Genomic DNA, 124,019 nt, shown 5'->3' with positions numbered 1-124,019 from the left:
TATCCTTATTTCTACCAACCTGGGCGTTAAAATCTCCTAGTATAAACATCATATATATACCTGGGACCCTGTCTATTTGCTCTTGTAACTGTAAGTAAAATTCATCTGAGTTACTAGTATCTCCATCAGTCGGTTCTACAGGGGCATATACTACTATAACTGATACCCTGAACTTTTAGTCATAAAATGAACAATTAGTATTCTATTATTAATACCTTCCCAGCCCAAACAAGACTTAGAAGCTTCCTTATTCATCATGAGCCCTACTCCCTGTTTATGTTTTCCATACTTCCTACCTGAGTAAACATATTCTATATCACCTAATTTCATGCTTCCTACCCCTGGGATATGAGTTTCTGAAACTCCTAATAAATCCAGTTCGAATCGTCTGAATTCGTCAGTGAAAATGTCGATACGATAGTCATTTTTTAATGTCGTAACATTCCAAGTTCCAATTTTCATGTTCTTTAAATCATTGAAATTATTTTCGCGTCAGGAAAAGCAATGATCCCGGATACCAGTGCAGGACGAGGATCATATATCTACTCAAGGCTACACCGAAGTGCTTAAGCCGGCTTAGAACCGGACAGCAAGAAGTCCCTGGGACCTCCATGAATGGAGGCGTTGTGCAATACTGGGCCCATCTTGGTCACAACATGTTTTTCAGCACTTGGCGATACTCTTTTATCAAAAAGAGTTGAAATCCTGCACAGAAAATCTAAGCCTACTACCTCCGACGCATTATATATTCATGCCTACAAATATTATGCTACTAAGGGGAGGCAACCCGTAATAGATAAATTAGCTAGGAAGAGGTTTTTCAGCCCAAAGACGCCCCTCAAAACATACCAATCCCAGAAGAATTGTCCATTAGTCAGAAACCCGTGCGAATGCTGTGTCGTTTACTAGGCTATAATTTCCTCGAGAGGTGCCACTCCTCAAGTGGGAATACAGTTGACCGCAAGATCCCCAGTCTTGCAGGTACCCTGAAAAGGTCGATTTCGGGAAAGATTAACACTATGCTGTAAGGTGATTTTTATAGAAAATGTTTTTTTAGAAGGATTCTCTTCTGGTTGTGGATACTAAATACATAAAAAGCATTGGTTAGCTTGTAATGTCAAATGGGGCATGTCATGTTTTTGAAAATTTTTCACTGTCTAAGAAAGCTCTTAAGGAAATGAGCCCATCTTTCAGCGCAATGAGTTTGAGGGCGAGGGCTAAAGAACCAACTTTTATAAAAACTCGAATACTAGCTCTAAAAATACCACAAATGCAAAGTTCCTTCTTAGTAAGCTCGACACACCCGCTATAGCTTCCTCTAGTTTCTTAAGGAAAGTTATCTTTTCATTAAATGAGTAAAATAATAAGAATCGCCATGTACATTACATAAAAGTTATTTCAAAATTCTCCCGTAAAATTTTTCGCATCCGAAAACCTTCCCGTTCTTTTAAGCTTTAGGTCAGATTTGTCACACGAAAGTACCTTTTTATTTGGCTTATTAAAAAGATTTCTTATTATGATCTAATCTTAATCAAATAAATTTAGTGGACCAAATAATAAACTGCTATCTTGTGAAAAAACTAATTTAAAAATAATTAAATATAATTCTTTTTAAATATAATTTAAAAAGAAGAAAATATAATTTAAATTTATACCCTGTTGGAGAGAAAGATTTCAATACGAAAATTAAAAAAGTTCTTCTAAAAGAGTACATGACGATCTTCTTCAGTAGTACCAATTCAATGGGACGGAGGAGGTGCATGCGTAGCTGTTTTGGTCCCATGGCGGCTTGGTGCTGCAGTGATTTGCGTTAGTAGTAGTAGTACCAATTCATAAAATATAGGTGTGAGAAATATAATTTATTTTTAAAATATAGGGTGCAATTTTTGTGTCCTTTCGTTTTTTTCTATAAAAATGCTAAATATAATTATCATAAAAATAACTTTTTGGAAAACTAAGGGGAACAATTAACTTCTCCCAGGCCTGGATTGAATAGGGGTGGGGCTGGATTGGACTTTTTTTGGTGGGGCCCTTTTTATACTTTAAATATTTAAATAGAATATACCTGCATAGTAGTTCACGCACGAAGTGCAAAATCAAATTTAGACTATCCAGACTAAATTTGACATGAACTCTTCGGGTATCAGTTTTCTATATTATAAAGTATACATTAAATAATAATAAACACATTAATAAACCTCATCCATCAATGCAAACTTAAAATAAATACATTTTCAATTATTTGATTAATTCATAATTTATCCCTTATCTTAAAAAATTGCTTTAAATGTAAAATCGTTCTTCTGTCACTTTGATGATAATGCGGGACCCTTTCAAGAGCGGGGCCCGATTCGGCCCAATCGCCGTTCATCCAACCCTGCCTCCCCCTTCAATTGACGCTTCTGATCCTTGTAATGTGTGATTCGTCAGATGTAAATAAATTTTTTGCCAGTTTAAAATTAATAGATGGCAATATGGTATTAATTAGTTGTTCATGTTGAGAGCCGTGGCAACTTCTTTCCAATGGTGAAGATCTTCAAAAAAATTTGAATCCGCCACCTACGGTGCTTCTGGCTAGCTTATGAACAGGAAAGAGTACTGTATCATCAAATCATCAACAAGTGTCTTAAATTGTTTTGGCTAAACATTTGAATTTTAATAGGAATTTATTGGGGAGTAATTAACTTTTTGATTGGTGAGTTTCTAGTTGTCATTTCAAATGGATTTGATATATGCTAATATATGCTATTTATAGACTTGTATTTTTTTTCTCTGATTTGCATTGTAGGCTAGGCCCAGTTATTAGTGTATGGTCTCTTATTTTCGTGAACTAGCGTATAGACTACCTAATTTCTAATTTAGGCTATTATTGCCTACTAATTCAAGCCTAATCTTAATACAGCTTAGGGCCTTAGGCCTAGGCTATGACCTCACTTATGGTGTGATTAGGATAGCATAGCCAGGACTAAATTTGTTCAATTTTGAAAAAGAATGTCACAAAGCCAAGAAGGTCTGATTGCAGTAAAGTTCTACCAAATCATATTATTGAGTTAAAAATAAAGTGAATATACCATTCAATGCCTTTTTTATGCTGATTACAAATATAATAATCATTTCTATTGGAAATGAATTTCAGCCCCCCCCCTATATATACCTAACCTAACCCGGACTTGGCATATAGAGGGGGGGGGGGGCTGAAATTCATTTCCAATATAAATGATTAGCCTAGGCCTATATTTGTAATCAGTATAAAAAAAGGCATCAAATGGTGTATTCACTTTTGTCCTAACTCAAAAGGCCTAATATGATTTGGTAGAACTTTACCCTGATTGCTCTAGCCTAGGCTGAGTATATCCTGTTGTCTGGATAGGCATAGGCCTAGGTTCCATGGACAAATTTGATTTTATTAGAATACACCAAAACTAGGTTGTTGAACCATAAGCCTAGCTTAGGCTTGTAGCCTAGGCTCTTATTCCAATTAAGCTTTCAGGAATTCATCTCTTGAGTAAACAGTGGTTTTCCAGACACAATTTGTTGTAAAGTTTTATTTAGAGAGGTTTTTTATTATGTAAGAAAATAGCCTCAGCCCTAGTCTAGTAGGGCAATTAAATGGTAAAATTCCACTTTAGCTACTTTTGACTATCATGGAAAGAGGTTAAGCAGCGTTTGCAAGTATGTCTAGCTAGAATCCCATGTCTAGACATGTGTGTAGCCAGAATCCGATGTTTAGGCAACAACCATTCACATGTAAAATTTGGTGCTTAGCTAAAACTACAAATTTAGTTTCAAATTGTCATTTCTAGCCAATCAACAGAGCTTATGCAGGCAAAACTTTCAAATATTATAATCCCTATTTTTACTGTCACAAGCTAATGGATGAGATAAGCAAAACAATTGCCTTAGTGTGCTTCATTATTATGCCTGTTGTTGCATATTTGCCTAAAATGATAAAAACAATTAATGAGAAAACAAAAAATAAATTTCAGTTTACAAATGTAAACAAAAATGATGAAAATAGTGGATCTTGACACATTCTGATTGGCTGTAATCAAAAATCCTAGACATTGAGTTCTAGAGGCTAGAACTCAATGTCTAGCCAAGTGCCTTGCCAAGTGTCTAGCTAAGCACCAAATTTTACTTGTGAATGGTCATTGCCTAGACATTGGATTCTGGCTAGACATGTGTCTAGATATGGCATTCTAGCTAGACATGCTTGTGAACGCCACTTAAGGTTAGGAAAATGAAACTTTCAGGGATGGGTCTACATGCTAAAGCATGTCCTGGGAAGGCATTTTGAAGTAGCCTACCTACCTCCACTCCTTCTCTCTCTAGAGGGTCCTGACCTTGATGACCTTCAAAAATTGGTGTGTTATTAAAGTGAAACCTTGCAAAATAGATCTTCTGCTTAAATGAAGCAAAACAAAATTGTTTTCAGCTTCAAAAATTTGCTGAATCCCAATTTATAAGGTTTTAAAGATATGCAAATATATTTCCTAAATTTAATAAAAACATTGATATGGTTTAAAATTTTACTCAAATAATAGGAAATACATTTTCAGAACTTCCAGGCTAAAACAAATAAAAAAAACAATGAAAAAAAAATGATGTCAACAATGAATCAGGATAGATTAATTAGTTTAGCAATTATGTTGATTGAAAGTGAAGATGTTCAGAAATTGAATTTTCCTAACTAAACTGGAAATTAACTGTTTAATTTCCATGTGAAGACACAAGGAAATTAAAGACTTCAAGAAGAATTTACAAAATAAAAACTTAGAATATGTGGAATTTTGTATTAATATTTGGTGATGTAAATTTGAAAAGGCATTTTCAGCAGTTTCATAATATCTAGAGGACAAAAACATAATTAATATATGCTCAAAATGAGGACAAAAAAGATTCAAAGGGGACAAAAATGTATGCTCAAAATGAAAAAACTGGACCATCAAATGAGATAAGATCAAGAGAATAACCTGAGATATGCAAATGCACAGGTGAAGATAAACAAACTAGACCATCAAACATGACAAGACCAATCAAAGCAGCTAAAGCAAAGGGCATTGAAAAAAGGTCTGAAGCAATTATAAACAAAAAAGAAGAACAAATAAATATGTAGTTAGATTACTTGCAAAAACTGCAATTAAACCAATCAAAGAAGAAATATGTGGTTTGAAGATAGGTGGCAGGAAGAATTACAACAGCTGAAAAACTAAAGTGAAAAAAAAAAAAAATTGCAGTTACAAGACACGCAAACAATATCAGTACAAATGAAGAACAAAAACATATATTGTTAGAAGATACAACAACAAGAACAAAGGAATATGCATTTAGAAGATAAGTGGCAGTGAGAATTACAAGCAACAGCTGGAACCAGAGCCTGTCAAAATAAAAATGAAGAACAAAGAATTGTAGGGTTAGCAGAAATGCAAAAGTGACAGTGAAGAACAAAGAATTGTGCTGTTAGAAGACAAGCAATAGTGAGAATCAGAACAAGTCAAAAATGAAAGTGAAGAAGAAGGAAATATTATGTTAAAAGAACAGAGCCACTGTAATCTTCAATGCTGACAAACTGTGGTAGAAATTCCAGTAAAAACCTACAAAGACACTGTCAACTGTGCAAGTGTTAATTACAAGTCATTAGGACATTTCAACATTGTATGATATGTTGCTGCCTGCTTGGTCAAATTCTATTGCCACCTCCACAATTTCCAAATAAATTGGTTTGGCCTTTAATAGGACATCATTTGCTCTCTAAAGAGTTCCACAAACAAACACAGAACTTGAACTTGTGTTTTGGTATAGCTTCATTTAATGTAAGCAATGATCAGTGGTTGTAATGTTTTCAGCTTCAAAGTAGCTGGACAAGTTTATCACAAAATCAATTTAGCAGCACATCCGCCACAGACCCATGAATGTGATTTTGAACCTCATTTGTATTACCAAATGAACTTGTAGACTCTGATAAAGTTGTTAAAGAACACCTTGCACATTTTTTAAATTAAGGGATCTTATATAACCAAATGGATCTCTTGGAAGAAATATTGCAAGACCCAAACAACTATGCTAAAGGTTACATGAAAATATAAGAAGTGGAGGAGGATTTAAATCAACCTGTTCCTTTGCTGGGGACAACAGGCTTGGATAGAAGACAAGTGACAGTGATAGTCAAAATATATAAAAACTGCCACATATCTGTTGGTCTAATATATAAGGGATCAAATCATATCACTTTTGTTGTTCTTATAGTTTAGAAAAATTATCTTGGGTCCAGATAGCCATCATTAGTTAGCCAGATAGTTATTTATGAATTATAATCATATGTTACCAGTTTTTAGTGGTGACAGATAGGTGTTTCAAAACAAACATCTACTTTGGCCACTTAAATATTAGATGGTAATTTTAGGCTATATAGTAGTGGATTTTATGTCCCAGTCTGAATTAAACACTACTATAACAACAATACTTCAGTATGTTCAGAAATTTACTATGTAAAATATCCAGTATTACCTTAGTTTTGCTCCAGAGTGCAAATTAAGGTATTAGATTTTTGGAGTGGTTTCTTGATTACCTATGTCCCATACCCCTTCCAAAACATGGATACAATCATAGGCTAAGTACAAAATTTCACTACTTATGTTGATTTGTTTCTCATGAACAGTTGGTTCATATTACCAGTTTAAATATAAAAAAAATCAGGGAACTTTTGTATGTAGCCTTGGACTGCATTCAGGCATTGGGGAGGGGAGGGGGTGACTGGGGTGCAGTTGAACTGGAAGCAGCTCTGGAAATCCAATAAGTAAAATTTCCTGAATGTAATGAAGTAAGAATTTGTTATTGTAATGTTTAGTTCAGAATAAGACATAAACTCCACGGCTACCTTAGGCTGTTTCTATAAAATTTTCAGTGCATGTACCTTTCAATAGTATATTTGTCTTGAAATTTTGTAGACTACAATTTCAACTATCTGAGTTTAAAGTAAAAATAATGTTCATTAGAAGCTGGTAACTGGTGTAACTCAGTAGCTCAAACGTTAACTTTATGATATTGAAGACAATTTGTCCAAAAAGCAATTGTTTTGCTCCTAAAAATTTGGACGAAGTTGCATTTTATCTGCTTTCTATGTAGGTAAACAATTCTAAATGCTGCTTACAGTAATACTCTTCTCTCTGGTTTTTGCCTGTTCTCATCTGTGACTATTGCTTGTAATTTGTGCTTTGTTTTGGCTGTGCCTTACAGTAAACATTTTATTGCAGGCTCTTTGGTCAAATGAATAAGTTTTACCCAAAGGTGCATTTTTTGTACAGGCCAATGAGCCTTTGAGGGATTAATAACATGTAATATTGTATGTGTATTTAATGAAGAATAAAACTTATCTTATCTTACAGCCCATAAAGTAAAATTTAAAAAAAAGCAAAAATATTTGAAAAGGAAGATGTAGTAAATTCACCACTTTAATCTTATCAATTAATTCTAATTGCTGCTTATAATATTGCTCTCTCTTTACTTTTCCTCTCTCCCTTGCTTGCTTGTTCTTGCATATGACTATTGCTTGCAATCTTGCCTGTTATGCTTTGCTCATGCCTTACACTTGACATTTTGTTGCAGGTACTCAGGTCAAGTGAATGAGATATACTTATATCTGCTTTCTTTACATGGTGTCAGAAGTAGGATCAAGATCCTTTTCTGAGGGTATGCTCAACTACCACAAGCACTATTGATAATTATAAAAGACTTGTTCTCTGGAATTGGTAACATTCTAAGCTTATGAAAAATATTTTAAAGATGAATTGATGCCTCAGAAGAACTCCCTTTGCTACATGGACAAATTAAGGGACGAGCAAATTCTAAGGTCATATTAGAGAGAAAAAAGTTTTTTTTTTCAATTGGTCCTCAGCAAATGCATTAGGAGACCTCATTGACCTTTACCAAAATTTGGTGATGATACTTCTGAAAATAATCAGATTGCCCATTTTGGAAGGAAGGCCTAACTGCCAAGCATCAACTCTGACCTACTAGAGTTTTCTAGACAAATTTTCTGTACATGGCAACATTACATTTAAAAGCCATTTAAAAGCAATTTTCTGTGCATGTGATCATACCAGCAACTTCAAGAACAAACGGTAGCTCAACTTCACTTGGTCTATTTAGATGCTGGAAAAACAAAGGAAAGGGCACATACTATTGTATTCTGGCCAGGAATCAGCAGAGATATCAGCAAGTTAGTCAATAACTGCAAAACTTGTCCTAAAAATGCCTACAAATCAGGAAGAGCCACCCTTAGCATTAACATTTTATGCCTACTAGTTTAGTTTCTGATCTGTTTGAATCCTAGTATACTCATACCCTAGTTATTTTCAACTACTATACAGGCTTCTTTAAGGTAAAGAACTTGATTCCTAGTGATAACCAAGCTGAAGGCAGCTAATAGTAGATATGGTATTGCCAAACAGCTAATGACTGATAATGCCTATAATTTTGGTCCCATGATTTCGAGAGCTTTGCGAGCACTGGGGAACCCTACACATCATCTCTGAACCATATTATCCAAAATCAAATTCATGTGTAGCAAACTGTTCAAACGCAGGTCCGGATTTAAAGCTTAAGCGTTTTTAAACCCGAGCGTTTTTGCTGCTCCTTTTTTGCGAGATTTTCGTTTTTTTTTCTGAAAATTCAAGGATAATGGAAGCAATGAACAGAACGCAATTGATGAGCCAAAAATAATGAAAGAGAGAAGCGATATTGAACTCTAAGCTGCCATTCTTGGGAGACATCTGACATTTTATAAGTGGCCACGGAATTCATTTGTTGTTTTAAGATCACTTTTCTATGATTAGGCAGCACAACAGTGGAGTGCACCTGGCATTTCGACGATAAATCACATCAGTCCAGTTTTTCTACACAGTTGGGCTCAGAAAATGGACCAGTCTATATATATAGTAGAATTCACCTCTCAAGTAGAGGATCTCACAATGCCCAAAATCCTGGTCAACTTCTCAGTGGGAGACAAGCTAGGAATGTGTTTAGACCTGTGAATTAAGCAGATATCAGAATTATAGTCATAGCAGTGAATAGAAATGATAGAAGAGCAATTAATAAAGTGAACGTTTGTTTTGTATACCCATCATAAGTGATATTGTTTTTGTTGTTGTCTCAGAGTATGGGTATTTCATATCTGAAAGGGGAAGGATGTACTGCTTATAATAATACTCTCTTTCCCAAACTCCATCTTTCTCTTGCTTGTTATCATTTATAACTATTGCTTGTAATCTTGGCTGTTTTGCTTTGCTCGCTTATGCCTTATACTAGAAAATTTGTTGCAAGTGCTTGAACCAAATATATGATATTTACCATGTCTGCCTTCTTTGTAACTCTTTTTTTGATATTTTAAAGGAAGTAGTAGACCCAGGGGAATGAAATATTCAGGTATCAGTTCAAATCAACTTCCCTTTTTTGTCAGGTTTGCACCCATTTTAAATACTATTAATATGTGAGATATAACATTTTTGTATTTCTGTTATTGTAAATATTTATTGTATCTTGATAGTATAAAAACTATAAAATTGTTTACAAGTTTGGTGTAATAGGCATGTTGACTTAGTACGAAAAATTGATGTTCAAAGTTGAAGGAGGAAGCTTAGGGTGGGAGGCAGAATGCGCGGAGGTGGGAGTTTGAAAACACGTTTGCAGTTTTCCCCTTGCTGAACAACTTCCCAAGTTGGCAAAAGGCCAAAGATGTAAATTGCTCACTATTTTTTTTCAGGGTTGCGGAGTCAGTTGTATAACCAACTTCAACTCTGACTCCAGACATTTTCAATATAAAGACACCAATTCAGCCAAAATTTACTAAAACTCCGACTCCCCAGCCCTGCTTTCCTTACTATTGTAGCTAACTCATATAACAAGCCATAGAAAAGGACTTGAGTAGTAGAGCCTCTAAGTGTTCATTAAAATAGAATAATTGTCAGCTCCAACGGTTCCCAACTGCTTGATTTGATAATACCTGACAAACAATATATTCACTTAGGCTGCAATGCCATTAATTGTATTCTACTATTATCTAGAATGAGGTCATTTATTTTTGCCAGTAAAGTAACACTACTTTTAGCTGCAGGCCAAAGTAGCAGCTTGCCTTGAACTGCAATAGTACCCAAATCTAGATCTAGCTTCAAGCTGCCACCTCCTTCTCTTTTCTACTTACAAGTAATGAAACAATCTCTTGATCTATTATGAAACTTTATTATCTAGCTTAGGGTTTTATTTTCATCTGAGTTGAACTAATAAAGGGTATTTCAACAGTAAGGCTACTACCTTAACTTGGGTGCAGTTTTCACTGACAGTTGTGTGAATCTATTGACTGCTAAAGGTATAACTCCTTGCTCTTTTACACTATCCCTATAAAGTAGGTTTTAAGCTTTTCTCAACTAATAATTTTTATACAGGGTTTGTTTTTGTTCCAACCTCGGATTAGCTATAAAGAAAAGACAGGTGAACATACAAAAATGATTTTTTTTACCAAAAGTTATTTTGCTTTGACAGTTGATTTCTTTTTTATGTCTGTGAACATGCTTTATAATACTCTCTTTATGAAGTCTCACTGACAATAACTTGAAGTGAGATGTGGTAGTTTTTTTTAGCTTCTTGTCAGTTTGAAAGTGATGTCACCTCCCATATGCCACTTTTTCAACCCAGGGAATTTGTTGAAATAATTCCTCATTTGATCCATAAGCGAAACAAGGAAATTTCCCGGGAGGGGGCAAGTGCTGCCGGAATATGTATTTTTTCTTTAATAAGGTTTGAATGGGGATATCTTTCGTTTTCTGATTTTTATAAACTTTGCGTCGTCATCTTGTTTCCCAAGGAGACCATTCCCCTCACCCCCCTGGTGGTGTCCCTGATTTGGTAGAAAGGGATTCTGATTGTGCTAAGTAGCCCATGACCCTCTTGTCATCAATCTCCCTGCGAACTTTTTAGCAGAAAGGTTGGTATGTTGCACCTTAATTAATTTGGAATCACACATGGATTTTTAATTTGTATTATTAGAAAACCAAAGTAGTTCAGAAGCAAATCCTTCAAGGCTTAAAATTCGCAATTTTTCTTGTCTTTAATTTTGGATTTTACAGGCATATATATTTTAGGCCTATAACCCTTAAGCTAAACACAAATAGGGCACCCTTAAGAACATCTCACATAGGGGATAAGAAGTAGAACCTCCCCTCGTAAGCTAAGTAAAATTTGAAAGTGTGATTGTTGCTTACTATGCTGAACAAGCATGGTAAGCTGTGGTTAAAGAATGCTTTTTTTCTTGGAGGGTTAGTATCATACCGGAAAAAAACTATAAGACTGAATCTCTGTGTAATCACAGACTACACATCCAAAACGGCTGTGACCAGTCTTTTGATAATACGGTAGTGTGCAAAATATGAGGGACTAATACATAATCGTGTATTGGGTTAGGATAAACCATCTAATATTTTATGAGCCATACTATTCCCGCCATGGCCTATTAAGCTATTAATTAAAAAACCTTTTCCCACAAAATAAGTTTTTCAAAGAAAAGTAAAGAACTCCATTAAACCAAAAATGAGCAAAAACAAAATCAAATAATCTACCAAGCGTAAAACTACCACAAATCAGCATTGATAAATAAATGAAACCCAAAACGAACAGAAATTACAATAAACAACCGAGTCAAACTCAAAACGAGCAGAAATTAACATGAGTAGAGTTCAAAACCCCTATGCCTTCCCAAGGCCAGAACACAATTTGCACTTTACTGAAAAAAAATACAAAAGAATGTGCATTGTCAGTTTAATTTAATTATGCTGATATTTATTCCTTAAAATGTTAATAATATTTCATTTATTAAAGTTATAAAAGTGAAAAAATTAATTTTTTAAGAATATACGACCACCCTTTCTATAAGAACCTTATATGTCCCAAGGGCATAACTTACAACCCTTGCCATGGGAGCTGTAGGGGGGGGGGAGGATCTTCCTCACAGACATAATTTCCGACACCTTCAACTACGATGAACAAAATTGGTATCTCCAAATTTTGATTGGAGGTTTTAAGAGAAATGATGAGCACGGAGGGGTAGGGGCAGGGCTGGTTGCTCTCAAATCACCTTGACTCTTAAAAAGGGCACTATAACTTCCTATTTCAAATCAAGTGAGCCCCATCTGAAGTTTATATGACCGCCCGTTCCATAAAAACCATATTTGCCCTCATGGCATAACTTACAACCCTATCCCCAGGGCGCTGGGTGGTTGTGTCAATTCTAGAGACATATATATTCTTTATATGTTCTTTGGACTATTTTGAACAAAACTGGTATCTCATAATTCCAATCAGATGCGTTTGGTGAAAAGAGGGGTTGTCGGGAAGGCGGGGTTAAATGCCCTCCATCAATTTTGACGCTTAAAAAGGAACTAGAACTTCCAATTTTCAATAAAATGACCCTCTTCTAAGGTTAAACAAGCACTCCTTCCATAAAAACCTTAAATTCTCCGCGGCATAACTTACAACCCTCGCCTCCAGGCTCTGGTAATTTGTATCAACCCCTAAAGCCATGTTTTATGATCTTTTGACTATTTTGAATAAAATGACTGTCTCAATATTTTTTATTCGATGTTCGGGAAAACACAACGTGTTGGGGTAGGGGGGGGGTAGCTGTCCTTTGATCACTTTGATTCTTAAAAGGGCACTAGAAATTCAGATTAACAATCCAATGAGTCCCCTCCAAAGTATATACGACCACCCTTTCTATAAATAACCTTATATGCTTCTGGGGCATAAATTACAACCATTGCCCTGAGAGATGTGGGGGCGGGGGCTCCTTCCTCAAAGATATAATTTCCGGACCCTTCAACTACAATGAACAAAATTGCTATCTCCAAATTCTGATTGTATGTCTTTGGGGAAATAATGAGCGTGGGGGGGGGGTGCTGGTTTGTCTCAAACTGCTTTTGACTCTTAAAAAGGGGATTAAAACTCCCGATTTCAAATCGAATGAGCCGCATCTGAAATTTATACAACCACCCATTCCATAAAACTTTATATGCCCCTAGGGTATGACTTACAACTTTATCCCCCGGGCACGGGGGGGGGGGGGTTGTCAGCCCTAGAGGCGTTGTTATATGTTGTTTGGACTATTTTCAGCAAAATCGTTATCTCACAAATTTGATCAGATTTGTTTGGTGAAGAGGGGTAGTCGGGGGGGGGGGCTCGCTGGACTCCATCACTTTTAAATCTTAAAAGGGAGCTAGAACTTCCAATTTTCAATCAAATGACCCTCCTTTGAAGTTTATGCAACCACCCCTTCCATAACAACCTTAAATCCCTCCCGGGGCATAACCTACAACCCTTGCCCCCAGGCTCTGGGGCTTGTTTCAACCCCAAAAGCCTAGTTAAATCATATTTAAACTAATTTGAGTAAAATGACTATCTCAAAATTTCTATTAGATGCATTTGGGGACAATGCGACAAGTTTGTTTGTAAGGGGAGGGGGTAGCTGCCCTCCAATCACTTTGACTCTTAAAAAGGGCACTATAGCTTCGGATTACCATTCCAAAGAGTCCCCTCCGAATTTTATATGACCACACTAAAAAAAACCTTATATGCCCCCAAGGCATAACTTACAATCCTTGCCCCGAGGGGTGCGGGAGGGGGATTGGTCATCCTCAAAGACATAATTTCCTAACCTTTCAACTACATTGAACAAAATGGCTGTCAAAATTTTGATTGGAAGTATTTATGGAAATGATGGGCGGGGGGGGGGGCCTTTGCCCTCCGACCACTTTCGACTAATAAAAAGGGCACTAGTCCTCTCAATTTCTAATCGAATGAGCCCTTTCCAAGTTTATGCGACAACTCGTCCTATAAAAACTGTTATATACCCCAAGGACGTAACTTACAAGCCTTGTCCTGAGGGCCGTGTGGGGGGGGGGGGGGTGTCATCTTTAAAGACATAATTTCCGGACCTTTCAACTACGCTGAACAAAATAGCTATTCCAAAATTTTGATTGGATGTGTTTGGAGAAACGGTGGGTTTGTGAGGGGGGTTAGTTGCCCTCCAATCACTTTCGACTATTAAAAAGGGTACTAGCGCTTTCAATTTCCGATCTAATGAGCCCTTTTCGAAGTTTCTGGGACAGCTCCTTCGGTGCGAAGTGCCTTGGTCTAAGACAAACAAACTAAATAAAAATAAAGTAATAATATATTGTTCCAACACCGTTCTTTACTTAGACGTTCTTTACTAATTTTATAAACTTAAAATTTGCTATAACCGGTTGTTCTTTAGACATGACTTTAACTTCCGTGAGCGAAGAACTACGTAAGGTTTATGCTCCCTATGCAACTATGGCCCTGAAACATGGTGCTTCGAATGACAGAAGACAACTTGCTGGATATTTTCCAGAGGAATTGTCTTCGGGTTCTTTCGGGTACCCGTTCGACTGACCGTATTTCAAACACTAGGCTGTACGAAGTGTGATTCTATCCTGCTTTCTAGGGCTATAATGAGAAAAAGGTTGAGATGGCTAGGAGATGTTTTGCAGATGACGGATGGGACATTGGCAAAGATGGTCTTTTTCGGCCAACCATCTAGATCAAAACGCAAAGGGGGTTGTCCCCAATTACGAGTGCAAGAGGTCGTAAACGAGGATTTAAAGGACTTCCCGGGAGGGTGTCAAGAGGGTAGCTTGGAATCGATTGTGATGGGGAAAGAGCGTGCGCATCTGTGTTAGCCTCAGGCGGTTTGGTGCTGCAGTGAGTTGTTAGCAATATTTGTAGTAGTATTGAAAGATAACAGTTTTGCTACAATTTGACAACTGAGATTCCACTTAATCCATCTGCAGGATTAAGTTTTTGAAATTTGCTTTGCATTTTTTGCGATTGCAAAATATTTCGAAAATTTGTCAAAATTCGTTGGAAAAAGGGAAATTCCTAAATAAGTTTAGATCATTCTCTAGGAAAGATTGTATGCGATAGCATAGTTCTGGCTTGGTCAATGGATAGATCTGAAACTTATGAAACTTACTATTGAGCCGAGTCACTCCTTACTTACTGTTCGTTACCACGAACTGTTCGATGAATTCCTCAAAGTACTGATTTCCGATCGTTTGCAAAATTCAATATATTGTCTGTCGAGTATCAAAAGGTCGTATTTTCATAATTGTAAATTTTCAAAAGAGCAAATAAAAAACCTCACCTCTTTTTTATTTCCCCTCTGATAACCATAAAACAAAAACGGATTGATGTGTAAAATCAATGCATATCAATCAGTTTTGATTTACAGTTATCAGAGGGGAAATTAAAAATTTGTGTGGTATTTTGTTTACTCTTCTGAAAATTTACAATTATGGAGAAACGACCTTTTGATACTGGACTGACGATATGTGTGGAGGTATTTCAGCAGTTGCTGAAGGGTTTTGGAACCATCTGGTCTTTCATAGCAGCTATGAACCAAATCAATCCGTCTAGTACGAGGTGTTAGAGGGTTTGCCCCCTCCTTCCCCCCGAAATGTTTTGTCAGACTCGTGAAAACGTAAGAAAAATAAATGTAAACAAATTTTTGATGCGTTTCTAAGGTTTTTATCCTCCCCCCTCCCAGCACCCTTGAAAAAATCCTGCATACGGCCCTGCAATCCACACTGTTTTCAAATAGTTGCTTTAAATATTGTACAGTAGTTGCTGAACTATTGGACTCCAACCCATTAGAGCATTCCATAAGTTGCTTCAAAAGTGATATAAAAAAAGTTTCCAGAATGAAACATTTACTATAGTTAATTCAGTATATAATACACTCTTACTATGGAACAGTTAAATTCGGACAATGAACTTTCCGATACTGATCTAAATGTATAAATCTTACAAAACTGCAGTATATAATTTATTTAAATTCAAATGCTGAAATTTAAATCTAAGCCGTGAAAACTACTTTTGAAAGCCAATTTAGAAAGCTAATGTCTAAGGCCATATCCAGGGAGTTTGCCGCCCCCCCCCCCGCCAAAATTTTTGTCTGGCTAGTAAAAACGTAACAAAAATCCATATAAACAAATTTCTGATGCGTTTCAAAGTTTTCTTGCACCCCCCCCCCCAATAGAAATCTTGGATATAACCTTGCTAATGGCATTATTCTCCCCTTTTACAGTTTGAAATCAATTTTATTTTTTGGAAGTGGAAGCCAATTCAAGCCAATGTTGCGGAGAGGAAGTGATCCAGTCAGACATCCCCCATAATGTCTGAGGTTTTAGCCCCAAAAAGGCAGAGTGTTGAACGTTTAAAAAAACGAGTTGAAGGATACCGAAAACATAGCAAAAGCAGACTTCATAAGTATGGAAGTACGCTTCATGGACTTTATGAGAGGGAAATGCAGGAAACCCTCCTACTTAAACAGCGATTTTTGGATACAAAAGCGAAAAAGTCGACTAAAAAAAACGCAGAGAAAAAGAATAGTGAAGGACAGTCATCGACGAACGGGATGCCAACTGTAAGTATATCTATTTCCTTACTACCGTTTAAGCCTTTCAGGAGTCAATCTGACCTAGTCCACCTTTGTACATTTTTGAAGTTTTAGCGTTAGAGCACTTGAGTTACTCTTTAACTTTTTTTTCTGAGTGATATCCCGTAAATGAGAATTAGTGCTTGAATTACAAAAAAAAATATTTCTGGTCGAATACCAAATAATTTTTAAGAAGCCATTCGGGCTAAGGCCATTTTAAAATTTGCTTCAGACAAAAAAAAATATGACCCAAGGAAAATGAAGGGATTCCCTGTGACGAGGGGCGCTCTCTCTAAAAAATCATGTACACCAGTTGGTTCATGCCAAGCATGGCACAACTGGCCCAAGCATGGTGGAACTGTGCGGCACACGTGGTGTTCCGATGTTCTCCAGGTGGCGGGAAGTCACCCCCTCGCCCTGTGACTGGTCCAAAGGACACCTTCAGAAAATTGAGAAGTAGTGGCCCAAAATCAGTGGCATAATTTCGTCAAAACCCTGGGGGGGGCAAGTTAGAGCAAATTTTCCCAAATCAAGTGAAAAAAAAAACAGTAAAAAAAATCATACTAAAAAAACTGACCTGTTTTTCCGGATAATTGAATTATGCAGGCTTGTCTTAATTTTGACAAGATTTTTTTTGCACAAAGTAAATTTCAGCTGAGGGGAAAACTGAGGTATGGGTGGCAAACTCGGGTCTGGAGGGGGCATTTTCCCCCTGCCTATGGCAAATTACGCCCTTGACCAAAATGTAATTTTCTCTATTTTTAACCCCCTCTCCCACAAAAATACTATGACCTACCCTCCACTTACCCTAAGGGATGCACCTGTGTACACCTATGCATAAGAACCTGACCAGAGCCAAGATAGAAACATACTTTTTTATTTTAATCTGAATAAGAAATATTCCCAAGTAAAAAAAAAAATTAAGATTTCTGTGGGTCCAGGTCCCGAGGCCACACGCTGAGGCCGTCTATGATCTGACCCATCAAAGGGGTTGAGGTATATTGTCACAATAGTGACGATTATATTTACAAAGTGTTGACTAGGGAGTCGGACGATATTACTATTTTGTTCATATAGAGTTTCCTTTAGAAGAGCCCATAGACGACAATTTACAGTGTTTTTTTTTTAATGCTTTGGCAAATTTTTCAGAATTTTTAAATTACTTTTTTCATTGGTTATGTAATGAATATTTTGTTTGACTTTCCACCGTTGCTTATAGACTTGGTTAAATTGGCCTATGAAAAATATCTTTTTAGACGCTATATGCTTGTGGCACCACCCTTTCTGTGGGTATGCCGGAAATTTAGAAATAATGGGCTGCTTAATGAGGCGCTGACGTGCTAAACAAAACAAATCATTTATTCCTTACAGCAAAATGTTCAAACTGACTTAGGGTTTGTTTTAAAGCAGTATGAACCACAAGTTGATGATGTTGATGATGTTTTTTTTTTGTATACCAACTAGGACTGTGTAGTCTAAGGGGAGACAAAAGGAAATTTCGTTTAATTAAATACCTAGCCCTATTACTTTCTTTAATACACCAGCACAAATTTTTCACAATGGCTTCGATTTGGGGGGAGAAGGTATTTCCCTCTATATTATTTTCGGAGTTATTTTAGGAATTTTCGTAGAAAAATGTCTTTGTTATTATTATTGATTTTTTTTCAGAAAAACTGCAAATTTTTTCCTACATTTTTAAAAATATATTCCCCCCCCCTCCTAAATTTTTGCGAATTGACACTACTATTTTTTCCCAGAAATTAATTGTTCCGCCCAAATGTGACTGTTTCTATTTTTGCCTTGGAGAATCGAAGATATATATTTTTTAGTTCTACAGATTTACAGCTTTTTTGCGTTATCATCCCAATTGTGTAATTGGATGTAGCAGAACTGTTTACTAAATCTTCATCTGCGTCGTTTCTAATGCTAATTTATCAAATGTTCTAATATTTTAATTTCACAAGATGTTACTTTTTTGCGTTGTTATTCTAATTGCGCAATTTAACAGCAGGACTGTGTGCTGAATCTCATTTACACCGTTTCTGATGTTATACTATCAATCCTGTCGAAAGGGGAACTTCCAGACTATACTACCGTATTACTGTAGATATACAGCAACCATGCAATATTTACTCTGAAACGAATCGAACTATATTTAGTGCAGATAGCCCTCATCAAAAATCGGGGAAACAGAAGGGGTTATATTTCAGGAAAGAGGTTAAAACTCGGCCAAAAAAGCGTTGTTGATGTAGATTTGAGTGGTGTCATTACTTTTTTGGTCTGGTGTCATAGTCATCGAGTGGATTTAATCCTCTATCGACGATGCCAGCAACGCCATGGCGCGCAAACGCGATCTGTCTGTAGTTATGAAAATAAAACAATACTAGTTCAAGTGGCAACATTTAATGGCTTATTATTACTGCTTTTTGAACGTTGTACCTGTCAGCCATTCTATTACAACTAAATTCCAACCTGGCACAATTTGAAGAACATTTATGTTTTTTTCTTACAATTTGAAGTTGTATCTGCAAAATGACACATTGAAGAATCTAATATCCAGCTAATCGATACGAATGAACGAAATAAAGATAGAACATTAAAGGGGAACTCAATTCAACATGCAACAACGGGTTGGGAAAGCTTTTCTACACCTAAAGTAAAAAGAGCTTAATTCTAATATTTGTGGAAATCTTACAAATACTTGTATACTGACATACGACTATATACACTGGCATGTGGAACGGTAGATAGATACTTTCCTAGTTGTATTTATTGAAAACTCCCCTTTGGCACTATTATAAGTGCCATATCTCGGCTAGATCTCCTGATCTCCGTCTTCTGTGCAAAATATCAAGGACATATGTTAATAGAGACCTCTAAGTGGAAAATTAAAAACAGAAGCCTAAAATTGGTATTTATGAGCCCCTATTCGCCTGATGCCTTCTACGAAGACTCGGAGCATTTGTACTGTTTAGAATATAGTGTATATGGTTCAATAGAAATACGGTGAATGACTATAGTCTTGGAGAGCAGGAATTTTCGTCATGTAAGAAAAAGGTAAGGATTGCAGCAGTTCTTTACAGTCCCTACCGGCAGTGCTGATCTCCGTTTCATGGCCCTTAAGCCAGGAAATGCAATAGGGGGCTGGAGGCCAGCCCTCTTGTGCTTTCCCAAACCCTCCCTGTTTACCTTCCTCAGATTTCTCCAGGTACCCATTTAGAGCTGGGTCAACTCTGGCTGAGCTTATAGAGTCACGCCACTGACCCCTTCCAAACAAAATAACCAGCAACACCAGGACATGAACTAAGGTCAATGCTAAAATAAGGTCAACTAAGGTCAATGCTAAAATAAGGTCAACTAAGGTCAATGCTAAAATAAGGTCAACTAAGGTCAATGCTAAAATAACTATGGAAGTGACCGAAGTAAAAGAAGTAAAGTAGACGGAACTGTCAGGGTGTCAAAGTTCTGCAAATGTCGAAATTAAAGATTGAAAGACCATGCCTAAGAGTATGGTCCGGCCATACTGACGGGCCTGAATAGGTGGAGCAACTTCAGTTCCCATGATTAATGAATTCTTATTGTCAAGAGGTTTTAGGTAAGAAACTAATAGTTGAAATTTACTCTTAAATGTTTTTGTGGAATGAAGTACATTTTCTTAGTTTATTTTAGCTATTGACTTGTTGAAATTTGGGCTTACCTCCTGGTTTCAAACATTTCTGGGTAACGAACCGTAATTAAGGAGCAACTCAATAGTAACCGAAACTCTAAAAAATTGGAATTTTGATATCAATAGCTATATCAAAAGAGTTGGCCTATTATGATGATTGCAAATATATAAGACTCGTTAAGCTTAGTGTTACCCATCAAAACCTACGGGCCTGAGAAAATTTGCCTGATTTTCGAAAAAAGCAGGAAAACCCCTAAAAGTCAAGGAATCTTAATGAAAATGTCTCGTCTTACTTTCTTTTTGCCGACTGAATTTTATAAGTTGGAATTGTCTAAAGTATCTTTCCGTGGGGGGGGGTTTCCTCGGGAGAAATTCTCCAGAGGGAATTTTCTGCGGAAGCAATTTTCTACTGTGGGGGGGGGGGGCATTTGCAGGAAAATTTTTCCACGGAAGAGGGGATTTCTGGCATGATTTTAAAATAATCAGAAATTTAAAAGTCTTTTTTAAATGAAATTGTGCTAAAAAAAAATTTCACCCGGAAATTTTCCGGGGTATTTTCAGCTAGAGTGGAATTGTCTGGGGGGAATTTCCCTGGTGGTGGGTATTTCACTCGGAAAGAACTTTCCGCGGGGAAGGAATTTTCTATGGAGGGGGAGCCGGATTTCCTGGTATTATTTAAAAACAGTAAGAAATTAAATACAAAAAAAGTTTTCAACTGAAAGTAAGGAGCAAAATCAAAACTTAAAACGAACAGAAATTATTACGTATATTGCGGGAATTGTCCCCTCATCAAGACCTCTTTCTTTACTCTAAAGTTTGACTTTTTGTCCTAATTCTTTAAGAACGACTCCTGAAACACAATGGTCGTTTAGTTAAAATAATAAGCTTTTATAAAAGTTCTAAAAACACTTTAGCGTAAAGATCGAGGTATTGAGGAGGGGTCAATCCTCCTTATATACGTAATAATTTCTGTTCGTTTTGATTCTTGATCCTGCTACTTACTTTCAGTTGAGAAAAACTTGTTTTTTATATTTAATTTCAGACAGAGATGGCCCACTGCACTATAATTTTGACTTTTCCAGAATTGGCAATAAAAATAATTAAATAATGTTTGTTCAGTGTTTCTCTAATATCTGCTAATGCTGACCTCTACACAAAGGGGGAGAGATTCATTCTAAGATTGATCGCGCAATTTACCATATAGGCTAGAAAGCGCACCTTTAATGGTTTCAGACCTATCCCCATAAAGATCCCTTGATTCCACTTCTTAAATTTTGCTCGTAATTTCCTATTTATGCCTTCACGGGCCCTCTTTCCGGTTACCATTCCTGAATCAGCCAAAAATGGCGGCTTTTTTTCACTTGCCAATTTTTTTAATGTGTTTTTTAATTTTTGGCTACTATGGGCTGAGTTTACTATTTTTTACTATGGGTTCGTCCCTAAGGGTACAATAGTTTCCGAACTCGTATTATTGGGTGAGACAAACATACATGATATCCTATCAGGGGACGGAGAAGATGATGTTTACTGATGAAAGAAGAAGAAGAAGACATGTGTTTCTGCAAACTTCCACGGAGAGAAAACGACACGTCAAGCCTATTGAAATCAGGATATTTGCACAGATAAACTGCGAATAATAAGCAATATTGTTTTCCAGTGTGACTCAAATAATAAAGTTAAGAACAGTCTAAAAATTAGCACGAATCTTGACACAATTTATAGATTTAAAGCTTGCGTGGGACACGCCCAAAAGAGAGCACTGAAAAAGGGCAAGTTATTTCGTTTCAATCATTAATTGTATTATTTGGCTACTGTATATGCAAATCGTGCGAACACGCAGATATCTTCTTTCGGGACATTCGACCCCCCCAGTGTTAACATGGTGATGATTTCTTCTAGGATTCCACAATTTCTATATATTTTGCACAGTCCACTTGTTTCCTCTGTTCTATAAAGTGTTATTTATTCTTGAAATGAAGTTGACCGCTGCATTACAATGATATTAAGAGATGGTACAATTTGAACTGATATTGATTGTGCATGAGGGAGGGGGGAATGTGCTTTATGTATGTATATGTACATCAGATAGGCAGATACTCGTTGAACAAATTTGCAGTACTCAGAAAAGTAACTAAGGCATGGACAGGGCCATATCCAGGATTTTTTCCGGGGGGGGGGAGGAGCTTTGTTTATATGCATTTTTGTTACGTCTTTACTAATTGGATAAACATTTCGGGGGTGTGGGTTCAAATCCCTAACCCCGTGGATATGGCATTGGGAGGCAAAATATGTAAAAATATGCAAAAGGAAAAGTATGGAAACCAAGACTTTAGCCAACTGCAAATATGAAATAAGCTCTTCTTTTGACCAAAAGTTGCTTACCATTGTGGTTCAATGCCAGGGATATTTCAACCCATGCATTTTCTTTCAGAAGCACATCTTTGTAGCACTTCTCTCTTATGTTGTATATACAAGGGTAAGTAGAAATCATATTAATAAGTTTTTCAATATCCATGTTTGTTTACTTCTGGAGCGAATGACGATAGCGGTGCGAATTTTTTCAACTTGAACTTGAAGCGAAGATTTCGATGAACGAAGTGTATTTTTTCTGCGGGGCGACGCGAAATTCGCTAGGCGATACAAAATTCGCGCTCTGTCGGAACTAAGCTTTACTCACCTATTCAATCACCAACCACAAAACAGTATAATCATATAAGCAACCAAAAAGACCACTAGATATATACCCACTGTCAAGTGTTTCAATGCCAATAGTCAAGGCTGAATCCGGAGGGGGGGGGGGCGACCGGTTTTGAAACCCCCGTGAATTTTATTTCCAACTCCTAAAAAAGTAAAAAAATGTATGTAAACAAATTTTGAAGTGTTTTGTAAAGTTTTTGTTCCCCCCCCCCCCTAAAAAATCCTGGATATGGCCTTGCTAATAATGGTTCGTTTTATTAGGAAGTATTGCATATCTGCAGACAGGGGGGTCAGTGGTGTCAAGATAAAGAAAGAGCTTGGGATCTGTTTCGGGAGGAACTTCAAACTTCTAGAATAAAAGCAAAATACACCGATTATATGGGAAATGTAATTCACCTGGGACTGTTTCAAAATTTTTGATGGGATTGTTAATACTTCTACCCCGTTTGTATACGGGCCTCCTTGAGAACCAAGCTATCAAGGCTTCAAAATATGGAATAAAAAACAAGTTTTAGTCAAACTAGTGATGAAAAACAAGTTGAAATAAAATATAGTTCAGATATGACTTGGTAAAATGTAGGCGATGAATAGTTTCAAACATGGAAATATAATGTAAAAAAGTGTTAATCAAGTTAAATAAATTGTCTCAAGTGAGCATATATAGATTGAAATAGTGACAAGAGAACGTTAATTAACTATAATATAATTTGTAGGTAGTTCAAATTGGAATTAATAGTTGGATAGGGTTGTTAAAACTCCCTCCCCGTTTGTATACGGGCTTGCTTGAGATTCAATCTATCAAGGCTCTCATATGGAATAAGAAACAAGGTTTATTCAAATTAGTGAAGACGAAAACAAGTTGAAATAAAATCTAGTTCGGATCTGACCTAGCTCGGAGTTCGGTAAAATGGAAGTGATGAGTAGTTTCAAACATGGAAATATAATGTAAAAAAAAGTGTTAATCAAGTTAAATCCTCGGCCGAAAGTATAATGCGTGGTTGGGGCAATTTAGATAAAAAATGAAATTTAGAGGAAAAATGCCTTTCTATGGTATTATTATTTAATGCAGCGACAAATTGTCCCCCTAGATATCGAAAAATAAATATTGTACCCTCTTATTTTTCGTGAATTGACACCACACTGACGGAGTTGGAGGGAACTTTCCTTTAGATTTCAGAAAAAAGAATATTCCGCCAATAAAAAAAATGAAATGAAATGACTAACGAAAAACTAAATTAAGAAAATATTAGGAAAAGCATATCAAAATTACGATTTACATTCCGTCCGTCAATTTGGGTTTATAAATCTGCCATTATTGGTTATTCACTGCTTCAAGGCCGCATCCTGGGGGGGGGAGTGTATGTGGTTAGACCCCTCTCCCCGCCCAATTTTTTATAGCTCTTAAAACATAACAAAATGCATATAAACACATTTCTGATGATTTTTTTTTAGCTTTGTTTAGCCCTCCCCCCCCCCCCCAACAAACCTCCTGGTTGCGCCCTTGTACGGCTTAGAAGGATTTGACAATTTTTTTGTTATAGAATCTCATCATAATGGAAATTTGTCTGCCAGGTATCTTTCTTGGATTTATTCCTGCATCGAAGAAAGGAATAAAACTTGGCCTTGTTTAATCTGTTTCGATCTTTTGTCAATCTTGTGATTTACTCTAAATAGTTTATTTCGTGATTTTTTTTTGCAATTGCGTCAACATTGACAGGAAACAAATAACGGGTTTGGTTTTGAAAATATGATTGAAGGCCAAGCTCTGTATTTCCTTTCTATACAGAGATACCATCTCTTTGAGTTTCTAGGTATATACATTTATACCCGCTATCGAGTGTTTTATGCCTAGTAATGATTCTTTTTGGCGATATTTGTTGCATTTGTGAAGATGAGAAGAGTGGAGGGAATTTTCCATGAGATATATTCAACTTTTAATCTTTTTCTGGGCTATTTCTTATATCAGAACCATGCTTGTGCATACCCATCCCCAATTTGGGATTAATACACCAATGGCTTATTGGGTTACCACAGATTAGAAGGTTGTATACATGCACGTTCGCATATGTTTATTTGGGTGGGGGTGGTGCGATCACAAAAATAGGTTAATCGGCATTATATAAGAAACATCCTAAAAATCTTCATATTCTGGGTGTCTCACAACACCCCCTACCCCTTTTGCATTTGATTACACTTTTAGCACATGAGCGTTGTTAGACTTTTTATGAACGTTTTGTTTTGCTAACATGCGTTAATCTTTTAATTGATATTAGTAAAATTTTCTGGTTCAACTCATTTCACTATTTAAACGCGTGCTTATCAATATAATGTCATCGCAAAAATTGTAAAAAGGGCTTATTTTAAGCGTGGTTGTTGAAAACTCTATTTTGCAACATTATCACTTCATTTTTTAAAATGTACATATGTGTCTATAGAATCGACGCCATCTCTCACGACCTAGCAAAATCATAAACTTGGTCATACAAACCTAAATAAAAATATTATTTGTGTTTATTTGTTAGCTATTTTTTTTTACTTTCACATTTCCTAGAAAGGTATAATGGTGTAGCCTATGTATTTTAGATATGATCATGCTCTGCATATTAACCGAAACCAATTGATTTTTAATCATTAAGAATTAATTTTTTAATTAAAATAACATTCCTGAGAATTGCAGGTTGGATCTAAATAAAATTGTACTCTCATTTGAGCCACAAATATTAAGATTATTTTGACTGTTTCTAGCTCCTCAGGGTAAGATTGCACCGTCATAAGGGTCATTGTCATGTTCAGGGGGACTACCCAGTTTGACCCTCCCCACTCCCGAAATTTATGCCATGGTTCACTCAGATAAATTTAATGAACCTTTTTAAATCACCAAACCTTCTCTTTTTTTGAAAATTTCTCAAGCCAATCAACTCCTTCAAAATGCGTTGAAAACACCCTCCTCCTATATATGCTTAAGATTTGCTAGCTTTGACTCTGGAGGCTTGTTTGTAAACTGAAATTGATAAAACGTTTAGATGTTAGATTTTAAGTGCTTCATGACAATAATCATATTTGTTTTACGTTGGAGCCCCTATTTTATTTTTATCATAAAAATGTTAACATTTCGAGAATAAATTTTGGCTTATTCCTTTAATAGTCTAGTATTTATGTGTTCTCTAACATAAGCTTTACTGCTTGAAATGTTCCGTAAAATATGCCTTATATTTGTATTTACCTCCCTCCCCCCTGCCCATATCATTTTGACAGGTTGGTATGGACTATAAAGTCCAATGTCGTATTATTCACCTTTATTTACCATATTATTTAACCACAATCGAAATTAAAAATTCATTTGACTCATTACCTGAAACTACACTTGAAACGATAAGAACAAATCCTATGGACACGAAATGACTGCTGGCGTGGGGATGAACCCAAAAATCCCCAGTGGCTCAGCGGTGCTTGTGGCCCTGGACCAGCAGACATTCAGAGTTAGTGCTGGTCGTTCAAGTTTAATCTGCTGTATGTTAAAGCACAGCCTCTTTCTAATTTAAGCTACGTCACATCAAGTCCAGTACAAAAATGCGTGTAAGTCAGGCTGGCTAAATTCATGGATGTTCAAAAGTTAAAATTTTTGGGAGTCACATGGTTCTGATTTTTCTTCTAAGATTGTTATTGTGAGATCCGATTTTTGATTTAATGCATGAATAAGTTCAACTAAAATAATGGTAGAGGGGGATCTAAAGCCCACTAGCTTATGCAGGGGTGGATCCAGGATTTTTTTTAGGGAGGGGGGGGGGGGCAAAATAGGTTGATCCGATAAACTTGCGTTAGGAGCAGGTTTAATTAACGCAAACTTGCGTTAATTAAGTAAATTACACTACTTTAGACTACGTTAGGGGCGGTGCGCGCCCCTAGCCCCCCTCTGGATCCGCCACTGAGCTTATGGGTGACTTTGACGCAGTATTATATTTGCTTAAACAACAAAGATTTACATTAAAAAGCAAATATTTCAGAAATATTCCAGCTTGTTTGGAAAATAGCCCGGGCACAGGTTTATTCCCTTGGAGTGGAGACGATAGAATCGTATTATATTTTGGAGGGGTTCCGACTAAAAAAGTGCTCGGTACTTACGTATTATCCAGAATACACGCGAGAAGTGAAGTTAGGTTAATCATAATGAAATAAACCAAAATATGATAAAAATATAATGCTTTAGAAGCAAATTTATGGGAATTATCCTACAACAAAGAATTATGTAGAGCAGGTCGCCCAGAACGCATTATATTAAACAACTAACCTAACCACTATATATTAAATTTTTTAATTAAAATATACTTGCATCGTAGTTTATTTCACGAAACAATAAACTAATTATAACCGAATGCGAGAGAAACCCCGGTTTACTCAGATAAAACAAAGCAAACTTCTTGAGTGTGTTCTGGATAATACGTAAGTACCGAATGTTTTTTGTTTCTTAGCTTTTTAATTCCAAGGGTGGGCTCTTTCAGGCCAATCTGAGTAAAGTCCTTTCTGTCCTCTATGAATATATACACCTACGTTCCTTCTCCCCCATTCCCTGTGTGTAGGCGTAAGCCCAAGTATTCAAATTCTCTCTTTATTTTGTATGACGTCTTGTTTGCACAGTTGATTTTGTTCATAGACCTAAAAAATGTTGCGGAAAAAAGGTTATAGGAAAAACGAACAATATTTGAATCACAAGCGATTTATTTAGGCTAAACGGATCACACCTAGACACCTATCATTCGTAGAGTACCTGTTACCTCTGTGTTGCTACGAAACTTTATTCTTTTATTTGACCGTTAAAGACGAGCTTTCATCACTGCATTTCTTTCGAGAGGGGCTGAAACCTCCAATCGTCTGATAGATCTTTACCATATTCAAAACCTGCTTTTGCCACCCCTCCGTGTCACCCATATGGCCCAGGTGTCTTCCTTGTTCTATCCAATTGACGTAATGCTTCCTATTGATTTCGGTCAATATTGGCATTTTTTGTTCTTGTTGTCTTGACTCCATGCGTAGCTACGCTGTGTCACGGAGACACTAGTCAAGAAGCGGAATCTGTATAGTTTTTCAAATTGTTTCAGCCTGAAACTGATAAATGCGGGTTTTTAGGGGATAAATTAAGTCGTTACGAATAGGGTGGGATTTGAGTGTCCAGTTTCTTGGATGGGCTTTTAACTTTTTAGTCTAGCTGAAGTGGTCTGGATGGACTAGAAAGGAATAGATTGAGACGCTGTTTTAGGGCTGGGTGTTAAAGATATGCGGGTTGTAGATGATGTGTCAGAGAGAGGTAGGATTAATGCTTATATTTAACTCTGCTTTTGACTAAATCGTAGCCATGCTGAAAATAATCCAGATTTACCCATATATATGTTGGTATCTATCTGTTAGCCAGTACACACTCGAGAATTTGGATCTACAGGTACGGGGTTGAAAAAAACTGAGACACTTCAGAGATAGATATGGGTAAATTTTTACCAAATCATATTATTGACTTACGAATAAAGTGAATATACCACTCGATGCCTTTCTTTATGCTCTTTCCAAATATAATAATCATTTTTGTCGGAAATGAATTTTACCCCCACCCCTAAATACTAATTCAGGGTATATGTTTGCACATTAGGGGAGTGGGGGGGGGTAAAGTTTAAATTTACCTCCCATTTACACCAGAAATAAAATTTGCCCCATCCCCTCTAATGCGCAAATATACACCCTGAATTGGTATATACAGGAGCGGGGGTAAAATTCATTTCCGACAAAAATGATTATTATTGCATTTGTAAAGAGCATAAAAAAAGGCATCGAGTGGTATATTCACTTTATTCGTAAGTCAATAATATGATTTGGTAAAATGTTTACCAAATCATATTATTGACTTACGAATAAAGTGAATATAGCCTACCAATCGATGCCTTTTTCTCCGTTTACAAACAAGAATAAACCGGACATTGTCCGATTTTATACATCAAAATTCTCGAGTGTGTACTGGCTAACAGATAAGTACTATATTTTAGTTCCAAAGCCGTAATTTACTCAAATGGGTAAATTTCTAGGTGGCACTATAATTTAGCTAGGATGAAAGTGAAAACATCATTTGATACCTCTTTTTATGCTCTTTCATTATTCAATAATAGCTTCTGTCGCAAATTGTATCCTGAGCCCTTAAAGGGGCCCCAAAGGTAGTTCATTTTTGTAACCACACAAAGAAGTTATCAACAGTAGTTAAGTTACTGAAAAGTGGTTAAAAATATATCACTAGTTTATAAACTAATCACTAGTTTATAAATAGGTTGTTCAAGAGTAATATATTCCAAAAATACTTATGTATAGCAATTTAAACCTCATTTATTAGGCAACTCAAATTTAAACCGTTTTCCTACCGTTTAAAGTTTTTCGAATGCCGTCGATAAAAAGTAGCGCTGAATTTTGTGATTTGAAACTTTACCATCGACAATTCAGAGTATATTCCAATTTAGAATATATATTTGCACATTAGGGGGGGGGGGAGGTTGTAAAGTTCATGATAAATTTCCAGTGGGCCACATAATTTAGCTAGGATGAAAGTGAAAACATCATTTTATGTATTTTTATGATCTTTTATAATTCATATAAATTACCTTCTGGGCCCCTTTAAGGGCTCAAGCTGCAATTTTCGACAGAAGCGATTATTGAATTATGAAAGAGCATAAAAAAGGCATCAAATGATGTTTTCACTTTCATCCTAGCTAAATTATAGTGCCACCTAGAATTTTACCCTGAAATGGGCTCAGGTTTGAACTCTAACCCTCCCCCCCCGTAAAAAATGCAAAAATAGCTACTGTAACAGTCGTGTCCGATTTATCTTCTGAACTAAGCAACATAATAAAAAATTGTAAAGCACAATTTGACTCTCCATTCATCAGTTTTCAAACATAATGGTTGCCACCTTGGCAATTGCGTCTCAGGTGCCCCCCCCCCCCCCAATTAATATTAGGTTCCATACAAAACCTTGTTGGTTTCAAAAAACCTGTTGGTTGCGCAAAATGCAATGTAGTCCCAATTTGAAAAAAAAGAAGTAACAAATATTACAGTCTTGTAATTAGCCTAAGGCTAGACTGAGACGCAATTGTTACAGTAACAATCACTATATTTGGAAATACAGTGTTACTACTCTTTTGCTGATAATGCCATGTACAATCTTCTCACCAAAATCATTCAAAATATTCGTGATTTTTGCAATTTTTCTCTCAATCTTCTCTCTGTGATTTTTTAATTTGTCATTTGAACGAAATTTTGAGTGTTGTATCTAAACACCCCGATAGGGCCTTAGGAAGATATTTTCAAGCTCACTTCACCTCCCCTACTCAAACGCAAGGCCGTATCCAGTTTCTTTGTTCGGTCGGGGGGGGGGATACAAAAACTTTAAAAATCGCATCACCAATTTCGTTAAATGTTTCGATAGAATCTTTGAAATCTTAAAGGCAGAGAAGGAGTGGTGGAATGAGGTCTAAAACACTTTCCGACCCAAATATGAACTGGAAACCCATTTCTCGAGGTTTTGTTTAGTTTTACCGAACATGAACTTTTTTTAAGTTCCTAAAAAATTAGAGTCATTGGGTAGGGATGGGGAATTGGAACATTAAATATGTCTTTAAAATGTGATTATTTCTTCCAGTTTTAGCTTATATAAAGTCCTAAACAGTGGCGGACCCAGGGGGGCGAGGGGGACACGTGCCCCCTAACATAGTCTAAAGTAGTGTAATTTACTTCATTAATGCAATTCTGCGTTAATTAAACTTACTCCTAACGCAAGTCTATCGGATCAACCTATTTTGCCCCCTCCCCTGAAAAAATCCTGGATCCGCCCCTGGTCCTAAACGAACCTAGCTTATATTAATTACTAAATATAGCAATCTGGGTTCAGTGTGAAACCGTCGCTTGAACTGGGGATAACGAGGGCCCTTTCCCGCATATGCCCTAACTAGGATTATTGGTATCACATCAAAACTGCTAGTTTTTAGAGCAATTTCAGTCTAGACTGCTGTTTTGACAAATTTACTTCCTTTCCCCAAAAGGAATTCCTACCCACATGCCTGCATATGGGAGCTGTGGAGTTATTTTTCCATAAAAGTAGGCGTTAAGTTGTGATGAATGCTTAAATACAGAATTTTTATTTGGTGTTTTTTTTGTACTTATGTATTATGTGAGAAACACTCGAGAAGTCAAGTTTGGTTGATGCTAATGAAATAAAACAAAATATGACGAAAATATAATACTTTATTAGCAAAATTGTGAAAACTAAAACTTAGAATTATGTACCCAGAACGCAGAAATATCCTTAAGAATCGCGTTGAAAGAAGTTGTGCCAAATTTCAAACATGGCCTAGTTTTACACTTGCAAAGATGTTGCTTCTCATAAGAGTACAAAATCATGGCGTGTCCATTGACGCACTCTTTTCTTTTGGGCAACAACCCCTTTATCCTGGAAAAATATAATTGCCAGAGTTTCATTGTAGCCCTGGGCTACAATGAAGAGACCCTAAAGTAAAGCAGCCATAAAGTAAAATGCACCCTTTTCTGGTGAGAAGGTTCGGTGCAAAATAAGCTTTATTCATATCTGAAAGGGCTTAGAAAACCCTAAATAAAATAAAAGCATTATATCTAATGAGTTAGACTGAATAGCTTGTCAGTAATCTGCATTTCCTGCTTTATCCTACCGTACTCGATATACAAGAAAGTCTAGTATTGGTTTAAGAAAAAGTGGTGGAACTACTACCGAAGTAGTTATTAGTCAAAATGAACTTCTTAATATGTACAAAAGTACACCGGGACAGAAAGGGGAGCATGACGCTCAATCTGATTGTCTTTGAATCCAATGAAAATGCCTGCAACATTTTTATTTCCGATGTTCGCGTTTAATTTGGCTGTTTATATTTACATTGCCCATATTTCCTTTATGTATTGAATCTTGTTTTCATCATGTTTCAGTCTTGTTTTCATTTGGCAGTTTATGGACAGAGTGGAAATCAAATCAAACTACGAAATAGTTTTTGAAGATCTATCTCTTTCACCTTCATCGGTTGATTTGTTTTCCTCTCAGTTCATAAACACCACATAACAACGAAGGTTTACACATTTATTTAGAATCGTTTTTGCTATAGTTCAATACGTGCCCCTTTTTGTTTGAGTGGCCCCTATTTTTTTTATGACCCAACTACTAGATACAGGTAGGATATGGGGATTGTATCTACTCAACTAACTGTTCAGGGATCTAGATGAACAATTGACAAAAAAAAAAAAAAACAAGGGCCAGAAGGCTAACGAGGGTTGTTGGCTAGCAGTTGTAGTATGTATCACATGAGATAACCTTGGATTTTGGCTCCGTGGAAGGGGGCTCAGGAAAGTTATCTTTTGCCATTGCATAGCCAATGAGGGTGTGTTTTATTTTATTTTATGGGGTTATCAGTTTGTTTTGCTTGTGCTTTTTTTTTTGACGGGATTACAAATCGTCCAGCCTTTCCCTGAACCTGTTCTTGATGCCAACTGAAATTGCAGTTTGGAGCAGAGTGGCCAGATGGGGCTCATTTGCGCACTTCTGTGCTTTTTTGAGGCAGTTGTGCATTGAATTTTTCAAATCAGTGCATTTTTGAGGGGGGGATCGTTTATTCGGCGTATAGAGAAATAGAGTTTTGGCCCATTTTCACTTTCAGGTGGCGCAATGTTAGACCAAGTAACTGGCAACACGGGTTTGGAGCAGTTTTAAAATATGCCGTCGATCAGGAATTGCCCAATAAGTTGCTTGTTCCAAATTTGATGCAAAATTTCCAAGATTATCAAAGCCTGTGCCTAGGAGAGGGAGGGGAATTAGACCCACTCTTACCGAAACCTTGATATTTTGACTATTTTTCTGATATTTTATACGTTTCCACTATTTACCCCCATCCCCTCTAGATTTACGTGCCTATCCTGGGATTACTACCGTTAATAGCTCTCTTTTTACATTGTTTTATAGTCGACATACGGTTACGGACGTAGTCCCAGGGACGTACACAAGGGAGGCCTTGAGGCCTAAGCCTTCGAAATCAGGGGCGTAATTTGCTATGGGACAGGGAGGTAACTGCCCCTCCCAGAACTCATTTTGCCCCTAGACCTTATTTTGCCCCCCCCCCAAGCTGAAATTTAGTTTCTTCCAAAATCTTGTCAAAACTAAGATAAACGTACGTAATTTAAGCATCAACAGAAACAGATCAGTTTTTTTGTACATATTTACCTTCATAGTACTATAAAGTACCTTTATAGTACTAAAAAGTACCTTTATGGTACCAAATATCTTTTTTTAAGTTTTTACTGTCATTTTCACATTATTTTGGGAAATTGGTTTCAACTTTGCCTCCCCCCCCCAAGGATTTTGACAAAATTACGCCACTGTTTGAAATTCTATTTCTTATCAATTTTCTAGTATTGTTAATAAAAATCGTGGGTGCAGTGAAGATATAAAACGTAGAATAGCCGAAAAAAAAGACAAAAAAAACTATCAGACAACTTTATATGCCAATGTTTGGTATGTTGGTCGAAAGTGATTGGAGACTAACCAGCTACGATAGGGTATTTTTCGAGAGTTATTTTCCGTGGGGGTAAGCGCCAGCTCCCAAAAAAAAACAAAGTTGGTTCGTTGGCTTCAAATAAATAACAAAAATGCTTACAAGTAAACAATCTTAAATGATTATTTTAAAAAGTTAAACAAGAACCATTCATTTTCTCCTTTAAAAGGCAGCTATTCCAAAATAACGATGCTCCCTGTGTTTTTACACTTTAGATAAAAGCTTCATTCAATTCGAGTATATTAAAAGATTGTTCGGCCTACATAGAACAACTTGCCAGTTTTGACATGGTGATCTAGGTATATGGCCGCTACAAAAATACTGACTAGTTTCAACAGGACCATAACCAGGATTTTTTTTTGCGGGGGGGGGGGGGGGTGATTAAAAGTTTATAAAAATGTGTATTTGCATTTTTGAGTCGGACAAAATTGTGTGTGTGTTGGGGGGGAGGGTTCTAACGCTCCTCTTTAGGCTCCCCCGAGTTTCAATAATTAAATGTTGGCTGATATTGGTTCAGTTGTCGTGTGATAGCTTAAGGCAGCTTATGAGGAATTATTTTCGCAGGAAAAGAAAGATCATAGCCATTTAAAATTAAAGACATTTGATATAATTTTTTGCTTTTGTTGTTGTAGTGAAGGTGGAGGACGAATGGGTGTTGATGCAAATTTGGGAAATGAGATTAATAATGCGCTATAAAATCAAATGATCCAGAAATGGAGTAAGGAGGTAAAGAATTTGGAAACATTAAAACTCCACAAGGGTCTTGGGGTAGTGAAGGAGTTCTATCTTAAGCTAAATTTATTAGTTAGGCATCTCACTCATTGGATGCAGCTCAAGGCTAAATGTCTTCAAATTAGGACAAATTGGAATAATTCTTGACCCCGTTTACCCCTGCTTCCTTATTTCACGCCGTGAAATGAGGAACAGGATTTTACAATATCAAGAAATCTCGGTCAGGCAATCGAGATTATATGAACTGTAATTCGACGATCAGAATTAAACATATTCATTATGCATGCACAGTATATGAACATATGATCACAAACCAATATAGATCACAATATACTATGCGAATAAATGACCGCAATATTGAAATAAAAACGATTCTAGGTTCAAGAGCCCCGGTCAAATGTTTAAAATTCCCCGCCAACCAAGGCCGTACACAGGATTTTTTTGGAGGGGGTTTTACTCAGATTTTTTTTTTGGGGGGGGGGGTTACTCAAAAAAAGAATACAAAATTTGTTTATATGCATTTTTGTTACGTTTTTACGAGTCAGAGGAACATGTCGGGGGGGGGGGGAGGTCTAAACCCCTAACCACCATCCCCCTGGGTACGGCCTTGCCGCCAACAGAAAAATATACACAATCCTGTAATTCTTTGCTACTATAATAAAGAACATTGAAGATGGTGTGTGATAGGAATTGTTTCACAATTGTTTCGTCTGAGACCGTCTGTCAATCCTTACCAATGTAAGATATTCGGTATTTGCGTATAATCCAGAACACACTCGAGAAGTTTGCTGAACGTAACATCAAAGGAAACCGGTTTCATAGCTACAAGACAAGTGACGCATCCCAGAATGCTTTGGATTTGTATAATTTGGGCTATATATTTTCACATTAGGAAGAGGAGATTGGGGCATGTTAGCTTATTATGCCACCACCACCCCTAATGTTCAAATATATAACCCAAATTATATTAATATATAAACTTAAGTATTTCATTTTTTTTAACCCAACTTCACTTCTCGAATGTGTTCTGGAATGTATGGAAGTACCAGATATTCATCCTTGGAAGCATAAAGGAAAACTTTACATTCCCAAGAAGTTAAAACTAAATTAAATATTGTCATTGATCGCTGTGTATTAAAACATTTTTTTTGGGAGGGGGCATCTCATCCTGTGTTTACCCAGGGTATGAGCTTATTTGCTAATAGGGTGAGTTGCTTGCTACAAAAAAGTTAATAGAGGTGGTTGCTGGACGAATCTATAGGAGGGAGGGTGAATTCAATCTAGCTACCCTTTTCGTAGATGAGATTGATGGATGTACAAGTGACTCGATGGCTATACAATATAGTCCCACTTTCACAAGAGAAGCCTGGTATTGGATTGCCTTAGAAGCAGGTATGGAAAAAGTTCCAAAGCTGCCAGTAACAAAATTCAGGAGTAGTGGAATCACTGGTATTTTCAGACAAAATCTGTCAATAAATTTTTAGTAGGCCATGAAACATGCCAAGTAGCATTGCTACTATACCACCGACTTTTCCACGGTGGCGTAGAAGATTGGTAACAGAAAATGTCAGTGTTAAAATGCGTAAAAATCTAGATAAATGGGGACAGAAACGAATTTTCTAAAAGGGCATCAGATCAAGTTTAGATCTTCCTCAGAATTGTTACCGGTAAAAGATTTTACCAGGCTAGCAAAATTCTACAAGTGTCGCAGTGCAAGTTTTACAATTTTAAATACGCACATAAAAACCGTCAAAGTTTTACAATTTTAAATACGCACATAAAAACCGTCCTGGGTAAACCGTCATACACCCAGGACCGTACTCAGAGAGGAAGTACCCAATTTGACCCCATCCCCCTGAAAAAGATTTGTAAAAAATTAACGGCAAAACGTGCAAACAAATTACATTAATTTTTCATTGAAAGAAGAATAAAGCATTCTTGGAAGGGGATATATTGCTTCTTTGGGAGAAAAAAGTGCCAACAGGGTGAAACTAAGCCGTCCCCCGTTTCTGCTAACGATTATTACACCCCTCCCCAAGAAACAATATTGGAAATTATTTCATATGCGCCCTAAGGCATATGCGGGAAAGGGCCCACGGTGTCCCCAGTTCCAGTGAAAGGAAAATTTCACTGCAAATATGCTTCGTGAGCAAGTTTTGTTACAATTTAAAATAAACCAAAGCACTCATAGCTTCTATCTAGGTTGGCTACTTTAAAATATAACTCTAAGACTCTCTTTCCACTAATTTATGTAATTTCTTCTAAAATATACTTTTAAAATATATTCTAAACTTGATACAATAATGTCCTGGATGACAAGCTTTTTTGAAGGAAGGGGGGGGGGACTTCTAGTCCTTGTATTGACTCCTTTCCTGTTGAAGTCTCGGCACCTGACTATTTTGTCTATTATTTTCTAAACTGTTCGGCTATTCCGGAGTTATTTAGAACTCGTACTCCTCTTCCCCTAGACCGGCTATTCTGGTCTTATTTAAATTTTATATTTCAGTGTGTAATTGAAATACAAGCTACATAAAAATTTGTATCTCTATTTTTTCCCAGTTTTAGGTTCACATAGGCTGGGTGCTTCCTGATTGTTCTACATGTAGGTTTAATTATCGTCTTCAATTAAATGAAACGACTTCCTCAAAATTAACATGACCCTTAAAATTGCATAAATTCTGTTGTAAAGATAGTTTGGTAGTTATCATTTATTCATAAAGTATTCATAAGAGTATTAGCATTTTTACGAGTCAATCCAGTTTAAAGCTATTTTTAATATGCTAAACAAATCAGTTCTCAATAGAAGAGTGAAAGGTTAGGATGTGTTATACCTGTTGGTTCTTCTGGGCAATTCTGGAATAGTGCAAAATGGCTCCATCATTAAATACGGTACTTAGGTTAGGCTATTTTAGCTTACGCGCTCTGGGCGGCTCCCCTTCCATAACTCTTTGTGGTAGTTCTCATAATTTTGTTACTAAAGCATTGAGAAGGGGGGGGATAAGTTATAGTGGAGCTGTAGTTAAAGTGTCATAGCTATAATCATTCTTCATCAGGGGGGTGGGGGGTTAACTTTCCCCGTAATGTTTGCCCAAGTCGTAAAAACGTAAAAAAATGAATATAAACCAATTTCTGACGCGTTTTCTAAGTGTTTTGTACCCCCCCCCCCCCACCGAAAAAATCATGGATACATCCTTGTTCTGCATTTTATTAAATAAGAATTGTTATCTTGACTAGTTTCCTTCTGACAAATTCTGGATTTTTTACTATTGCCTCCCTCCCCAGCAAAACTTTAATAATGTCTTTTCCCTCGAAAAATAATCCCGAGTACGTGCCTGATTTTTGTACTATTACTTTACTTAACGGTGACTAAAAAAAATGTGGTCAAGGATATAAATTATTATGCATTATATATCTGATTGTTTGCTGGTATAACCAGGGCCATTCAAGGGACGAGGCCATCAGGGCGGTTGCCCTGGGTGAAGTAGCTGATGGGGTTGCCATGGTTGGGGGTTGCCCTCTTGATCAAATAGTTCGCTTTGATTTGTTTGTTGGTTATATTTGAGTCGGGAGGGGCGCTTTAATTAATTTTGCCCCGGACACAACCAACCCTAGGAACGGCTCTGGGTATAGCAGTTAATTTCTCAGCATAGGAGTGTATTTTGGGGTTAGAACAGTTGAATCGATTGAAATGGTTGTCATGCATTCTATGAAGCAAATTCAGGTTTTTGCCTTTTTAGTTGATATCTCAACCTTTCCGAAGGAAGAATTCCTCGTATTTTGCCCCCTCTTCCTTTTTTGCAGAAACTACCACGCACAGCAATTTTTTCAAGGGGGGGGGGTGAACACAACAATGGATGAATCTCATGAAAAATATATGATACCATGTAATTTTTTGTAAAAATATTGAAGTTTGGTGGGCTTTTGTAATTGTTATGCCCTTCACCTGGGCACGGACCTGTCTTGGGATCCCTGTAGCCTAAGTAGTTTCCTGACTGATAGTTTTGGTGCAAGGGCGTAGTAGTTATTTGCAAGTCGTATGTAAATTTACTGATGATAGTTCCCCATACTCGGAGGATTATGCAGTGTTAGCACTAAAGAATGAAATTGCAATCGTTAAATACTAACGACAAAAAAAAACTAAGACAATTCCATCCAGGGGTGAATCTACCACCAACTATCTGCACCCCACCAGTGCAGAATTTTTTATTGATCAGGGTGAAGGAATGACTTCAAGCACAATAAAGCTTTATTTTAAAAATGGGGAGGGGGAACTTTGTGGCAAAATCTTCTTCGAGTAAAAAGGAACATAGACGTTTTTCGTTTTCTTTCCAGCTATAGTGGCAAGTCCGTTCAGGTGCATATGTAGGAGTCTTCGTTTTTGTGTTCTCCCGAAATATCAAGATTTATTGTCAAACATAAGTTGATTTTTTCGAACCCCTCCCCAACCCCTCCGTGTATCGCGTAATGGCGTAATAAGTATATGCTATTTTGACGGTATGGCGAAATTTCTTTCACAACTTAAAAGGATTTTAGATGTGCATTTAACATTCCATTTTTCCTGTCCAAATATGATGACATTTCCGTTCTAGCGCATGTTCAGTGGGAGAGGGGCTTCTTGTCCGTGTCCTCCCAAAATTTTGGTTAAGCATTTGACCCCCCCCCCATACACTGCAGTTACAATCCACTATCCGGAATTAATCTCTTTGCACCTCCCATTCCCATCTCATACACTGTTGTTTGCATATGAGAATTGCTAAGAAAAATGTTTTGTATCTGCGTCTGAATTATTCAGAGCAGGAGCTCTGAGTTTTTGTCCACCCATCGCACCCACTAATCAAGAGAGATGCTAAACTGGTTCCAATATATCTCGACTAACGGCCTGTAAGGCAGTTTAACACATTGTTGCCCACTTACATTCTATTCTATTACAACAACCAATTGGTGGCTTGGTGAAATGTGAACGGCTCTGACATGAGTGTAATTCACTTTCAATTAGATATTTCGTCATTGTTTATTATTATTTCTAAGTTTCTTGTATGTTCTTTATGGAGTAAATGGCATATGGGGTAATATTAACGTAGTAAATATGTGACGTCCTTTACTAGGTTGCAAGCAGCTACCGCTGTAACCATAAAAAGCAAGTGTATGTCTGTATTTTTTGTTTTGAAACGTGCAAATTTATGCAAGATAATTGGGAACATCACGAGAATGAATGTATGCTATGAAAATTCCAAAAATTTAATTTGAAATGCTCAAAACAGAAAATATAACGTCGTAATGATAAGTGTTTGTTGGCCAAAGATACGAACCAGCCGGTTGTAGCGAGCTGATTGTGGCAAGGCTATATTTGCGAGGCCTAAGGTAGGCAAGTACGAAGGGGGGGGGGCTAAGATGTGTAATTTCGTCAAAATCCTGGAGGAAGGCAAAGTAGGAGCTGATTTTCCTAGTCAAGTTAAAACGACCAAGGGAAAAATCAAAGTATAATCATCTACTGAACAAGCACAGTCAAAACTCTCCAAAAGTGACCCCGCGTACCTCAGCGCCTCTAGAGGGTAAATGTTATACTACTTAATCACTCCGAGCCAATACATTAAATTTAATACAGCTTTTACGGAACAAGTATAATCACCAGAGTTTATATAATTATCCAGTAAGCTTATCGCAGATCATTTCTGGTCTTCGTTCTCGGTGCGAACAAAAAGATCCTCCCACTTCTTCGTGCAGTTATGGATCAGTGTGTTTGCGTCAATCAATGAGAAATGGTTAGAAAGTGCATTATTCGTAATAGCGGGTTTCCACTTGTTTCGCGTCTGACTTGTCTACCCGTGAAAAGATCTGATGCCGCTTATGTTTCTACGTTCTCTGGAGCACTCGCACCCCGGTCCGGGTTTTTATAATGGGTGAGATAGGGAATGATCATACTGGATAATTATATAAACTGTGATAATCACCTACGGAAGTTGTGATTTATTCGCCAGGTTCGCATAGGTATGGAATCGTCTCCGGAGACGCGGACAAAGGGTCACTTTTTTGTGTGGAGAGGATAGGTTTTTGTCAGTACTTGTTCAGTATGTGTTTATACTTTGGGAAAAATGAGCCTTAGAGTACCATAAAGGCAAATGTATACTAAATAAAACTGACCTGTTCCTTTGGATGCTTGAATTATGTAGACTTATCTTTAGTTCTGATTAGATTTTGAAGATACTTAATTTCAGCTGGGGGAGATGAAACTGGGGCCAGGAGGCAGTTTCCCACTTAATATTCGAGTTATCCTTTTTTATTATTGCTCCCCCTCCCCAGAACAAAGTTCATGCCTACATGGCTGTTCCAAGCCCAGCTTTCATTCTGGTAATAACTCCTGGTTTGAATTAAAGCTACATTTCTGTTGTTACCAATTTACAAGAGTCTGCCGTAGTAATGTGTAAAAGTGACAGTGTTAGCCGTTCATTTCGCTTCATAATTTTGCTCTAACCATGGTTAATGATGATGATAACTTAGAGTTTGATAACCCAAACAGCGCTTTGTTCCGAGATATTACTTTAGATTAAGGCAACTGGGATTTTATCCCTTTGCTGTTCTAAATTTATAAATAGTCCACTGGCCTTACGCATACCAACTCTTGTACATCAAACAACATTAATAAAATGTATAGTTACCGTGTTTTGATTTTTGGATTTCTATTTTGTAATATTCACCGAGTAGTTAACAAGCTCAGAAGAAATTGCTTTAAAATGTGGCAGAAGTTGTAAGTCATGAATCATCTAAGCTACAGACTTTTGTTTGAGAATACGGTAATACTGCAATTTCTGCCACAAAAAGGGTATCGGTACTTATGTCTTATGCTCACCACACTCAAGAGGTGAAGTTAGGTTAATCATAATAAGATATACCTAAATAGGATGAAAATATAATACTTTAGTAACAAAATTATGGAAACTACAACAGAGAATTATGGAAATCAAGCCTCCCAGAACGCATTATATTAAATGGTATTTAAATGGTTTCTAACCTAGCCTGACCAAAATATCAACTCATATATTTACTCCTTCAAGCCTCATATTGACCTAATTAAAACGAAAGTCTCCAGAATCCTTGGGATCCCTAAAAGATTGAAACACATTTTTCCAGGGTCAATTCTTAGACTCCTATTCTACAGCCTACTTCAGCCTTATGTGTCATACTCTTCTATTATTTAGATGCCAACTTTTCCCTCATCATTGAAGCCTCTGTCAAAACTATATGATAAAGCAAGGACTCTTATACAGGATACTGTTCCCTGCTTAAACCCTTGCTTGACTTGATATCTCTCTATTTTCTGTCTTGTGCTTCTTTTAATTTTTTGAGGTTACATGGCCAGCTTCCTGCTGCTCTATGTAATAATATATTTTTTTTCCGAGCAATCGACTCATTTTTCCGCACTTCCAATAATTTACAAATACCTTTTACTCCGTAACTACAGTCTGACTTTAACCCTCTGATAGCTTGTAACACGATTTGGAACACTTCCAGAGTCTGCGATGGGCTGCCACTCGTGTGGTATCTTCAAAAAGTATGTGAGAGATTTTCTTGCCACTATTTGATTTTTTTCCCCGTTTCTCCGATGAGTTGATGTCTCCGGATTGGTTCCGTACTTTATTTGGGGGGTTGAATCATGTATTACTCCCTTGCCTAGTTTGGATTTTTTTTTGGGGGGGGGGGTGTGTTGCTTGGTTTGGCGATGTGAATTTGTTATTTAAAATTTGTTTGATGAATGTATTTAAAAAAAAATGTTTTTGTTTCTCCCGCTTTTTTTACTGGCCATAGAGCCTTACGGGGGAAAATATGTTGAGGTATTTGTTATTTTTATGAGTAATTTACCGTTGATTTTGGTATTCAGTGATATATTTGTTGATTTGTCTTTTTTCAATAAGTTCAAAAAATTCAATTTATTGTATGTGCTTTTCATTATGAATAATTCTTATAAACGAATCTTCAATCTTTAAAGGACAAGTTTATGTCAACGTATGATGTATCTACAGGCCATGAAGCCTTTAGAAGTGTATCATTGTATTTTATGTGTATTTCACTGTGAATAAATCTTATCTATCCGGCTATCTAAATATAAAATATTTAATTAAAATAAACGTACTTTGTAGTTTGAGTACATACTGAAATATAGAAAGAAACCGGTTCTACTCAGACCAAGGACTTGAGAACTTAGCAAACTGTTTTTTTAGGTGGTGAACCAGTATTAAAAAAAAAATCTTTTGGTTGTTTCAAAACTATGTTGTTTTTGGGTAGTATTTTATTTTCGTCCGTATCGGCATGTTCAAATATCAAGTTATGAAAACTAAAAACTTGGACTTATGTCCAAATATGTGTGTTAGACGTTTAGAAACATATTTTTAAAGATTATTTGTGATCCGTTGACTAAAAATACACATTATTTTAGCCTCCAAGATACGGGAAACGTCCAGCCGACTCAGCAGCAGAGGGTGATCCTCAGTCGTTCGCTGCCGAGGGATCCACATCGATTTCTACCTCCTCTAGTGTTAAATATTCTGTTGATATAGTACAACAGATAGATTACTCTTCTGATAGTGTTAGCAATAATCAACAAGCCGCATCAGTGAAAACAACTATAAAAAATGAAAATTGTGAAGATTTCTCTCGTTTCAACCCACCTGAGTTCTTGTGTGAAGATTCAAACGGAGATCTTATCAATGATGATACGTTTAAAGACCTAATCTCGGAGATTAAAGAGCTCCCACCGGATTTTTTGGGGGATATTGACTTTGAAGGAAAAGACGCTACCAGTGGTCTGAAACCAGATGATAGGGAAACCGCAGATCGAGCAATACGAGCTGCAATCCAAGGCAAGTCAAATTTATTTGTTTTCAACACTGTTCTTCTTTAACACAAGTTTTCATTTATTTATTCAATCTTAAATGTATTTTTGACTGAATTGGAAGGAGTAAAAAACAAAGCCAAAAACTCATACAGAGAGCTGAAGAATTCGACATAGAAAAAAAAATGGAAAGATGAATAAAAAAATGGGGTACATACCCGAGATTCGAATTGGGAAATGAATAACCCTGATCTAAGGGGGGATTCCTTTGTGAATTTATCTTATATCTGGGTATGCCTGCATTCTACTTTAGGGCAAAGGATCCTTCTTTTGAGGAGAGTGGGGTCTAAGATGTATTTTTTTGTAATGTTTTCTACCAGAAATATTCCAGAATTAAATGTCATTACCACGGGAAAATTTCCATAATCTGATATATGGGTCCTATTGGCTATGCTGAAAACAGAGCAGCCTTTTTCTATTTGTTAATTTATCCACTTGTTTTTTTTTTTCATGTAAATTATACCAGTTTTTTTTTACCTTTTACGTCCATGGATCGGCCAGCAGCTGAAACAGAAGTAGAATTCTGAATCGGTCGCGTCAACTTGAGTGATATAATTTTAATACGAACAAAGATAATTTGCTAATATTTTGAATAACACCTGATAAAAAAATTTGAGGTAGCCATTTTGTTAAAAATAGTTCAAAGGTAAGATAAGAAAAACTCCTGTGTTGATTAATTCTGTGTCCATTAATTATTATATAATTAATAGGCGCTTAACGATTTAATTATTAGATCATCCTCGTTAAAATGCATAACGATGCATAACCCATAAACATTCTGCGTATGTTTATGTGTTAGCATACTTGCTCATATAGAGAGGGGAGGGGCCTGTCCCTTAAACTCCTGGTCTTTGCGCTCAAGTTTTGTAAGGCTGTGCCGAAATCATTCATGGGTACAACACATGTGCAACCAATTGCCCTTTGAAACGTTTGAACCTAGAAATGTAAAACAAAACCTTAAAAATTAAAATGTAGACCGAAAATATTTAAGGTGAAAATACATCAATACACTTTTGTAACGTTTGAATTTAAATGAAGTGCAAAGAGAAATTTTTTAAGACAAAAAAAATCAATACAATCTTCTATTCTTCAGATATTGTGAAATGTACTTTTCATTCAATTCCAACTGCCCATGTCCTTGAACATTTTTAAAGGATTAGAAAAAAATGGCGTAAAGACAGGGGGTTTAAGGAGCGGCCGACACCACTTAAACTCTGAACGCTAAAGTTGCTCTTTATTCTCATAAAAAAAATAAACGTTTTTACAGTTACTCTAAGAAAACGTTACGTTAAAATAATAATAAAAATGTCGGTCATGGAATAAACTCAACAAAGATTGTGTAGCTAATTCTTTCTGCTTAAGATTCTTTATACGGTCATGTCATTTTTTAAAAAACTTGTACATATCGTTTTCTGAAAAAAAAATCAAGATAGTTTATAATTAAACAGCCTTTAGCCGCTCGTCTCCCGAATAAAGAACCACAGTTCAATGCTTTTAGTAAATCTTTTGGCATAAATACATATCATAATTTTCACATCAAAGAGATAGCCGAGCTTCTGGGACCTCGGCCGCCCCTTGCGATTACCTGTCCATGGAGTTTCTAGCGACTGAAACCAGTCCGTGGATCACTATTTGAAAGACACTGTGTTGTATAAAAATAGAAATGTAATTCTGATCAATATTTGCAGATATGGAATCCCGAGATAAGATGCAGCCTTCCTCAGGTGGCCGCCCCGCATATGATCAAGCTGCTATGACGCTGAAACAGCTTGCTGAGCAACACCAACAGAAAAACCATGGACAGTATAATAATAGAAATGTTCCACCTAATTTTAGGACTAGTGATATTGTTGGAAGTGAAAACTCATCTCCATTAAATGAAAGTGAAAGTCCTTACGTGAAGAAGGAACTCAATAGCCCCTTACCTAGTGATCCAAATTCTAACGAAAAACGGACGTTAACTTTATCGCCTGTGTCAAAATTAAGTCCTGGTGGTCAATTCAAACAAATTTACACGGAGAGTCCTAGCGTGCCAGGTCCCAGCCCTCAAAACTATTCCCAGAATCAGGATAATCAAAACAATTTCAATAAAGGTGAGTTCAGATTAGTTATTAAAGTCTTATTTATCCTTCTCCATTTCTTTGATTAAATTAGTCACATCTATAATAATACAAAGCGATGACAAACCTCAGGCATGTGCTCAGGAGATTATTTTCTTTTGGGGTACCTAACAATAATAATAATTAAGGTGAACGCAGGCCCCCCTCCTGGGTTAGTTCCTAGAAGGTTTAATACTATTAGTTGAACCCACTGTAATTTTGAAATAATTTGTTTCAAAGACTACACAGCCGACTCCACATCCCTGCAAAAAACTACCAGGCGCAACGGGGTCTTATTAGATGGAGTCTAAATAGGGCTAAATGATGATCTTGCAAAATAATATCTTTTGATAACAGACTATATTCGTTGCACCACATTAAGAGCTTAGGAAGTAGGATCGTAAGTTCGTAAAGAACTTAATTTGCCTTCGACTCTCAATTACCTTAGGAAATAGGAAAATTAAATAAGTATAAATCAAGATGCATAGATATGGATGGGGTAGATATATTAAAATTATTTGTAGAATATTGAGTAAAAGATACATAATGAGAGAGTGAGATAATTTTTCTTATGTAATATGTAAATATATTTATATAGCCTACGGGTAGTATATATATATATATATATATATATATATATATATATATATATATATATATATATATATATATATATATATATATATATATATATATATATATATATATATATATATATATATATATATATATATATATATAAATATGATAGGAAAGAATAATAGGAAGGAAGGGATTTTTTTTTAAATTGGGAGTGCAATTTGTCATTTTGCCACAATGGCTAAAATCCTCCCGAATTAGCACCTTAAAAGCGAATATCAAAGGTGCTAATTCACGAAAACCGTCGTGGGGTAAAATTTATTTTTGGAAGTATAGTAAGACACTTTTTTTTAAAAGAAAACACAAAAAAAGGAATTTTCAAAACTTGGAGGGGGGTGGTGCAATTATCCTATAACCCTCGTGACACCTGTCTATATATCCCAGAGCATTTCAGCATTAATGGTTCTAAAATGGCACCTGTTGACCGAAGATTACGTTTAAGTGTGAATTAGCATATAAGTAAGTTCAACTTATTATACAGATGAGAAATTATTCCCCCGACTTGTCTTCACAAAAAAATGATCTACATTAGTATTGTATTATACCATCAATAGATAGTTGAGAAGGAAGTCGGACATCATATGTCTAAAATCTGCATGTGAAGCTGTCATAATTAAAAGGCTTAACCCCCTCAATGGTAAAGTTAATTTGCCTTATCATTAGGAAGTATAAACCACTTCATAAGAGGCTGTTCTATTAAGAAGTTAGTTATAAACACCCAGAAGCTCCTTTTGGTGTTGAATAGTATTGAAGTGAAATGTTTTTTCTGTAATAATTATTAATTTTGGTAAAATTCTAGTTTAGATACTTTTCACTAACTTGGAAAGGGGTTAGGTTAGGAAAATTAGACTCAGTAATGAATCCAGGGCCAAAAACATATTCTGGAAAGGTATTGGCAAGCTTCCATGTTAATCTTCTTCTAATTTCTAAGTCATAGAAATTAGTGGTGGATCCAGGGGGCGCCCCCCCCCCCTAATGTAGTCTAAAGCAGTGTAATCTACTTAATTAACGCAAGTTTGTGATAATTACACTTGCTCCTAACGCAAGTTTATAGGATCAACCTATTTTGCCCCCCCTCCCCCCCAAAAAAAATTCTGGATCCGCCCTTGATAGAAATTTGCCCATTTGACAGGTCTATAGGCCTACCCATTGAAATTTTGACAAAAACAACATTTTACCTTAATTTTCAGTTATCATTTTCTTTTGCTCTGGTTTTATTTCTGAAAATGCAATTCCTTTCATTTGGGTAGAATTTTAAGCCATATCAATGGGTTTTTCTAAATTTAGGAAATGTGTTTGCAAATCTTTGAAACCTCATAAATTAGAATTGAGCAAAGCTTTCAAGCTAAAAACAGTTTTCTTGTACTTCATTTAAGCAGAAGATGTGTTTTGCAAGGTTTCACTTTTATAACACATAGGTTTCTAAAGGTCATCAAAGGTCGCCGCCCTCTATAGGGAGAAGGAGTGGAGGTAGGTACTTCAAAAAACCATCCCAGGGCTTACTTTAGTCTGTAGACCCATCCCTGGAAGTTTCATTTTCCTAACCTAACCCCTTTCCAAGTTAGTGAAAAGTATCTAAACTAGAATTTTACCTCTGTTAATTGTTAGCTTACTTTAGCTTTCTGGATTTACGCATTAATATGCAGAATGTAACAAATGAAAATATAGAGTAAACGAATATAATTTAAACGGTTAATATTTTAAAATAAAGCAGTAGACAAACTAGAAGCAACAAACTTTATATAATAAAGACATCCGAATATTTGGACTTGACGTCCTTAAGCCTTTATCAAGGGAACCACCGAAATGAAATAAGCTAAGTTAAACAAAACGGGTAGAAAAGGGAAACAAAGCACTCCAACTGTACCAGAGATGACCTAATTTATCATCTTTTTATGTGTTCTTGCTATTATTATGGTTATATTGGCAGTTATTAAGATGTATGTTTTGTTTATTGTTTTCCTTTTCCTTTTATTTATATATTTTGTTTAATTTAGCTTAATTCTTTTTTTTCGGTGATAAATGCTTCCGGACAAGAAGGCGAAATATTCGGATTTTAGAATATTATACCCGTTTTATCTATATTTTCATTCCTTAAACTCTGTAAAAGGAAAGACAGTATGGTCTAGGAAATTATTTGCGTTGATATGCTATATATATTTATTGAAAGAGGCATATTATTGAAAAAAACTTTTCGATTCGTTGGGGGACGTTGGGGTTCATCCATTGAACTGAACTTTATCCCTCTTTTAACACCAGACAAGGACCATATCCAGGATTTTTTCGGGGGGCGGGGTCTACAAATTTTTTTTCTCCAAAAATGGATAAAAATTGTTTAAATTAACTTCTTTTACGTTTTATAATATATATGTGAATGTCAGATACGACCTTTAGACTTGACAGTGGCGGTAAGATTGAATTTATATATATATAGCATTAGCTAGGTATTTTCGAAGACCACATTGTCTTTCCATGACGTATAAATAACACTTCAATAAAGAAAATTCTTTTATTTAACAGTGAAACACACACACACACACACACACACCACACAAATCTGGATATTTCGGTCACATACATGGCCGTTTTCATGGGTCTATAAACAGGAAGAAGAAAAAAAGAACAGTCAAATGACTATTTAGTCTCTTTACAAAATGGTGTACTCAGCGTTGACAAGGTGGGGAAATTAAAGTATTACATTTATCACTTGCCAAGTTCCCTTAAGCAGATAAACACTATCTGCTGTTTATCTGCAACAGTTTATCTACTGAAGACGACCACTTCGTATGTGAGCGAAATATCCAGTTTTTGTGTTTTACTCTTATGATTTTAGTTTTTATTTTTATTTTTGTAATACTTTAATTTCCCCACCTTGTCAACGCTGAGTACACCATTTTGTAAAGAGACTAAATAGTCATTTGACTGTTCTTTTTTTTTCTTCCTGTTTATAGACCCATTATTTTCAAAATTTGTTTCTTGAGTCTTTTGATTTTACCTAAATTAAAAAATTTTGCCTCAAAATATTGTTTAAGATGTTTATACCAAATTTGGTAAACAAACCTAAACTGCCTCTACTATTGGTTTGCATTAATCCAACCTTTACGGACAGATTTCTTTAGTGGGTCTTATAATGGACATCAGGGAAAGGGAATTGCTCTTTCTCCTCACAATACGTGATATAAAGGCTAAATAAGTACACACAGAAGGAAGATGGAATGGTAAATTCCTTCTCCAAGATTAGTACATGGGTTACTTTCCGCATCTAGGAAAATTGAAATTTGTGGCTTACACATTTGTTTCAGTATTTGTATTCACTGTCCCAGTGGCGGATCCAGGGGGGAGGGGGCACCCCTCCCCCTAGCGTAGTCTAAAGTAGTGTAATTTACTTAATTATTTCAAGTTTGCGTTACTTAAACTTGCTCCTACCGCAAGTTTATCGGATCAACCTATTTTGCGCCCCCCCTAAATTTTTTATCGGATCAACCTATTTTGCGCCCCCCTCCCTAAAAAATCCTGGATCCACCCCTGCACTGTCCTTGAAAGATTATCTGACCCTAACCCTCCGATTAGTTGGATCTGTTGTTACCAGGGATTGAATTATGTTCTTTTTTGTGTAGTTTATAAATTAAATCCTAAATATAAGGTCCGTATAATATATCGGGATATTTTGTAAAAATTATTGCTATCATGATAGTTTGAAACTGCACGCTTAGTTGTTAATGAGCGAAAAGAAGAAGAAATTTCCATCAATTAAAAGAATTTTGGCATCTTTCCTAAAAATGTAACGTCTTTTTTTAAGTGGTGGGGAGTCAAAAAGGAATCTTTTGGTATCACCTCTAATCTAGGCCATATCCAGGGGGTTTCAGGATTTCTTTCACCCCCCGAAGTTTTTGTGACTTGTGAAAAAGTAGCAAAAATTCATATTATAATTTTTTTTTATGTTTTTTTTTTCAGTTTTTTGTTACTTTCCGCGAAAAAATAAACCTGGATGCGCCGTTACCCCTGACCTTGAATTACACTTTATTTGATTTTATGTTTGATTAGGGGAGTCCCTAAGGGTGGCAACGGAGGGTGCTCTTCTTTAGGAATATTTTGGGATAATACCTAGAAATGGATAAAAAGGTAGATTTCAAAAACAAAACTCACCTCCTTTTAAATTTCGCATCCTCGATTTGGCAGGGGTTGACAAAATAAATGATTTATTATTATTAAGTTTTTATTTTTAGTTTTAGATCACTCGTGAATGTGAGCAAATCGACTACTCGGTTATTGTTATTATTATCTTGTATACTATTATAACATTTTTTTTCTTTTTTAAGTTACAACACAAATATGAATTCATTAGCTACTCGATTTTTTATTACTTTTTCATATTTTCATTACTTTTTCTTTTTTTTTCCTTTTTAGGTTACAACACGAATATGAACTCATCGACTGCTCAGTTCCCTCAATCTCAGTCTATGCATTACTCTCAGAAGATGAGTCCCTTTAACGGCGAAGGCTCTTTGCAGCAAACTCAACAAATGGCTATGAGTCAGAATGGCCAGTATCTCCAGGTAAGATCAGTTAGGTGAATTTTTATTGAACAAAACAAATTTCGGAGGAATTTTTTGGAAGAGCATTGAGGATGGTTCACACGGGATTTTGGCGTTCCATTCCTTCATACTTAATGCAATTCTTAATAACTCATTCGTAAGACCTTGCGTCAACTTAACCTTAATACGAAACGGCACGTAAGAACTTTGACGGAAGAAGCTAAACAAATTTCAACTTTTTTTTATTTTGACGTATCACAAAGGATATAGAAAACTACTTGAATTTGTGCTAGCTAGAAAGTAATTCTATCTATTTTATTTTATTATAAAAGTAGCGTTATGATTTCCTGGGGACTGATCGATATGGAGGGAGATGGTGCTAGAGCCTTAACACGAAACGTGACAGAACTTCACATTAAACATAATGCGATGTCCTTGAAATGTGAAGGCCCTTTTAAAGTAATGGCCGAAAACGTTTAAACGTTTATAGGCGTTCATGAGATGGCAAGAATATTTGACACAACCTTGGGCCTCTTGTTTATTCTTAAAGGGGTCGTGTTGAGGTGAAGTTAATGTATTCTGCATATTTCTAAATGGACTTTGTCCACATTAATGCCGCGTGTTCAAAAGTAAGGAGCGGCCACTCCTTACTTAGTAATTTCTATACCGCTAGATACATAAAAAAAATCGAATTTTTATGCGGATTTAAGATATATAAATCAAGTTTCATCAAGTTTAGTCTTACCCATCAAAAGTTATGAGCCTGAGAATATTTGCCTTATTTTCTAAAATCTTAATGAAAATCACACCATCAGATTCATCGTATTAGAAAACCCTACTGTAGAGGGTTCAAGCTTCTATCTGCAAAACTGTGGAATTTTGTATTTTTTGCCAGAAAAAAGATCACGGATGCGTGTTTATTTATTTTTTTTCCAGGGCTGATCGTATCGACCTAGTGGTCCTAGAATATCGCGAGAGGGCTCATTCAAACGGTAATTAAAAGTTCTAGTGCCCTTTTTAACTGATATTAAAAATTTGAGGGCAACTAGGCCCCTTCCCACACTCATTTTTTCCAAAAGTCACCAGATCAAAATTTTGAGATAGCCGTTTTGTTCAGCATAGTTGAAAAATCGAATAAGTTTGTCTTTCAGGATGACTTAATCCCCCACAGTCTCCCAAGGAAGGGCTGAAAGTTGCGAACTCTGGCCATTGTTTATATATAGCATTGGTATTGGGAAGTATACAGACATTTTCAGGGGTGATTTTTTCTGGTGGGGGGGGGGGGGGGTTGAGGGGAGAAGGTCACGTGGGAGGATCTTTCCATGGAGGAATTTTTCATGGGAGAATAGTTTTCCATGAAGGGGTGCGGCCGAAATTCCCAGCATTATTTAAAAAACGATAAGAAATTAAATAAAGAAAACAAGTTTTTTCAACTGGAAGTAAGGAGCAGTTTTTTCAACTGGAAGTAAGGAGCAACATTAAAACAAAAAACGAATAGAAATTATTCGCAACTACGTCAATACCTCACTCTTTACACTAAAGTTTTTTTAGTACTTTCATAAGAGCTATTTATTCTAATTAAACGGCCTTTGTGATTCAGGAATCATTCTTAAAGAATTGGAACAAAATTCGAACTTTAGCGTAAAGAGGGAGGTATCGACGAGGTGGAAAACCCCTTTTATGTGCTTAATAAAAATATACGAATATAGAAGTTCGTTACGTAAGTTAATTCGTAAGTTACGTATATTTATTACTAATAAAAATATTCGTGAATAAAATTAAAAATTCTAGTGACCTTTTTAAGTAACCGAAAAAATCGGGAGGGGTTAACTAGCCCCCCTCCCCCGACTCTTTTTTTTTCTGAAAATCGTCTGATCAAAATTTTGAGAAAGCCATTTAGCTAAAAAAGTAAAATTAGTATGCAAATTTTGTTTTAATTATTTATATACAGTGAGCCAAAGTCAAAACCTGTATTAATTCAAAAACGTTCAGAAATTAAATAAAAACAGTAAGTTTTTTTAACTGAAAGTAAGGAGCGACATTAAATCTTAAAATGAACAGAAATTATTCCGTATATGAAAGAAGCTGCCCCCTCCTCAACGCCTCGCGCTTTACGCTAAAGTTTGACTCTTTCTCACGACTCTATTTTTTAAAACAATAAAAAACTTTAGCGTAAAGAGCGAGTCGTTGAGGAGGTGGCAGCCCTTTTGATATACGAAATGATTTCTGTTCGTTTTAAGTTTTAATATCGCTCCTTACTTTCAGTTAAAAAAAACTTTTTTATTTATTTAATACGTATAAAGCATGGATGTAAGATCAGGACATCGAGTTAACTAGGGTAGAAATGACTTATTCAACTGAGTAGCCTACTCCCCAAGACAAATGAAGGATTTCCGGCAAAGGAAGGTCACAACATATCCCGTGCTCGTTTCTTCCTTCACTTCACCTGCAAAGTATTTTTTCTTGTTCTTGCCGACAAATGCCACAAGAATGAAATCACCCACACTGATTTCATCCTTTGCAGTTGGAATGTCATCCATATCAGCATCAAGATCCAAGTCATCATCCTAGACTTGACTTGACTTTATTTAACAAAAACATATACATAAATTTTGTACAAAGGAGAAGAGAGGAATCTCGTAATGTCAAACAATATGAAACAATAGGAAAAAAAAACAAACAATAGGAAAAAAAAAATTACACTTCCCGCCAACATAACTTCAGAAAGAAAAGAAAACCATTTAGACCATTTCTCTTTCACTATCAGAGCTCGCATCTGCTTTGGCGAAAATTGCCCTTACTTCTGTAGTCTTTTTGCTCGATTTACTGGTGTTTCTCATCCCACTAAAAACTGGCTTCCCAATTTTTTTTTTCTTCTTAGCTGACAGTTCTTCAATCAAGTCATTTTTAACCAGTGTATCTGCGAGAACTTGAAATTTGCCCCTCTTTTGTTTGATTGCATCAGATTTTTTTGGTGGAGCTTTTGGATAGGGTCTTACTACTTCTGGACTAGTAGCAGCAGGCACTAATGCCACAAGAGCTTGAGAAGTTTTCGGACACCCTAGTTCTGCCTCTGAGTGGCTTGAACTATCTTCTGCATCAAAAGCATCGGACACAGTTCTTCATGAGATATTGGATGGCTCGGGTCTGATGTTAACATCAGCGGCTAGAAATTTCTCATCCCCAAACACATGGCGATCGCAGTGCCAGATTCCAGCAACCCTCAATCCAGGGGTGATATTTGTTGGAGTCAAAGCACGAAAAAAGGCAGTTCCAACTAATTCTGGAACGTCATAAATAGAAATGGGCTGTCCTGAATTCTTTGCCATCCATGCATCACAAGCAGCATTGCAGTATGACTTGAATGGGCCATAACAACTTCTGTCTAGTGCCTGCAGTTTATGGCTTGCGTGGGGTGGGAAGGTTAATGCAATAATGTTTGACTTTTTCATAAGCTCAAGTGACTCAATGGTAATATGACTGGCGTGATTGTCCATTAGAAGCAGCACTGGTCTGTCAACACTTGGCTTGCCATGGCGAATGAAGTGCTCCAATGAAGTTCTCTCCAGGCATCCATCCTGAGGGGTGAGAAACACCCACACTCCCTGGCAGAGATCCCTTCATCATATGTGGGAGATACTTTATCCTTGGGAAAATCATGAATGGTGGGATAACAGTACCTTGAGCTGACACAGCTGTACACATGGCAACTAGTATGCCTCTTTCTCCAGATGTAATCCTGCCAACTTGTTTATTTCCCTTCTCAGCAACTATTTTTCTTGAATTCTGAACTGTAGTGGGGCTAGTCTTGTCTGGATTCCAAACATCACAAGCAGTAAAACTATGTTTATGCAACAGTTCCTCATATGTGTAAAAAAAAAAAGCATTGACTACAGGTTTGTTAAAAGCAGCTGCCTTTGCAATACTTGTTGCTTCAGGAGATCTGAGAGAAACTGTTGGGCCATGCTGTCAGAAGGCCCAGAGCCAGTCCTTACCAGCTGTTCTAGCTTCTTCCCAATGACAAATATCCTTACCGAGTTTCTCTGCAAACTCAAATGCCAAGGTTCAGACTTCTTTTGGTGACAGTCTGTGGTAAAGATGGGATGCTCTGACAAGATATTGCTCTTTTCTCTTGTTCAGCCGTGAAAACTATGCATGTTTTATACCGTGTCACAAACTGATCTAGCGTAACATTACTAACATTGGTTGCACTTGTACGACCTTCTTCAGGGAATTTCTGGGCATCGTGTTTTAGATTCGAGTGGGGGATACCTATCTCGCGTGCAATGGTGGCAAATTTTCCACCTTCCTGTACTTTTTGCACAGCTTGTCTCATGACTTCTGGGGGAATGGTCCCATTTTTGTTTCTATTGTAAGTCCACATGTCTGTTGGATCTCGCCTAGAAAGATGACATAATGATAACCACAAATAATGATAAAGATCTGTACTTATAGCAAAAATGTGATTTTTTTTCACCCAGTGGGGCAGGTTGAACAGTGCACCTTCAAAGTGACCAACATGCCCCCCAGAAAAATGCCCAATCTGCCCCACACAGGATGCACAAACAAAAACACGGCACCAAGAAAAACTAATAATTTTGAGAGCTTGCTTCCAAGCTTAAAAGGAAACCAATTAATAGGCTGCTCTATCCTGGAATCATTTCTGAGACTGACCTTCTCATTCTGTCTCAAAACAACATTAAGTCTAGCAACAGTTCTGAAAAAAACTCACCAAAAACTAGAAAAGTTTTGTCCACTCTTTTCATATGGAGGCTACTGCTGTCATTTTTTTCATGGCATGACTGCACTGTAATTCCTCACATTCAGTAGGAGTTTCCGATTTTATTTTCAACAGATGGCAGACAAATATACAAGTGTTCAACCTGCCCCAGTGACTTACCATCCCCACCCTCCCCTACATAGTCGCTTTCCGGACAAACTTTCTTCGATATTTTAATGAAAGTAGTAGAGCTAGCTGAATGGATATTTTATGATTTAGCTTCAGTATAAAAATTGTTTTGAATAAATAGGAAATAAGCATTCTGATTCGTACCTCATATCCCATCCGCTTTAACGGTCTGCTGATGACCCCCCTCCCCCCCCCCCCCCGAAGAAAAGAGACTATTAAGAGAAACCAACTTCTTACATTTGGATCTACAAACCCGTCAAAAAACTTTTGACACTCGTGTCATCGGTGGTCCTTTATAACCTCAGGTCATTTTTGTTGGGGGTCCCGGGTCTTTAATGTGCTACCATTTCTTTAAACAAAGTAGGAAAACGGGGATTATCATTTATGGAATGTGCTCATTGCGGACATGGAATAGGATTGTAGAATAAAAGGTGTTTTAAAGTATGCAAAAATCTGATGCTTTCCAGGCTTAATATAATCGTACACAAGAGGCCTTTGAGCCCCTTTCACGTAAGTGCTCAGTCCATTTCCCCTGAAACAAATTATTTACATTTTGTCTTAAGATTTCGGTAATTATTTGGCTCTTTTGCATATTTAATTTTAGTCTGCCCTTGGCTTACATCCTGTAATTTATATGGAGGGGGCTTTGAAAGCCAATTCCATGAAAAGTACTGGAAGTTGTATTTGAAAATGGTAAATATAGACGTATTGAGTGGGGGGGGTTGGTCCAAAGAACCCTATTGCCTACTTACTCGATCCTCTAAATAAATTTAAGCCTTTTAGTCAGAAGCGCGGAGCTACAAAATGCAAATGTCCCTGGTGTACATAGGTCTTTCCTTAGGATTGGGGCAGGCACGTACGCAGGAATTTGTTTCGGGGGGGGGGGCCAAATCCTTCAAACCCATTATTCTGTGAGAAAAATCAGAAAATTATGGGAAAATGAAAAAAATCGTGAGATTTGTACGTCCCTGGATTGGGGTGTACTTTCCTTAGAGATCTTTCAGGAACTTAGCCCTCATATTTCCAGGTATGTTTAAGATGATTTCAGGAAGCGGCTTGCAAATTTTTCGTACGTGAAACCCAGCTTGCAGTAGCAGAAACCAATAATGAACATACCTCTACTTGAAAAAAATACATTTAATGTGGAACTATAGCCAGAGGTCAGGTTTTAGTTACTAAGCGTCAAGAGTTGTGACTGGTTTATTATTTGCAACTTGGGTCGATATGCTTGCCAATTTCTGTCAATTTTGCACGACATACCCGCCTTGATTTTTGTCTGTTTAAAACTAGTTGTCCAGATTATTGTATCTTGAAGCGCTGCCGACCTTTTTGTTGCTTTTATCAACTTCCGAATTTTTTTTTTTCAAGTTTTGAATGCTGTAAATTATAGGTATTATCAGTGATGATTCTTTTATATATTTCTTTTCTGTAAAGCTCATATTTAAATAATATTTGAGGTTGTAAAGCGTATTTGATGATGTTATCAGTGGACTTTAAGCTGTAAATTAATAACGGCTTCTGGCTATTGTTGATTCACCTCTTTACTGTATAATCAGCATTGCAATCCTGATTTCTTGTTGGTATATATACCCAGGCTTATTAAGAATGCCCAAGCTCAAGTTAACCTACCCGGTATGCCCGATTAGCTTAATAATAAAAAATCAAACATAGGAGAAGAGCAATAGTTTCTCTTATTGGATCCACCCCGCGCTATTCTACTCACCTGTAGGCGAGGTTGAAATTCAGGCATAGGCGGAGGAGAATTGTATCGGGTTTGGTGTCAAGAATTTCTGTTGAAATTGTCACGGTTGAACAAAAAATGTGCCCTCCAGATAAGTGATCATTGGTACTGAACAAATTCTCAATTTGTATTCACACGCAGGCTACCTGGGTCAAATTTGATGAAATGTCAAATTTTCTTTTTTAAGCTCTAAATTCAAGGGTGTCCTACTATGGAAGCGAGGTTGGTGGAACTATTACTTAGGGGGGAGGACTGGCATTTAAATTTTTGACATTAATTAAAAAAAATATTGAGGGTTGTTAACATTTATATTTAGTATTTCCAACCAACGGCAACAAAAAAGATAGTTCAAGTTGTTTTATTACTAATTTGAATTTTTCTCAATAACCGTCAGAGATAGGACAAAAGTTATAAGGACTAAATTTTTTGGTATTGGGGCGTTATACGGACACTTTTGTATATTGTACAACGAAACCCGTCAAACAGGTTATTCTCAAGAGACCGCTATACATAAATGACTGCAAAGCCGTGGTTTCTCAATGATTTACAATATTTAAACCATTGTTTTTGGGGGGTTTAAGGGGGAAAATGTACCTAAGTTAGGGTAGGTTACGTATTTAGTATATGCCATGCTTTACACCCCCACCCCCTTAATGTGCAAATATATGGCCCAAATTTGTTTATAAACTATTATATATTCATCCTATTTTATTTTATTTCAGTAGCATCAACCAAACTTGACTTTTTAGAAGTGTCCGTATAATGCACCAGTACCAGTTTTTTTTCTGTTCTTAAATTTTTTTTTTAATATTTTTTTTCGTTTTTCCAGTTGTTAGTGAAAAAACATGCAGGAATGTTGATTTTTAATGCCATTACTTCTCTGTCGCCCATCGAAAAAAAAATCCCTCTAGTGATTCAATGCTTTTTAATTGTCGTGTCAGGTTAAAACACAACAAACCGGAAATTCTTCCGTTTCTAGTGTTCTCTGTATCTAACTATCACAATAACTGAATTCTCATTAAACTTATAAATACAACTATGACATTAAACTCATAAATAAAATATTGAATTATTAACTATAACCTAGTTATTCAACTGGTTCAACCAAGTTCAAACGTCAAGTCCACATTTTTTAACATTCACAAATAAATAAATAAAAAACGTTACTTTTGAGCTGGAGAAGAACTTAATAATAAGAATAGGTTTTAACTATAGGCTATAGCTATGAACATTGTCGTTTTTCTGTAACTAAACCGGATATAGAACCGAAACCCTAATGGGAGACATTAAGTACTTTACGTCTATGATAGGCTTTTTGGGAATTAGTCCTTATTTTGAGAAAATATCAGTGTACAGAAGCTAGTGCTTTGATTAGAAAAAAAATTACCAAAGAGAACTTGGTTAATTTAGCTTCTGAAATTCCCAGTCAGGATCACTTCCATCCTCAGTAAGTTGTATGTTCTTTTAAACCACGTTGTATTATTTAAAGTATTTGATACTAGTCTTAAAAAGGAAGATTTCTAACAAGCCACTGCCTCCCCCGCGTCACGGCATTGATTAATAACACTAAAAATAGTAAGGAACAATCTGTCTATGACATTAAATGAATATATTCATTAGTAAATACAATTTTGATATTAAAAACATAAATTAAACATGAGACAAATGGCCAATTTGTCTTTTATAGTATTATCAGGTAGAAAAAAATCGAGTCCTGCGACCTTGAGAAAGGAATGAAGCCCAGTTGAGGGAGATATTGTTCTCCCTTGTTCATTCATCGTTTTGACGAAATCAATCCACATGTTTCATTGAACTAGTATTTAACCAAGGGGACCGCGGAAAATCCACCAGACACAACAAATTAAGCTATTTATAAAGTCGCAGGGGTGCTTTGCCCTTCTACTTCTATTCTGTAGTTAAACCAACACATTTAGGAAGAATGTGATGGGGTGTTCAAGCCTTTTATTTAAGTGAAGCGATTACGCTTGACTTTGTACGCTTAGGTGTTAAGTGCGCAAATTATTTATTTAAACAAAAATTATATTTAATTATCTATTTGTTTGAGTAACGTGTAGGACGTCTAACATAAACGAGAATAACCGTGGGTGGGCAATTGATGGAAATTAGGAGGAGGGGACAAGATGTATTTTTCAACACACACGCACGCACACACACACACACACACACACATATATATATATATATATATATATATATATATATATATATATATATATATATATATATATATATATATATATATATATATATATATATATATATATATATATATATATATATATATATATATATATATATATATATATATATATATATATACATATATTGATATACATTTTAAACACCAAAAAATGATTTCTCAAAGTCTTGCGGGGAGGGGGGGGGGTAAATGCCTCCATACTCCCATCAATAGACACCGCCGAGGTCGGTACAAGTGAAATTTTAGGAGATTAAGGGAATTTTATTGTGGGGGAGGGCTGGGCTGGTGCTTAATGCAGGATGGCATTCTAAATTAAAAATTCATGCTTTGCAAGTTTTAATATTTTCAAAAATTAATAGGGACTACGGGCCGTTCGTAATGGGTCTACCTCGGTTGGTCGGTTACAAAATTATTATTTCATGACTTTTACGTGCGAGTATTTTTGGTTGCGTTTGGGGGATGGGAAGTGCCGAGAATGTTCAAGGTGAGAGAGCATCGCACAAGGAATGTTATTTGTATAATACTGGCATGTCCACTTACCAACCTTATGGAATACTCTGGTCATCCCCCAAATCCTGTCTCTTGCAAGGGTGCCAATGGGTATTTTCTCCCTTTTTTACCTCTCCCCTCTAGATTTCGAAAAATTTTCTTTTCGAGTGTTAGCTTCATTAAGAATCCCCCCTCAACATTTTCGTGAATTCGTACCCCTGGTTTCTTAGTAGAAGTACATTGCTTTGTGTCTCCTCATCTACTTTCTTGCCTCCCTCCACACTTGTTTATGAATGGTGATTTAGCGGGACCACATCTTATTAATCGCTTTTTTATAGTCAACACATTGCTAATCGTCACACATATATATATATATATATATATATATATATATATATATATATATATATATATATATATATATATATATATATATTGATCTGCAATCTAAATCTTCATTGATCTTCGTAATATCGTCTTCAGCGAAGGTAGAAAATGTTTTAATAGTTTTGAGAATTAGCTTGTATCCTTGTAGATTGCATACAAAGAAAAATATAATAAAAATCGGATTTGGATATGTATGTGTCTTTTTGTATCAAATCACTGAAAGATGTTCATTAGCTGTGTAGAGGATAGAACCCTGGGGTATTGTGGCAATTAATATGTTTTCCGGTTTGATGTTATGGTAGACCAGAAGAGATACCGGTATTTCCTTTATTCTTTGTCTGACTCTTTGTTTGACCTCATAAAATGTAGCTTTTTTTAAATGCAGAATATGATCTAGCTCTAGTTTTTTTTAATGTTTTAATTAATTTCAGAAAATAACAAAGTTTTGAAAAAGTTGATGAAATCTACGTTTTTCTTTCTTTATTCATATCTAATTACAGTTTTTAGTAAATACACAGCGGGGAATTACCTTTGCGTAATGGACATGAAGGACCTTTGTGCCATGCTCTATAAATGTTTTGGGATGCACTTTAAGGCTTATGAAAATCCCGGATGCTTTTATCTAAAAATAAACTATCTTAAATCACTAGTTATGAAAAGTGTCCTCGACTCCTCGTGTTCCTCCTGTCTTTAAGATCTCGAGTGTCCATCCGTCTTCCCATTCAGTTACTATAAATACCGAAATACCCTGTTCACATAGGTTTCAGCCTTAGGAGGGAAAGGGTTATGTTGAGATCACATTTTCCGGTGGGGGCTGTTCCGGTCAATATTAGCTCCCATCCTCCTGTGGGCAGTCGTACTTAAGAAAATGTGACAGTTTGGAAGCGAGGAAAGTACTGGCTTAAAGAGATAAACGATGGTCTTATTTTTCACCCTCTTTCTAGTTTTCTGTTTCGATGGGTATAGAACAAGCATTTTCAGGGGAAATTTGCAAGGCCGTATCCAGGGGGGGGGTTACCCAATTTGAACCCCCCCCCCCCCGAAATTTTTGACCGAGTCGAAAATTAGTAAAACCGAGGTAAAAATCAGTAAAATTAGTCGAGAACTGAGTCAAAAATTTAGTAACCCCCCCCCCCCGAAAAAAAATCCTGGATCCGCCCTTGGAAATTTGGCAGTACCAGTTCCTAATTGGAAGATAAAATCTATCGCGTCTTCTTTAGTTGAATGTGGTCTTCGATATTTATTGCTTCTTTTTACCAAGCTGTTGTTGGAAGAACCTGGCAAGGAACTGTCAGCTGTTTTTATAATCGTCTTTTTCGTCCGAGCCTAGTTGAAGATTACACGGTCCACTTCTCACTCGCACCTCTGCATAAAGGACCATCCGAGTGGCACTTCTTCCCTTGGGAGGACCGACCATTGAATATTTTTAGGGAATAAAAATAGACATGGAAACACACACGTTTGAATATCTGAACGAAAAATTTTTTTATGAAAGACCTGAACCCCCCAAAATTCTTCTGACTCCAAATTATCGATTGTGCCCATCTATATGCCAAATTGCGCTTGACATAAAATGAAACAAATGAATAAAACGGTATTTTACCATAATACCGCTCTGTGACCTTTATCCGGTTAGTCTCATACCTTCCACCCCCCCCCTTCTTTAGCTCCTCGATTTAGATGTAGTTATTCATAACTAAATTATTAGGAGATAACTTGGTATTAACTCTTGATTAAAGATAGACCGTTTATTGATTGGGAGTTGATTGATTTATCGATTAGTTGTTCTTTCCCCTCTGTAAACATCTCTAAAATAATGAAATTTCATAGGACAGTAGTGTGCAAGTTAAGTAGACCAATGTTTGATATGATTTGAATGAGTTATTGGGGAGGTAGGGGGGAAATTGTCCCCCTTAGATTTTGAGAAACACATTTTAGGTATTTTAAGAAAATGAAAGAAAAATCCTTGGTCCCCTCCTAAAGTTTCGTGATTTGGTCCCCCTTGTGTTGTACACCAAATTTCATAATAATTTATTATTTTATCAGTGCGTAACTAGTCTTTTACTTTGCTGGTGACAAGTTGCTAAAGGATTCGTTCCATGGCTATTCCTGCCACTACTGCTCCAACTTAGACTTCTCCTACGGTAACTTTTCCTTTGACGAATATAGTTACCACAATCGCTCCTACTATGACTATCAAACACTTCATGGTAACAAACTCTAGGTTTAATGACCCGTCCCAAAAGTAGCCAAAATAAAAAAAAGGGAATGCTCATAAGAATGTTTGATGAAAGATAATTCATGTCATTTCTGTCTGACAAAAATTAACTAAAAAATTCTCTATTCTAGGTAACTGGTCAACATATGCAAATGAACTTAGCTAAATCTGGTCAGCAAGATACATTAAGTCAGCAGGTCAATAATACGCAGTGTCATAGTGGCACCAATCTGAACCATATGAACAGTGCCATTCACTCTCCTATGAACGTTCAATCTCCAATGGGTCAGATGATGTCTCCTATGATGACGGGTCCTGGACCAAGTCCCCAAATGCCTCAACATCATATACATCATATGCAAAATCAAAACAATCAATCTGTGCAAATGCCTCGACCGAGTCCAAACTCGGGTCCAAATATGCAGAACATTCATGGGCAGAAAATGACACCAACTCCTGGACCGAGTCCGAATATGAACCATGTACAAGCACAGATGATTCCCTCTGGTAGTCCAATGTCAAATATGAACCAAAGTCAAGTCCAAAATGCATCAGGTTCCAATCAAAGTCAAATGTGCCAAAGTGCTCAGAACCAACCCGGTTTAAACCAAAGTGTTATGCCAAACCAAATGATTCACCACATGCATGGACCTAACGGCCAGCAAAGTAACATTTCTATGACTGGGTCGCAACCTACCATGGGTATGAATATGATGCAGTGTCAGTCTATGCAAGGTCAGTTTGCTTCAGGACAAATGCCTAGTGGGCAGTTTGTGCCGAATAGTATGCAAAGAATGCCAAATAAAGGGGTGATGCCCTTGAATGGGCAAAATCCAGTGAATATGCCTGCGCAAGGACAGACTTTTCCGTCAAGAATGACTTCACAGAATTTTAGGTAATTTTCTTTCCTTTTTTTTTACAAACCATAAAGATAGTCACAGACAGACACACATATTGGCTAACAATTCCTAATGAATAAAAAAAAAAAAAAAAAAAAAAAAAAAAAAAAAAAAAAAAAAAAAAAAAAAAACTGGCGATGGTAAGTGAACCGTCCGTAGGTGAGACTGAACCACAGGGGCACATTTTGCGTCCCTTCCCCTTCTATTACATTTTTGATAGCAATTTCTAGGCAAATCAAGGATGGCTGCCTCCCTAGTAAATGGGTCTCACTATTATTATGGCCTTAAAATTTCTTGCTCATTAGAACATTTTCTTTTTATAATTTGAGGGCATGTAAGTACAGAATAGTGGAAATTGTTCCCGGTTTCATTTTTATTACATTTTCTATTCAGTCGAAAAAAAATAACCTATAAGAAATTATGAAGTAAAAACCTACGGTAATGATTATAACATTGATTTAAAAAAAATGAAAAAAAACTTATAACAAAATTTTACCATTAAGGGAAGGAATTTGCCCCCTCCTCCCTTGTGTCCAATAGTAGGATAAACTACCAACAAGATCTCGCTTTTTTTCCGAATGCTTCTTTAGTCTAGACTAAAAAAAAATGTTTTATTTATCAATATCAGACATTTCGCTACGCGATACGAGTAAAAGTCTCAATAAAATTGTGCAAGTGAACAGTTGAAGTCAATCTTGGATGCACAACTTCTATAACTCGACCTCTTTTTTCTCTCTTCAATGGAAAAATTAAATAGATGGAAGAAAAAAATTCAATAGAAAATCAAAACTGAATATTTAACGATTTTGATAATATTGGTTATTACCGATATTACCAATTTTGGGGAGAGTTTGAGAGTACCAATATTACCAATGTCAACCTTTTAGTTGTTGATTATAACTGATATTACTAATTTTCGGAAGACTTTAAATACCTATATTATTGATTTAATTTATTGGTATTATTTCTTCTTCTTTCAGTCGAGCCGAAGGATTATATTCTCTTTTCAAACCCCTTTTCCTCTCTTGGATGGAAACATAAAATAGAAGAAGAAAATAAAATAAAATTCAAAAGGGGATTAAATTTTGTTATTTGATAACTCCGATAAATAAGTGATTTCAGTTATTGACAAACGATTATTGTCAGGGTTTAAATAAACACTAATATTATCGATATCAAACTTTTGTGAAGTTTATTTCTTCCTTTTGTCTCTGAATAAAAAATTCCTCAAATGGAAAAAAAAAACTAATAAACAAAAACCCTTATTATGCTGTTGGAAATCTCACTTCATGTAACTGGTAATTGTTCGTAACACATACCCAATCACATGAGGCTATACAACTGGTAGCCGAAGCCAATATTTTTTCGGAGTATTTTTACAATCGGAATATAGTTGGTTTCCAATCATCACAAGAGAATATACCCTGTTTTGTCTCAAGGCTGGGGATGAGCTGAAACTTTAATGAAAAGGGATTTTTTGTGGAGAGGGGCAAGAGGATTTTGCGGGTGAGGGAAGGGCCAAACATTTTTCTCTGGTCCTCTCAAAAAAGTATACGGTACAGTTTTTTTTCTGAAGTTAAATTAAAACCAACAAGAGAAAGACAATGTTGGTTCTGGTCTCTCTTGTACCCAGGACAAAATCTTGATTAGCACCCCTCCCACAAAATCTCCAGGCCAAATTTTAACAAAATTTTCATTTATCAACAAAACTATTTTTAATTTATTAATTATTTAAGTCATTTAATTATGATTAGTTTTTCATTTAAGTATTTTAATTTTTATTATTTAATTATTATTTGTCTTGTAATTTGTTTTTATATTATTAATAATGTTCATTTATTGGCTGCACCCTGTACTTTATTTTAAAGAAAATAAAATTTCAAAAAATACAAAATGATTATAACCGTTAGATAATTCATTTGAAATTTTCCGCCCCTAAAATTTCTACGCCCGGGGCAAGTATCCTCTCTGTTCATCTCCTAAAACCTCCTCTGGAGAAAGATCAACATCAGCAATATCAGTATAGAGGGATAGGGCTTGTTGGTAAACAACCCAAAATTTTATAAATTTTTTTCTCAATTACACAATTTATTCTAAATGAATGCCTAAAAAATCTTCTTTGACGTCCTTCAAAGTTGATTTTTTGCATTTATGAATGTAGATACTATGCTATGAAGTGCGCAAGGCAGCAACCACAAATATACTATAAGCTTGTTAAGCAAACATTTCTGATTTAAAATGTTGTCTTTTACAAAAAAAAACTTGAAAGTTAAACTTTTTTTGTCAATTACTCGAGTTATTCTAAATAAAATTTTGGAAAGCTTGATTTTTGTGCTCTAATGTTTGCGGACATTACGCAAGGAAGCGTGTAATATAAAACACAAAATTTAAGATAAAATGACCATACACGCAATATAATCTACAAAATAAACACTATGATATGCTTTTTGCTAAATAAACATGTTAGTTTTAACGATCTTGCTAACGAAGAAGCGCTTGTAAAATATAGATTTATTAACCAAAAAAACAGGTATCTAATATCAGCACGTCGAATCATTATTAAAATAAAAAATAAAATGTTTCTCTACCTCAATTTAACCGAAATGCTGCTCATGCTACCGTAGCCCCCCTCTCCAGAGCGAGCTATAAGGTGCGCCCTGTATATAGTTCCCAGCAATTAATTATTCTCTTACCAAGCATTAACTATTCTCTCGACTGAAGAATCATCCAATATGAACTATACATTTTTTCTCTTTACCAGTTTTTGCTACTAGAAAATAATCAAAATTTGAATTTTTGTTATGTTTTTCTTTGTCTTCTTCAAAGAAAGCCCCATAATCCGGTTCGATTTCCTTTCGGCCTTAACTACTGATTTTAGCCGTTCAACAGAGTTGATATGATTCACGCATACGACAGTTCTTGGCAAGCTTACTTGCCTTTGTGTAGGGAGATTGACTGTTTTATTCGTTACGGAATACACCTTTAAAATAGCCGAATCTTTTCTAGGATTAATACATCAAATTAATATTTTTAATATTGCTAAATGTTTCAAAATTTATAGTTGTTTGAACATGTCGTATCTGGGAGAGGCGAGGAAAGGATGACTCATTCTTAAATTCACCAGCATAATTACACAAATTAATCAAATAATTTATATTAAAATATCTAAAAATCAACAAGACGTTTGTACTTAACTAATCCATGTTTTATTCAGTTGTCCATGTTCAGCCCGACAATTGAAAAGGCATTATGTGACAATGTTTGTAAAACTTCAATTTACAGCACACTCCCTCGAACTAAGCTAGTTCTATCGAATGGTTCAGTATCCTCTTATTTTTTGGGGGCTTCAAGACGCTTAGATTTTTGGATTTTTGCCAGTATGTTTTGCGTGCACAAATCCAGGGGAGAGAGTGGGCTCTGGGCTCAGGTCCTCTTGATAGGCGAATTTTATCGATTTTATTGGCATTTTTTATGCAAAATGAAAATCAAACAATTTTTTTTGTTATTATTGCCTCCCCCCCGAAAAAAAGTATGCGTATGTGCCTTTTTCCTATATCCACTTTTCTAAATCATGTAAATATTTGGTATTTATCCATATAGATATTTTTCACATAGTCATGTAGATATTTGATAATTAGAGCTTTTGACATCGAGGTTCTTTTGCGCTGTTTAGATGAAAAAAATGTTCAGTGTACCAAAAGCTGGTCCAAGATTGAAGTAAAAAAAAGATACTATAAAATGTTATGCTACATAAGGCCTTTGGAATTTCTGCTGCCCAGGTATTCGTATTATATATTGTTACAAAAAAAACATAGACCTTATAAGACCTATATGACTTTAGCCAAGAAATGATAAGCAATAGAATAATCGCTTCTCGTGCTAGGTGGAGCCTATATTTAGTTGGGTGTTAATCTTATTCATTCAAAAGGCTTGGTGCATTTGGTTTAATTGATCGAAAAGTAGTTCTATATTTAAAAAGTGTGACTTGATTTAAAATTGGGCGTTGATGGTAGCTGGACTTCAATACGATTGACTCATCGAAAAGCCCCTAAAACATTGTACTGCTAATTTTTTTTTTTTTTTTAAGGCCTCATTGCCTCCTTATTTCCAAAAGTCACCATACACAACTGTCTGGCAAATTTGTCTTCTCTAAATCAATAATCCCTTTCGTCTTCACCTTCATCAATTTATTTGTTAGCCTCAAAATCGAAGATTATGTAAAATAAATAAATGAAAATCGCAAAAATACTTCAAGAAATAGAACAGACCAAGGATTTACACTAGGTTTAGAAACAAAATTGAATAGATTATGCCAGGTTTAAAAAGAAAAGAAGAAATTGATATCTCATGTGTTATTTGATTTCTGGAAAAATGGAAAAGGTTATCTATAGAGAAAATATTTTTAGAATTTACCGAGCGTAATTAATATTTGAAAAATAACTATACTGCTGGCCAAGTATCATCGTCAGAACATTAATATTAAAAATTAACAAAGTATTTATCTGTACAAATTTTCTTGTTGGTTGTCCAAGATTTTAAAGTTTTGTCAAAATGTGTTCTTTGCAGAAGAAAAAAACATCATGGAACTAAGCTTAAATGAAATTACGGAATTATCGTTGCTCTATAGTTTTCATAAAGTTGGTCTGTTTCTGTTTTATATTTGTACCTTCACCCTCACATCATCAACGTATATTTTACCAATTTAATTTACATTAAAAAATTATCTATATTCCTCTGTAGACCAGGCATCCCAAGCCATTTTGAAGCACAGCAGCAGATGATGGCACAGCGAGCTGCTCAACAGCAGCAAATGCGCATGCAAATGATGCAGCAGAGTCAAGTGCAGCATGGCTCTATAATGAACCAACAGGCTCAAATGACCCCAAATCATATCAATTCTCAAATGTCAAGCCAGTCCTTATCTTCCCAAGCTCATATGCAGGCCATGTCTCAAATGAACCAAAATCAGTTGAGCCAGATGACAGGCCAAATGAGAACGAGTCCTAATTCTATGCCTCAAAGCCAACAAATTGCATCAAATCAAATGGCGGCCCAAGGCACTACAATGGTGCAAAACAGTGGGACTATGCAAAATAGCAAGATGAATGTTCCTGGAAACGCTATGAATCACATGGGAGCAGCCATCGGAGGAGGTTCTATGGGAATGACTCAGATGAGCCGGCCACCTCCTCCTGAATATCGTGCTAGGATGCTGGCCAACCAACAGCAATCAATGATGGCTAATATGAGACCTGCTGCCATACGACCTGGTAAGTTCTTACTTAGTTTTATAATGTAACAATATGATAACAATAGTCTAAAAAAACTAGTGTTTAATCTATAATAACAATAGAATAAAACATGTCTTTGTATCCGTGGGGCCAGAAGACAAACAAAAAATTCGAATTTTGCAAAAAAAAAAAAAAAAAAAATCAAGTAAATCTCTTCGTGAGGTCAAGACAAGCTCGCCATTCTCTTTTGTAATAAATGTAGAATTAAAACTGAAAAATTTATATCTGTAAAAAAAATATATCTATCAGATATTAACTGATAGTTAAACCACCCTTAACTATCATATTTCTGATAGTTAAGAGTTGTGTTCTCTGTGCAAATATTTGGTATGATGTTTTTCTGCAGTTTTATGGTTGTTAATATTCATATAAATATTTTATATTTAAAAAACATTTAAATATATATATATATATATATATATATATATATATATATATATATATATATATATATATATATATATATATATATATATATATATATATATATATATATATATAAATATGTAAAATATTTTAAAATATATAAATATTTTAATTTTCTTATGGTTTTTAATATAGTGTTTAATATTCAGTGCGAAATGCGATAATTTTGCAATCTTTTAATACCTCAGAATCAGCTCTATTCGTCTAACGAAGTATATTTTTCAAATTTACTTTGTGTTTTCTTTAGATTGAAAAACATGTCGAAACAAGTGACATAGAGAAATTTTCCTATTTTTTAAGAAAGATTTAAGTACTCTGTTAGATAAAGTCTTAGTAATAGCATAATTTTGGCTTGGTGAATAGATAGAGCTGAAACTAATGAACCCAATTATATACGGAAGTATTATATCCTTCAATTACAGTTCAAATAACTTGAATAATAATTCAACAAAGATTTTCTTTTGAACGATAAAAAGAAATAATTATATAGAAATATACAAACTGGCCACCAGTTACGAAGTTACAAACAAGCCTTCGACTTTAATTTAGTAATTAAAAATAATTGCATGAAAAATCGCTCCTGGCTTAGGAGCTGAACCCAAGATTCCCCGGTGACTAGCTGAAGCTTCCAAATCTGGACCAACAGCTACACATGGTGATAATTGCTTAAAAAAATTACAGCAAGTGTGGGATTTGAACCCGAGATTCCCTGGTTTTCTAACCGGAGCTGAACTACCTTACAGCTATAGGCTACTCGTAACATAGCACTTTTCACATTGAGCATAATACCTTAATAAAAATTAAGATATTTAACGTAATGATATGATACGATGATAGTTAAGGAATGGCGGGATTTTCTTTTTTTTAAATATTGTTTTTGAGGGAATATTGAACTGCTCCACAGCCTAATTGAGTGTACGTAAATCATGTTTTCCCCTGTTATTTAACAAGTTCTCCGGGGCTTCCCTCCTGGTGACACAAGCTATTTTATACTTTTTTGTTAATAAATGCATCTATGCATAAGAAAAGGCCAGTTTATCATGAAAATTAAAAAAACAATACACATGTTGCTCAATTTAACATTTTAGTGATTTGACCTGTAGCACAGATATAGAGTGACGTATAAAATTTATTTTTAAGTTAAACTCCATTTTCTATAAATCTGTGCTAAAAAGAAAATAAAAGAATTTTTTTTATAACACAGAATTGTGGAAAAAACGATTAAAAGTAGATTTTACCAATGATACAAGCTAATAAAAAAAGAGAAAAAAACAGTTGAAAATGAGGTTAATTTTCAACAAATTAGAACTAAAAACAAAGAATTGTGTAGTATTAAACAATTGAAAATGTTCATAAACATAAAAAGTGAAAGAATCAAAATACCATTAAATAATATATTTAAAGATTGAAAATAAATATTTATTTTATTGGATAAAGGCTTCGCTTCGAACTTTTTAAAACGTTTTGTTTAATAGTATTTTAATCCTTTTCCCGTATTGTTGTTCCCGCTGTACAGTATTGTTGTTCCCGCTGACGATAATTGTCAGGTCTCGTATTATGATTGACATATTTGAGTCGACTTTGTCATTTAGTGCCACTTCTTACGGCGTTTGTTCCCTCTGAAACGTGTGTTTTTGTGACACGGCTACAGCTGTAACCGAAAGGACAAGATACTTATATCATTGACATCATTAGTCTTAGACCTTTCCATTGACCGAGCCAGAATATGATAATAGTTTGAGTTTTACTTTGGGAGTGATCTAAACTTGTTTAGAAAAGAGGAAACATTTCCTTTCTTTTTATCGATTTTCAGCCGATTTGAGGGTATTATGCTCGGAACTATGAGAGTGATCTAAACTTGCTTAGAAAAGAGGAAAATTTTCCCTTTTTTTTATCGATTTTCAGCCGATCTAAGGGTATGATGTCCACAACTATGAGATTGATCTAAACTTGCTTAGAAAAGAGGGAAATTTTCCTTTTTTTAATTGATTTTCAGCCGATTTGAGGGTATTATGGCCACAAGTATGAGAGTGATCATAAACTTGTTAGAAAGAGGGAAATTTTCTCTTTTTTTTTTCGATTTTCAGCCGATTTGAGGGTATTATGGCCACAAATATGAGAGTGATCTAAACTTGCTTAGAAAAGAGGGAATTTTCCTTTCATCGATTTTCAGCCTATTTTTGCACTTTAAAAAAAGTATATTTCAAGAATGTAAGTCGGGAGATGGATGAAACCGAATCTCAAGAGTCGAATGATTTCAAAATATTTTTTTGTACTTAAACATGAGAAGGTGCACTTTTCTATCCTAAAATATTTACCAATGACTATAAAGAGTTCATTAAAAATTATTTTAAAAAAAAAGTTAAAGAAAATTAATCTAACTCCTAAATTGAATAGAAATAATTCTTCCTCTTCTACCTGGAAAAACTGAAAATTCTAAGATCAAAATTGAAAGTATGAGGCAGTCATGGTTTATTTATAACTATGCAAAGGCGACTTTCTCGCATTGACTTCCCCTTACTTTAAATTTTATTTTTAAAAAATCGAAATTTTTCTGGGCAGAAAAAAATGTAAAATTTTTTGGGCACAAGGAAAACTAACTTTTTAGAGCATTTGGAGATTTTGAGCTTGAGTTGGGTGCTATTTTTCTTTTCTTTTCTTTTTTAACCACTGGGTACCTAACAGCTTAGGAGCTAGAGTCGGTCATCTAAGACTCTGGGGGGGGGGGGCTGAGAGTGATTCAGAGGGTCTATCACATGGCTTTAGTTCTTTGCTCTGTTTGGTAAGTAGGATACAAGGTGGCAATTTAAGTATGAAGTTGACTTCGGTTCACCATAGGCTACCTTAAAATCTGCTTAAAATTACGTTTAAAGTTAGCTTAAAATTTACTGAGAATTAGCTTAAAAATTTGCTTAAAGTTAGCTAAAAATTTCTTAAAATTGGCCTAAAGGTAGCTTAAAATTTGCTTAAAGTTCGATTAAAGTTTGCTTAAAATTAGCTTAAAGTTTGTTTAAAATTATCTTAAAGTTTGCTTAAAATTAGCTTAAAATTTGCTTAAAACGAGTAGAAAATTTACTCGAAATTACACGGCCTTGTCATCATTTTCAGTACTTTTTAACATGACTATATTATAGGAATGGCAATGGCATCACAAGTGGGATCGCAAAGAATGATGCAGCCATTAGCAACACAACAAAATTTCATGGGAAGGCCAAGTCGGCCCCCTAATGTCACAATTGTACCTGATCAATGGAGAACCGGGATACGGAACCCACAAATGATTAATTTTCAACAAGGAATGACAGGGAACGCAGCCCAGATGCGCATGTCCATTCCAAATCAACAAGGTACTTTATTTTTTAATTTTCTTCCTAAAAGTAGTATTTGTAGTCATACCTGAGAGGGTGAACCTGAATGGTTCAACCCAAAGACCCTATAATGCTATATGCACCCAATAACGCAAGTGAACGGGTATAACGGGTATAATTTTGTATAACGACCAAGTGAACGGGTATAAAAGCACATTATTTTGTTCTCTGTCTGTATGTTTAAATAATACAATCCTAAAAAGGGCTTATGGTTCGTTTACACATTGCGGAAATCCATGGTGAAATCCGTCCGTTTCTGTTCGAACTATGGCTAAAATAACGCTGCGTTTTAAAGCAAAGATTTCAAATTATTGCAGCAGCATGACCTTTGTTCTTACCCTCTTCTGAAAGCTGTTGAGCAATAGAGCCAAATGACACCGTTTTTCTTAGTTTTCTTATAGCCTGGGTGCCCAGGATCATAGAAGCCGGGTGTAGCCTTGAACCAAAGTTACAAGATCGTGTAGTTTTTGATAATCCATACTCATGATTTTATTTATTTAAAAATCTTGCCAAGATTCCATCCTGATTTGACCAAAACGTTGCGGACAGCTAGAGATTTTTTTAGCACAAAAACGGACGGAATTTCCGCACGGATTGCTAAATCTGCATGAATTTCCGCAATGTGTAAACGAACCATTATGCCAGATTTGCCTCTCACCCGGACTATCCGTCTTGGCTTTTTCTACAATTAGCCATGGTTTGATACCCGCAACTACTTGATTTTAATTAAAAATATGCTCTTAAATATGCTCATATGCTCTTTAGGCAATAAAAATTATTGATGGAGTTAATTTACCCTAAATAATGTGACCTGAGAGCGAAATTGTTGTGCTACTCGAAAACTCATCATCTGAAGGGTATTGGAAAATTTTCCAACCAGACCTACCACGTGAAAATCTATGCAGATTTGTTTGTGGCAGGACTTAATATTTTACTCACTTACTACATTTAATTGAAAAAAAAGAACAAAAATGAAATTTTATAAGTAAATAACCTACAGAAGTCAGCCCTCCCCCTCACCCATTCTTAGTCATCAAGAAATTATTTATCTTATTTTTAAAAGAGGATATACTCTCAGCCATCCTGGTGCTTTCCGGAAGACTGTTCCATACCGAAACACCCACATGTCTATATACAAAACTAGACCTAGCCGTGTATTGTGGTGAAGGTGAAGGTTTGAGAGAAGTTGAGTGCCAGTTTGAGCAAAAAAAAATGATGAGTAGTTGAGTGAATGAGTTGAGAAAATGAGACTATTGAGATTAAAAAGCAGTACTTCTTTCAAATCTTATCTTAAACCTTTGGCTTTCTGAACTCACAGCATAAAAGCAAGAATTGCTATAATTTCAACAATAATTTTTGAAAAATAAAATAGCAATTGGTGGGTCCATCTTTTCTTACAAGTTTATTATTAATAAAATGTATTTCAAAGAAAAAACTGCATCCCTGTAGCTATCTGTTTAGTGAAAAGGCGAAATATAGGCATTCAATCAGAGTTAATCTAGAACATACTTAAAGCTGAATAATTGCTGACATAGCCTAGATTGGTGGGCACATGTAAGGGCGAAAATAATGCGCAATAATTTTTAAGAGGGAGGGGGGGGGGGAGAGCATCGGAAAAACTGCACTTTAGAATTTTATTTTTCCAAGTATATCCTTTAGATTGTTCTTGAAGGGGGCCCAGCCACCTCTTGTCTGCAATATGTATTTCCGCCGTTTGCAATGTTGAGGACCAACCTTAGGCTCGTTAATTTTGTCGATTTTGAAATTAAAGATTTTAAACTTGTTTGTCTTCGAAGTGTTTTCTGCCGCATTATTTTCGAAAAGCTTAGTGAAGATGTTAAATGTCCTGGGTTTGTGTTTATTCTTCAACACACAATTTGTGCAGTTTTCAGGAACACTGTACAGAGTTGAATCAATGCTTTTGGTACTAAGTTCTTTCGCTTAATAGGGTACGATATTAAGAAAATCTGAATCGAAAACAAGCACCCTGTTTTAATGTTAAACAATCTAAGTTCTCTGATAAGAAAAACTCAATTTTCGATTGTAGTCGTTGATGCGAGAAGGAAAGACCTACGGGGATGGGGCTTCAGGAAAATTATGGTTATAGGAATCAAATGCCAGTAAGCAATGAGGCATTTCACATAATGAAGTTTCCCATAAGTCCTGTAGCCTACATTGAAGGGGTTGTGAGATCGTGTTGAAAGATTAGAAGGGAGGATGCAACCCTTTATTATGTCAACGTGCCAGTCCAGTAAGCAAACATTTTTGGGCCGCAATATTTTTCTGGGGGGGGGGGGGTCATTCGGACCAATATCAATGGGAACTCCCTAGTATAAATGACATCTTTCCAAATTATGCAAATCTACCAAGCTTATAAATTAGCAAGAATTATCCTTAGGTTCCTAGGAAGTAAGCGGATATTTTTTTAGTGTCCTATTGCTTATATTGAAGGGAATGTGAGATCGTAGGGAAGTAGCAGTAACTTATTATATTTATTTTAGCAGTAACTTATTATTATATTTCCTTTTATAGCTTATAAATTAAACTATTAACTGTGCAAACTATTAAACGTAAAGATAGGTTAATATGTTTGTTTTTCATTTTTAGTTTATTTTTTACTTAGTGCACAAGCAGTGTAAAATTCAGTTGCTGTGATCAGGACTGTTTTTGTACGCTTTAAATATTGTTTAGTTTATTTTTTACTTAGTGCACAAGCAGTGTAAAATTCAGTTGCTGTGATCAGGACTGTTTTTGTACGCTTTAAATATTGTTTAGTTTATTTTTTACTTAGTGCACAAGCAGTGTAAAATTCAGTTGCTGTGATCAGGACTGTTTTTGTACGCTTTAAATATTGTTAGGGAGGCCCAGAAAGCATTAAAGAAGATTATTAACTACCGCTTTTGTTTATTTCCAGGAATGTACATGCAAAATGTTGATTCTGTTCAGGCACAGCAGCGGTACATGATTCAAAATCCTCAAGGGCAAGTAAGTACTTTCAGATATACGATCTTTTTGTAGGCTGACAATGTTACTTTAGACGCGTTGAAAAAACTATTTATCATTAAGTAAAAATGATTAATTGGCCAGGAAATACATTCCTATTTAACATATATATATATATATATATATATATATATATATATATATATATATATATATATATATATATATATGTATATACAAAATATTCTATTTTTCTCTTCGTTGTGGAAATAAATAATAGATACAAAATAGTTAAATTGTATGTTTTTTGTGAATTTGACAAACTGCGGATGCCCAAAATAAACCCTTCTATATGTGCCTGAGTCCAGTTTTTCCCTCTTGCACAGAATCTGATTCAGAAAGATTAAAAATACCAAATCTGTCAGGCTGAGTAAAATTTTGTCTTTTATTTTCTGTCTAACCCCGTGATTCCCAACTTGGGGTGTAGGTCCCACCAGTGGGGCGTGGTAATATTTTGATAGGTCATAAGCAGGACGTGCACCCTTTGGCTGACTATACTTTAGAGCCTCAATTGAAAAAAAAAATGTCATGAATGAACAGCAATAACAAAAAAAAGAAGAAAAAAAGTGAGCAATAACAAAACGAATTGTATGACAGTTTGAATAAGAAGCGTTCAGGTATTCAAGACAATTTAGTACAAAAAAAAATTGGGAGGAGGGGGAAGGAGGGGATAAGTAAATGGTTCAGCCTACTTTGAAGCACTTAAGCCGGCTTAAAACCGGACTCCAAGAAGCCCCTGGGTCCTTGACCTCTGGTTGAATGGAGGCTTTGTGCAAGCAGGGGCCTATCTTGATGATAGCATAGTTTTCAGCACTTGGCGATGCTCTTCTATCAACAAGAGTCAAAATCCTGCACAGACAATCTCAAGCCTATTACCTCCGACTTAATATATAATTATGCCTACAAATAGTAGAGGCAACCTATAGTAGATAAATTAGCTAGGAAGGGGACTCCCACAATGGTGTTCTGCGTCACCCAGCAATTTAAAAAATGTCATATGAATGACGTCACATTCTTATGCATTTAAAGAGCAAAAAAAAAATGACGTCAAAAGGTGGTGTATTCAGACAGTTTGTTTTTCGTTAGTTCAAGATATTCCTTTAAGACGACCTAAAAAAAATTCTAACTACTATAGTTGCGCATTTTCTAACTATAATGGATGTCGCTGCTCTGTGAGGGGTATTTGTAGTTTTTAATTCTGATTAAACACGTGGAAAAGAGCTAAACTTTCTTCTCTTATTATTTTATCACAGCGTAACTTTTACACAGCGTAAACTTGAGTGAATCGCCCATAATACACAAGTACCAAAACTTCTTCCCCCTACGAAAAAAAAAACTCAAATAAAATTCTCGAATTTGGAAAGCCTTATATTCAACGGGGGGAGGGGGGGGGTAAACGCCTAGAACCATTTTTACTAGATTATTAGTCCTTAAAAGAAAGTTAGATATATACTGAGCCGCCATCCGAAAGATCCAAAAAAGATGGATCGGGCCTTTTAAGCTTCCTTCCGGAGAATGGGCGTAAAATTTTTAGCAACAAAATTTAAATATCAGGAGGGATGCATCGGGATTTAAGAAACGCCTAGGTGGGGCATGGCCCACAATTGGCTGGGAACCACTGGTCTAACCTGACGGTAAGCGCTTTGAGGCACTCAGGACATCCAAAAAAATTGTTTCTTGTCTCTTGGGCTATCTTAAGACTGTTTTTTTCGCATTTATGAAGTTTGTAGGGTAGTACCACGTTTTCATCAGTGTTGCCGCGTTGAACCAGTAAAATAAATAAGCATATCTAACGAGTTAAGTTTGACAACGCTTTTCGTCTTTAAAATTGATACATTAACTAGCTGTTGACTCCAAGATACAATTACACCTGCGAAGGAACCTGTTTAGAAGCATAGATTTTTAGCTTCTTTTTGGCAGATTTTTCACCTATTTCTTTTTTTTTTATTTGATGCCTCCTACTGCCAAAGACTCCATAATTGCATATGGATGTCATTTCATTAAATATTGAATTCTCGACTTTTTAATTTTTTAAGATGCATATGGGGGTGTAAGCTTCTACTAACCAAATCATTCAATAAGTTTTATTTTCACAGTCCTTGTTATTTTACGTCTAATAAAATTCGATAACAATGTGTTATATTTAAATTCACAATGCTGGAATTGTCTTGTCAACAGTGAGCATAGTCGGGTCGAGCTCTTTGTTGTCTTTCACTCTTATCTCTTAATGTTCCTCTGAATAGTCTAGCCCCCCTTTAACCCCAATAGGACCTATTATTTGAAAATTTGTATTTCGGATCAATTTTTTTGTTTGTATCACGTTGCTTGAAATAAAGTATTTAATGCTAGATTTTCTTTTTTTAAATCATTCGAAGTCTATTTCATAAATTGCAGCTGATCATTTTCTTTTTGTTAGATGTCTCTGCAACAGATTCAAGCTAGTCAGTCAATGATGATGTATCAGGGAAGTAACCATCAACAGCCAATGGGAAATGGGCACGTTGTCGGGTTTCAAAGGATGCAGAGCAATCCAACAGAGTTTGAATTTGATAGTGCGCAATTTGGAGCAAGCGATGCACAAGAGCTGCTAAACTCATTTGATTCATCGGGGGGTTTCAATATGATGTAGTTTAAGTATTAGCATTAAATTGATAGTGAGGTTTTCAAAATACTGCAGGGGTGTCTGAACTAGCATTGGCAGCCATCTCGTAGCATGTAAAGGTGGCAAAACTTTCCTGAAAATTTTAGCGATTCTCGTGTTAAAATTAGATTAATCTTATTGAGGTTTGTGAGGACTCGGAAGTCTTATGTTCTAGTATGTGGTTAACTAGGTCAGTGAATGAATATGCTCGGGTTGAAGAAATAGAGATTTTAACGACTGTCCCCTTTCTCGTTCGTTAGAATGTCACGTGATTTTTCAGAATAACGTCAAAATTAAGTTATTTTGATACGTGAAACCTTTCTTTTGACACTAAATTAATTGAAACGTTTCCAAAGTTACGTTCTGACATAACCAAACGTTTCCGAGTCGTACCCGTAACGTTTCTAAATTGATATGTAAAATAAAGTGATGAAACAGGCTAAAAATTAATGATTTAATCTTTAGACTTGGGGGCTCATACTCTATTTTCCAAACTGGCGTTCCCAAACATTTCTAAGCGTTATTCAGTTTTCTTGCCACAAACCAACTGACCACTTATATTAAAATGCAAATCACGTAGCTTGAAATAAAATATTTTATGTTAAATTGTTCTTTTTTAAAATTCATTCGAAGTTTATTTCATTCTGTTTTAAGATTATCTATCTAAAGTCTACACTACTTCGGAAACCTCTCTTACTATTAGTTTGTTATGACGTAGGGAGTTCTGTTGTGAATACAACAATATAGATCCCTGATAGAATGAATTATGTGTTGTTTTTTTTTTTTTTATATTGTGATACACTCAGTTATATTAGAGCCTAAAACTTATTTTAAAACTAAAATGAAAGACAACAAAATTTCTAGGTCTGTGATTCATCCCTGTCTACGTATTTAGATACATGTTCGTTAAGATTTTTTAAGATCTTAACGAACATGATCTTAACGAATTTTTTAAGAGTGCGCATATTTTAATTGCGATCCTATAAATTACAGTACAAGGGTGGAAACATAATTCGTGTTCGGAGGGGGTACCCTCAAACAGTTAGGCTTTTTGCCTAACTGATCGTTGCTCTTTGGACCTCCCCCCTCTATTTAGTGCAACTTTTGACGCTTTGAGGGGAGGGGGTATGTGTCTCCCCTGGGTTTACCCATGTTACAATATTCCTTTGAAAATAATACAAATTTTAGTATGATTTGTATTTCCTAGCGCATCTGTGATCCTTATTTCAGCTGTTAACGTCTCTTGCTGTATTCACTGTGGACAGAGTAAATTCTTGACCCAAATACATACAAAATTTATGGTATTTAAGAATGAAGGTAAAATATTTAGTCTTATTTGATCCTTCTATTTGAGGGACTGGGGGCACTTGAATTAAGTGATTTGAACCACATGTGTCAATTGAGGGGCAGTATTTCATATTTGTTCTTTCTCTTTTTTTTTCTTTTGTATTAAGAAAAGTGGACTTTAAGATTTAGTCACATATCTGAAAACTATCATAGACTAAAGCGAGAAGATTTTCTTCTGCTTCTTGTGTTTTGGGTGTATGACCATGAACAGAGCCCTTATTATGACTGATATAGGTTTGAGACACACATGACGAAATTTGAGGTTGCACGGTCAGGATTTCCTCAATTGATCATATTTATTTTTGTTAGAAATAATTAACATGTATTTTTTTGTATTTAAAAGTAGAAGATGTTTATCTCTATTCGCTATTGGTAGAATGTCTTCCCCGATCAGTAGTAGAGAGGTTTTCAAAATTTGCCTGTTTGATATAAATAATAATATTTGTATAAACAAAAATAGCTAAACCTTGAAATTTAAAAAGGCATACTTTAGTATTTTTTGCTACTTTGCATCACCCTCATCATTTAAAAGAACTTAAAACAATATATATTACAGAAATAAGGTGAAAGTAAAAAAAAAAACAAAAAAAAAAACTCGTATTTAATATAAATAACAGTATTTATACAAACAGTCAGGGGTAGACTCCAGACCCCCCCCCCCCAAAGAAAAAAATGTTTCTCCGTTTTTTTTTTTTATTAATTTGCATCACTATCATCACTTAAGATTACTTTAAAAGCTAATCGAAAGAAAAGGTAAAACATTTTTTCGCAAACTTCTATTTGATCAATAATAAAATATTTTAAATTAATAAGAACCAATTTAATTAATACAATTAATAAAAATTTAAAATTGATAAAAGTGAATATAATATTCACTAATATTAACAAAAATTTAATTAGTAAAAAATAATAAAATCAATAAAATTACTATTTATTGAAACATGAAGGGTTATAGTTCTGAGTCTAAAAAGGCAAATGTTAGTCATGATCATCATCACCAACTTAAAGTAACTAAAAAAAAACAAAAAAAAACAAGAAATAGGAGGTGAACCCTTTATAAATATTTCTTATCTAATACGCATGATTAAATTTATACGAATAAGGGGATGGATTCCAGAATCTGATGAAGCAAATCGCTTTATTTAATATAAATATAGATTAAGTATAAATTATATCCAAAATAATGTATTTTTGAAAACCTGTCGATTTGTACACTCCTTCGTAGAGAAATCGTTCGCCCTAGGAAGCTATTATGCATATTAGTATTAATCATGATTACTGTTGACGATTCTTTTGGCGATTATTGTGCCATTGTCATGAGATTTCTTGTGCCCAGTTGTAAAAAAAATTATTGTAGTTCCTAGAGTGTTTTGAGTGTAAAGTGAAGATTTTTCTTCGGAGTTTATTTTTCAACTTTTTTTTGCGATTGTGAGATTTTTTTGTACAGAAACGTTTCAGTATTTGGTTTCGTGACTGTTAATATTTTCATGCTCTTATAAAAGTGTATTTGTTATTTTCGATGTGTTTTTTTTTTGTGTTTATTTCGATTGCGGACACATTTCATCAGGGCACTTTTGTTGACTTGAAAATCACTTTCGTAAATAATTATTATAAAATTTGCTAGTTTATTTGTGTCTAAAAAATTGCACTCAAATTGGGACTGGGGGGGGGGGGTGGTGTAAAAATATCTTTCAGACTACTATATTTCGATCGCCCGGAGAGGAGTTCTAAGACCAATTCAGTAATTTCTGTTATCCTCCTTCCCCTTCAAACAAGAATGGTATCACTAAGTTTTTGCAGAAAAAGAGATGATTTTGAGCCTTGGCAAATTTGAACCAAAATTTCAGGGGTGTCATTATAGAAATTTATTCGAAGCTGATTGGATAGTGGGTTGTTATTTTAGAAATTTACTGGAAGCTGATTCGGTAGTGGGATCTTCATTAGTAGTCCAGTTTCGGCTTTTTCCTTCTTCTTTTCCCTTCAGATTTTGTTCAATATTGTTTCATGTCAAAACCCAGTTAATGATTTTGAACTTTGATGGTAACATATCGTGAGTCAAATTATAAATTGGGAAAAAATGTCTCACTATCTCCATCAATGCATAAAATACAAACATCAATATGCTCTTTTTCTTGTTTCATGTCCCCGAGTTCTCACGATTATCTTCGTAATTTTATATGATTTTACGAAAGTACCCTAATCCCATGTCATAGTTCCATAATTCAATGGTGATTTCAGTTACTGCCTCTGGAAACTAATTTCTTTGTGTTTTTTTCTGTTTAAGGTGACCCGGTTTTTTTTTTTTTTTTTTTTTTTTTTTTTTTTCAGTTCTACTGTTTTAATTTCACAACATAGGGTTACAATCTTGCTGAGATTCAACTTTATCCATTTTGACTTATATTACAACATTTTGAATTACTTTTTTGAAATTTACTTTTCACTTCTTTTAACAAATACTTGGCAAGGCATGAAAAAAATAATGCCAAAATAGAAGATTTTAAAAGTAAGTTTAGATCAGTCTCTAAGAAAAAGAACATCATAATTCTGGCTTAGTGAATAGATCCATAAGAAATTCTTGAATCCAGCAATATAAATACCTTTCTCTTTCGGTGCAATTTACACCTGTAGGCTAATCGCAACATCGCAAATCGCCATCGTAAAATATAAATCTCAAATCCTAAATAAAAACTGTTTTACACCTTAAAACTTCATTTTTGTTTGACTGTAAAATTTTTAAAATGTAAAATTCGTAAAATGTAACATATATCCTTTCGTTATTAGAATGCCACAATAGATAAAAAAAAAATTATACAATTTTTGTTACACAGTAGGTTACGTAACTTTTTTGGTAACTATCTTTTTACTGCCAATAATATTGTCAATCCTTCCATTTTGACGATTATGAAACTAGTATTTTCATGGAAATTAAGTTGTTATTCGTCTCCAGTTTTTTGTCTACATTGTGACATGATGTAATCTTTACTAGTAATAATGTAATCAGATTAAAATTTTAAAACGCCTTAATCTTGTTTTCATATTTCATCTAATATTTAAAAGCATGCGTCTTTTTTTCTTAATTGGGTACTTCTTAAAAGACAATTTTTTTATTATATCTTGTAGTTTTGTCCCATCTTTGTTATGTTTTTACAATTGACCAAATTACAAATTTGAGGCTTCTATATTTTACAAATCTGTGTATTATTGTCGAAAACTGGTATGGCTCCTATTTTCAATTAGACCCTTTTGTGTACTTTTACTTACTTTTATTCATAAATGCCAAGACTATGCCCGTGGCGATGACTTGGGTGACATGACCCAAAAGGAACGACGCAACGTTCCTTTTTTTGAAAGTCAATTTAATAGACTTTCAAAACGTATATTAATATTTTGTAAAATTAACAAGACATTAGGAAGCCTCTCCCCCCAGTGAAAAAAAAATCACTTGACTTATTTTTTTTACGTTTTCCATGTTTTATCATTATTATTATTTTTTTTTTTGTGGCATTTAAACATCAGATACAAACTTGACTCGTTGCCATGGCAAGGAAAAGAAAAAATAAAAACGTGTAAAGCAGAACAAAATGAACCGAACTTGCAAAGAATGAAGGTTTTTTTTTAAGATTGGTAAATATTTGGGAGCTATCCTGGTGTTGCAAAAAGAAGAATTAAAAGTCAAGAAGAGATGAAAATAAATATACATAATAAATAAATCAATGTATAATAAGGTAAAAAAGTAAATATTTAAAGAAAATAAAATATACATGTCATGCAAATTTCTTTTAGATGTATTTGATAGAGATGTATAATTTACGTAATGTATAGTTTATATATAACTTGCGTAAAATAATATGAACTGTCCCTAATATAGATTGTAGATGTTGTTTTATTTTTATTTTTTCAACCCTCCTAATTTTTTTTAAAAAACAGAAATTATTATCCCAATTTCTGTTGTCGAGTTTATGATTATCATGTTTATGAAATAAATATTTTTATAAGGAAACTAATAAAAAATAAAATAAATAAAATATATTCGAGATAGTGGATTTCTTAATATTTCTACTATCAAAATTTGATGGGTCATGTCCAGAGATGTATCGAAAGATACATCTCATGTCCAGAGATGTATCGAAAGATAATAATGTGGGATTGATTTGATTGATCCGAGTACTGGTTAAAAAGCATTTTCCTTAGACTGGTATAAAAGAACCCCCTTTATTCACACGAAAAACATGTGCTACCTCAACATTCACCCCCCCCCCTCTCCCCTTCACCTTTTTAAACCAATTCATTGTGTAGAGATTTGTTATAAATAGGGGGAGGGGGAGATAGTAGGCTAATCAAGCGTCTTGAAAAATTCGACTCAAGACATTGGTTCGGAAGTTGGGAGTGTGCTAAGGAGTCGGTATGAGCGAAAAAGAGAAACCCTTAACTCCAGGACTGCATTTCGCAATCGTTTATGGGTGAATTAGTTTGTTCTATCAGTATGTAAAAATGTACAAATAATGAAGATAAATAGGGATAAATGGTAAATGAATGAAAATGAATAAAAATGAAGATAAAAATGAAGAATGAAGATAAATGAAAATGCATAAAAGTACATTGATTCATAACTATATCGCCGTTGCGGCCCTAAAGGCTGTATATGGGATTTTCATGACTTTGAGATACGTCCCTGAAATTGTTCGCTAAGCTGTTCTCAAAGGATGGGTTAGTAATTCCAATTACACTCTGATCTTCCTGGCCTACATTAACCTACTGATTTTTCTTTTGAGAACAATTTAGCAGACGGTTTTTGCCAATAATATGAGAAGTGTGAAAACGCAAGATACGACTTTTTGACATGAGAGTGACGATATAATGTTACCATGTTAATATTAAAACTATGTTATTATGTAGACATAGTGAGATTTTATATAATATCAGAACCAGTTCTAGATAAGAATACAGCTTAGAAGCTCGTAAGCGAATGAATCTTTCTCTAATTATTGATTTTGACGACAACCTGATTTCTATTAGGTCGAAGTGTAATCCCTTTTTGAAGCATTATTTTAGTTTCTATATTTTTTTTTATCATTAAGTTATGATAGAAATAAGCTTCTTTCAAAGAATTGCTTTGAATATTTTATTTATTTTTGGCGTCGCAAAAAAAAAAAAAACACTTAAATTTTGGTCATAATTCGATGGATGTGAATACTTTCAAAAGTGAGTTTTTTTTTGTCAGTTTCGTTGATTGGTGAAATGCTTTGATTTTACATTGTAAAATTATGCTAGGAACAAGGATTTGTGTTTGTCTTAATTTCCCCCTTCTGCATATTACACACTAATTTTCAATACGTTTCCTTTTCTTTTTTAAATTTATTACTATTATTATTTTTTATTACTTCTGTCGAAGAACAATAATTGTCGGAAATTAGAATACCTGATTGCATATTTTAATTTATTTATAATTTTAGAACATAATCAAATTTTTAAATATGTACATTTTATTTTCAGTGGTTTATATCCGTTTTATATATAATACAAGTGTAAACATTTAATGAGCTTATTGTTTATAATGTGAATATACCGATAATTTTACTTTTCGTTATGTCAAATGATTGTGTTTTTTAGTTTGGATCTGATTTTTTTTCTGATATTGATTCTTTTTAAATATGTTGGATTTTCTATCTTCCGAATACATTTTTTGCTGATACACCTTCTTTTTTCACTTTGCTAGACTCGTTATAGGATGTTTTTTTTTCTTTACTGTTGGGGAAAAAATTTCACGATCGGGAGAAATAATCTCTCTTTTATATTGCTCCAACTAGTAAGTAGAAAAAAGATTAATCTTCTGGAAGGCATGGTATAGAAACATCTTTAGAATTTGCTCTATAAAAACTACATTTCGGCTGATGTTTTAAAAAGTGCTTTGTTTCTCCACAGTCATGTACGCACGATGGGGGGGGGGGAGGGGGACGTGGCCTAATAATAAGATAATTTCAGGAGACCCTCTGGTGAAAAAGGATGTCTTTATTTGATAGTTTGAATAGGAAGCACCCAGAAATTTAAGGACAACTAGGATTTCTGGGGGAGGGGCAGAGCTCTCCCTCTGCGGATGTCCATGTTTCTCCACATCAGTATTGCACGCGGTTTTGTAGATACGAGTACCCCCTCCCCTTTTTTAAAAATATAAATCTTCCATCAGGTAAGTAAAAAAGAACTCATCTCTTCTTTAAGGCATGGCGTAGAAACCTGTTTAAAATTCACTTTTAAAAAATAATTTTGGTTTTTGTTTTTAAAAATGCGTTGTTTCTCCACAGGCATCTACATAGATTTTTTTTTTTGGGGGGGGGCTATAATAAATTTTTTCAGGGGCCCAATAATAAAACCACAAGCATACTTTGAATAAGAAGTGCCGAGAAAATTAAGGTATTTCATGATTTCTGTGGGGGGGGGGGGGTCCTGGGGTTCTGTATCTGCGGATGTACCTGTTTCCCTACATAAGTATTGTTCATGATTTTGTAGATGAATACCCCTTCCTTTTTAGCATATATAAACGTTCTGACAAGTAAGTTGAAAAAAGACTCGTTCCTTATTGAAGGCATACTGTGGAAATCTGTTTAGATCTTTTTTTTTCTTTTTTTTATATATAGTCATTTTAGTTCTGATGTTTCCCAAAAAAAAATTTTTGTTTCTCATTAAAATTGTACTGGACAGTAAAATAATAGCAAAATAAGCTTGAGAATCAAGGTACTGAAATTCAGGTTAAACTAAACTATCCTCAATGCTCAATCCCTTCAGGATGATATGAAGCTTGCTGAGAATAATTTTTAATTTTTTTTATTTTCCGCCACAGTATTTCCAAAGATACTTCGTTACCCCACATTCATTCCACATGAAATAACCGAAGTCTAAGTGAAATAAATAACCAAACAATGAGTATCGAAATCCAGACCAGACTTTTCTATTCAAAATTGCTAGTCCCTTCAGGATGACAATAAATACTTTTACTTTTTGAGAGGCGCGAATACTTTTTGAGATTATTGTGTCCTGGGACACAATACATGTTGTAGCAGGGGTGGATCCAGGGGGTAGCTGTAGAAGCAGGTGCCCCCCCCCCAGGAGGTAGAAAAATGGACTAATAACAGGGTTGGAGCGGGGAAGAATATCGATGGGGGAGCCATTTTTTATCAGCACCCCCAAACATTAATTTTGTATCTCCCTATTTTGTTATGTTTAATGTTTGTAAACGGAAAATGTGTCACAACTCATTTTCAAGTTGAAATTCCCGCTAATAACTTATTGTCCCTTTTTACGTTCTGTTTCTGCCGAAAATTTATGAGCGGCCGTAAAAAGATCCAATGGAATGAAGTATAGATGTCTCTGCCGTAATGGAACAATTCATACTGCAGTGCTGGTAAGCATTTGAATTTAAGGTACTTTTGCATTATGCGGGCACCGCAAAGAAGTCAAGTTTGGTTAATGATATTGAAATAATATAAACTAGGATTTTAGAAACAAATTTGGGCTATGTATTTGCATATTAGGGGGGGGGGGGGTGAAGAATAGCATATATTAAATACGTAACCTAATCTCGGTACCTTCCCCCCCCCTAAACTCCAAAAAACAATCGTTCAAATATTGTAGCTCATTGAGAAACCACGGCTTTGCAATCATTTATCTATAGCAGTCTCTTGCAAATAACCCGTTTGACGGGTTTCGTGACTGGTTTCCTTGATACAGTATATAGTGGTGAGCCTGCATAATGCACAAGTACAGAATTTAATCTTATATGTTCCACAGAATATATACTTCAAAGACAAAGGTGAGCTTTCACCCCGCAGCACCCATATGAAAGAATCCAAAAATATTACTAGGAAGAAAGGCAGATTAGAGACTAATTTTGACCCCCAAATCCCAGAAGCGCATCCAGGATTTTTTTTCGGGGGGGGGGTTACTATTTTTTTAGGGGGGAGGGGTTACATAAAAAACCTCAAAAAGCGCATACAAAATTTGTTTATGTCCATTTTGGTTACGTTTTTACGAGTCAAAAAAACATTTCGGGGGGGGGGGGGTTCAAACAGGGTAACCTCCCCTGGATACGGCCTTGCCAAACCCCCTCTATATTTTTTTTGAAGGCTCAGTTAGAGTTGAAGAATCTTGGCATAAGAACACACTTTTTGATGATTCAGGGTCACTACCAAACTAATTCCCTGCCCTTGCTTCCAACTTCCAATCCAATGAGCCTTCCCTAGACGTCCAAGGGCCATTAATCCAATTCGATAACCCTTGGGAACATTGGTACCAATTCACGAATTATAGGGGGGGGGGTGAGATGTATTTTTCATAATCCAGGGGAAGGGGTAATTTTGTCTTTTTAATTTTCAATAAAAAATACAAAAAAACGATAATTTTTAATGAAAATAAAAAAAGGTAATTTTTGCGAATCTAAGCTTAGGGACAATAAAACCTGGGGGGTGGGTGGGATGTTGTGGTGTAAATGTCTCCCATAATTAGTGTTATTTCTTGATAAATCAAACAAATACGCACTCATTCGTGGTCACCTTTCTCGTAATTTTTTTTTTCCTTTTTGTTGACAGGGGCTTGGGTGTTTACCTAGTAGGATCTCTTCGGTCATTTCCGATCACAAATCATAATCATACTAATTCATAAAATGTAAAACGTCCTAGAGCCATTAGTCCGATACGATCACCCTTGGGAACAGTGGTGGCAATTCACAAAATGCAGAGGGGATGTATTTTTTATAATCCGAGGGGAGGAATAATTTTGTTTTTCAATTTTTTCAATAAAAAAAAATGTTAATAAAAATACTACAAAAGTCATGTTTTTGAAATCTAGAGATAGGGACAAAAATACGGGGGGGGGGGTCAAATACCTCCTCTAATAAGTGCTATTTCCTGGGACATCAAACAAATACACCCGCATCCGTGGTCGCCTTTCTCATACAATTTTTTTTTTATTTTTGTTGATAGGAGCATGAAATCTCTAAAATAGGATTCTCTTCAGCGTTAATTTGAATGCTGGAATTTTCATCGAGATCATTCCCCTTTTTATCCCTGTTATCCCTTTTACCAAAGATAAAAAGATAAAAAGGGCTGTTATCCCTTTTTTTTGAAAATCAGGAAGTTTTTGAAGGCTCTCATATCTTTTGGTGGATAGTTTTAGCTCTAAAAATTTTTATAGATTTACAATAATCTTAAAAATCAAATTCTTTTTATTTAGATATCATTATACAAACTCCTTTTTTTAGATTTTCGACCATTATTAGCACAAGTTGCTCCTTACTTTCAGTTCACGGTACTGTTCTATTAGCTGAGAGACCACGTGAGAATGCGAAGATCAGATAGGATAACAACCTGTTAGTCTGCAACACGTGAGAAAGATACCCGGTAAACAATGAGACGCTGAATAAAACAGGGGTAAAAATAAAACAAAATAATGATAATTAATAATTTATTTTTTGATCCACTATACAGAAAATGAAGTGGAGTAGCACAAGAAAAGAAAAAAAAACACAAAAATACATTTAACAATAACACAATAAATAAATATTACACTCAATGCGTATAATAGTTTATGAACAAAACTATGAAAACCTAACCTAAAAATTTAACTGCATCTTTTTTGGTCCTTGGCAAATCCCAAATTGTAATTTTAACATCCATGTTCATTCAATCGCTTATCATTGCAGACTAATAGGTTTTTATCTGTCTCGCGTGGTCTCCTAGCTAATAGAACAGTACCCAGTTCACTACCGCGAACTGTTTGATTTGAAGCTGGGAGAAATAGTAGAATATACTAAAGTATAATCCGTGATAGTTGAAAAGTACGGTTTGATTGTGGCCGGTACTGCAAAAAGTAAGAATTCCAACTACAAAATTCTACTACTATAAATTCCGAGCACATCGGCTATAGGTTGATATACAATACAAGGCACATTTACAATAGGTAATCATCATCATCATTTATTTTATGCTAAATACAACCCAGACTAATTCTATTTACAATTTTATTTTACTTAATTTTGTGCTATGTTATAGAAAAGTCAATAGCCAAAAGTCAATAGCAACAAAACATTGGAATTTCTGGATGAGTAAATAATAAATTTTAGAAATATCATCATCATCATTTATTTATGCTAAATATAAAACAAACAAAACGAGCGAAGAAACAAAAACAAAACTGGGTCCCCAGAAGCAACATTGTTGAGGGATCCAATAAACATTTATAAAAATACAAACTGACAACATACACGAAAATATCTCAAGAAATTAAAATAACGCATTCACTATCAACTAGGAAGTGGCAAAAATCGGATCAATACGTGACCTAATAACCGAACACAAAAAAATAAAAATAAAAAAGGAGAAACAATAAGAAAAGAGAAAAGGGGAATTTAAAAAAAAGAGGAAGAAAAACTACAGGACTAAAACTATGGAAAAACCGGCCGAGCAACTATCTTGCCTTCAGGGAGAGATAGAACGACATCAGAAGGGATGGAGTTGCGTAGTAAAATGAATTTATAAACAGAGAAGACCTCTGAGCTGCTGTTGATGATCGTGCATGTACAGTAAATCTGCGAGAAGAAATACACAAAGAAGAAGAGTACAAAACTAAGCCTGTCCGCAAAATCTGCTGTACAAACGGTGGGAGTATGGCTCGAAAAGCAGAATACGCTAAATAAAGATTAATTTTATCTACAATACGGTCCAGCGAGCTACTTAAGTATAACTATATAGATGGCAAGAAGGTTATAGCCGAGAGAGAAGAAAAGTAGCCTTCGCCGCCCTATCTTGGGCTCTTTGAAGTGAGCATATAAGAGATTTGTTAGTACTACCCCAGACAGAGCAGCAATATGAAAGACAAGGAAAACTGACACACTACGATTGGGTTGTTGGTTGAGAGTTAAAGGGTTGCAGCCATCTTTTATCAGGCGCATTGTCCCTTTACTGGGCAATTGTTGTATTTGATGTCTGTTGTATGAGTCTTATAAATAAAATAGTCAATTTTAGTCCATGAACCACTAGAAATAACCTAATATGGCGAAAATTACGTGACCAAATCATGAAACAAGAAAAAAATTACTTGAACTAAAATTGATAGGGTAAAAACTGTGACGAAAAATTTAAGAAAAACGAAAGTACTTGAATAAAATTGAAAATGACAAAATTCCCTGAACAAAAAGTTAAAATAGATGAAATTACTTGAACAAAACTGAAAAGGACCAAATTAACTTGACAAAAAATAAAAATAAAAAAAGACGAAATTATTAGAGCCGAAAAACTGAAAATGGAGAATAAACTTGATCAAAAACTAGAAAAAAAAAGAATTACTTGAGCAAAAATCTGAAAAGAGGAAATTACTCGAAGAAAAAGTAAAAGACAGAATTACTTGCATTACATTTGAAACAGACGAATTTGTTTAGCAAGAATTGAAAAAAGATGAACTTACTTTAACAAAATTTGAGAGAAAAGATTAAATTAATTGAAAAATATTTAAAAGATTAAATAACATGGGTAAAAATTTGAAAAAGACTTAATATCTTGAAAAAAAAAAAAAAAAAAAAGAACAAACTCGAACATAAAAATTGAAAGGATAAAATTGCTTTTAAAACATTGAAACATTGAAGGCTACGGAAATAAAACTGAAATAGACGATATTGCTTGAACAGAAATTTCAAAAATGCGAAATTACTTAAACGAAAATTTGAAAAACATGAGATTACTTTAACTAAAAATAAATAGACAAAAATACAACATAAATTAAAAAATAAGGAACTACTTGAATAAAAATTGAAAAGAAATTACATGAACGAAATGAAAAGAGATGAATTGCTTGAACAAAGTGGAAAAAAGATGAACTTTTTAAACATAAAATTGAAAACGACTAAATTACTTGGATAGAAACTGAAGTGGTTAATTCTTTAGGGCAAAAATTTTACCTCACTCTTAGAAAGTACCTTAGTTCCTCCAGTGCCTCTAGAGGCACACAGACCATCAGTGAATAGCCTCCGATAATCCATCAAGTGAGCTACTGCGTATATGTGCACTCTAGGGATGAGACTCGTCTGAACTCTGGGGGGCTCCTCTGTCACGTTCTTACTTTCTCTGGAGCGTGTTCTTTGGTTTTTTTGGTGATGGTGCCTGTGAGTTGCCAGTGGAGGAGCATCTTAGGAAATATATGATCTGGCATACGGAGGATATATCCGAGGGTCTGGTTGGCATATGCGAGTACAGATCTCGTTGTTGCTTTCATGCTTTGTCCCGCTGATCCTTAGGATCCGGTTATAGTTTGGGTGCCAGTGGACAAAAACACTCTTATTTTCAGGTCGTCATGACACATTTGTTTCACACGATCTAAAATGAATTTTCAGTCATATCTAACCCGCTGATTACGATTATACCCGGGGATAGATACCGCCGAGGGGTGCTTGACCCTTAGAAATGACTTAAAAGATTAAAAAAACTCACGAGAGTTTTATTTGCAGTTTTTTCAAGTTTGCAACGCTACCTGTTGCACGGCTCCTGCAAAGCGTGCAATTTAAAGGACACATTAGATAATCATCTAAGAGGCAATTTTAGTGCTTTCTTGATTATCAAGGTCCAAACCACGGAAAGCTGCTTAAAACCTACCCAAAAGGCGAAACATACTTTTGCCAACCCTGCAGAAGAACCAGAAGCAGTTAAAAAAGTTTTGCTGAATGTTTGTAAAATACAAGGTCAACAAGTGACTTGCTAAAAAAAAAAAAAATACTTCAGCATGAACTCCTCCATTGCCCCCCCGGTATTGTTTGAAGCCCAATCCGACGGATTCAGATTTATCTAAAAAAGTCTGATCTGGGAAAAACTCTGATCTCGGTAAAAGTCTGACCTGATAAGCTTGATAGAAGCGTTGTCTCGCCTAGATTCTAGGGCCTGCTCTTTGCCAGTTTTTGATATCTATTGGAAGTTTTCACTTATTATGGACTTTTTATGCCACTCTAAAGGTCTATAAATCCGTCAAGGACTGAAACACTATCAGATTTTTCAAGAATATTGATGAGTAAGATTTTTAGTCAGCTCCCGGAAAAACTATGCACACTGCATGTGGATTCTGACCGGTATGATGGAATTTATGGAATCAAGGACCCAACTGATTCACCAGTGGGCTTAAGACAGTAGTGGTTGCCATAGACGAAAGAGATGAGTAAAGTTTAAGTCAGTACGACATTTTCCTTCTGCATACCCGATAAAGAGCAGTATACTCCAGGTATCCACCCCTCGAAACAATCCTCCTCCGCAAGTACTTGCGCATGTCCAGTCAACCTGACCTCCAAAATACTAAATTTGGGCCATCCCCAACCCCCTCCCCCTCACTCACATTCCTGCCAAAAATCCACTTCCTTTCGACTCCGTTTCCCTTCGGGCGTCCAAGAAGTTACCGACTGGTTCTGGACTCCACCCGTTATTTGCCGAAACAAACCCGACCCCTCCCCTCGCAGACACCCTCCACCGTACTTCCCTTTTCCAACATCATCTTGCCCCCCCCCCCCTATAAAGGACACTCCCAATTTGACTTATTCCAGGATCACCAGGAAACCTTTCCCCCATCCCTTGCACCTTATCCCCCCTGGCTACCATAGCAGTGTGACTGGTTTGAGAGTTCCCACATGCGAAAATTATCCTGTAATAAATAGTCCGCCCTAAAAATTATCCGAACCATCCCATCGCCCAGTCAAAGCTTCACTGCCCAGAGCCCAAGTCCAACCATAGACCAATTAATGCTTACTGATTACCCGTGATTATTCAGATAAAAGATATAGTTTCCCCTCTTTAAAGGAAGAAAATTTTACAAAAGAACAAAATTTTACCCGCGGCTCTCTAAATTTGCCCCCAACTTTTAAAAATAAACCTCTTCCCCTCCCAATCCAAAACTGGTTTACTAGTCTCTCCGTCCAGGGTGGTGAGTTTGAGCCTTACGATAAACCTTCCTACAATACCCTGAATGATAATATTTTACATTTAGGGGATGTTCTCGACACTCCCAGTACTAATTTTAATACTTACACCCTGCCAAAGTTGCCTGAGAACAAAGCTTTTTTGAAGAAATCTGTTGTTAAAGAGTTTGATAAAATACGTTATCATATCCCCGTTTTTCTCTTTATTAACGCCAGAAATTTGAATTTTGAAAAGTCATTTAAGTTATAGGTAACAGCAAAATTGAACCATATTGATATAATTGCAGTTACTGAAGTCCAGGCACAAAATCCAGATCTCCTTAAAATGACCGGTTGTCTGGAGTTTATAAAGCTACGCCCGGTTGACCACCCACTAGGGGAAAAAGGAGGAGGAGTCATAATTTTCGCTAAGGATCGCCTATCTCCTACCCTTATCCATGACCAGGTGATTGCGATGAAATCATTTGGATATCTACTAAGCACAAATGCTTACCACGGCCTTACACTAGTTTAATAATTTGCTCGTTTTATTATTCACCCGGACAGAATGCTTGTTCTCGTTGTAATTTTCATGACAAGCTGCAAGCAAGTCTTGACTTAGTGACGACAAAGTATCCAAATGCCGGCATCTTTATAGCAGAAGAGGCAAACAAACTAAGTCTTAATTATCTGTGCAAAGATCAGAAGCTTAGCAAATTATTGATTTCCCTAGTACACACGGTGGAACTAGTTTGGATGTTATTTGCACCAACCTTAAAACCTTTTACAATATTCCAACAACCCTTCCTCCCCTCGGTGGTAGCTTTCATTTCATGCTACATTTGAAACCACTGCTAGTTTTTAAAACAAATTACTTAGTTTCTGAATTTTCGTACCGGCCAATAACAAGTCAAGTCTTTCTGATTTTGGATCTTGGATTACGTCTGAGAGTTGGGATGATGTTTTGTCGTGTGTAAATCTTAATTCAAAGGTTAGTTTGTTCCAAACAAAATTAATGACAAGTTACCAAAATTATTTCCCAGAGTTTACCAAGAAGGCATGCTCCTCAGATAAACCTTATATTAATGAAAAAATAAAAGAGCTAATCTATTTGAAACTAAAACTTTTTCGCCTCCAGCAGGAAAATAAACTTCTACGGTCGGAAAATAGGTCGTTCAGATCCGAGCTTTTAAGAGTTAAATCGACCGCTCTTCGGTCAGAACTATACTCGAGAAATAATAATCTTGTTATCCATGGACTAGAGCCTTCAGATGGTAAAGATATCCGTAAGAAAGTAGTCAGCTCCTTCAAATAAAAACTCAGAATCTGTACCGCAACCGAGATATAGGTGAATGCGGTATACAGAATTTTAAAAAAACCGTCGAATGTCTAGTAGTCTGGCTCTAGCGGTCTTAAACTGAGACACAGCGCGCAACGAAATAAGTCCGCTGATGCGATTTTCGCTAGCCTTGAAAATTTTGATCGGTCAGAAATAATGAAAGAGTGTGGTAAACTGAAGAAACCGGTTTGAGCGTATCTGCTGACTTGTCAGCTGATCTCGGTAAACGACACAAAGAACTTTTATCTCTTGGTTATAAGCTGCGAAATTCAAAAGTAGCGAGTGAGAAAATAGCGGAAACGCGTCTGATCCAAAAAGGGATCAAACTTTGGTTAGAAACCAAGAAATCAAAGACGGTTCAGTGGATGAAGTTTCCAGACAAATGCTACGATCCGCTCAAGCTCTCCCGCGCTGGCTCGGACGATGCGAATGATTCTAATTCGGACGCTTAGAATTTTTCTTTTTTTTGTTAATATTTTGTTAATATTTTGTGAAGGTTTTGGGGCAGCTATAATACTGCATTAATTAGGAGTGAATATTGGTAAAATTAAAGTAGTAAAATTGATGAATAATTTAAATTTAAAAAGTATTATAACTGCGCCATGAGAGAGTGTTTGTGTGTAATTTGCCGCTTGCATATTCTTGATTTCTGTTTATACAATGAGATGTTTTTCCTTTTCGTGTGTTCGTGCTTTGTTTTTCTTTTCCAGAGTTATAAGAAAAGTTCGGGTTTACAAACTTCAGAGTGGTCTACTGCTCTTCTCAAAGGTACAGCCATTGCCTCTCTTCAGTATGTTGATAAGTAATTAATTCCTGTTCAAATCAACCAGGGGGTGCCTCCTTGTCAACAAGCCAAAGTAATTCTAGATTAGTAGAGCAGGAAGAACATGTTTGGGATTTAGACAATATTTTTGATTTAGAAATTAATACTGAATCAGATATCCCGTTATTGTATAAAAGTAAATTTCCTAGAAGCCGTCATAAAGATTTGTGTAATTTCAATACGGGACGCTCTGACTCTCACCTCACTACTCTTCAACTGATCTGTCAAGGGTTATGCTCATCGTTCGCGGATCTAACGACTCTTTGTCAACAGTTGCAGCCAGATGTAGTCGGACTTTGCGAAACCTTTTTAACAAGACAAACAGATACCCTAGTAGAGTAAGAGGTACCATTTTGCTTGCCTGTATAGCAATTCCTATGTTATTTGCGTACGGCACGTTCCATGATAGCTTTCCAAGGCATAGTCTACAGCCAGCGGTTATTTGGCGGTGTATAATGTCCTCAAACAGGTTTTTTTTCTGTTTTTGTTGTCAACTACACAATGAATGTAGGTCATGAGTTCACATACACATTCTTAAAACTACACGTGATTAAACACGTTATAAAACTATGTGCTATTTGCAAAGAAAAACCAGAGTGTTTTTTTTTTTTTTTTTTTTTTTTTTAAAAACTTGGCGACGTATGATGTAGCATCTTTTACTACAGACGATACATGAGTTACCAGACGGGTTTCTAAGGTATGCAATCAGACTGGTTTCGTTTCATGGGTTCATTAATAGAACGACTAATGTTTTTGAAAAGGGTAATTACTTCTAAGTTCAATAACCAAATTGAACCTCCGATGGTTAAGAAAGCGTAACGGGTAATTAAAGTATGATGAATGGGATGTTATAATTAGAATGGTTTTAAGTTGAAAATTGTGACATAAAAATAACTCTATTTGCGAATTTTTTGCGAAAAGGTATTTGCGTAAAGGTATTGCGTTGGTTAAGAATGCCTTAAGAATGAGGAATGGGATGCTTGCACCAACAATACAAAGAATATGCTCAGATACTTAATAGATTTGACGCCTAGAAGAGACATTGGTAAAAGATATTCAATAGCTTAATTGAAAAGTAACGATAGAATGACATTGTGACTTGACCTAGCTTTACCTCTCCGATGTGGTCTGTATAATACACATGTAACGTTTGAAAAGTATTGTCAATTTAAAAAGAAATGGCTGAAAAGTGTTTTGAGGTAGATGAGTTGCATGGAGGATTGAGTTGCACGAGGGTTCAGTTAAAGGGGGTACAGTTACACGGGGGTTTAGTTAAATTGGGTTGAGTTGCACGAGGGTTCAGTTAAAGGGGATATAGTTACACAGGGGTTTAGTTAAATTGGGTCGAGTTGCACGAGGGTTCAGTAGCACGAGGGTTCAGTAGCATGGGGATTCAGTTGTACAGGGTTTCGGTTATACAGGGGTTAAGTTATTGCGCTGTGTGTGTCGCTTTGGGATGTTTGTGTCTCTTTGGGCTGTGTGTGTCTCTTTAGGCTGTTTGAGTCTTTTTTGGTCTGTGTTTGTCTCTTTGGGTTGTGTTTCTATTTGGAATGTGTGTGTCTCTTTGGGCTGTTTGTGTCTCTTAGGGCTGTGTGTGTCTCTTTGGGATGTGTGTCTCTTTGGGTTGTTTGAGTCTTTTTTGTCTGTTTGTGTCTCTTTAGATTGTTTGAGTCTTTTTGGTCTGTGTTTGTCTCTTCGGGCTGTGTGTGTCTCTTTTGCCTGTATGTCTCTCTTTGGGATGTGTGTGTATCTCTGTTGGATGTATGCGTCTCTTTGGGCCCGTGTACGTCTCTTTGGGCTGTTTGTGTCTCTTTGGGCTGTGGGGGTCTCTTTGTGATGTGTTTGTGTCTCTTTAGGCTGTGTGTGTCTCTTTGGACTGTGTGTCTTTTTTTTTTTTTGGGGTTTTTGAGTCTTTTTGGTCCGTATGTGTCTCTTTGGGATATGTGTTTTCTCTTTGGGCTGATTGAGTCTTTTTTTTGGTCTGTGTTTTTGTCTCTTTGGGTTGTGTTTCTCTTTGGGCTGTGTATGTCTCTTTGGGCTGTTTTTGTGTCTCTTAGGGCTATGTGTGTGTCTCTTTTGGGATGTGTGTCTCTTTGGGCTGTTTGAGTCTCTTTAGTCTGTTTTTGTGTCTCTTTGGGCTGTTTGAGTCTTTTTTGGTGTATGTTTGTCTCTTTGGGTTGTTTGTGTGTATTTGGGCTGTTTGGGTTTCTTTGGGCTATTTGGGCCTCTTTGGGCTGTTTGAGTCTTTTTGTTCTGTTTGTGTATATGTGGGATGTTTGAGTCTTTTTGGTCTGTGTTTGTCTCTTTGGGCTGTTTGCGTCTCTTTGGGCTGTTTGAGTTATTTTTCTGGTCTGTGTTTGTCTCTTTGGGATGTGTGTGTCTCTCTTTGGGGTGTTTGTGTCTCTTTGGTCTGTGTGTGTCTCGGTAGTCTGATTGAGTCTTTGGGGTGTGTGGGGGCCACGGGGGGATTGTGTTTCTCTTGTGGAGGTTTTTGTTTCTATGTGGTCTGTTTGTTTCTCTTAGGTCTGTGTGAGTCTCTTGTTGATGTGCGTATCTATTATCTGTTTTTTTCTGTTTAGTCTGTTTTTGTCGATTTAGGTTGCTTGAGTCTTTTTTGTCTATGTCTGTCTCTTCGGGCTGTGTGTGTCTCTTTAGACTGTGTGTGTCTCTTTGGGCTGTAGGTGTCTCTTTGGACTGTGGCTGTCTCTTTGTGATGTGTGTGTCTCTTTAGGCTATGTGTGTCTCTTTGGACTGTGTGTCTTTTTGGAGGGTTTTGAGTCTTTTTGGTCTGTATGTGTCTCTTTGGGCTATGTGTTTCTCTTGGGGCTGTGGTCCCTAAACAGTTCATGATAAAAAAATAGTTTGGGACAACAAAAAAAAAGGTGTCTTTTTGGTCTGTGTTTGTCTCTTCGGGCTGTGCGTGTCTCTTTAGCCTGTGTGTGTCTCTTTGGGATGTGTGTGTCTCTCTGTTGGATGTATGCGTCTCTTTGGGCTCGTGTACGTCTCTTTGGGCTGTATGTGTCTCTTTGGGCTGTGGGTTTCTCTTTGTGATGTGTGTGTGTCTCTTTAGGCTGTGTGTCTCTTTGGACTGTGTGTCTTTTTTTTTTTGGTGTTTGAGTCTTTTTGGTCCGTATGTGTCTCTTTGGGATATGTGTTTTCTCTTTGGGCTGATTGAGTCCTTTTTTGGTCTGTGTTTTTGTCTCTTTGGGTTGTGTTTCTCTTTGGGCTGTGTATGTCTCTTTGGGCTGTTTTTGTGTCTCTTAGGGCTATGTGTGTGTCTCTTTTGGGATGTGTGTATCTTTGGGCTGTTTGAGTCTTTTCAGTCGGTTTTTGTGTATCTTTAGGCTGTTTGTGTCTTTTTGGTCTATGTGTGTCTGTTTGGGTTTTGTTTGTTTCTTGTTAGAGTTTGTGTTTCTTGTGGCTTTTGGTGCCTATATTGGCTGTTTGTTTCTTTTTTGTCTGGTTTTGACTCTTTGGCCTTTTTTTTTCTTTTTGGGAGATGTGTTTCTAAGGTGACTTCCTGGGTATCATTGGTCTGTTTGAGTTTTTTTTTTGGTGTTTGTGTGTCTCTTTGGGCTGTGTGTGTTTCTCTTTGGGGTGTGTGTGTATCTGTGGTCTGTTTGTGTCTCTTTAGGCTGTTTGAGTCTTTTTGGTATGTTTGTGTCTCTGTGGGATTGTGTTTCTCTAATGGCGGTGTGTGTGTCTCTGTGGGCTGTTTGTGTCTCTTAGGTCTGTGTGAGTCTCTTTGGGATGTGCGTCTCTTTGAGCTGTTTGAGTCTTTTTAGTCTGTTTGTGTCTCTTTAGGTTGTTTGAGTCTTTTTGGTCTATGTTTGTCTCTTCGGGCTGTGTGTGTCTCTTTAGCCTGTGTGTGTCTCTTTGGGCTGTATGTGTCTCTTTGGACTGTGGCTGTCTCTTTGTGATGTGGGTGTCTCTTTAGGCTGTGTGTGTCTCTTTGGACTGTGTGTCTTTTTGGAGGGTTTTGAGTCTTTTTGGTCTGTATGTGTCTCTTTGGGCTATGTGTTTATCTTTGGGCTGTGGTCCCTAAACAGTTCATGATAAAAAATAGTTTGGGACAACAAAAAAAAAGGTTCAGTGATACGTATTTCATGGGCTGTGTTTGTCTCTGTTTTATGTGTACGTCTCTTAGGGTCCGTGTGCGTCTCTTTGGGCTGTATGTGTCTCTTTGGGCTGTGGGTGTCTCTTTGTGATGTGTGTGTCTCTTTAGGCTGTGTGTTTTTCTTTGGGCTGTTTGTGTCTCTTAAGGCTTTGTGTGTCTCTTTGGGCTGTGTGTCTCTTTGGACTGTTTGAGTCTTTTTGGTCTGTTTGTGTCTCTTTGGGTTGTTTGTGTATTTTTGGTATGGGTGTCCCTATTTGTGACTGTGTGTGTGTATTTGTTGTGTTTGTGTTTCTTGTTTGGTTTTGTGTCGATTTTGAGTGTTTGAGTTTTTTTGGTGTATTTTTTTCTCTGTGTGCTGTTTTTGTGTTTTTTGTCTATGTTGTCTCTTTTGTAATGTGTGTGTCTATTTTTGGATTTTTTTGTGTATTTGGTATATTTGTTTCTCTTTGGACTGTTTGAGTCTTTTTGGTCTGTTTGTGTCTCTTTGAGCTGTTTGAGTCTTTTTGGTCTGTGTTTGACTCTTCTGTTTTAAGTTCACTATGACATGAAAAATTTAAAGTTCAGTTCTAAATTTTTACATAGAAGATAGGAAAAGTTATACTATGATTGTGATTATTTCCTATGAAGATTAAAAGTTTCACTTCAATTTTTAATTTTTCTCAAAGAAGTACCGAAAAGTTCAACTTCGATTCTGAATTTTCTCAATGAAAATGAAATAAGTTATTGATCATTTCTATTTTCCCAAAATAATATAAAAATTTTCCACTTCAGTTCAGATTTTTCCCAAACAGATGAAAAAATTTAAAATACTGTTCCAAATTTTCCATAGAAGATAGAAAAGTTCAGGTTCTCTTCTGAATTTTACCAAAGAACATAATTCAATTCTAATTTCTCCAGATAAAATAAAAAGCTTCCACATCAGTTTTAAGTTCAACAAGACATAAAAAATTTAAAGTTCAGTTCTAAATTTTTCAATAGAAGATAAGAAAAGTTATACTATGATTGTGATTATTTTCCATGAAGATAAAAAGTTTCATTTTAATTCTAAATTTTCTTAAATTCAATTCCGACCTTTCTCAAAGAGATGAAAAAATTTAAAGTTCTGTTCCAAATATTTTCCCGGAAAAGAAAAGTTCATCTTCGATTCTGAATTTTCTCAATGAAAATGAAATAAGTTATTGATCAATTCTATTTTCCTAAAATAATATAAAATTTTCCACTTCAATTCAGATTTTTCTCAAAGAGATGAAAAAATTTAAAGTTCTGTTCCAAATATTTTCCTGGAAGAAGAAAAGTTCAACTTTGATTCTGAATTTTCTTAATGAAAATGAAATAAGTTATTGATCAATTCTATTTTCCCAAAATACTATCAAAATTTTCCACTTCAGTTCAGATTTTTCTCAAAGAGATGAAAAAAATTTAAAATACTTGAAATACTTGAAATACTTGAAATAAAATAATTGAAGTTTCACTTCAATTTTTAATTTGTTCTCAAAGAAGTGAAGAAAAGTTATTGATCAATTCTATTTTCCTAAAATAATATAAAATTTTCCACTTCAATTCAGATTTTTTCTCAAAGAGATGAAAAAATTTAAAGTTCTGTGCGCGCCCGTAACCTCGTCTAAATGAACCTTAAAAAATGAAAAAAACCTATGTCGACTTTGCATGTTGATATAAAATATATCCCTAAAATAACTTATGGAGTTACCATACGAAAGTCAAAAGTATGGCTCGTGAGGGGATCGAACCCTTGACCTTCGCGTTATTAGCATAACCTCTTTGAGAAAAATCTGAATTGAAGTGGAAAATTTTATATTATCTTATGAAAATAGAATTGATCAATAACTTATTTCATATTCATTGAGAAAATTCAGAATCGAAGTTGAACTTGTCTTTTCCGGGAAAATATTTGGAACAGAACTTTAATTTTTTTTCATCTCTTTGAGAAAGGTCGGAATTGAATTTAAGAAAATTTAGAATTAAAATGAAACTTTTTATCTTCATGGAAAATAATCACAATCATAGTATAACTTTTGTCTGAACTGAAGTGGAAAATTTTTATATTATTTTGGGAAAATAGAAATGATCAATAACTTATTTCATTTCCAGAGAGAAAATTCAGAATAGAAGTTCAACATTTCTACACTTCTTTTAGAAAAGTGTAAAACTTAAGTGAAACTTTTAATCTTCATAGGAAATAATCAAAATCATCGTATAGCTATTCCTATCTTCTAAGTAAAAATTCAGCACTGAACTTTAAATTTTTTATGTCATGATGAACTTAAAATTGAGGTGGACGCTTTTGATTTTCTCGAATCAAAGTTGAACTTTTCTTCTTCCGGGAAATATTTGGAACAGAACTTTAAATTTTTTCATCTCTTTGAGAAAAAATCTGAATTGAAGTGGAAAATTTTATATTATTTTAGGAACATAGAATTGATCAATAACTTATTTCATTTTCATTTAGAAAATTCAGAATCGAAGTTGAACTTTTTTTTTCGGGAAAATATTTGGAACAGAACTTTAAATTTTTTAATCTCTTTGAGAAAGGTCGGAATTGAATTTAAGAAAATTTAGAATTATATCAAAGTATAACTTTTTCTATCTTCTATGAAAAATTTGGAACAATATTTTAAATTTTTTCATCTCTTTGAGAAAAATCTCAATTGTAGTGGAAAATTTTATATTATTTTATGAAAACAGAATTGATCAATAACTTATCTCATTTTCATTGAGAAAATTCAGAATCGAAGTTGAACTTTTCTTTCCCGGGAAAATATTTGGAACAGAACTTTAAATTTTTTCATCTCTTTGAGAAAGGTCGGAATTGAATTTAAGAAAATTTATAATTAAAATGGAACTTTTTATCTTCATGTAAAATAATCAAAATCATAGTATATCTTGCGTATGAACTGAATTGGAAAATTTTCATATTATTTGGGAAAATAAATATTATCAATAACTTATTTCATTTTCATTGAGAAAATTCAGAATTTAAGTTGAACTTTTCTTCACTTCTTTGAGAAAAAATTAAAAATTGAAGTGAAACTGTTAATCTTCATAGGAAATAATCAAAATTATAGTATAACTTTTGCTATCTTCTATTTAAAAATTTAGAACTGAACTTTAAATTGCTTATGTTATGGTGAACTTAAAACTGAAGTGGAAGCTTTTTATTTTCTCTTGAGAAATTAGAATTGAATTGTGTTCGTTGGTAAAATTCAGAAGAGAACTTGAACTTTTCTATCTTCTATGAAAAATTTGGAAGTATTTTAAATTTTTTCATCTCTTTGAGAAAAATCTGAACTGAAGTGGAAAATTTTGATATTATTTTGGGAAAATAGAATTGATCAATAACCTATTTCATTTTCATTAAGAAAATTCAGAATCGAAGTTGAACTTTTCTTCTTCTGGGAAAATATTTGGAATAACACTTTAAATTTTGTCATCTCTTTGAGAAAAATCTGAATTGTAGTGGAAAATTTTATATTATTTTATGTAAACAGAATTGATCAATAACTTATTTCATTTTCATTGAGAAAATTCAGAATGGAAAATGAACTTTTCTTTTCCGGGAAAATATTTGGAACAGAACTTTAAATTTTTTCATATCTTTGAGAAAGGTCGGAATTGAATTTCAGAAAATTTATAATTAAAATGAAACTTTTTGTCTTCGTGGAAAATAATCAAAATCATAGTATAACTTTTCCTATATTCTATGGAAAAATTTAGAACTGAACTTAAAATTTTTTATGTCTTGGTGAACTTAAAACTGATATGGAAGCTTTTTATTTTCTCTGGAGAAATTAGAATTGAATTATGTTCTTTGGTAAAATTCAGAAGAGAACCTGAACTTTTCTATTTTCTATGGAAAATTTGGAACAGTATTTTAAATTTTTTCATCTGTTTGGGGAAAATCTGACCTGAAGTGGAAAATTTTTATATTATTTTGGGAAAATAGAAATGATCAATAACTTATTTCATTTTCATTGAGAAAATTCAGAATCGAAGTTGAACTTTTCTTCACTTCTTTGAGAAAAATTAAAAATTGAAGTGAAACTTTTAATCTTCATAGGAAATAATCACAATCATAGTATAACTTTTCCTATCTTCTATGTAAAAATTTAGAACTGAACTTTAAATTTTTTATGTCATAGTGAACTTAAAACTGAAGAGTCAAACACAGACCAAAAAGACTCAAACAGCTCAAAGAGACACAAACAGACCAAAAAGACTCAAACAGTCCAAAGAGACACACATAGCCCAAAGAAACACAAACAGCCCCAAAGAGACACACACAGTCCCAAAGAGACAAACATAGACCAAAAAGACTCAAACAACCCAAAGAGACACAAACAGACCAAAAAAACTCAAACAGCCCAAAGAGACACACATAGCCAAAATAAACGCAAACAGCCCAAAGAGACACAAACAGTCCCAAAGAGACAAACACAGACCAAAAAGACTCAAACAACCCAAAGAGACACAAACAAACAAAAAAAACTCAAACACTCCAAAGATACAAACAGAACACAGATACAAAAATAGAACCAATATACACACACAGCACCAAGAGACAAACACAGTACAAAGAGACAAACAACGCAAAGAGACCAACAAAGACCAAAAAGACTCAAACAGCCCACAGAAAAACACATAGCCCAAAGAGACACATACAGACCAAAAAGACTCAAACACCCCCCCCCCCAAAAAAAGACACACAGTCCAAAGAGACACACACAGCCTAAAGAGACACACACATCACAAAGAGACACCCACAGTCCAAAGAGACACATACAGCCCAAAGAGACTCACACGGACCCTAAGAGACGCACACATAAAACAGAGAGACACACACAGCCCATGAAATACGTATTGCTGAACCTTTTTTTTTGTTGTCCCAAACTATTTTTTTATCATGAACTGCTTAGGGACCACAGCCCCAAGATAAACACATAGCCCAAAGAGACACATACAGACCAAAAAGACTCAAAAACCCTCCAAAAAGACACACATAGCCCTAAGAGACACAAAAACAGCCCAAAGAGACATACACAGCCCAAAGAGAAACACGACCCAAAGAGACAAAAACACATACCAAAAAAAGACTCAATCACCCCAAAGAGAAAACACATATCCCAAAGAGACACATACGGACCAAAAAGACTCAAACACCCCCCAAAAAAAGACACACAGTCCAAAGAGACACACACAGCCTAAACAGACACACACACATCACAAAGAGACACCCACAGCCCAAAGAGACACATACAGCCCAAAGAGACGTACACGAGCCGAAAGAGACGCATACATCCAACAGAGAGACACACACATCCCAAAGAGACACACACAGTCTAAAGAGACACACACAGCCCGAAGAGACAAACACAGACCAAAAAGACACCTTTTTTTTGTTGTCCCAAACTATTTTTTTTATCATGAACTGTTTAGGGACCACAGCCCCAAGAGAAACACAGAGCCCAAAGAGACACATACATACCAAAAAGACTCAAAACCCTCCAAAAAGACACACAGTCCAAAGAGACACAAATAGCCCAAAGAGACACACACATCACAAAGAGACATAAAAAATTTAAAGTTCAGTTCTAAATTTTTCCATAGAAGATAGGAAAAGTTATACTATGATTTTGATTATTTTCCATGAAGATAAAAAGTTTCATTTTAATTCTAAATTTTCTTAAATTCAATTCCGACCTTTCTCAAAGAGATGAAAAAATATAAAGTTCTGTTCCAAATATTTTCCCGGAAAAAGAAAAGTTCAACTTCGCTTCTGAATTTTCTCAATGAAAATGAAATAAGTTATTGATCAATTCTATTTTCCTAAAATAATATAAAATTTTCCACTTCAATTCAGATTTTTCTCAAAGAGATGAAAAAATTTAAAGTTCTGTTCCAAATATTTTCCCGGAAGAAGAAAAGTTCAACTTCGATTCTGAATTTTCTTAATGAAAATGAAATAAGTCATTGATCAATTCTATTTTCCCAAAATAATATCAAAATTTTCCACTTCAGTTCAGATTTTTCTCAAAGAGATGAAAAAAATTTAAAATACTTCCAAATTTTTCATAGAAGATAGAAAAGTTCAAGTTTTCTTCTGAATTTTACCAACAAACACAATTCAATTCTAATTTCTCAAGAGAAAATAAAAAGCTTCCACTTCAGTTTTAAGTTCACCATGACATAAAAATTTAAAGTTCAGTTCTAAATTTTACATAGAAGATAGGAAAATTTATACTATGATTTTGATTATTTCCTATGAAGATTAAAAGTTTCACTTCAATTTTTAATTTGTTCTCAAAGAAGTGAAGAAAAGTTATTGATCAATTCTATTTTCCTAAAATAATATAAAATTTTCCACTTCAATTCAGATTTTTTCTCAAAGAGATGAAAAAATTTAAAGTTCTGTTCGCGCACGTAACCTCGTCTAAATGAACCTTAAAAATAAAATAAAGCTATGTCGACTTTGCATGTTGATATAAAATATATCCTTAAAATAACTTATGGAGTTACCATACGAAGGTCAAAACTATGGCTCGTGAGGGGATCGAACCCTTGACCTTCGCGTTATTAGCATAACCTCTTTGAGAAAAATCTGAATTGAAGTGGAAAATTTTATATTATTTTATGAAAATAGAATTGATCAATAACTTATTTCATATTCATTGAGAAAATTCAGAATCGAAGTTGAACTTTTCTTTTCCGGGAAAATATTTGGAACAGAACTTTAAATTTTTTTCATCTCTTTTAGAAAGGTCGGAATTGAATTTAAGAAAATTTAGAATTAAAACGAAACTTCTTATCTTCAGTGAAAATAATCACAATCATAGTATAACTTTTGTCTGAACTTAATTGGAAAATTTTCATATTATTTGGGAAAATGGAAATGATCAATAACTTATTTCATTTTCATTTAGAAAATTCAGAATCGAAGTTCAATTTTTCTTCATTTCTTTGAGAAAAATTAAAAATTGAAGTGAAACTTTTAATCTTCATAGGAAATAATCAAAATAGTAGTATAACTTTTCCTATCTTCTATGTAAAAATTTAGAACTGAACTTTAAATTTTTTATGTCATGGTGAACTTAAAACTGAAGTGGAAGCTTTTGATTTTCTCGAATCGAAGTTGAACTTTTCTTCTTCCGGGAAAATATTTGGAACAACTTATTTCATTTTCTCAATGAAAATTAAATAAGTTATTGATCAATTATATTTTCCTAAAATAATATAAAATTTTCCAATTCAATTCAGATTTTTCTCAAAGAGATGAAAAAATTTAAAGTTCTGTTCCAAATATTTTTCTGGAAGAAGAAAAGTTCAACTTTGATTCTGAATTTTCTTAATGAAAATGAAATAAGTTATTGATCAATTCTATTTTCCCAAAATAATATCAAAATTTTCCACTTCAGTTCAGATTTTTCTCAAAGAGATGAAAAAAATTTAAAATACTTCCAAATTTTTTATAGAAGATAGAAAAGTTCAAGTTCTCTTCTGAATTTTACCAACGAATACAATTCAATTCTAATTTCTCAAGAGAAAATAAAAAGCTTCCACTTCAGTGTTAAGTTCACCATGACATAAAATATTTAAAGTTCAGTTCTAAATTTTACATAGAAGATAGGAAAAGTTATACTATGATTTTGATTATTTCCTATGAAGATTAAAAGTTTCACTTCAATTTTTAATTTTTTCTCAAAGAAGTGAAGAAAAGTTCAACTTCGATTCTGAATTTTCTCAATGAAAATGAAATAAGTTTTTGATCATTTCTATTTTCCCAAAATAATATAAAAATTTTCCACTTCAGTTCAGACAAAAGTTATACTATGATTGTGATTATTTTACATGAAGATAAAAAGTTCCATTTTAATTCTAAATTTTCTTAAATTCAATTCCGACCTTTCTCAAAGAGATGAAAAAATTTAAAGTTCTGCACAAAATATTTTCCCGGGAAAGAAAAGTTGAATTTTGATTCTGAATTTTCTCAATGAAAATGAGATAAGTTATTGATCAATTCTATTTTCATAAAATAATATAAAATTTTCCACTACAATTCAGATTTTTCTCAAAGAGATGAAAAAATTTAAAATATTGTTCCAAATTTTTCATAGAAGATAGAAAAAGTTATACTTTGATATAATTATAAATTTTCTTAAATTCAATTCCGACCTTTATCAAAGAGATGAAAAAATTTAAAGTTCTGTTCCAAATATTTTCCCGGAAAAAAAAGTTCAACTTCGATTCTGAATTTTCTCAATGAAAATGAAATAAGTTATTGATCAATTCTATGTTCCTAAAATAATATAAAATTTTACACTTCAATTAAGATTTTTTCTCAAAGAGATGAAAAAATTTAAATTTCTGTTCCAAATATTTCCCGAAAGAAGAAAAGTTCAACTTTGATTCGAGAAAATAAAAAGCTTCCACTTCAGTTTTAAGTTCATCAAGACATAAAAAATTTAAAGTTCAGTGCTAAATTTTTACTTAGAAGGTAGGAATAGTTATACTATGATATTGATTATTTCCTATGAAGATTAAAAGTTTCACTTCAATTTTTAAATTCCATCAAAGAAGTGTAGAAAAATTCAACTTCGATTCTGAATTTTCTCAATGAAAATGAAATAAGTTATTGATCATTTCTATTTTCCCAAAATAATATAAAAATTTTCCACTTCAGTTCAGACAAAAGTTATACTATGATTGTGATTATTTTCCATGAAGATAAAAAGTTTCATTTTAATTCAAAATTTTCTTAAATTCAATTCCGACCTTTCTAAAAGAGATAAAAAAATTTAAAGTTCTGTTCCAAATATTTTCCCGGAAACGAAAAGTTCAACTTCGATTCTGAATCTTCTCAATGAAAATGAAATAAGTTATTGATCAATTCTATTTTTCTAAAATAATATAAAATTTTCCACTTCAATTCAGATTTTTCTCAAAGAGATCATGCTAATAACGCAAAGGTCGAGGGTTCGACCCCCTCACGAGCCATAGTTTTGACTTTCGTATGGTAACTCCATAAGTTATTTTAGGGATATATTTTATATCAACATGCAAAGTCGACATAGCTTTATTTCATTTTTTAAGGTTCATTTAGACGAGGTTACGTGCGCGAACAGAACTTTAAATTTTTTCATCTCTTTGAGAAAAAATCTGAATTGAAGTGGAAAATTTTATATTATTTTAGGAAAATAGAATTGATCAATAACTTTTCTTCACTTCTTTGAGAACAAATTAAAAATTGAAGTGAAACTTTTAATCTTCATAGGAAATAATCAAAATCATAGTATAAATTTTCCTATCTTCTATGTAAAAATTTAGAACTGAACTTTAAATTTTTATGTCATGGTGAACTTAAAACTGAAGTGGAAGCTTTTTATTTTCTCTTGAGAAATTAGAATTGAATTGTGTTCGTTGGTAAAATTCAGAAGAGAACTTGGACTTTTCTATCTTCTATGAAAAATTTGGAAGTATTTTAAATTTTTTTCATCTCTTTGAGAAAAATCTGAACTGAAGTGGAAAATTTTGATATTATTTTGGGAAAATAGAATTGATCAATAACTTATTTCATTTTCATTAAGAAAATTCAGACTCGAAGTTGAACTTTTCTTCTTCCTGCACCATATTTGGAACATAACTTTAAATTTTTTAATCTCTTTGAGAAAAATCTTAATTGAAGTGGAAAATTTTATATTATTTTAGTAAAATAGAATTGATCAATAAATTATTTCATTTTCATTGAGAAATTCAGAATCGAAGTTGAACTTTTCTTTTCCGGGAAAATATTTGGAACAGAACTTTAAATTTTTTCATCTCTTTGAGAAAGGTCGGAATTGAATTTAAGAAAATTTATAATTAAAATGAAACTTTTTATCTTCATGGAAAATAATCAAAATCATAGTATAACTTTTCTTATCTTCTATGGAAATATTTAGAATTAAACTTTAAATTATTTATGTCATGGAGAACCTAGAACTAATGTGGGAGCTTTTTATTTTCTCTGGAGAAATTAAAATTGAATTATGTTCTTTGGTAAAATTCAGAAGAGAACCTGAACTTTTCTATTTTCTATGGAAAATTTGGAACAGTATTTTAAATTTTTTCATCTGTTTGGGGAAAATCTGACCTGAAGTGGAAAATTTTTATATTATTTTGGGAAAATAGAAATGATCAATAACTTATTTCATTTTCATTGAGAAAATTCAGAATCGAAGTTGAACTTTTCTTCACTTCTTTGAGAAAAATTTAAAATTGAAGTGAAACTTTTAATCTTCATAGGAAATAATCACAATCATAGTATAACTTTTCCTATCTTCTATGTAAAAATTTAGAACTGAACTTTAAATTTTTTATGTCATGGTGAACTTAAAACTGAAGAGTCAAACACAGACCAAAAAGACTCAAACAGCTCAAAGAGACACAAACAGACCAAAAAGACTCAAACAGTCCAAAGAGACACACATAGCCCAAATAAACACAAACAGCCCCAAAGAGACCCACACAGTCCCAAAGAGACAAACATAGACCAAAAATACTCAAACACCCCAAAGAGACAAAAACAGACCAAAAAGAATCAAACAGTCCAAAGAGACACACAGAGCCCAAAGAAACACAAACAGCCCAAAGAGACACAAACAGTCCCAAATAGACAAACACATACAAAAAAGACTCAAACAACCAAAAGAGACACAAACACACCAAAAAGACTCAAACAGTCCAAAGAGACACACAGACCACAGATACACACAAAGAATTAAGAGACATAAACAGCCCAAAGAGACACACACAGCAAAAACATAAACACAACCAAAAGAGACCAAAACAGACCAAAAAGACTCAAACAGCCCAAAGAAAAACACATACCCCAAAGAGACACATACAGACCAAAAAGACTCAAACACCCCCCCCAAAAAAAGACACACAGTCCAAAGAGACACACACAGCCTAAAGAGACACACACATCACAAAGAGACACTCACAGCCCAAAGAGACACATACAGCCCAAAGAGACGCACACGGACCCTAAGAGACGCACACATAAAACAGAGACAAACACAGCCCATGAAATACGTATCGCTGAACCTTTTTTTTTTTATCCCAAACTATTTTTTTTATCATGAACTGTTTAGGGACCACAGCCCCAAGAGAAACACATAGCCCAAAGAGACACATACAGACCAAAAAGACTCAAAAACCCTCCAAAAAGACACACATAGCCCTAAGAGACACAAAAACAGCCCAAAGAGACATACACAGCCCAAAGAGACACACAACCCAAAGAGACAAAAACACAGACCAAAAAAGACTCAATCAGCCCAAAGAGAAAACACATATCCCAAAGAGACACATACGGACCAAAAAGACTCAAACACCCCCCAAAAAAAGACACACAGTCCAAAGAGACACACACAGCCTAAAGAGACACAAACACATCACATAGAGAAACCCACAGCCCAAAGAGACACATATAGCCCAAAGAGACGTACACGGGCCCAAAGAGACTCAGACATCCAACAGCGAGACACACACATCCCAAAGAGACACACACAGGCTAAAGAGACACGCACAGCCCGAAGAGACAAACACAGACAAAAAAGACACCTTTTTTTTGTTGTCCCAAACTATTTTTTTATCATGAACTGTTTAGGGACCACAGCCCCACGAGAACCACATAGCCCAAAGAGACACATACAGACCAAAAAGACTCAAAACCCTCCAAAAAGACACACAGCCCAAAGAGACACACACAGACTAAATAGACACACATATCACAAAGAGACAGCCACAGTCCATAGAGACACCTACATCCCAAAGAGGCACACACAGGCTAAAGAGACACACACAGACCTAAGAGACAAACATAGACAAAAAAGACTCAAACAACCTAAAGAGACACAAACAGACTAAAAAGACTCAAACAGCTCAAAGAGACGCACATCCCAAAGAGACACACACAGCCCTAAGAGACACAAACAGCCCAAAGACAAACACACACATTCCAAAGAGAAACACAACCCAAAGAGGCAAACACAGACAAAAAAGACTCAAACAGCCTAAAGAGACACACACAGCTCAAAGAGACACAAACACCCCAAAGAGACACACACACAGCCCAAAGAGACAAACACAGACCAAAAAAAACAACTCAAACAGCCCAAAGAGACGCAAACAGCCAAAAGAGACAAACACAGACCAAAAAGACTCAAACAGCCCAAAGAGACACAAACAGACAAAAAAGACTCAAACGGCCCAAAGAGACCCACATAGCCCAAAAAAACACAAACAGCCCAAAGAGACACAAACAGCCCATAGAGACAAACATACACAAAAAAAAGACTCAAACAGCCCAAAGAGACACAAAAACAGACTAAAAAGACTCAAACAGCCCAAAGAGACACACATCCCAAAAGAGACACACACATAGCCCTAAGAGACACAAAAACAGCCCAAAGAGACATACACAGCCCAAAGAGAAACACAACCCAAAGAGACAAAAACAAAGACCAAAAAAAGACTCAATCGGCCCAAAGAGAAAACACATATCCCAAAGAGACACATACGGACCAAAAAGACTCAAACACCCCCCCAAAAAAAAGAAAAAAAAAGACACACAGTCCAAAGAGACACACACAGCCTAAAGAGACACAAACACATCACAAAGAGACACCCACAGCCCAAAGAGACACATACAGCCCAAAGAGACGTACACGGGCCCAAAGAGACGCATACATCAAACAGAGAGACCCACACATCCCAAAGAGACACACACATGCTAAAAAGACTCAAACAACCTAAATATACACAAACATACCAAAAAGACACAAACAGTACAAAGAGACACACATCACAAAGAGACTCACACAGCCCTAAGAGACACAAACAGCCCCAAAGAGACACACTCAGTCCATAGAGACACAAAACCTAAAGAGACAAACACAGACCAAAAAGACTCAAACAGCCTAAAGAGACACACACAGCCCAAGGAGACACAAACACCCCAAAGAGACACACACAGCGCAATAACTGAACCCCTGTATAACCGAAACCCTGTACAACTGAATCCCCATGCTACTGAACCCTCGTGCTACTGAACCCTCTTGCAACTCGACCCAATTTAACTAAACCCCTGTGTAACTATACCCCCTTTAACTGAACCCTCCTGCAACTCAACCCAATTTAAGTACACCCCCATGTAAGTGTATCCCCTTTAACTGACCCCTCGTGCAACTCAACCCTCCATGCAACCCATCCCCCTCAAAACACTTTTCAGCCATTTCTTTTTAAATTGACAATACTTTTCAAACGTTACTTGTGTATCATACAGACCACATTGGTGAGATAAAGCTAGGTTAAGTCACAATGTCATTCTATCGTTACTTTTCAATTAAGCTATTGAATACCTTTTGCCAATGTCTCTTGTAGGCGTCAAATCTATTAAGTATCTGAGCATATTCTTTGTATTGTTGGTGCAAGCATCCCATTCCTCATTCTTAAGGCATTCTTAACCAACGCAATACCTTTACGCAAATACCTTTTCGCAAAAAATTCGCAAATAGAGTTATTTTTATGTCACAATTTTCAACTTAAAACCATTCTAATTATAACATCCCATTCATCATACTTTAATTACCCGTTACGCTTTCTTAACCATCGGAAGTTCAATTTGTTTATTGAACTTAGAAGTAATTACCCTTTTCAAAAAAATTAGTCGTTCTATTACTGAACCCATGAAACTAAACCAGTCTGATTGCATACCTTAGAAACCCGTCTGGTAACTCATGTATCGTCTGTAGTAATAGATGCTACATCATACGTCGCCAAGTTGTTTAAAAAAAAAAAAAAAAGCCACTATGGTTTTTCTTCGCAAATAGCACATAGTTTTATAACGTGTTTAATCACGTGTAGTTTTAAGAATGTGTATGTGAACTCATGACCTACATTCATTGTGTAATTGACAACAAAAACAGAAAAAAAACCTGTTTGAGGACATTATACACCGCCAAATAACCACTGGCTGTAGACTATGCCTTGGAAAGCTACCATGGAACGTGCCGTACGCAAATAAGATAGGAATTGCTATACAGGCAAGCAAAATGGTACCTCTTACTCTACTTACCCTTCTGGAAATACCTGGATATACTTACCATTTTTTGCAAAGACCAGCATTGAAGAGAGGAAGTTTAGCTATTTACACAAGGCAAGAGAACTCAGTATACAGTATCAGAGATTTGACCCGGTATATAGAGCGAACTGATAAATCACTTTTCCTGGAAATATGTTTACATTCACAGAAGAAATTAACGGTTGGAGAAATATACCACCTACCGGCAGGATCTAATTCTTCATTCTTCGAAAACTTAATCCACATATTAAATCATCGAGTTAAACAAATTATTGCAGCCGTCCTAATGTGGGACTTAAGTATTAAGATTACTAGTCGTCTATCCTCTGGTGCAGTATATCTGCTTAGTGTGATTATAAATTTGAATATATACCTCTTGCCAACAAGTCAAACGCGAGGAACTCCCCTCTCCCATTCACTGATTGAGGGATTTTTTTTGACTCTGCCTCCAACATCAGCCTCAGTTCTGCTATACGACACTTTAGATCACTTCCCTCTGCTTACAAATTTCAACATACCTCATAAATATCCAAAGCCTAATGCTTCGATTAAGCAGGGGTTCACTACCTGGAAACTGAATGACGAGAACTTGAAAACTCTTAATCAAAATCTGGAGAGCACATCCTGGGAAAGTGTTATGAATACAGATGATGTTAATTCAGGATTTGAGGAATTTCATAACATTTTCATGAGAATATATACGGATTGATGTTGTGAAAAGCATTCAAGGAAGACGGGACGGAAAAATCAACTCATAAGCCCTTGGATTAGTCATGGACTGCTCCAGTGTATTAACAAGAAAAATAAACTGTGGATGGATTACACAAATGACCCATGCATTGCAACGCTGGAGAAATATGAAAAATATAAAAAATGTCTTCGATCAGTTTTACGTAAAGCTGAACGAGATTATTTTAGTGGGAAAATAGCTGAAAGTGGCAAAAATTCTTGGAAAATATGGAAGGTTGTTAACTCTATACTGTGTCCCTGCAGCCCCGCCACCTGAGCTTCCATCTAAATTATCTGTCAATGGGGAGACAGTAACAGGACCAGATAACGTTGCAAATGCATTGGGAACATTTTTTGCAGAAGTGGGCAGAAAAACAGCAGATTCTGTTGGGAATTCCGCAAAGAGTTTTAAAGATTACCTTGGGCCGGCATGAACTAAGGCCATGGCAATAGCACCTGTCTCTCCATCTGAAATTCTGCTAATCGTACTAAATCTAAGAGGCAATTCGGCTTCTGGGTTCAACCGAGTATATACCAAAGTACTTAAAGCAGTTGCCCCTTCAATCATAGAGTCCCTTACTTACCTCATAAATTTGTCTCTGCACAAGGGCACTTTCTCAGAACTGCTAAAGAAAGCTAAAATAATTCCACTGCAAAAAGGGGGTTCTTGAGTTGACCCGGGTAATTAAAGACCTATTTCTAATCTCTCTGTTTTTTGATAAGTTTTTGAAAAACCTATGCAACAGCAGCTACTCATGTCTCTGGAGAAGAAAGGGTTTCTTAATAATCGCCAGTTTGGGTTCAGACCAGGGCACTCAACACAGGATGCACTAACGGCGTTAAGTTTATGGATAAACAAAGCTTTGGATTCTGGTCTACTACCTGCAGCGGTTCTGCTTGATATCAGGAAAGAATTTGATAGCATGTACCATTCAATTCTCCTCGGGAAACTGGAACATATAGGAATAAGAGGTGAAGCTCTGGATTGGTTCAGATCATATCTGAGGGACCGCAGGATTTATTTGGGAGAAGATCCTGGAAACGATGCGCTCGTTAACTGTGGTGTCCCCCAGGGCTCAATATTAGGACCATTACTTTTCCTGATCCATTTTAACGATCTGAGTCGAGTGCTGAACCCGGCGCGAACAAATCTTCGCTGCTGTAACTTGTGCCAGGATGAAAACTCCCTCCAGTCCGAAGGTGAAGATGATGAGCTCGTGGCCTTTGCCGATGACACCAAGCTTGGTTGCTCTGAAACGGATAAGACAACGCTCATTTCTAAACTGAGGGAGGTTCTGGAGGGGACGTATCTCTGGATGGATGCTATCCGTCTTGTTATTAATGTTGAGAAATCTTCCGTTCTATTTTTTTCCCGGGTTGGAAGTGCCTATCCGGAGATATGTGGTATATGGATTTCCAGAGGTGTGATTAGTCGGCCAGAAAAGAATTTTGCAAAATACCTAGGACCTATCATTCATGCATTATATTCAAGCAGTAGAGTTGAAGCTATCCCGGAATTTTGGAATAATAAAAAAACTGAAAAGCGCTTTGCCGCAGAAAACGCTCGTCCTCCTGTACAATGCTCTCATAAAACCCCATTTACAGTATTGTGCAATGATCTGGCAATCAACTTTTAAATCCACCTGCGAAAACTGAATTCGATTCATCAACGATGCCTGATATTAATTGGAAAAAATGAAGAGTACTTGTCATTAGGGTCCCTGCATCAATTATCATGCTTGACTTTTGTGTTCAAGTTTTTAGCTGGAGAGCTGCCATCTGCGTTTAAAAGATTATTTCGACCTATTTCAGACCAGCATAATTTGCATATCCGATCATCATCAAACCTGCAAATACCCCTCACCCAGACCGTGCGATCAGATTTCGCTCCTAACGTAGCTTGTGCAAAGATATGGAACCTGATCCCAAAAGAGCTGAGAGGTAGGAGCTCCCTCGCATCATTTAAAAAAAGAGTAAAAAATCATTTAATAGCATTACAAATGAATAGTTAATAAAAAAAAAAATAGAATTAAATGTAAGTAGTAAATTTAAATTACAAGTGTATGATTTTTAAACATGATGGGGTGGTTTCCCCTGAGGTTAAGGAACGGTAAAGTAATAGTTTTAGTTATTTGGTAAATGAGGGGTATGGTTGTGTCTGAGATTAGGAGCGGTGACAATTCTGCGTATTATGTTAAATTGTAATGATTTTGGTTCTCGGCGTCCAGGAATGGATTGGGTATTTTGATTATGTGTGATTTATTATTTTCATTTGTTAATAAACCCATTGAACTTGAACCTGCCTCAGAAAGAAAGAGGAAGCTTTAACCCTCCGTATACAAATAAAGAAAGAAATGCGTCGTGCTGCTTCTTGTTATGGTAAGAATAAATTAAATTGCTTAAAACAGGCTTACCTTAGCAATGGTTTAAGAAATTGAAAGAAATAGGGGGTCGCTCGTGCAAGAGCCTTGATTTTCTTCTGGATGAACCGCCTGAAAAAACAGCCAATGAGCTTAATAAACACCTAGCTAGCATTGTGCAAACGTTCCCCACTCTCCCGGCAAACCAGCTTATCCCTGAAAGTCCAAAAGATAAAATCCTGGAAATTTCAGCGAAGCAAATAATAGAAACAATATAAAAACTAAAAGCAAACTAGTATTTGTCTCATTGATATTCCAATTGATCTAATGAAAGCATTCCCTGCTAAACTATCAACGCCCCTTGTTAGTATTTTTAGTGATATTAGTAATTCCGGATGTTACCCGTCGTGCTGGAAGCTGGGCTATATTACTCCAATCCAAAAGAAGGGATGCGTGAACGATTTTACTGGGGTATGACCAATTACCTTAACCCCAGTTTTTTTCAAAAATGTACGAGGGTTTCATAGCTAATTGGTTAAAGGCAGGGATTCTTGAACTTATTGACTTACAACAATTTGGAAACCTGAAGGAGTCTACTTCTACTTCAAACTTATCATTTACTTCACACTGCCTTGTTAGTCTTCTTGACACCATTCTCAAAAATCTTGAAAACCCAGATACTAGGTTGAATCTTTCATTAAATGATCTCCAGAAAGCGTTTTACCTAATTGACCACAATATCCTTGTAAATAAACTGCTGGCGGAGTTTCAAGTGAGTCCCCTTCTAGTTAAAATTGTTGCCTCCTTTTTAACAAATTGTTCTCGAATGCTTAAATATAAAAATGCTTATTCCGATCCCCTTCCTATCTTTTGTGGGGTGCCCCAGGGAACTCTGATGGGTACCATTTTTGTTCCTTATAATGGTTGATAGTCTCATGACTGACCACACAGAACGATGGAAATATGTCTACGGCCTGTCTGCACTTGGCCCTTTGACCAAATGAGGTGACCGAATGAGGTTTTGGCCCTTTGACCAAAGACAACACAAATAAAGATATTTATACCTATAGCTTTCTTTTTAGATTTAAAGCTAAACTACAATCTATGGCGATTGGTCGTTATTTTTTAATAGTCTGGAATATTTTCTCTCCCTCATCCAAAGCTGCAGGGCTATTGCATATCAATGGCCTTTGATAAGACCTTACAGGTTTCAACCACATGCAACCCTCATCAGCACTAATCACGATATGCACCAAAACGCAAGACTTAATTTACTTTAAGCTCTTGCTCGACAGCGTTGCCAGCAGAGAGGTGACCAGACGTTAGCGCACTTAGTCTTCTCCAGAGTGGCCTGTTTTTGGGCGAGGGCAAGAACAGAAATTAAATTATCTACTGTATACAATAATTCCAAAAGAAAATTCTATATAAATCGTCTGTTTTCAAACCATTCATAGTAATCGTAGCCAGTACAATAGTTTTATGTTTGGCTATGTAACAACAGAAAAAAACACGATATTGTTCTTATCGATCGAAATAATATTATGTTGAATCTGTTATAAATGCAAATTGTGTCGATTGTTATGTTTAAACTTATCAGCTTATTTTGTGCTTTTGTTTTGTAAATAATTATTTGGGCATTGTTCAATAGGGCCTTATCGGAAAAACGAAAATTTCATTCTATGTTTTCACTGATTTGCTCTCTACTTACTACTTTTATCCTAACTACATTGAAATGTGAAAGAAAAAGTCAAAGGCATCAGATAGACCCGACGTCCTATCCGTGAGGTTCGTGAGCCTCACGTCCGTGAGCCTCAGAACTCTTTCTCTTCTCTGGTTATGCCGCGTTGAGACACCTCTAAATTATTACTGATGTTTGATATCTTGAGGAAAGTTCAACGAAGGTTTTCAAATCGCTGATGTTTGCGGACACTCAGTAAAGAGCAATTCTTGTCAACAGTAATTGAAACAATAAAAAAAACAAAATTTGATGAAAATGTTGACAATAATTAATATGTTTATTAAAGGTTTAAAGTTCATTAAAATTATAGCTACCCGTCAAAAGTCAGTAGCGTAAGAATATTTGATAATGGATACACGTTTATTTGTTTTTCATTTTTTTTATCAAGAGGAAATGTAGTGAACAGTTGGTCTGATAATTGTAGCCTTTTCGAGAAGAAATCTTAATTCCTAGTGCCATTTTAAACTATCAAAAACTGCATCAATCCCACCAATTTTTTGGGGGATGGGTAGGTATTTTCCCCATTAACTCCTCCTCCCCTATTTGGACAATTTTGTCAAGTATTTTTCCAAGCAATGAAGTCACCACTACTCCTTATTTTAGGTAAATTTGCTCAATATTTTTCTTTTTGTATTTTCATTTTTAAAAATTGAGACAAATCTTCGCCTCCCTATATTTTTGTGAATTGGTGCCACAAACTTGCACCCCCAAAAAACTGCTAATTCTGCATTTGAATTTCACACAACAATTATTTTGTAGAAAAACTATTGAAATTATTCAAACAGCTCCTCAACCCCTCCTAAACGCCTCGCTCTTTACGCTAAAGTTTTTTATTGTTTTAAAAAATAAAGTTGTGTGACAGAGTCAAACTTTAGCGTACAGAGCGAGGCGTTGAGGAGGGGACAGCCCCTTTCATATACGGAACAATTTCTGTTCGTTTTAAGTTTTAATGTCGCTCCTTACTTTCAGTTAAAACATCTTATTTTTTTATTTGATTTTTGAACGTTTTTGAATTAATGCAGCTTTGATTTTGGCTCACCGTACATGAATAATCAGAATGAAATTTGCATATTCATTTTATTGTTTTGGCTAAATGGCTTTCTCGAAATTTTGTCATGACGTAACTTACGAATTAACTTACGTAACGAACTTCTATATTTGTATGTTTTTATTACGTATATTGGGGAGCTTACCCCTAGTCAATACCTCGCTCTTTACGCTAAAGTTCAAATTTTGTTCGAATCACAAACCCGTGAATCACAAAGGCTGTTTAATTAGAATAAGTAGCTCTTTTGAAAGTACAAAAAAAAACTTTAGCATAAAGGGCGAGGTATTGAATAGGGGGCGAACCCCTTCATATACGTAATAATTTCTTTTTTTTTAAGTTTAAATGTTGCTCCTTACTTTCAGTTGAAAAAAATTGTTTTTTTGTATTTAATTTCTGATCGTTTTTTAAATAATGCTGGGAAATCCGGCGCCCCCTTCATAAAATTGTCCCTTCCCCCACGGAAACCTCCTCCAAGGAAAGATCCTCCAACGACCCCCCCCACCAGAAAAAAATCCCTCCTGAAACGTCTGTATACTTCCCATTTACCAGTACTATATCAAACAGTTCGTCGTAACGAACTGTAAGTAATGAGCGACCCGGCTCAATGGTAACCGAAACTCTAAAAAACGGATTTTTGATACCAATAGATACATCAAAAGAATCAGATTTTAATTTTGATGTCAAATATATAAGTTTCATCAAGTTTAATTTTACCTATCAAAAGTTACGCGCCTGAGAAAATTTGGCTGATATACAGAAAGAGGGGGAAAGACCCCCTAAAAGTTATAGAACTCCCATCTACAAAAATGTGGAATTTTCCTTTTTTTGCCAGAAGAAACATCACGGATGCGTGTTTATTTGTTTTTTTGTTTTTTTATTTTTTTTGTTTTTTTTCCCCAGGGGTGATCGTATCGACCCAGTGGTCCTAGAATATCGTGGGAGGGCTCATTGGAATGGAAATTAAAAGTTCTAGTGCCATTTTTAAGTGACCAAAAAATTGAGGGCAAGTAGGCCCCCTCCCACTCTCATTTTTTTCCCAAAGTCACCCGATCAAAATTTTGAGATAGCCATTTTGTTCAGCATGGTCGAAAATATTATAACAATGTCTTTTAGGATGACTTAATCCCTCGAAGCCCCCAGGAGGAGGGCTGAAAGTTATGAACTTTACCCAATGTTAACATATAGTATTGGTTATTGGGACCCGGCTAAATGGTAACTGAAACTCTAGAAAACGGTATTTTGATACAAATATATACATCAAAAGAATCGGATTTTAATACTGATTTCAAATATATAAGTTTCATCAAGTTTAATTTTACCTATCAAAAGTTACGCGCCTGAGAAAATTTGGCTGATATACAGAAAGAGGGGGAAAGACCCCCTAAAAGTTATAGAACTCCCATCTACAAAAATGTGGAATTTTCCTTTTTTTGCCAGAAGAAACATCACGGATGCGTGTTTATTTGTTTTTTTTGTTTTTTTATTTTTTTTGTTTTTTTTCCCCAGGGGTGATCGTATCGACCCAGTGGTCCTAGAATATCGTGGGAGGGCTCATTGGAATGGAAATTAAAAGTTCTAGTGCCATTTTTAAGTGACTAAGAAATGGAGGGCAACTAGACCCCCTCCCACGCTCATTTTTTCACCAAAGTCACCCGATCAAAATTTTGAGATAGCCATTTTGTTCAGCATGGTCGAAAATATTATAACTATGTCTTTTTGGATGACTTAATCCCTCGAAGCCCCCAGGAGGAGGGCTGAAAGTTATGAGCTTTACGCAATGTTAACATATAGTATTGGTTATTGGGACCCGGCTCAATGGTAACCGAAACTCTAGAAAACGGTATTTTGATACAAATAGATACATCAAAAGAATCGGATTTTAATGCTGATTTCAAATATATAAGCTTTATCAAGTTTAATCCTACCCATCAAAAGTTACGCACCTGAGAAAATTTGGTTGATTTTCGAAAAAAGGGGGAAAGACCCCCTAAAAGTTATAGAACCTTAATGAAAATCACACCATCATATTCAGCGTATCAGAGAACCCTACTGTAGAGGTTTCAAGCTCCTTTCTACAAAAATGTGGAATTTTCCATTTTTTGCCAGAAGAAAGATCACGGATGCGTGTTTATTTGTTTTTTTTTTTTTTTGTTTTTTTTTCCCCAGGGGTGATCGTATAAACACAGTGGTCCTAGAATATCGTGGGAGGGCTCATTGGAACGGAAATTAAAAGTTCTAGCGCCCTTTTTAAGTGACCAATAAAATGGAGGGCAACTAGGCCCCCTCCCACGCTCATTTTTTCCCCAAAGTCACCCGATCAAAATTTTGAGATAGCCATTTTGTTCATCATGGTCGAAAATATTATAACTAGGTCTTTTAGGATGACTTAATCCCTCAAAGACCCCAGGAGGAGGGCTGAAAGTTATGAACTTTACCCAATGTTAACATATAGTATTGGTTAGTGGGATCCGGCTCAATGGTAACCGACCTTAATCTTACCGGCTTACCGACCGGCTAACCGGCCGGCTTAATCTTACCCATCAAAAGTTATGCGCCTGAGAAAATTTGGGTGATTTTCTGAAAAAGGAGGAAAGACCCCCTAAAAGCTATAGAACCTTAATGAAAATCACACCATCATATTTCGCGTATCAGAGAACCCTACTACAGAGGTTTCAAGCTCTTATCTGCAAAAATGTGGAATTTTGCATTTTTTGCCAGAAGAAAGATCACGGATGCGTGTTTTTTTTTTTCCCCCAGGGGTGATCTTATCGACCCAGTGGTCCAATAATATCGTGGGAGGGCTCATTGGAATGGAAATTAAAAGTTCTAGTGCGCTTTTTATGTAACCAAAAAAAATGGAGGGCAACTAGGCCCCCTCCCACGCTCATTGTTTTCCCAAAGTCACCTGATCAAAAGAGATAGCCATTTTGTTCAGCATGTTTGAAAATATTATAAGTATGTCTTTTAGGATGACTTAATCCCCCGAAGTTCCCAGAAGGAGGGCTGAAAGTTATGAACTTTACCCAATGTTAACATATAGTATTGGTTATTGGGAAGTATACAGTACAGACGTTTTCAGGGGAGATTTTTCCTGGTAGTGGGGAGGGGGGGGGGGGTCGGGCAGGGACGTACGCAGGGGGGGGGGCTCCGGGACCGCCCCCCCCCCACCCCGAGATCTCACGATTTTTTTTTATTTTCCCATAATTTTCTGATTTTTCTCACAGAATAATGGGTTTGAAGGATTTGGCCCCCCAAACAAATTGGCCCCCCCCCGAAAAAAATTCCTACGTACGTGCCTGGGGTCAAGGGTTATGTAGGAGGATCTTTCCATGAAGGAAGTTTTCATAGGGGAAGGGACATTGCTATGAAGGGGACGCCGGACTTCCCAGCATTATTTAAAAAAAGATCAGAAATTAAATATAAAAAAAAACAAGTTTTTCAACTGCAACAGTAGCAACATAAAAGCTTTAAACGAACAGAAAATATTACATATATGATTGGGTTCACCCCCTAGTCAATACCTCACTCTTTAAGCCAGATATTTTTTATTACTTTCATAAGAGCTATTTCTTCTAATTAACGGCCTTTGTGATTAAGCGGTCATTTTTAAAGAATTTGAACAAAATTCGAACTTTCGCTTAAAGAGCAAGGTATTGACTAGTGGGCGAACCCCTCTAATATACGTATTAAAAATATATGAATATAGAAGTTCGTTACGTAAGTTAATTCGTAGGTTACGTATATTTATTACTAATAAAAACGTTCGTAAATAAAATAAATAAGTTTCGAGAAAGCCATTTAACCAAATAAAAGTAAATTAATCTGAAAATTTTGTTTTAATTATTCATGTACTGTGAGCCAAGATCAAAACCTGCATTTATTCAAAAACGTTCAAAAATTAAATAAAAAAAACAAGTTTTTTTAACTGAAAGTAAGGAGCAACATTAAAACTTAAAACGAACAGAAATTATTCCGTATATGAAAGGGGCTGTCCCTTCCTCAACGCCTTGCTCTTTACGCTAAAGTTTGACTTTCTCACAACTCTATTTTTTTTAAACAATAAAAAACTTTAGCGTAAAGAGCGAGGCGTTGAGGAGGAGACAGCCCCTTTCCTATACGGAATAATTTCTGTTCGTTTTAAGTTTTAATGTCGCTCCTTACTTTCAGTTAAAAAAACTTGTTTTTTTTATTTATTGTAAACAATAGGCAAAGTTCATAACTTGCAGCCCTTCCCCTGGGAACTGTGGGGGATTAAATCATCCTCAAAGACATATTTATTAGATTTTCGACAATGCTGAACAAAATGGCTACCTTAAAATTTTGATTGGCTGACTTCAGGAAAAAAATGAGCGTGGGAGGGGGCCAAGTTGCCCTCCAATTTTTTTGGTCACTTAAAAAGGGTACTAGAACTTTTAATTTCCGTTTAGATAAGCCCTATTACGATATTATAGGACTAATGGATCGATACAATCGCCCCTGGGAAAATAAAAAAACACAAAAAAAACGACAAATAAACACGCA

The 124,019-nt window shown here is 35.4% G+C and overlaps 1 protein-coding gene across 2 annotated transcripts; it reads left to right on the top strand.

Moving 5' to 3' along the window:
* Nucleotides 1-2,625: 2,625 nt before the first annotated feature.
* Nucleotides 2,626-81,579, top strand: LOC148953464 (uncharacterized). Of its 2 annotated transcripts, XM_089088546.1 has the most exons (10): nt 2,626-2,695; nt 16,151-16,489; nt 42,624-43,047; nt 44,768-45,172; nt 50,225-50,373; nt 62,449-63,212; nt 67,957-68,486; nt 72,068-72,280; nt 75,216-75,286; nt 77,721-81,579. In XM_089088546.1, exons 2-10 carry the CDS (start codon nt 16,238-16,240, stop codon nt 77,931-77,933), a joined length of 3,021 nt encoding a protein of 1,006 aa, XP_088944672.1. In that variant the 5' UTR covers nt 2,626-2,695; nt 16,151-16,237; the 3' UTR covers nt 77,934-81,579. The 2 variants fall into 2 exon arrangements, with proteins under 2 accessions (XP_088944672.1, XP_088944673.1); XM_089088547.1 differs by lacking the exons at nt 2,626-2,695; nt 16,151-16,489 and adding an exon at nt 28,113-28,167.
* The last annotated feature ends 42,440 nt before the right edge of the window (nt 81,580-124,019 follow it).

This window comes from Artemia sp. Qi Xiang Cuo, chromosome 4 (genome assembly GCF_049724085.1).
Source record: "Artemia sp. Qi Xiang Cuo chromosome 4, ASM4972408v1, whole genome shotgun sequence".
Taxonomy (NCBI): Eukaryota; Metazoa; Arthropoda; class Branchiopoda; order Anostraca; family Artemiidae; genus Artemia; species Artemia sp. Qi Xiang Cuo.
Note: the sequence above shows the minus strand (reverse complement) of the source record. Positions and strands in the feature narration are given on the sequence as shown.

What these genes read in the sequence shown, in the direction of transcription:
- LOC148953464 (XM_089088546.1), top strand. Translation starts at nt 16,238, where the DNA reads ATGTCTGAGGTTTTAGCCCCAAAAAGGCAGAGTGTTGAACGTTTAAAA. An exon ending in AGAATGGCCAGTATCTCCAG is followed by an intron (nt 50,374 to 62,448) that starts GTAAGATCAGTT and finishes TCTCTATTCTAG; the next exon opens with GTAACTGGTCAACATATGCA. An exon ending in ATGACTTCACAGAATTTTAG is followed by an intron (nt 63,213 to 67,956) that starts GTAATTTTCTTT and finishes ATTCCTCTGTAG; the next exon opens with ACCAGGCATCCCAAGCCATT.